Source organism: Sorghum bicolor, chromosome 10 (assembly GCF_000003195.3).
Source record: "Sorghum bicolor cultivar BTx623 chromosome 10, Sorghum_bicolor_NCBIv3, whole genome shotgun sequence".
Lineage (NCBI taxonomy): Eukaryota > Viridiplantae > Streptophyta > Magnoliopsida > Poales > Poaceae > Sorghum > Sorghum bicolor.
Window position 1 is genome coordinate 7,491,181 of NC_012879.2, and position 140,014 is coordinate 7,631,194.

Here is a 140,014-nt window from a genome sequence, read left to right on the forward strand (position 1 = left end):
ATAGCTAGCGACTTCCTAATAGCTAGCGACTTCCTAATAGCTAGCGACTCATAAATATCTAATCTAGCACGATCTTCTAGAAATAACTCTCTCACAATACTCTCCACAATAGCTAGCGACTTCTTAAGCTATCTATTTGTAAGTTGCTATTGATAGCCAATAATATTCTTTCTAGAAATCAAATAGCTAGCAATTTGAACACCATTGCAGACGCCCTAAGCCTGATGAGATCGGTTTAGCATATACGGATAGTTTGGGAGATCTCCAGCGATGTAAAAACAACTTCAGAGCGGTAACTTCATCATTAAGGCCCCGTTTGGTTTGCTCTATTAAAGTTCATCGTCTATCACATCGAATGTTTAGACACATATATAAAGTATTAAATATACACTATTTACAAAACTAAAAACACAGTTGAAGAGTAATTTCAGAGATGAACATAATTAGTCTATGATTAGATACTAATTACTAAATAAGACAAAACTGTTATACTACTTGTTAAACTTTAACACCTCTAACCAAACACCCTCTAAACAACTCGGGAACGTATCGGGTGAAAACCAAAACCTTCATGGAAGCCCGTGCAAACCATGGCAGAAAAGTTGTCTAAATTTACCAAAAAATCACACATGTAGATGATATGATGATACACCACCTTGTAAAATATCTTGTCCAAACTCGATTTCGATTGTGAGATATAAAAATAACAAATTTCTAACAAATCTTGTGGACAACTTCCTAGCTTGAAATTTGTTATTTTTATATCTCACAAATAAAGTTGAGTTTAGACAAGATATTTTATAAAGTTGTGTACCATCATATTATCTATATGTGTGATTTTTTTAGTGAATTTAGACGATTTTTTTACCATGGTTTACACAGATTTTGACGAAGGTTATGGTTTCCACCCGATATGTCCCAAAGCAACTCTACTCTGAAGTTATTATTCTACTGATACGTACATACAAAACATAAAAAGAAGGATATTTGAACAAAACCACCAATATACTCCTTAGTCACTAGCGTATTAACCCGGACATTAGTCGACGTGCGATCTACAGATGGAAGAGAATAGTAATAATAATTACTAACTAGCCAAGGGTTTCCACTTGAACTAAATTTGTTTTGAAAGTGCACGTAGCGATGCACATCATTGGTAGTTCTTCGGGATGCACTGTCCGTATCGTAACACACGGATGAGATAAATTTAATTGATCCATGCAGAAAGAAACAATTGTCGAGGTATAGGCCCGGTTTAGTTCCTAAAAATTTCCATCACATCAAATCTCTGGACACATGTACGGAGCATTAAATATAGATAACAAATAATTAATTATATAGTTTGCATGTAATTTAAGAGATAAATCTTTCAAGCCTAACTAATCTATAATTAGACACTAATTGCTAAGGCCACTCCCAATGCAAGACTCTATCACAGAGTCCAAGACAATTAATTACATATTATTTATGGTATTTTGCTGATGTGGCAGCATATTTATTGAAGAAAGAGGTAGAAAAAATAAGACTCCAAGTCTTATTTAGACTCCAAGTCCACATTGTTGGAGGTAATAAATAACTTTTGACTCCATGATAGAGTCTGCATTGTGAGTGCCCTAAATAAAATGAAAATAATGCAACCAAATCTAAAAAAAATCGCAAACTAAACAAGGCCATAATATAGAAAAGGCCAGATGTGCAATCACATGAGTCAGTGTACTCTAAGCTAATCAAAAACTTTGGGATCAACTGGGTATATATGGGTAAGAGGACCGGAGTTTCGAGGAGGTAGTCTCACTCTCACTGTCAACCGTTCTCTACATCTCTCGTCACGTGTGCGTTGCAGGACCATCAGAGTCTGTTCACTTAAACTTATGAACTGAATTGTTAGCCATTTAATAGTGTTGTTTTTTTATAATAAATTAATGAATAATACTTGCTATCATCACTTATGATCGTATTCGTTTGGCTGATAATCTATGGCAACAATAAATCAGTTATTATTTTTATTATGACTTACCAGCTAAACGAATAAGACGAAAAGAGTTAGAGCATCTCCAAGGGTTATGCATTTAGACTTTGCATTTACTAATTTGCAAAAAAAAAAACTTAAAATATGTTATCCAATGGTTTTACATTTAGATTTTGCAATTTGCATAACTTGGCATTTAGAGGTCTAGACTTGGCATATATGCCAAAGCCCCCAGGCTTTGCAAATCGTGATTGTCCCCACGCCCGCGCGACTCGGACTGCGTTCCTTCCACCCGCGCGACTCCTCCACGTGTGAGCGCCGCAAAGATTTGCCGCAGAGGATCAGGACAGGGCGAGGTTCAGAACGGGCGAGGTTCAGAACGGGGTGAGGTTCATGACAGATGAGGACCAAACGACGCGGCGCGGGAACCTGGATGGGGCGACGATGGCTGAGTAAGGAATGCCGTGATACGAAGGCGCGAAGAATTACCGGCGACGAAGAAAATCGCATGCCAAGAGAAAAACCTTTCGGGAAAAAAAGTGTGGGCCCAAAATTTCCTTAAATGCCACATGAAAATGCAAAACCGTTGGAGACCACGGCTTTTTATCCTTGCCATTTTTATTTAGAACTTTACAAACTCCATCAAATATAAAAACTAAAAATGCATAACCCGCTCTCAGGAGCCGTGGAGGCAGGCAGAGGAGCTTGTCCGCCCCTTAGCCGGTGGGGACGAGGCGAGAGTAGGCTTTAGGCGAGAGCTGGGCGCCGAGATGCATGGGCGCTACTGTGCTCCGCCCGCGTCAATGGTTGTGCTCCGGCGCACATGGCGGTCGCGGCGGATACGCAGCGACGCCTGGACCGGACCGCAGGATCGCTCGCCGCTTGATCACTGGTAGAAATACTGTACTAGTACAACAGTACTGTAGGGCCGAACTCTCGGAGGACCCGGACCTCCGCAGATGTCCGTCCGGCCGTGGACTGGCGCGGGACGTGTCGAAGCGACGACCCATCACCACCGCCGGGGGCGGAGGGCCCGGCCAGGCATCAGGCATGGCCGCATGGGCATCCACCACCTACCCGACCCTATGCGGCGACGGTGCGTTTTCTTTCTGCCTGTTGAGATCGATGTGTGCCCCGGGGTGGACATCTGTCGTGCCGTACCGCGACAGGGATGACAGCACAGATACTCTACTCCATTTGCAACCGAGAGAGATTGTCGTGGCCTTTCTGTTTGAGCTTGTTAGCGGTGATTTATCTCACAGTAAATTAACATTAGCATCAATTAATTTACACCTGATTTGGATTTAAAAGGTTTTTATATTTTGACATTATAATACTTTCGTTTGTAATTGACAATTTTTTTCTAATCATAAATTAATTAGCTTTAAAAAATTTATCTCATAAATTAAAGATAAACTATACAATTGTTTATTTTTTTATCTATATTTAATGTTTTATGCATGTTCTGCAAGATTCGATGTGCCGGAATTTTTTTTTTTGAATTTTAGAGTAAGGCCTTGTTTAATTGAGGTAAAAAGTTTTTTTTAGTATTGTAGAACTTTCGTTTTTATTTAGTAATTATTGTCTAACAATAGACTAACTAATTTAAAAGATTCGTCTAATGAATTATCAGTGAATTGTACTATTATTTTTTATCTATATTTAATATTTATGTAATTGTCGTAAAATTTTTAAGTTTTAGTTAGGCAAAGGCCCAGAACTCACGTGGTGCGTAGAGCATATCTGACAGCTCTCGTGCTCGTGGATCATGGATCAAAGCTTGCAAGTGGCAGATACAGTGGGTACTCCGTACATCCGTAGTACAAATCTCGCCATACACACCACACCGGCCGTACTGCCGCCGTAATCTCGTGACGACAACACCCCCAATTCGTCGTCCCGTGTTCTGTGTTCACCCCCAAACCCAAACTGTTGTGCACGCTAGCTGGTGAGGTCTTATTTAGTTCAACTAAAACTTAAAAACTTTTTAAGATTTTTTGTTTAATCAAATCTTATAACATATATATATATAAATCAAATATAAATAAAAAATTAAGTAATTATATAGTTTATTTATAATTTACTAAACAAATCTTATAAATCTAGTTAGTCTATAATTAAAAAATTATCAAATAAAAACGAAATTACTACGTTATTTAAAAAATTTTCCCCTCTAAAAGAGGCCAAGCGAAACACCCTGTGCCACTCACTGCCACAAGCTGCCAAATCCAGCCGCCGGCGGGCAGCAGCTACAGCTAGGGCCTTGTTTAGTTCCTAGAAAATTTTGCAAAATTTTTCGCATTCTCCGTCACATCGAATCTTTAGACGCATGCATGGAGTATTAAATATAGACGAAAATAAAAACTAATTGTACAGTTTGGTCGAAATTGACGAAACGAATCTTTTGAGCCTAGTTAGTTCATGATTGGACAATATTTATCAAATACAAACGAAAGTGCTACAGTGTCGATTTTACAAAATTTTTCGGAACTAAACAAGGCCTAGGATCGGCCGCACAACACCGAGCTCCTGTGCCGTGCGGCCCCTCCCGAAGACCCGTGACGGGTAGAACCTCGCCTGGCTTCGAGTTCCATTCCCATCAAGCTGCAGATCGGATCACGGCGGGTCCCGCCGCCCACCACCAGGCCGGGGACGGGGGACGAGAAGGGGCCAGCGCGGAAAACAGCGCCGTTTCGTGTCCGTCCAGGGTGCACGCGTCACCCACGCGTCGCGGCGTCCACTTCTGCGCGGACGCACGGGGGGCCCGAGGAGGTGACGGGGAGTGCTAGGGGCCGGCCGTTCGGACCGAATTTAGCGTCCGGCAGATTCGCGCCTAATGTTTGCGTGTCTCCCGGCGGTTTCAGTCTGCACATTGTTTGTCATTCTCAGACTGTTTTCCGATGGGATCTTTTTGACGCCATGCTGTCCGCTCTGACACATGCATGGACAGTACATGCATGGACAGTACATGCACAACAGCATATCCACGTCATGTCTGTGCCCGATGCATGTACGTGATAATTTTTAGACAAACAAAAAACTATAACTACTAAACTAAATTTTAAAATTAAATTCTGATTATACCATTATGTTTCTTGCAATTAATTCTTCAAAACAAGATCCCACATGTATATGTTTAGTTAAAATTTTAATAACAAATATTTATCTTATAAAGATAGAAGATTTTGTACTCAGAATGATGTTGTAGGTTTACAGAACAAATATTCCGTCTTCATAAAATATTATTCTAGGCTTAAAAAACACTATTCTAATTTTAAATTCATGAAATTAGTATTATAATATACATAAAATAAATACATAGTATAAATGAAAATAATAAAATCTAAAACAAAGCATAAGAAAAAATAAATAAAAACACATAATCGAGAAAAAAAATACTTTTGCCTCTATAGTGTGCATTGTTCTCAGACTGTTTTGTCAGCACACTGTTTCTAGATTTGATCTTTGTTGTACTTTTTCTGTGGCCCGTATTCTCATCCACACTAATTTTGGCTTGCAGCTTTCCCATGCACACTGCGAGGAGACAGTGCACCAGCATATCCACGTCAGACGTATGCACGCAATGGTTTTCAACGAAGAAAAAAAATCATAACTTTTAAATAAAATATCCAAATTAAATTCCGATTACACCATTAAATTTCTTAGAATAAATCTTTTAAAACAAGATCCTACGTAGATATGTTTAAAATAAGTTTTAATAACAAATATTTATCACATAAAGATAGAATATTTTTGTATCTAGCTGAAACGATGTTCTAAATTTTAAAAATGTTCTGTCTTCATAAGATAATATTCTAAGAGCCATATTGGTATTATAATTATAATATACATAAAAATAACAAACAAATAAATAAATAAAACAATTATCTATATCATAAATACATCAGTTTAAATAAAACAATTATCTATATCATAAATGTTCTAGGTTCAGAAAACAATGTTCCGTCTTTATAAAAACAATGTTCTCAGTTTAGAAGAACAATATTATAGTTTTATGTTCATAAAATTAGTGTTATGATATATACAAAAATAAATAAATCTATATCATAAATAAAAATTAATAAAATTTAGAGGAAAGTATAAGAAAAAAACACATGATTGAGAAAAATTTTAAAAATAGCACCTGTATAAAAATATACTATAGGACATTACATGTGTACTAAGAGAACATCACTAAATACACTATAGAACATCACTGAACACATTATAGAACATCGCTTATATATTACGTGAACATCATTAAATATCATAGAACACCACATGTGTACTAAGTGAACATCACTAAATGCATTATAGAACATCACTAAGTACATTATAGAACATCGTATATATATTATATGAACATCACTAAAATACATCTAAAACATCACATATATACTAAGTAAACATCACAAACAACACTATAGAACATGAAATGTAAGCTACGAGAACATCACATGTATATTACGTGGACATCACAAAAATATATCATAGAACATTACAATATATCATATGAACATAAAAAACATCATATGTATAACTTGTGAATCTAATAAAAACATAAAACATCATAAAAAATAAAACAAAAACATCATTAGAAAATTTAATAATGCACGAAAAGAAAATATTAATGATGCACGAAAAGAGAAAAAGAAAAAAATAGAAGTAAAAATTTGAAGAAAGTAAAAAAATAAAAAACATAATTCGAAAAGAAACAAATAAAATTTAAAACAAATGATAAAAACATGAGTAATAAATGATAAAATATATAGAACAAATAAAATAAATGATTAATTTAAACAAAAATAAAAAATAAATTAAGAAAGAAAAAATAAAATAAGAAAGAAAACATAGATAACTTAAAAAAGGAAAAAGGTTAAAATATATAAGAAAAAAAGCAACATAGAACAAAGACAACAAACTAAAAGAAAACAAAGCAAACAAACAAAAAGAAATAAAATATAAAAATATAATATAATTTAAGCAAAGGTAATAAATTGGAGAAAGAAAAAGAAAAACAATAATAACAACATGAAAGCAAAAGAAAGAAGAGAAAAAAAATAAAAGAATAGAACAATAGAAATAAAAATAAAAAAATCATATAAAAGAAATAAGAAATATATACAAAAATAAAGTAGGAAAAGAAAAGAAAAAGAAAAAGAAAAAAAAAGAAAAAGAAAATAAAAAAGAAAAGAAAAAGAAAAGATTCATAGAATATCACATGAAACATTCACAGAATATCACATGCATTACATGTGAACATAAAAAATTATATAATATCACATGTATACAACATGAGCGTTATAAAAAATATCACAAATTATAACATTATATATTACTTAAACATAAAAAAAATAATATAGAACATCACATTTATACTATATAAACATAGCATCTCATGGAATATAGAAAAATATAAAAAGATAATGTAAAATAGAAAATAAAAAATTCATAGAAAATATGAATACAAAAGAGAAAATAAAAAGTAAATACAAAAAATAATATGATATAAAAATAAAATAAATCAAAACAAAATGAACAAAACAACTAGTTATAGTAAAACCAATAATACTTTAAAAATGAATTGAATAATAAAGATCACATAAAATGAAAAAAATAAAAAGGTACACTAAAGAAGGGAAATAAAGATAAAAAATGAAGAAAAAGAAAAGAAAAGATAATAAAAGAAAATTGAAAAAACATAAAACCGAAAATGAGAAGGAAAATAAAAAGTCACATAAAACAAAAAATAAATATAGCGTGACAAGATAAAAGAGAAAAGAAAATAAAATAAAAAGGAAGGCATAAAAAATAATAAGAAAAGGACAAAAAAAGAGAAAGGATAAAATACGAAAAGAAAATGAGAAGAAAAATAAAAAACATATAAAGCATAATATAAATAGAAATGAAGCGTGAAAATGAAAGAGAAAAAGGAAAAAGAAAAAAATAGAAAGAATGCATACGTACCGCTGTGGAGAAAGCAGCGGCTCCCGTCCGCTCCGCACGCTAGGCTGAGGAAAGCACGCGGACCACAGCAGCTCCTATCCGCGCGGGAAAAAACATCGAGCGGGAAATATCATCGGCGCAAGGTTCCTGTACGAACGGGAAGAATCCCCGGGGGTGACTCGGAACGAGCCAGCGCCCAACCAGGCGGCGGCCGCTGCTGCCGCCGTCTGCCCTGCCGGCCGGCTGCGTGCCCGCACCGGCGCTAGCAAGTAGCAACGGCTACAATTCCAGTCGCGCAGGTTGTGACGGGCGCCATAGGGTGCTGGTAGAAGCTGTTACGTGTTCCCCCGTACGGCGGCGATACGCTGAGGGAAGAAAAGTGTTAATTATTATCCAATTATAGACTAATAAGATTTAAAAAATTCATCTCGTAAATTTCGACCAAACTGTGTAATTAGTTTTTATTTTCGTTTATATTTAATACTTCATGCATGCGTCTAAAGATTCGGTGTGATGTGAATTTTTTTAAAAAAAATAGATTTTAGGTAGAAGTAAAGCCTGACGGTAGGAAGATGCAATCATGCAGCCGCAGGATGGACACGCCCCCCTAGGAGAGGGACTTAAAAAAACTAGAATTTAGGCCTTGTTTAGTTCTGAAAAGTGAAAAGTTTTTTGTACGGTAGCATTTTCGTTTGTTTATGACAAATATTATCTAATCATGCACTGACTAGGATCAAAAGATTCGTTTTGTGATTTACAGCTAAACTGTGTAATTAGTTTTTGTTTTCGTCTATATTTAATGTTTCATATATGTGCCACAAGATTCGATGTGACGGGGAATCTTGAAAACTTTTTGGTTTTCAGGGTGAACTAAACAAGGCCTTAGTAGAATTTAGTAGAGTATCTCTTTAGATGCTTTTATAATTTCATTTTTTTTCTTGAATTTAACAGTTTGACATTTTCTGTTTGCCATTTGTTTTAGTTTGTTAACTCCTAAAACGATATATCAAGTGGAAAAAAGGTCATCTCCAAGTGTTTGACATAATTGACTTGGCAAAAATCAAAATTGTGAACCCAATCTTATTTGCCGCGACTTTTCTTCCGCGTCGTATCTAGTCCCGCGCTTTTGATCGCGCGCGTTTCTTCTCCGTGACATTTTCTCGTCGCCGCGCAGCCAGTTCGCGAGCATCTAGGTCGCTGCCGTTTCCAAGCACATGTATCCGAGGCGCTGCAGATCATCATCGAGGACTTTCTGCCATAGAGTCCTTCCTGTCATAGAGTCCTTCGTCCTGCTGTCGTGGACTGTAGGTCGTCAAGGATCTCCAAAGTTCGTCATCACGCGCGAAGAGTAGCGCGGGAGGATTGTTTGATCGGCGTTTGCGAAGCGGCCCGCGACCTTGCATTTATGCCAAGTTTCCTCCCTCAATTGCCAAGTTGTCCAAATTGCAAAACACAAATGCAAAACTATTGATACCTCATTTCGATAATTTTGGCAAATTACAAGAATGCAAAGCCTAAATGCAAAATTGTTGGAGATGCTAAGTGCGTAGGGTTAAAACCGTTTAGCTAAAAAACATGAAGCGAGGCTAAAAAAACGTGAAGTAGAGCAGTTCAAACACCTCTTGAGACACGATAAAGCCTTATATTTGGGTTTTAAGTTCTCCACTTGACATAAGTGCTCGCATTTTTTTGGACTTATTCCAGGATTTATGACGTTATGCTTTCAGTGGTAGGCGATGTGTCTGTCGACAGTGAGGCGCATGTGGTGACTTCGTCGATCTCGAGATTTGCCAGTCCAACTTGGTTTTTCGGAGATGCTCATAGGAGTAAGGTGTGCGTATATATATTTATAGAGGTAAGTGTATGCTCGTGTAGGTGAACATCTATATCTGTAACTAGATCTCGCAAAAAAAAAACCACGAGGCCAAAAAATGGCTAAATGTTTGGTGGAGTAGTAAAATGGCTATATACTTGGTGGAGTAGTTTGCTCGAAACTTGACGAGTTTTTGGGCATGCTTAGTTTGGGGTTAAAATTTGCCTAACCAAAGATTTAGCGAGTAAAGTTTGCATAATTTTTTTGTCATATATCTCGCAAGCTAAACATAAAATGGTTGACAAGTTTGAGCAAACCAGAGAAAAGGAGCTAAAATTATTGCTTACCAAATGTTTACTTAAATCTTGTGCTCAAAAAAAGGAATGAAGTTACTGGTACATGCGCATCCGTTACAAAAATGTTTGTCCACGCAACGAAACATATATACTGAGAGCAAATGATTGCCACAATTAATTACATAGAGACGATAACCCAATTATACAAAAGATAAATAACGCCTTCTGAGTTTGTAATCACTAGGGCTAGTTATATGTTAGACTAAAATTAGCTTAAATTAGTTTAGGTTGTTGGCTAGCTAGATAACAACTAGTTAAAGACTTACTACTAAAGAACTAATTCAACGATTAACTCTCCCATTTAGATACTCTATGACTAATTTTAGCTAATTTTTATCTAGCTAGCAATTAACTATTATATCCAAACATTATGTTCGGCAAAACTTATCATATTAACCCTTAGAGAGCAATAGAGCCACGTACAATAACTCCACTACACATATATACGGAGAGTACTCACATGTATGGCTGCATGCATGCTACTTAATTAGTACCTCGCGGAGTATATATGCATGAGCAAATAAATAATCCAATCTTTTATAGAAAATGATCTAGCATACTATATCTATAATTTTCTATCTTTATTTAATGTTATCTATAGGATAAAGGGATATCTTTATGTTTGAAAGTGTCGGTTACTTTTGTTTCGCTCTAAGTCGAACTTCGCTAGTTTAAATCATGTTTAGATATTCAAACATCAACAATATCATAAATAAGATTCATTGGTGCACAATAAATATATTTCGATAGTACATTTATTAAATATTAATATATTATATGTGTTCATATATTTTTTCCAAAACACTTAAAATAAATTTGTTTTAAGGTAAAACTAACACGATCTTCAATGAAGTAATAAACTGATACATTATTAAAATAAAGTATAAAATAGCGTGATGCGAACATAGCGGTATTATTTTTACATATTAATGTGCAATAATGTGATGATATTGTAATCTACGTCTATATATGTATATATCTTACAGATCTATAAACTCTACTAAAGCTCTATATCGATTTGCATTCAGTTTGTAATATGCAACGAGATAGTTGCCTTTGCTTTCACAATACTGACAAATTCAGTTTACAATAGCATAGCTCTTACGTAAATCGCACCGAAAAAAGGCACTAAACGTGGCTAATTGGTTTGCACTAAACGTGACAAATTCAGTTTACAAATAGCATATACTAGCTCTTAAACCACCATGAAGCCTCGACCTTAACCTCTTCAACCTTCAACCTGCACTACATGCCTCCACCCCACCCCCTGGCCCCAGGAAGCAGAGAGAAGCACGACACGAGGCGGCCCGCGCCCGCGCCGCATCCCCGGACCGGCAGGTGGTGAACGCCATTGCCCCTCCGCCTCCGCTCCCTCCCCGTCAAATAAACCCCTCCGCCCTCCCTCTCCCACCCTTACCGCGTCGTTGAGGGCTCTGCACGCAATCACGCGGCGAGAGAGAAAGGGCATCGCGGCAAGGGCTCCCCCCCTTCCTCCCCTCCGTCGCCCGGTCGAGGCTGGCAGAGTCGAATAATCCCCGCGCACTGCCGCGCCGGGCGCGTCCAATTAGCCGCTGCCATCGATCGCCACCAGAGGCAAGAGCGGGGGAGGAGTGTTTCTCCTAGGGCGGGCGGATGAGATGCCGGCGCGCCGGAAGGTGAGGCCCGCGGGCGCGGCGGCGCGGCGGGCGGCGCTGCGGTGGTGGCTGCTCTCCCTCGCCGCCGCCGGCGCCACCGTCACCGCCGCCGCCGCGCTGCTCGCCGTCGCGCTCCACGTCTCCGGCCTCGCCGCGCCCTCCTCCGCCTCCTCCTCCGGCGCGCCCTACCACCTCTCGCAGCCGCGGGAGATCGAGGAGCTGCGGTGGGAGCAGGAGTTCGCACCGCCGCAGCTCGCGTCGCCACGAAAGGTGGTCGATTCTCCACGCTGTTTGCTGCTAGTTGCCGCCGCTGTTGCTTTCTTTGTTTTTTTTTGATGAATCCACGGGAGCCTATGACGCCGGGATTAATCTCTAGATTTGACAGCTGGACGGCGCGGCCGACGACGCGGCGGGGAAGAGGCTGTGGCTGCCGGCGCCGGCGCGGCGTTTCGTTCCCTGCGTGGCGCCGTCACCGGAGTACAGAAGTACGCACATTATCGGCACACTTCCCCCCGACATCGATTTCTCGCCTCGTGGTTCAAATTCTCGTGCGCAGCTCAGATTTTGTTCATCTTGCATTGCAGGCCCGGTGGTGTCGAGGGGGTACTTGCTCGTACACACCAATGGCGGACTCAACCAGATGCGCGCTGGGGTAAGCTGGACCGTCCTTGTTGAAATTTATCACTTGCCTTACTGATGACCGTAAGTATTCATTGATTGATTTGCATTAGATGTGTTGACTTGAGTAGGAAGGGCTAATATCTAAAAAAAAAAGAGCGTGGGAGAACATTGTCGTTCGGGCATGTGGGGTGTTTGATCAGAGTTGACAGTTTGTGAGCACCCATCATTAGCAGCTTTGCTTTTTTTTGCGTGTATATTCTCCTAACTCTCGTGTCTGTGGGCACTGAGCAGTCCTTTGGTGCTTTAATCACGTGCAGTTGCTGTTCTGGTGCTAATGTTCCACTCTTCCTTAGAGATGCCAGATGTTGCTTGATTAAGCTTATATGGTGGTTGTGAAATTAAGCTGTTTGTTTCCCAATTAGTATTTTGTTAACTGAGTTATCAGCAACACAGATTGAATGGCTGAACTGTGTTAAAGATGGAGTGCATACTCCTGAGAATGGTTGGTGGGTGATGTTGTCTCGTTGCCTTTCCAAATTTCTTTTCCTGGTGCTTGGTTTTGAATATCATGCTCATTTTTATTTTTCTGATTCAGATAAATGACACTTGTTTGGATGTGCTTCTGTCATATCCATGCCAAGCCTCAGTCACATTATCTTGTTTTTTTCTTCATATAGCAAGATAAAGAAAGTTGTTTGTTTTTTTAGGGGAGACCAAAAGCAGTTACACTCTGCCTGTGCATGCAGATTGTTAGATAACTGAAACTAACTACTAGTAGTGCTTTAGTTGTACTTGACTTTAAAGAATTAGGAGAATTTGCTATTTTTTAGGTTCCCATAATTAATTATGTTTAAGATAACTGAAACCCTTTTTTGTTTTGTTTTACCAGTTGGTACTTTTCCTAATTCCCTTGACATCAGCTTCATGTGATTTGGGTATAGAAAGGGGAATGTTTCTTTATTGTTTATTTACTGCTGTGCTTTGTTTACTGGGTACAGATCTGTGTTGCTAATGATCATGGGTAACTTCATTATAGACGCAAAATCCCTCAAATGTTTGTCACCTTTTTTATAGAACATTCTTATTCTTATGGCAGATCAGTGATATGGTGGCAGTTGCACGCATACTTAATGCTACACTCATTATTCCAGAGCTTGATAAGAAATCATTTTGGCATGACAAAAGGTAGGTCATATGCTGGGTTTATTTTCAGCCTTCCATGAACTGATCTGAGACTGATGAGACCACTTTTCAATATCAGCAACTTTTCAGATGTCTTTGATGAAGAACACTTCATAAATTCTTTAGCAAATGATGTGAAAGTTGAGAAAAAACTGCCAAAGGAGTTGGTGAAAGCTCCAAAATCTGTTAGGTACTTCAAGAGTTGGTCTGGAGTAGATTATTACCAGGATGAGATCTCTCCACTGTGGGACCATCGCCAGGTTTGAATTCAACCACCACTGTGCACTTCCATACCAGCCAATTCTAAGCAGTGATTAATAATGCAATGTTTGGAACTGTGATACTGATTGAAGATTTGTACTAGGTCATTCGAGCTGCTAAGTCAGATTCCCGCCTTGCAAACAACCACCTTCCTCCTGACATTCAGAAGCTTCGTTGTCGGGCCTTTTTCCAAGCACTGAGATTTGCTCCCCCAATTGAAGCTCTAGGCAAAGTAAATCATTCTCTCATATCTTCCCATCTCGTTCATTATTTTCCCTGAAATGTATACCAAGTGTTGTTTAGATAAGCAAAGATTAACTAGTTTTCTTCCAGCTATTGGTGGAGAGGATGAGGTCATTTGGGCCGTATATTGCTTTGCATTTGCGCTATGAGAAGGATATGCTTGCCTTTAGTGGCTGCACATATGGTTTATCACAGACAGAATCAGAAGAACTTGCAGTGATCAGGCAAGGCCTTAGGGTTTATTTACACTGTCTTTGCTTTTATTTTGACAGCAATAGATGTTACCAGCTGTTGAAACTAATTCTGCTCCTGTACCTACAGAGAAAACACAACCTACTGGAAGGTGAAAGACATTGACCCATTAGAACAAAGATCCCACGGGTACTGCCCCTTGACACCAAAGGAAGTTGGCATGTTTCTTTCTGGGCTGGGGTATCCATCAAGCACCCCAGTCTACATAGCTGCAGGGGAAATATATGGAGGTGAATCTCATATGGTTGATTTACAATCAAGGTTCCCTATTCTGATGAACAAGGTAGAGCAGCTATTATTTCATTTGTTATGTAATGTTTAATACAACTTTCTTTAGTTGGTACTTTGACACATGTTGTGTGCTCCATTGCAGGAAAAACTTGCCTCAGCTGAGGAGTTGCGTCCTTTCAGCCAATATGCTGCTCAAATGGCAGCTTTAGATTATATTGTTTCCGTGGAGAGCAATGTCTTTATTCCATCTTATTCGGGGAATATGGCACGGGCTGTTGCAGGTCACAGGCGTTTCCTTGGCCATAGGAAGACAATCAGTCCTGATAGGTACAATCACAAACCACTGCATGTCTCACTCCTCACTGTTTTCACAATTTTGTTCTACTTTTTGGTTCTGGATCTCATCATCTTTCTTTGGTCCAGGAAAGCACTAGTTCGCTTGTTTGACAAAGTCGCTAGTGGATTACTGAAGGAAGGGGAGAGACTATCGCAAAGGATAATAGACATCCACCAGAAAAGGTATTAAGCTGAAGATATGCATGCCAACTAAAAGACACGGATCTGTGTTTGTTCCTTAATTTTGTTCTTGTTCTATTCTTCAGGCTAGGCTCTCCACGGAAACGGAAAGGTCCGGTCTCAGGAACAAAGGGCAAAGACAGGTTTCGGTCAGAAGAGGCATTTTATGAAAACCCTTTTCCTGACTGCCTGTGTCAACCAGGGTCTCCAGCCAGCGATGATTCTCTTGTCAGCATCTAAGCCACAGAACTAATCATCATCCTAGCGGATCCCTGGGTGTGATTCCAGTGTACATAGAGAGAACTTAAGAAACACGTAGCAAGGTGCACGCTGACATAATGCGCTAACTATTCGTTGGCACGCCATCGTCCAGCTGTGCCCGAAGTACTGACATGGTTGGGCTTGTTCAGAGGCCAGAACAGCTGCAGATGGAAGCAGCTGTATAGGGGGCTATATAGAAGTCATGTGATTTTGATTGGGATAATTATCTCAATTGCTTGTAAGTAGATGATAGTAATAAATAGAGAGATATAGAGTTACTGGAGCAGCTCGACAAACATTTACTCATATATGGACAATTGGGCATTGATTGCACTTCCGCCCATATAGCTTAAGTCTGATTAGCAAGGGAACTCACATTTTCTGCTAATTATTCTTGTGATAGTCATCTTCAGCACACCTTTTTTTAGTAGAAGATGAACTTGTACTCTCGACACTTCGTAATGGGAGTGGATCTGAGGAGCTTCCTGAAGTTTCTGTAGTTAAATTGGAATGAATGTGTTGGCTTTCTTGTAATTTATGATGGAGAACACATTTTTGTACGAAATGCTGTTGGTACCTATCTCTATTCTGTAACATCAAAGATTCTTATATAAAGTCTATCGACACAACACAACGTCAATTTGGCATTTCGGGCGTGGTTCACATTATTATAAAGCAATGAGGCAGTGTAATTTACATCGCAATGGGAGATCGATAATCACATTCTATCATTTCAATTTCAATTTCGCAATGGGGGATCGATAATCATCACATTCTAACATTTCAATTTCAATTTCTCAAGCAGTTGGGAACAAGTCTCAGCAATGGGCAATGCAAACCCCCAAAAGAACATGAAGCATATAATAGATTCCGATAAACAACTACTGTCCCAGTCCATGTAATTTCTCCTATCATTGTCATTACCATCGAAAAAACCTCGTCAGAGAGAAATATCAAGCAGAAGTAAGATGACCATGGCGCAGTGGGCCGTGCTCCAATTTGAGAAGTGAATCTGTGGCGTTGTTAGAGTACGTCTGGCCTATTGGGCCTGGGCTTGCTATATAGCCCATTAAAAGTGAGAACCCAAATGGAATTTCACTCATGCCATTGCTGCAGCCTTCTCAACCAAAGTTCAGAATCAGCCGAAGATAATAATAATAAATTCACGATTTACACCGCACAAAGCCTAGAGGCCAGAAGGATAGGCACCAAATATAGATGTTGATAATCAGTAACTAGGTTGCTCAAGTTCATAAAAGATTTTTCAGTCATCAACAATCCAAGAACCTCAAAACATGAACAGAGAAAGGTAAACAAGGATCAAGTTCATAAAAGATTTTGTTCCCTCAAAAGTTCATAAAAGATTTTCGGCCATCACAAATCGAGGAAGCTCAAAAGCATGAACACAGAGAAAGGTGAACAAGGCACCAATTGGCATTTCACACACCCAAGTTGCTACTACTGCTTGCCAAACATCCCAAAAGTCAGATCAAAACAAGTACACACACAGTTTCAATTGCAAAGAGCAAAGCAAGAACACAAGAACAAAGAAACACAGATTAACAGATAGATCCCAATCGGTAACTGCGAATGCCATTACTCATCAGAAGTTCATAGCAAGATATCATCAGTGATCATCACCATCACGAAACCAGAACATGACGAACTGAAAGGTACATGACGAACTGAAAAGGTAAACATGGCTGCCCTGCCTCAGACACCATCAGGCACAAGACAACATCGCCATCCCAAAAAAGCACGTCTCCCTCTCGCTAGCAATCCGCAACCTCCTCCATGAGCAACAACTACTACTCCACTAAACTACTGAACTACGAGACCCGGACTGACTGACTCCATACCTTCCCCTTCCCCTTCCCCTACTCGACCTTGACCAGGAACACGTCCTCGCGGTCCTCGAGCTTGATCTTGGGCACGGTGACCTTGAGCACCCCATCCTTCATCACAGCCTTGACCTGGTCCATCTTGAAAGTGTCTGCCGGGAACTCGATGCGGTGCCCGTACCACGCTGGGGCCTCGTCCTCGTCGTCGTACTCGGTGTCCTTGACGCCCTCCCCCTCGATCGCCAGCTCGTCCTGGTCCGCCCACACCTTCACGTGCTCCTTCCCCAGCCCCGGCATCGCCACCTTCAGCTTCACCGCGTCGGCGTCCTCCTTGGACACCCAGCACTCGCGCCTTGGCGCCTCCGCCGCCTCGTCCTCCATCAGCGCCAGCAGACGGCGGCCCAGGCTCATCGGCTCGTCTGCCAACAAAACAACAACAAAAAAAAAAAAAACACGCAAACCCTAACCACCTCAGCGATCCGTCTTCATCTTCTTCACGAGGTTAAATCAAACGAGCGGTAACAGAGCGGGAGAGCACGATGCGTACGTACCTGCTGAGGAGGACATGGAGACGGAGAAGCCGCGCGCACGAGGGCGACCGTAGACGACATCCTCGTCGCCGCTGTACTCCTCCTCGTCGGTGCTGTACTCCTCGCTGTCGAAGTCGTCGCGGCGGAATGGCGCGCCGCCAGTGCTGAAGAGGCGGCGGGAAGCGACGACGCTCGCTGGAGCTGGGCAGAGCGCTGCGGCGGCGGGCGCGGGTGCGGCCCAGGAGGCGGACGGCGCGGCGAGGAGGAGCTTCTTGAGGAGGCCGGCCAGCGGGGCCGCCTTGGAGGCGACGGCGAAAGCCATGGGATGGGAAGATCTCTCTCTCTCTCTCGCCCTGACGCACGCCCTCCCTCACCGAGGTGGTGATCCCAGACGCCTTGGCAGCGACGTGAGTGGGGTTGGGTACTGGGGGCTTGGGGACGTGGGGTCTTTAAATGCTGCGCCAGTGCGCCTGCTGCGCTTTCTTGGCGGAGGAGGGGATGAGCATGAGCACCGGGTTGGCGGGTTGGATCGGAAGGTTCTGGAGGATGCTTCTGGTCCGGGGGATTCTGCTTTGCGATTCGTGCGGTGAATGAGACGCTCACTGAAACATGGGTCCAGGAACTCGTGTAATTTTTGCAACCTTTTCTTTTTGAGAGGAACGTTGGGGCAGCTTGTACGCCTGGTGACACAACCACCACAAATACTGCACCCAACACATTTCAGATCGCAGGGTACACATCTGTTGTACTTGTGCATTAATTCAACGTCCCATGATTTTAGAGATATGTATACGTATTTTGAGGGGTCGAGATGTACGTATGTATAAAAGAAAGTAAATTAAGAGGGTGTTTAGTTTCCTATAGAATTCAAAATGCAAAATGTCAACTACTTTGGAGTGATTTAAAATGCCAAATTTTTCAGAGTCATGTTTAGTTCCATCTAAAATGTAGAGTTTATTATTGTCATGAAGCCTCTTGAGGCTCATTTTTGGTTTTTTTTGCCTCTTGAGGCCAAAATCCAAAATAGAGAATAACTACCTTTTTGGCAAAAATTTTGCATGGTGTTTAATTCCATTTTGCAAAATAATGGACCAAAACCCAAAATTTTTTGGAAAAAGATGGAAAGTAAACACTCCCTCAGTTTCGAAATTTTTCAATATTTCCGGTCACATCGGATTTTTAGACACGTGCATGGACCACTAAGAGCTTGTTCGTTTGTCTGTAAAAAGCTATGACTGAAAATATCGTTTGTTGATTTATTGTGAGAGAAAACAATATCGGCAATTAGAAAAAGTATGGCTTATAAGCCAATAGGCTTTTATAGATAAAAAACTAATTGTATAGTTTGTCTATAATTTAGGGCCTGTTTAGATTTAAAAATTTTTGGTCCAAAGAGAAAAAATTTTGTGGAATTGGAGCCTGGGAACTAAACGGGGCCAAAAAAATTTGGAGAAAAAATTTTTGGGGCTGCAACTGTGCATGCACTCCCATAGAAGCCCACCAATGACAACTGCAAATGCATGCAGTCCAAGTTGTGTCAGAAAAAAATTTGCCAAACTAAATACCTAAAATTTTTCGCGTATTCTGACCACAAAATTTTTTACCACTTTGTTCAAAAAATTTCAAATCTAAACAGGGCCTTATAAGATAAATATTTTAAGCCTAATTAATCTATAGTTAGATATAATTAATTATCAAATACAAACGAAGGTATATACTATAATAGTAGAACACATAAATTTTTGCAAAGTAAACAAAGCCTAAGGCCTTGTTTAGTTACGAAAGAATTTCGGATTTCGGCACTGTAGTATTTTTGTTTTTATTTGATAAATATTATCTAATTATGGACTAACTAGACTGAAAAGATTCATCTCGTAATTTACAGACAAACTGTGTAATTAGTTTTTATTTTCGTCTATATCTAATGCTTCATGCAAGTGCTCCAAGATTTAATGTGACGAAGAATTTTGAAAAGTTTTTGGTTTTCGGTGTGAACTAAACAAGGCCTAAGTACACGTAGACATCTTCCATTAGGACATCACTCGTACAGTATATTCCTTTTACAGTTTTGCATTGGCAAAACCTCATCCTGATTTGGGAGAGGTCTTTCCAGCAGACCGAATCAACCTGCTTTACACTAGAGAAGTGTTTTCGAGCAAGAAGCCAAGAACGGCGCTTGGTGAGGAAAAAGGCACACGGGGCCTTTATTAGCTGGGAAGTGAAATTTTTTAATGTCATATTAGATATTTTATGGGATATTGAAAGGAGTGTTTAAATATAATAAAAACTAATTATATAATTGCTTAGAAAATGTGAGACAAATTTATATAAGACTAGTTAATCTATCATTGGTATATATGGGTTACTTAGTATTTAAGACTAATTAGACTTAAAAATTTTGTATAATTTTTAATCAAACTATGTAATTAGTTTATTTTTTATTACTATTTAGGTATTTGTCCAAATATTTTATGGAATGGATAAGAGCCTTTTTCGATGGAAACTATATAAGGCCTTAGGCCTTGTAGTTCACCCCAAATTAAAAAACTTTTTAAAATTTCATGTCATATCTAATCTTTAGATGTATTTATGGAATATTAAATATAGACAAAAAAAACTAATTGTTAATTTGCGAGACGAATCTTTTGAGTCTAGTTAGCCCGTAGTTGGATAACAATTATCAAATACAAATGAAAGTGCTAAAGTAGCCAAAGCCACAAATTTTTTCGCCAACTAAACAAGGCCTTAGTTGAATTGCGGTTGCTTCAGAACACAACTTCATAAAGGCCTTGTTTAGTTCCTCAAAAATTTTGCAAAAGTTTTCAGATTTCTCGTCACATCGAATCTTTAGACGTATGCATGGAGTATTAAATATAGATAAAAATAAAAACTAATTGCACAGTTTAGTCGGAATTGACGAGACGAATCTTTTAAGCCTAGTTAGTCCATGATTGAACAATATTTGTCAAATACAAACGAAATTGCTACCGCGCTCATTTTGTTGGAACTAAACAAGGCCAAAAGAACGCGGAAATGCAACACAAGAAGTTGAATTCCGGCCGCTTCATATGTAACCAATGATAAACAAAACTTCGTAAAGAATGCCAAAAAGTAATAATCCACAAGGGCACAAGAACAGACACCAGAAATACATCGCGGTCATCATCCCCATCATCAGTAATTACCAACTATTTCACCTACTCGATCATCAAGTTGTGAAAACCAGATTATCACTCATGGATGATCCAAGAAACTGCAGGGTTGCTTTAGACAAAATGACGTCTCACAATGATCATCAGTTTCGGATCTATCTATCCAACAATAAACACAACTTCATAAAAGAGTAAGGATTAGATGCAACAATACACAAGAACACAGTAACAGGAAGCTCATATAGATGTCGATCATTAACTGCAGATATCATTACCATTCGAAGGTCATCACGAGATCATCAGTGATCATCGCCATCCATGAAACTAAACTCTGCAAGACGAACAGAAAAAAGTGAAAAACATGGCTGCCTCACATCAGGAACGAGACACCATCGCCACCAAAAGGTCCTCTCCTTCGCAGCATCTGCTGCTCTGCATCAGAAAACGACTACTACTCCAGTAATAAAACTACTACTACTACTAGAACAACTGCAACTCCGATATGGACTGCAACAAGACCCGGAAGCACCCACATTAGATCCCCGGCCCCCTACTCGATCTTGATCTCGAACACGTCCTTGCGCTCCTCGTCCTTGATCTTGGGCACGGTGAGGCTGAGCATGCCGTTGTTCATCTCCGCCTTGATCTGGTCCATCTTGAAGGCATGGGAGGAGAGCACGATGCGGTAGCTGTAGCGCGCGGAGCCCTTGTCGCCGTCGCCGCCCTCCACCTCCCCCTTGATCACCAGGACGTCGTTCTCCGCCCGCATCTTCACGTGCTCCTTCCCCAGCCCCGGCACCGCCACCTTCAGCTGCACCGCGTCGCCATCCTCCTTGGAGACCCACCACCCGCGCGGGGAGACGCCGCTGGCCCTGGACGCCGCGCCCACGTCGTCGTCCGTCGGCGCCAGCAGCAGGCGCACGCGCATCTTCGACACCTCGTCGAGCATGTCTGCAGAAAATTAAACCCCCAAATCATCAGTACTCTCTCCCTCTTTCGCTTCACCACCCGGGGTTCGAGGAAATAAGGGGAAGGGAAGCGAGGCGGTACCTTCAATGAGGAGCTTGGCGAGGGAGAGGTAGCGCTCACGGAGGCGGGTGGCGGTGGCGGTGACGGTGACGGCGTCCTCGTCGCTGTCGCTGGAGTCCTCGCTGGAGTCGGCGGAGAAGAGCTTGGAGATGGAGAGGCGGCGGGCGGAGGCGGAGGCGCCGGTCTTGCCGGAGCCGGACTGTGAGGCGAGGAGCTCCTTGAGGAGGGCGGCCAGCGGGACCCTCTTGGAAGCGACGGCGGAAGCGGAAGCCATGGATGGACCCCCCACTCCCCCTCTCTCTCTGCCTCTTCTCTGCGATTGGGGTTTTGGTTTTGGCTTCTAGCGGTGCGCAGCGAGAAATGCCTTGACACTGACGGAAGTGTGTGGGGGGTTTAAATGCTGGGGTTTGCTTGGAGGGAGGGGATGGCCGAAGGGGCTGCTGGGTCGCTGGGAAGGTTCCAGAAGGCGCATCGGGGGCCATCGACGGTTCAAGTTCGCCCAGACTGCTTTGCGATTCGTGTTGTTGTTGTTTTTTAACCGGGACGACGTACTAGTAGCTGTTCAGCCGAATGGAGGGGACTAGCCAATGAAGTCACTGAACTGTGGGGCTGGGGCTGACGGTTCCAGTTGATGACACTTTTTTTTTTGGGAATAACCAAACTGCACTGGTTGATATGTTGTTTGATATGCCATTTTGATGTTTGATATTGAGGCCTTGTTTAGTTCACCTCGAAAACTAAAAAGTTTTCAAGATTTCTCATCACACCAAATCTTGTGGTACATGCATGAAGTATTAAATATAGATAAAAATAAAAACTAATTAGACAGTTTGTCAGTAAATCGCGAGACAAATTTTTGATCCTAGTTAGTTTATGATTGGACAATATTTACCATAAACAAACGAAAGTGCTACAATAGCGAAATCTAAAAAAAATTCACATCTAAACAAGGCCTGATAGGATGGAACCTGGTGCAAATGTGGTGAAACTGGATTTTAAATTCAAATTTTGACTTTTTACATACGCAAGAGAGTCTTTGACGAATAAAAAGGTCACATGCATAAATACAAGATCCGGTAGCCAAAATAGAATATATAGTGAAACTGGGTAATAAATTTTTAGAACTTGCTCAGGGAAATCAATCCATATACATCAAGGTAACCGATTACTAAAATTATCTAGGAGGTCCCTCAGCTCAGCAGTATTACAACAAAATATATAGGGCCTAGCATGGAGCTTTTGGACAACCTATGCAAACCAATTACAACTCTAACAAGGCACTAATGATATATATTACATATAATAAGTATTAATATATTTTGTGTATATTTGGTTAAATTTAAAAATGTTTGACTCATCGAGAAATGAGATGTAGCACTTTTGTTTGTATTTGACAAACATTATCTAATCATGGACTAACTAGGCTTAAAAGATTCGTCTCGTAATTTACAGATAAACTATGTAATTAATAATTTTTTTATCTATATTTATGCTCCATACATGTGTCGCAAGATTCGATGTGATAAGAAATCTTGTAAACTTTTGGGTTTTTGAGTGCATCTAAACAAGGCCTTTGTTTACTAAGTTAGTTGGGAAAACAACTACGGAGTAGGAACTAGAATATCTTTGAAGGAACTGAACTAACTGTTATATAAGAAGCAGAGTAACTATGGTAGCGGTTACAAGTATCTGATCTATTAATGACTAGAGAAGTGCTGAAGGGGCTTTGCGCATTACATTCAGACATATATTGATAATTTCCCCAACAAAAGATGGTAAGCAACAGTGCCAGGTTTAAAAATTACAACCATGATTTTTCTTTGAGAACATCAAAGTATGCATCCATGGAGGTGCATATTTTGTTCAGCTATTACAGTGAGATTGTGAGAACCACAATACTGTCGACTTTGTAGAAGTGGAGGGCACAGTGGCAAGTTCCAAAAAAAAAGTGGCTCTCAGTCATCATCTCTATTTATTTGGCTGCCAGGAAAAGCTTCTCTCGTTTCCCTTCAGAAGAGACATCGTTTCATAAAGAATAACCTTTTTAATTGAAGTCCAGATAATGTGCAAACGAAATGTTTCATTTTTTTAAGATGGCTGCTATTTATTTACAACTCAGGAGAAAATTTCAGCACTACTAGATGCTCTTTTCATACAATAGATAGATAACCCATTGACCATCTAAAACACATACAGTACAAGTAGAAAATTCAGTCGAAATTGCAGCCTCAGATGCTTTGGTAGCACAGAGACTAAAATACCAGCTCTTACAACTTCTTCACAGACAGCCAGATCATGGTGAACTACTACAATTCCTCTGATCTTTCCAATCCGCCTCATTGGAGCATCAAAAGCATGACTGCTACCTTCTTGCTAGCTATGAAGGAGAAGGATGCAGATTTCAAGGTTCACAAAATACCAAGGACAATGAACTCCACGGCTCACTCGTTAGCTCATCAGGCCTACAACTCTGAATCTGTATCCACTGTGTTCACTCGTAAATGCTGTAATTCATAGGCAGCTTGATCAGTGCCCCTACCATACCAGACGTCGTTTGCTCCAAATCTATATATATGTCAGTTATAAAAAAAACACAGCTTCATAGATCATGCAGAAATGCAACAACCGACAAGAGCACAAAGAAGAAACACCAGAAATACAAATACATCCCGATCATCACTAACTAGGTATTCCGCTGCTAGTACTCATGTTCAGAACGAGATTATCAGTCATCACCGATCCAAGAAACTGTATATGTTGATTTGGAGCAAACGACGTCTCAGAACATCATCAGTTAGCTAACAATAAACAAAACTTCATAAAGACAAAAGATAGTAGAGTTACACAAGAACAGGATCACAGGAGGCTTAAAAGATGTTGATCATTAACTGCAGATGCCATTACCATTTAAAGTTCATCACGAGATCATCGCCATACAGGAAACTAAACTTTGCAAGACGAACAGGAAGGTAAACATGGCTGCCTCTCCCATCAGGCAAGAGACACCACCACAACCAAAAAGCCCTCTCGTTCGCAGCAATGCTGCTCTGCATCAGAAACGAGTGCCCCACCAGAAATTAAAACTACTGCTACTAGTATACGACTAGACCACTGCAACTACGATATGGACTGCAACCAGGAGACCAGGGGAGGACCCATCCGATCCCCACCGCCTACTCGACCTTGATCTCGAACACGTCCTTGCGCTCCCCGTCCTTGATCTTGGGCACGGTCACCATGAGCACGCCGTTCTTCATCTCCGCCTTGATCTGGTCGATCTTGAACGCGTGGGAGGGGAGGCCGATGCGGTAGATGTACCGTGCCGGGGCCTTCTTGTCGTCGCCCTCGGAGTCCTTGTCGCCCTCCCCCTTGATCACCAGGTTGTTCTTCTCCGCCCGCATCTTCACGTGCTCCTTCGCCAGCCCCGGCATCGCCACCTTCAGCTGCACCGCGTCGGCATCCTCCTTGGAGATCCACCACCCGCCCGGGGAGAAGCCGGTCAAGGGCGCCGCGCCGCCGCCGTCCTCCGCCAGCGCCAGCAGCAGGTCCCGCATCGCAGCCTCCGGGAACAGGTCCAGCCCGCCTGCAGAAAACCTCAAATCATCAGTACTCTCTCTCCCCCTCTTTCGCTTCGCTAGCCATGGTTCGAGAAAGTAACGGTGAGGGAAAACGGGGATGGAGGAGTCGCGCTCACGGGTGCGGTCGGCGGCGGCGGCGTCCTCGCCGGTGGATTCCTTGACGCCGTCGGAGGAGGAGCGTGGCGGCGCCTCTCCGTTGCTGAAGAGGTGGCGGTCGGAGGCGACGGTGTTCCCGGAGGCGGACGGTGAGGCGAGGATGTCCATGAGGAAGACGGGCTTCGGTACGGCCACCTGGGAAGCGACGGCGGAAGCCATGGATGGATCCCTCTCTCTCTAGTCTCTGCCTCTTCTCTGCGATTGGGGTTTTGGTTTTGGACTGTTGCGGTGCGCTGCGAGAGAAATGCCTTGACAGCGACGGAAGTGTGTGTGGGGGTTTAAATGCTGGGGGCTTTTCTTGGGGGAGGGGATGGGCAAGGGGCCAGAAGGTTCCACATGGCGCATCGGGCGCCATCGACGGTCCCAGTTGGCCCGGGCTCCTGCTTTGCGATTCGTGCTGTCCACTGTGACCAAGTACCTGTTCCGGTGGGCTTTGCACTTTCGGGTCAGCGAGATGAAGGGAATGTGTGAGTGGGCTGGGGCTGAGAGTTCCAGTTGATGAGGGAGGAGGGGGGGGTGGGGGGGGGGGGGGGTATGCCATTTTATTGTTTGATTTTGATAGGGTATGGGAACCTGTTGCAAACGTGGTGGAACTGGAGTTTAGATTCAAATTACTAACAGATAAATGAAATATGAATGTTGGCTTTTGATTTTAAATGCTTAGTGCATAAATACAATATTCGGTGGACAAAAATTAGAATAGTGAAACAGGATAATAGATGTTTAGAACTTGTTCACGGAAATCAATCCATTTACACCAAGGTAACTGGTTACGAGAAGCAATGAAGCAATGCAAGTTGATACAAAGTTTGTTTTGTTACCATTTTAAGCTCTCATGGCTATAAAAGGCCATGAACCCCTGCTCACTTCTACTGTTTGAATGATTGTTATAGGATCGCCAATTAATTCCGGGCTCAACTCGTCAACCTCTTGATCAGTGGTGGATCTATGATTTCAATCATGAGGGTACATACAAAAATGATATAGTTCATCAACATCAGCATGACATAATTAGATCACTAAACTTTGATAAAATAGTAACGGGTGTAGAGTGTTGGGTTGTTGTATGGGTTGAGTAAACAAGCAATTGTATTTAACAATGTATATATGTACAAGATACGAAATTGTATATATACTTGGTGTTTCTCCAGAATTTTTGGGGCATGCACCTGCTGTAGATCCGCCCCTGTTGTTGATACACCAGACTGCATTATTGAGGAGAAGATTAAGGAATCTGGTTTAGGCCTCGTTCATTTACAGTCGTTCCGGCCAATGGCCTATACAAATTACAATAGCGTTCCTGTCTGAAGTATTTCCGAGGCTTCATTCCCCTTCAAACGAACAGCCCCTTAGGAAGGAAAAGGATTTCTAGAGAAAAAAACGATAGTTCAAGCAAAGTTGAATAGAGGGATGAAAAACAGAATAATCAACATAGGAACATTACTTGCTTTATCTTAAAAAAGGAACATTACTTGCAGGGAAGAAGCAGGGTGCTCTTCTTTTTTAAAAAAAGTGGGAAGTTTTTTTTTAAAATATAAGCACAGTACAGAGATTGTGCGGAATATCCCCGGCCCCAATTGAAATTTTGCAAAGCAGTCTAGTGCACTGTGGATGGTGTACTAAAGACTCACAAAAGTAAAGGCAAGAGTCTAGAGTCGAAGCCTGTCTTGCCAACTTTGCTAGTCTATCAGGGTGCTCTTGGAAGGCTGGTGCAAGATCAATATTACACATACTGTCAGACAAGACTTGGTAACAGAGGCGGAGTCGTTGGTTAACATTTAGCCTGTTTCGAATTTCACTCTGCAGCCCCCTATGACTTATTTTTTGTATTTGAAGAGGCGCAATTACATAGCACAGCTAATACATAGTGTTCAAATGGTGCTAGAGGCCTCTTTCGCCCCCAAACGCCCAAATTCAAATTTTGAACACAGGACCTACAGAGAGAAAAAGGTGTCTAGAAAAAATTCCATACCTGTCTTCATGAACCGTTTGGAGATATGAAAAAAAAGTAGCAGTTATAAACTAACAAGGGCCATGGAGTTGCTTAGTAAATTGGTTGGAAAAACAATCAGAAACTAGAATATCTTTGGTAGGAATCGAAGTTATATAAACTAATAAGAAGTGGAGTAACTGTGGACCTATGGTACTGGTAGGAACAGAAGTGCTGAAGGGGGTTTGCGCATTACACTCAGACACACATTTTAATTTTCACAAGAAATGGTAAGCAACTGTAACAGGTTTAAAAATTACACACCCTGAATTCTATTTGGGGGTGTTTTGTTCAGCTACTATGGTGAGAGCCATAATACTGTCGAATTAGTAGAAGTCGAGACCACAATGGCAAGTGGCTCTCAGTCATCAACTCTTGGATGTACTAGCTGCCAGGAAAAGCTTCTCTCGAATTAGTAGAATAAGCTTTTTAATCGAAGTGCAGATAACCCTGCAAACAAAATGTTTCATATTTTAAGATGGCTGCCGCTATTTATTTACAATTCAGGAGAAAATTTCAGCACTACTATATTCATACAATGACCATCTTAAAAAACATACAGCACAATAGAAAATTTAGTTGAATTGCAGCACCTTCGAATGTAACCAAAATAAATAAACACAACTTCATACATCATGCGGAAATGCAACAGTCGACAAGAGTACAAGAACAGACACCAGAAATATGAAATACATCTCGATCAACGATCAACACTTCATAAAAAAAACTTGGGTATTTCACTAGTAGTACCCCAAGTTCAGAAACCAGATTATCAGTCATCAAGTTCAGAAATGACGTCTCACAAAGATCATCAGTTCAGATCGCCAACAATAAAGACAAAAAAACAGTAGAGTAATACAGAAGAACAGGATCACAGGGAAGCTCATACAGATGTCTATCTTTAACTGCAGATTCCATTACCATTTGAAGTTCATCACGCGAGATCATCAGTGATCATCGCCATACATGAAACTAAACTTTGCAAGACGAACAGAAAGGTAAACACGGCTGCCTCACATCAGGAACGAGACGCTAAAAAGCCAAAGCCCTCCCGTTCTGCTGCTCTGCATCAGAAACGACTACTACTCTAGTATACTGCAACTACGATATGGACTGCAACTACGATATGGACTGCAACCAGGAGACCTACTCGACCTTGATCTCGAACACGTCCTTGCGCTCCCCGTCCTTGATCTTGGGCACGGTCACCATGAGCACGCCGTTCTTCATCTCCGCCTTGATCTGGTCCACCTTGAAAGCGTGGGAGGGGAGGTCGATGCGGCAGATGTACCCTGCCGGGTCCTTCTTGTCGTCGCCCTCGGAGTCCTTGTCGCCCTCCCCCTTGATCACCAGGGTGTCCTTCTCCACTCGCATCTTCACGTGCTCCTTCCCCAGCCCCGGCATCGCCACCTTCAGCTGCACCGCGTCGGCATCATCCTTGGAGACCCACGACGACCCGCGCGGGGAGAAGCCGGTCATGGACGCCGCGCCGCCGCCATCCTCCGCCAGCGCCAGTAGCAGGTCCCGGATCGCAGCCTCGGGGAACAGGTCCAGCACGTCTGCAGAAAACCTCAAATCATCAGTGGCTCTCGCAAATTCGCTTCGCTAGCCAGGTTCGAGGAAACAAGGATAAGGGAAAACGGCCAACGCGAGGCGGTACCTCCGGTGAAGAGCTTGGGGACGCGCTCCGGGCGGCGGTCGGCGGCGGCGGCGTCCTCGCCTGTGGAGTCCTTGACGCCGTCGGTGTCCTTGACGCCGTCGGAGGAGGAGCGTGGCGGCGCGTCTCCGGTGCTGAAGAGGGGGCGGGCGGAGGCGGGCGGTGAGGCGAGGATGTCCATGAGGAAGACGGGCTTCGGCAAGGCCACCTGGGAAGCGACGGCGGAAGCCATGGATGGACCCCTCTCTCTCTCTGCCTCTTCTCTGCGATTGGGGTTTTGGTTTTGGACTGTAGCGGTGCGCTGCGAGAGAAATGCCTTGAGAGCGACGGAAGTGTGTGGGGGTTTAAATGCTGGGGGCTTTCTTGGGCGAGGGGGCTGGGAAGGTTCCAGAAGGCGCATCTTGCGCCATCGACGGTTCCAGTTGCTCGGAGTCCTGCTTTGCGATTCGTGCCGTCTACCGTGAAAAAAAAAACTAGCTGTGTTCCGGGTGGGTTTGGGGGTTTTGGGTCACCGAAATGGAGGAAGCCACTGAGTCGCTGAACCGTGGGGCTGGGGTTGGGACCCTCCGTTCTGAATTGTGTCTGTCAAGTGCTCCACGGTTCGTCACAATTCACATGTTCACAGCTGGTGGTGAATGTTCATGTAAATGGGCCTTGATATATTACGGCCTTATTAGCATTGTTACAATTGGGGGCACAGCCATACAGTCGATTTCGTACACTGATGACACATCCCATGGATGCTAACACGTAGTAAAAACGAAAACTAACCACACATTCAAGCAAGTTTGGTTACACACATCATACATTCGGAGTGACAGTCCATGAGCGGCCGATGTGGCAGCAGATAAATCCGTGTACGCCGGCGAGCAGCAAGGTACGGTACACTAGCTAGTAGTGAGCGCTCGACTTGAAGGGGATGGCCCTGATGACGACCTGGTGGTACACCGCCGCAAGCGCCGCTCCGGCGAACGGGCCCACCCAGAAGATCCACTGTCACCGTCCAAGCATCGATCAGTATATGTATGTCTATATATATAGGCATCATCAGTATACGTATGCATGTCTACGGTAGCTATGCAAAATAAACTTACGTGGCCGTGCCACCCGTGCGGGCTGTCGTAGATGATGGCGGCGCCGAGGCTCCTGGCGGGGTTGATGCCGGTGCCGGTGATGGGGATGGTGGCGAGGTGCACGAGGAAGACGGCGAAGCCGATGGGCAGCGGGGCCAGCACGGGGACGTGGGAGTCCCTGGCGCTGCGCTTGGCGTCGGTGGCGGAGAAGACGGTGTACACGAGCACGAACGTGCCGACGATCTCGGCGCCGAGGCCGTCGCCCTTGGTGTACCCGGGGGCGACGGCGTTGGCGCCGCCGCCCGCGGACTGGTACAGCGCGCTCCCGACGAGCGCCTTCACGACGCCGGCGCCGCAGACGGCGCCCAGGCACTGCATCACCACGTAGTAGACCGCCCGCGCCAGCGACAGCTTCCTGGCGAGGAGGAGCCCGAAGGTGACGGCCGGGTTGATGTGCCCCCCCGACACCCCCGCGGTGCAGTAGACGAGCGCGAAGATCATGCCGCCGAACGCCCACGCGATGCCCTGGATGCCCACGGTGCCGCACTTGGAGGGGGACTTGCTCACGCCCATCACCGTCAGCACCGTCACGTAGAGGAAGAGGAACGTGGCCACGAACTCGGCGATGCCGGCGCGGTAGAAGGACCACGACGACAGCTCCGACGACTCGAACAGCGGCGCCGCAGGGGGCTCGCTGTAGTCGCGGCCGCCCAGGTCGTCCGCCGCCGTAGTGCCGATCGGCTGCCGCTCCGGGAAACGGTCCACGCCCACGCGCACGTCCTCGTCCTGCGACCTGTTGCCTCCTGCCATGAATGACTTGCTGAGCTACGACCTCGATGGATCGATGGTGGAGACGACGTGGCAAATGTCAAGTAGCTAGAGCTAGAGTGACTGGAGTGAGTAGTGCTGTTGCCTGTTGGATGAAGCGATCGACGTGTCAAGGAGCCATGTGTGTTCTTCTTATAGGCTGCTGGGGCACAGCATTAGTAGGACCCATGACGAGTCATGCGTGCAGCAAATGGACAAACTGATTTGGGATTAATCAATGGTTGATGGCTGAGAATGTCATGGCGGGCAAGTAGTAGAATTGTATCGCTTAATTCAGATGCGCGCAAGAGCAGGGAGACAGAATGGGCGGCAGCCGCTGCGGCATCCCTGGCCACAAGGATAGTTGCACAAGGCACACGTAGGAACAAGAACAACACGCACAGGCGCAGCCGGTCAAGACCTCAAGTGACGCAACGCAACCACTCCGACCTAATCCTCGGCTTTACCATTGGCACCACATCGCCACCGCCTCCATCCACCACTTTGCTGCTAGTGAAAACTCGACCATCCTCGAGTTATTATCTAATAAATAATGTACAGAACTCAGACGGTGTATAACTTGTTTTTAGTACAATTAGTATCGAGTAATTCAGATGCACAGCTGACAACTCACGAGCTCTGGTCATGGGGCGGAGGTTGTGCGTCCTTACACCGCGATGTGCACACTACTTATTTGGTTAAAAATATTATTTACTGATTTTTTATAAAAAAAATATTATTAAATAGCTGACAAATTCAACAAATAAAATGAAATAAACAAACTGGTGGACGAGCTAGGCGCTGCTAGGCTAGCTCGGTCTTTTTGCATGGCCTCTACACCCTGCTAGCGTGTCTCATCACGCAGCACACAAAGCGTCTTTCACCGGTGACAAAATGTTTTGGTACTATTCAAGGCCTCGTTTGGAATAAAAAAAGGAAAAATATATGTTTCACATTCCTATGGATTAAATCACTATAGTGCCTTTGGTTCAGAAAAAGTGCATGTAGAAAAAAACGTAGGAAACTTTCCTTTGGGTTTGATTTCACAGGGAACCATAAGGGAAAAAGGACATCCACTCAAACCTCATGTGTTTGATTTCCTGTGTTTCTCTTACGGTTCATCCGAACACCTATTCTTATAAACTTCCTGTGTTTTTCATTACCTCTATTTTGCATATACATTCCTATCCCATTTTTTTGGTGTGTTTTTCCTATTTCTACATTTGTATGCAGGTCTCCTTTGGATTGGAGGGATTTCATAGGACAAATGGAGAAATTCATTTTCTATATGAATGAGAATTGTTCATGCCTTTGGAATGGAGGATTGGTCCATAGGAAAACTTTGGAAAATTTCCTATCCTACTCATTTCAAAGGAAGAATGTAGAAAAAGAAACATGTCTAGCTGAACCTCATTTTTCTCATCCCTTCGCGTAGGATCGAAGCTAATGCGTCATTTACCGCTGATGCAATGCTCTAAAGTGGCCTGCAATAAGTGGAACATTTGAAGATCAATACTTTATAACTACAATAATTAATTTATCTTTCCAATTCCTTTCTTGTACTCTATCCTAACAGTTCTACTCCTTCGTTTTCTGGTGTTTCTCAATCCAGCCTTGTTTCTCTATCCAGAGGGACATACTGTAGCAATTATAGTTCTTACTGCATAAGGAGGAGGATGGTCAAATGATGAAGATGGGCTGCAGGAAGATTGAGATCACTGCGACAGAAGTATTAGCTAGAAACAGCTGGAGGTTCAGCAATAGAGTTACCATTTAAATGTTGCTTTTAGAACTTGTAATAACGAACAACTATGCATTAGTCAATGCAGAAGCTGTGATATTAATATATTTCCTTTTCTAAAAAAAAGTTTAGTCTCTATTACATCGGATATTTAGACACATGTACGGAGTATTAAATATAGACAAAAATAACTAATTATATAGATCATGACTAATTTGTGAGATGAAAAATTTAAAGTCTAATTAGTTTATGATTTGATATTATGGTGCTTCAGTAAATATGTATTAATAATAAATTAATTAGACTTAATAAATTCATCTTGAGTTACTGAAGACTCATGAACACTCGCTATGACATCTGTAAGGATGATAAAAAAAAAGGTCTGCATGACTCGTGTAGTCGTGTCTGTTATTTATATAGCACTGATATACAGTCATTTTGACTCTGCAGAGGAAAAATGAGTATAGTATTTCGCAATTGCGGCTGCTAGCTACAGCCAACATTTACGGGCCTCAAAACGAGCCCAAACAAATCGAGAAACGTTCTGAAGAACGTAATGGGCCAACAAAGCCCAACTACACCCTAGCACCATCCCATCCTGGCCCGACACGCTACCTCGGCCTATATATAATAAACCTGCCAGGCCCAGTCCTTCACCTCTTTCCCTAATCGGCTATCCCGACCGAAACCGGATTCGCGGACCGCATCTGGTCACCCCTAGCAGCCGAGGCTAGCACGCGGCGCCCTGCGGCCATGGAGGACGAGGAGCACGAGGTGTACGGCCAGGAGATCCCCGTCGACGGCGAGGACGTCGACATGGCCGCCGGCGACGACGCCACCAAGGTACCCGCTCGCTCGGCACCCCTTTACCTGCCGCCGCCGCTTCTTCGTCGCTGAAACCCTAGCGGCGGTACTGACCCCTCGCGTGTGCAGCTGCAGGAGCTCGACGAGATGAAGCGCCGGCTCAAGGAGATGGAAGAGGAGGCCGCCGCGCTCCGCGAGATGCAGGCCAAGGTCGCCAAGGAGATGCAAGGTTCGGAATCCCCTCTCTCCCCGTGTGCGCAGCTTTTCCGTGTTAGTGATTAGAGATCTGCATCTCAAGTAGGGTCGTTGCGCAAATCATTTGCGTTGGCTTGCAGCTACTAAGCAGTAGTTGGGAATTAGCTGATCGAGTTGGAACTTGAAGCTACATGATGTGCTGTGGTGACTGTTTCTGTTGATGTGTCGACACTGCAATTGTTCGTCTATAGTAGGGTGGTTGGGAAATTTGTTTTAATTAACTTGCGTCTTTTTAGCAATAGTTGATTGTTTGCTGATTGCAATAGAAGCTATTTGGTTGTTGTTTAGATTAGCCTAGTTGCCTTCGATGATTAGTTGCTGTGTTGAACTGTGGATGTAAGTGCAGCACCTGATTTTGATTCACAATCGTACAGGTAATGCTATTACAGGTTAGGGTAGTAGTTTGTTTTGGTAGATTTGGTTGGGATGGGTGATAATGGCTAAATCTCTGTTGCCTATACTTTGTTCCCGTCATGTTCAACTACACCCAGTTTGAAATCCACTCTGTTATCATTGTAACCCTGTATCCTAGGAGCTGGAAAGCTTAGTTTGTGATCTGTATCCCCTCTTTGCTAATTGGGCCTTTTATTCTGTTGAATAACTTAACTTTTCTGTTTTAGCTGAACTTTTTAGTTTGTCTATAGGGCATGTTTGGAAGAGTAAAATGGGCACTTGGTCATTTTTTATGATTATAAGCAATCCTATAGATTTAGATCCCATTCCTCCCTATTCAAACGGGCAGCAAGTAAGCCTTGGTTTGATTGCATGTTGTAATATAACACTATAATCATTCATTTGTTAGTTCTCTTACACAATCATCGATCTTTTTCTCTAGGTGTAGATCCCAATGCAACCACATCTGAAAACAAAGAAGAGATGGATTCTCGGTCGGTATTCGTCGGAAATGTAAGTTTTATCTCCTCTTTATGCAAATTAAGGGGACTTATATATAGTTCAATGGATATATGATACTATTTTTTGAGGGGAGTGTTAATATAATATTGACTGTCATTTTCGAGTAGGTAGTATGTTTATTTGGTTGTGCTCCACTAGAAATCCAATTTCTATGAGGATTGTATTAGTTTGCAGTTCATTTGTAAATGTTTCATTCTATTTCATTGAAGAAGTGCACATATGGTCGTATTTTTATCATATATTTTTCTATTTTTTCTCCTTTGTGTTGATTGAACAATGGCAATGGTCGCAGGTTAGTCTGCTGTCATCAGGCCTTTCTATCAAAGTTTTGGCATCTGGTTCGGTCTCAGCACAAGTTCTAGTGTTAGCTTAGTGGGGGAAAGAAAAAAAAAGAAAGAAAAAAAATCCAAGAAAGAAGTTCTTGAAAAAAGAAAGAAAAACAGAAAAAACGATTTGAAAAAAAAGTAAAAAAAGTATAGAAAAAAGGAAAAAAGAGAGAAATGATGTCATAGGCTAGGAATTATTCCCCAGGTTAGCCAGCAGAGAATGCGTCAGGCACATTCGTGGTACTGATGTGGAGTGATATCATTAGCCATGGCATGTAAGTTTGACCTCATATTTCTGCATAGTGTATCGAGATTGTTATATGCTTCTGTAGATGTTCCCTTATCTTACTCTTGACATCTATTGCATTTTATCTATTTCATTAATCCTTTTTCACACTGAAGTTTTTTTTTTTATTTGGGACCTTACTGCCCAGTAATCATCCATTAGGTTAGCCTTGTGTGATCTTCCAATATTCTATTGTCCCTACAATCCCTAAAGTGTCCATTTTCTTTCTTGGCATGTCGACTACGTGGCATAGTATAAAGTATAGACATAGTAGAGTGTTAATCATATCAATAACCTGCCTCAGTGTGCTATGATAGATGAATTCCGTCATTGCAGGCACGGCAAATACTTTCCTTGATGTGTGGTTAATAATTTGATCAATTGGATTCTATGTAATTTTACCCTAACTACTATTGACACTCCTTTTCATGCCATTAAAATGTCATGTCTTGGAGAAAATAGATATCCGTATTGGTAGATATATACTATAGTGCTAGTAATGTAATATGTTGCTTTTTAGTCATTGTATACTATGTTTGTGGTGTATATTGACACTGTAACTAGGTCCTTGGTTGTAATTTAGCTTGTTCTATATGAACACAAAACCTATATTATCATGCTCTGGACCCATCAACTTTCAACTGGTGTAGTGTAAATACATATTTCTTTTTTGAGGGCAAGGCATTACACCATGTTTCTGACATGTTGCATTCATTCATTTTGTTCAGCTATTTTCTGGAAGATGCAAAGTAGACATGTAGTTTAGTGAAAATTGTTGAACATTAACTTTTGATGCCCTTAAATTTTACTGGTAATTTTGATACAAACTTGCTTTGTTGTGCAGTGGCCAGTGGTAATGTGGATTAATTAACTTGTTAACTTTGTAACCACCTTTGAGCATCATTTAAGCAATTTGAGGGACTGCTGATAATACAGTTGGAACATACTTTGTGTCACCAAACCTGATTGAGCAGCTTTAGAACTGTAGCATATACAGGCATAGGAAGTTAATAAAGCATGTGTTTTATAATCAAATTGGCTCTGGACTCTGGTTCAGCTATGATCTCTCATATGATATTTGGAGCAGCTGACTCCAATACTATTTTCGTCTATGCGAACAGAGACAGCTTATTGATGCACTGACTTATTAGTTGTTTCAAATGAATTATGCATTAGTTGTGTGCAATATATGTCTTTTTGTCAGCTGTTTGGTTATTGAAATATGTAACATTACAAGTCCGCTCACCTTCTGTGTAATTACTGCAGGTTGACTATGCATGCACTCCAGAAGAAGTGCAGCAGCACTTCAACTCTTGTGGAACTGTTAACAGAGTGACAATCCTGACTGACAAGTTTGGGCAACCAAAAGGTTTTGCTTATGTGGAATTTGTTGAAGTTGAAGCTGTTCAGGAAGCTGTTAAGTTGAACGAATCAGAATTGCATGGTCGCCAACTCAAGGTATGAGTCTTGGTATTTTTTGCTTATACTAAGAACATCAACATCCAGTGGGCGCTTTATCCCATTTTTCACCCATGCATGTACTCATTGGGCAGACGGCGGCATGTTGACATTACTACCTTGTTTTCTCATCAGGTGGCACCGAAGAGGACCAACGTTCCTGGGATGAAGCAACCCCGCGGTCGAGGTTTCAATCCATACCATGGCCACCCCTACATGAGGCCATATGGTTATAGTCCTTATGGCTATGGGTGAGTTTACTTGTTTGCTCAGCTATGCCAGCATTTGGCTCTCTTAAAAAATGTGTAGCATATAATGTTGATCATTTCCATTTGTTTGTTTTTGTTGATGCAGGAGATTCCCCAGATTCCGCCGCCCGAGAAGACCTTATTTTTGAGGCTCGGGTTTCTATATGGTTTGCAGAACATGGACGATAATCGGTTAAGATTCTGGAGAAGGCTGGACCTTATCCCCGCCTTCAATTATTTCACACATAGCTTTCGGGATGTTCTCAGACATGTTGTTTCCGTATTGACGATGCTTAAGCTTTGTACTGTATTGTTTCAGTTACAGACTTACAGTTATGCAAAACGACTATGTTTTAGTTACACGGAAGGTACTGTTGTGATGCTGCCATTTTGTTACTTGAATAGATTTTAACCCTGCAATATGATTGTATAAGCTGATGCATTCTTCCTTCACTTCCATATCACATTTACATATTTTCATCGTGTTGTTGTGGCCGGGACATCTGATTTCAGTGTTCTGTAGAGAGACCTCAACCTTGCGTCACTGAGCATTTGAGGCACTCTTGCAGTTTTTTTTCCCATTCCTTTCTAATAAAAGCACAAATTTTCGAGCCAAACGACAGATTCACAATTCGACCAAATGGCCTGCCTATACGCAGGAAATGGTGATACGCCTGAAGAAAAAAAAAAAAACCCGGCACTAGAAGCGGACGGAGGTTCCCCATGTGTGCGCGTCCTTGAGGGTCGCCGCCAGCCAACCGAGCCCCTCGTGCAGACCCTCGCCGGTGAGCGCGCAGGCCCCCACGGCACGCGACGCCCTGTTCTTGAGGTCGTACAGGCCCAGGCGCTGCCCCACTTCGGAAGGGCTCATCGCGCCTTTCTGCGCCAAGAAAAAAGGAGCTGAGATGAGAGGCGTTCTCTCTGCCTCGGTTTGCTTTGGACAAGAGGCGTTCAGTGGTTACCAACTTACCATATCCTGCTTGTTGGCGAGCACTAGAAGAACGCTGCTGAGCATGAGCGGGTCCTTGACGATGGCCTGGAACTCCTCCCTGGCAACCCCAATCCGGTCCCTGTCCGTCGAATCAACAACGTATATCTGCGACACATACAAGAGCATTCAGCTTGACGCATCGACGAGAATGGTCTAGTAGTCCTGTAGACCACAGGAGATGTGGAAACTGAAAATACCAAGGCGTCCGAGTTGCTCAAGTATTGCCTCCATAACGGCCGCAGCTTGTCCTGCCCTCCAACGTCCCACACCGTGAAGGCCACATTCTTGTACTCAACTTTCTCCACGTTGAAACCTGCAGAGGGCAATGCATACCATATATGATACGTACTAGGATCAATGATTCAATGTAGCTTGAGAGTCGAGATTGTATACCGATTGTCGGCACCGTCGACAGAACTTCGCCGACGTGTAGCCGGTGCAGGATCGTCGTTTTGCCGGCGGCGTCCAGCCCAAGCATCACAACCTACAATAGCAGGGCAAGAGCAAACTGAAAGACTGAAAAAAAGAAGAAGAAAAGAATCCAGAGCCATAGAGGGAGAGCTCAATTGTTCGTAGCAATGGCATGCCACTCGTTACCTTCACTTCTTTCTGGCAGGAGCTGTCGAAGAAGAACTTCATCAGAGACTGGCCCATGCTGCTTTCGCCAGCGCTATTTTTGCCTCGCACGCACCGAAAGAATGCCCCCTTTTTCCTCCCAGTTCGGCAGTTCTTTTTGTGAGCGAAAGAAATCCACGGCGCTGCGCCGGTCGCGCGCGGTTCTTCTTCAGGATGCTCCGCTCAATCTTTATTATTGCTATTGCTAATCAGGAGTCAGGATGGACGTGGAGCACCGTGAGTGATGAGGACGGTGGTTGTCATGGAACCCATGACGCCTCTTGTTTTTGTATTGTACAATACGCATCTCCGCACGGTCACACCTCGTCGGTGTTTTGATTTTATTTTGTTTAAATTAAATGCACACAGTGCTTGACTTGAGCCAACAGCCAACGAAGATTCTGCGATTGGCATGACATAGGAAGCACCAAAGGGCAATCGCACTTTACCGACGGTGGTGGCAGCTGAAACACGCACAAGTCAGAATGACTAGTTAATGTCGTCACCCAACTAAGTCGTTGTAGTATAGTGGTGAGTATTCCCGCCTGTCACGCGGGTGACCCGGGTTCGATCCCCGGCAACGGCGATTTTTTTTGGCTTTTAACATTTTATATACTCATTTTTTTTCAGAAGAAAACGTTTCACTCAATTGGCACTTTGGCAGACCATCAAATCAAACCAGCGCAAAGATGCAGCAGGATCACTTGAACCTTTACGCAGCAAGGTCCATTCTCAGTGAAAAACAGCAAGTATTGGCGACCTGGTTACCTTTACAGCTACTGTCGACAACCCTAGTTTAACTTCTCTTGCTTTTTTAAAAAGAACTTCTCTTGCTTGGAGGGAGAAAAATGAGAACAATTCATTGCCATTACTAGGATAAGAGCAGCCCTTTTTCCACTAGAACCAGACCTTAGAAATCAACTAGGGTAAGAGGCAGAGCCAGAGAAACAAATTAGGGGGCAAGACAAAGGAAAGAAATGAAAATATGACCTTGAAGAACTTATTTCCTTTAAAAATAACTACTTATATACTAATGACTAAAGTAGAAGTATATACAAAAGTTGTAGACCATAGAGGGGCCCTGCTAGCCCCCTCCCCTCGCGGCTACCCACTGACTACAGGGCTCCATTCACCCACCTTATATTGACATGGCCAACCTCGACCGCGAGCAATTAGAACAGAAACAATGCAGTCCCAACATTTGCACAAATTAGTTCAGCAACGTACTAAGATCTGACACCACTGAACCAGTACATGGCAGTCAGGTTACTTCCCGCTTAGGCCTTGTTTAGTTCGCAAAAATTTTCAAGATTTCTCATCACATCGAATCTTTGGTCATATGCATGGAACATTAAATATAGATGAAAGTAAAAATTAATTGTACAGTTTATCTGTAATTTATGAGATGAATCTTTTGAGCCTAATTACTCAGTGATTGAACAATATTTGTCAAATAAAAACAAAAATACTATAGTAGCCGAAAACCAAAATTTTTGCGAACTAAACAAGCCCTTATTCCTACTCTGTAAGTACGCATCTCATAAGAAGAGCCCTAGACCATAGGAGGTTTCGAAATTACCATATGCCATTCGAAAATCCTTCAAACTTTAGAAGTTCATGTCTGTTTAGTTCGATTAAAAAAATGTCAAACCAACGGTGAAGCAAGCCATGATTTTGGCTGTTATTTAATTTGTTACTACTTACTAAAACTTGCCAACCTCTCACATTGGTTTGCTAAATCTACGAATTTGTTTTTGCCGAACTTTTGCTTGCTAAAATTTTGATGTATATATCATACGAAAATATATCCTGGTGCATTGTGGATTTTCCAGAGATGATACATCAGCCTGCCAGAAATAACATCGTCGACAATCTATATTTAGCTTTTAGCTTATGCATTTCTTGTCAAACCTCGCACAGAACCTTCTTTTCTTCTACTATATCAATCAATATACAAAACGGGCAACGCAACGGCAGTTTAATGTTAAAAGAAAGGAGCATAGATCCTCTGGATGGCTCTTGCCTCTTGGTCACAAAAATAATAGTCATGTGCATTGACTTATCTTGTTTTTTTTTTTGGTCGCACCTTGTCGGTGTTTGTTTCTTTTTATGGTTCAATTCTTCGAGTTACAGGATTTAGTATTAGAACTCACGCACAGCTGCACAAGCTCATTATGGGATGAAATGGGAGTATGACACTATGGGAGCACGCGAGGCACGTTGCACATCGGCAGCTGAAGAGCTCGCCCGTCTTGAAAAACTCATGCCAGATTCGCGCCACTCCATAATTAGCACGACTGTTTTTAACAAACACTTAGAGCCTGTTTGGTTCCCCTTGTTAAATTTTAGTTAGCTAAAATTATTTTAGCTATTCTTGGGTGACTAATGGAACTAAACTTTTTAGCTCCTTTTAGTAAATGTGTTTGGAACTTTAGCTGCGTAAAATTTAGTTGGTGGAACCAAACAGGGCCTTATTATGCTTCTGTAAAATAATATTTGGAAGAGCACTTGAACAAGCAAGTCGTTGTAGTATAGTGGTGAGTATTCCCGCCTGTCACGCGGGTGACCCGGGTTCGATCCCCGGCAACGGCGATATTTTATTCTTTTTTTTCTAAAACCTTTTTTATTTATTTAGCCATTGGCCAGGCCATGATAAAACGCCCATCAAGGTCATTCTGAGCAGAAAACTGATGCAAGATCCACAAGGCTACAGCTTTTTTAACTAATGAAAATCGAAAGTTCAAAACAAAGATAGTATTCAAACGTTTTTTAGAAGCGAACCAGACGTGATCCCCGGCAACGGCGATATTTTATTCTTTTTTTTCTAAAACCTTTTTTATTTATTTAGCCATTGGCCAGGCCATGATAAAACGCCCATCAAGGTCATTCTGAGCAGAAAACTGATGCAAGATCCACAAGGCTACAGCTTTTTTAACTAATGAAAATCGAAAGTTCAAAACAAAGCTAGTATTCAAACGTTTTTTAGAAGCGAACCAGACGTGATCCCCGGCAACGGCGATATTTTATTCTTTTTTTTCTAAAACCTTTTTTATTTATTTAGCCATTGGCCAGGCCATGATAAAACGCCCATCAAGGTCATTCTGAGCAGAAAACTGATGCAAGATCCACAAGGCTACAGCTTTTTTAACTAATGAAAATCGAAAGTTCAAAACAAAGCTAGTATTCAAACGTTTTTTAGAAGCGAACCAGACGTGCACTGTACAAGCAGAATAGAAACGATGCATCCCTGCATCGCACAAGTAGTTCAGCAACATACTAAACACCACTGAAGCAGTTTATGGCAGTCAGGTTACTTCCTGCACATTAGTCAGCTGAGCCCTAGACAGAACACAGGCGATTGCAAATTAACCATGTCATTAAAAAAACCCTTCAACCTTCGGATTTCCATCTGGTACACATATAACACATTCCGCAATTTAAAAGTATATTTCTAGATGACACCATAAGAATCTATCATGCTAAAATAGAGATCCTGATGCATTGTGAATTTTCCAGAGGTGACACAGCCTGCCGAATACCATCGTCCACATGATTAAGGAAGAAGCACGAGCTTGGTGCATTGTGGGAGCAAAAATCTTGCAAAGCCCTAGTGACTGGTGCATTGTGAATTTTCCAGGGGTGACACAGCCTGCCGAGTACCATCGTCCACATGATTAAGGAAGAAGCACGAGCTTGGTGCATTGTGGGAGCAAAAATCTTGCGAAGGGCTAGTGTACAACCTGTAATAAGTGTTTAGCTTATGCCTTTCCTTTTTCACTTCGTAAATGCTAGGTCTCATTTGTACAATATCAATATACAAAAATAGCAAGCACAAGCCAGTTTTACAGTCATTTTTGTAATAAAAAAAATCATGGATGGCTCTTGGTCACAGAAATACTAGTTCTATGTATGTTTCTTACTGTGTTCTTAATTTCCTAGAGGTGAAAAAATATATGCAGATAACTTAGTGAACTAAGAAAATAACACAGAATGCATAATCATGGTCAGTCAAACTATGACGAAAGACAAAATGAGAGACATATGACAGATTTCATTCAAAATTTAAAGATGCAAATTATAAAACTAAAATAAACTCTCTCTATTCTAAATTAAGTCATTCTGGTAGGTTTTGCTATACATCTAGATATATAGCTTTTAGCCTTTTACTATGTATCTAGAAAAACAAAAATGACTCATAATTTGAAATGGAGGTGCAATGTATGGTTTCAAAAGGAACCTAAACCTCAAAGAAAGCATAATAAACAAACTACAAAACAATTGTACTATGAAACAAATGATACAATTACCATAGATGAATATGGTGTCTGCTGATAAGTTGTAAGCTCCTTACTTTTTAATTGAAATGGCCTTCACAAGGTCAGAGTTCCAACAGCTGTCATGTATGTTGGATCTAAAGTCCATCTGGGGTCTTGGAACATAGTCAAAAGAAGATCAGAGTTTCAGATTCATCTTGATCACTTTTAGAGGCAAATAGACATCCCCTTTCACTTTCTGAAGATGAAAATATCTCTATCGACCATAACCTAATTTATATGACACTGAAACCAACTTCTTTTCCTTTGGATGTCTCCGCCAATAATTTTCTTGTTCTCTGAGCATCCTCCCATAAACATGATTCTGCATACATGTTTGCAAGCACAGCATAGTTTACAGAACTCTTGGGATCTATACTGAAAAGATTGTTAGCCGCAGTTTCTCCAAGAGGAATGTTGCCATGTACCTTGCAAGCTCCAAGCATTGCACCATACATTGATGACTTGCACTCAGTATTCGTCTTTTGAAGAAGCATCCATGCATCTTCTAACTGACCACCACGAGCAAGAAGGTCAATAGCAGAGCTGTAATGCTTGGCTCTTGGATCAATACCATACTTGTTCATCATAGAAGTGAAATATTCCATCCCTTTGTTCATCATACCAGAATGGCTGCATGCTGATAGAAGAGAAAGGAATGTCACATCATTTGGCTTCACACCATCCTCCTCCATCCTAGCAAAAAGGGTCACAGCATCTTCTCCAAAACCATGTTGTGCACAGGCAGTAATAAGTGAAGTCCACGAAATCACATTTCGGCTGGGCATTTCATCAAAAGCACGTCTGGAATCCAAATATTCTCCTGACTTTGCATACATGTCAACAAGAGCATTGTCCAATGCCAAATCACCCATAGGTTGCTTCTTGTGCATATAAGCATGAATTTGTGTCCCGAATTTTATTGATGCTACATTAGCACAAACACCAAGCAAGGCACTTAACAGAATACCATCAATTCTTAAACCCTCCCGATGTATCTTACAGAAGAGCTTCATTGCATCTTCACTGTAGTTCCTATCCATGGAGTACCCACTGATCAATGCCGTAGATGACACAAGGTCTGGTTCACAGATGGAATCATATATCACCCTCGCACTGCTTAAGCTTCGACATTTTGCATAAGAATCAATAAGTGATGCAGTAGCAACCTTTTCATCCCAATAACCAAGCTTGATGATGCATGTGTGAATTAGTTCCACATTGAAAATCACACTGATTGCTCCACATGCCTTTAGAGCACTTCCAAATGTGAAATGGTCAGGTAGCATCCCTGTTAAGTTATTGATGTGAGAGATTGGCAACCAATTGAAAACAGTGCATATATCATATTCAATTGGTGTAAAAAATCACAGCTGCTATAAGAAAAATAAAAAGGGCATGCAGTCAGTGAAAAGGATTGCTGTATACAAGTCAAGAATATTCAGTACAGCAGTATCAGTGATTGTACTTTGTCTACTATGTAAGAGAAACAATACTCTGTTTAGGTACAAGGATAAAGGGTTACTGTCTATTTAGATGAATTTAGCTGTACTAATTTCATGTATAGCGATTTCTTTCTTTCTTTTTTTGGCTAGATACAATTGGATGTAATGATGCGCTATGGTACAAGAGTAAGTGTGTATTGAGTTGCATACAGACAGCAAAGGGACAAGAATTCATGATCATACCATCTCTCAGCATTGAAGCAAACAATCCAAGGGCATCACTATAATGCCCCCGCTCCACAAACCCCCTCATCAGGGCATTCCATGACACCAAGTCTTTCCTCTCCATCTCCGCAAACAGTCGCCTCGCGTCCCCCACTGACCCGCACCTCAGATGCATGTCCATGAGCGCGCTCTGCACAAACATGTCGCCCGCATGCCTCCCTTTGGCCGCGCACGCGTGCACCTGCTCCCCGCTCCTCGCGCAGCGGCCGCCCGCGCACGCCCTCGCCGCGCTCCCGAACGTGAACTGGTTCGGCCTGGCGCCGGACCGGAGCATGAGCGCGAACAGCTCCAGCGCCTCCGGGGCGCGGCCGTTCTTGGCGTACCCGGAGACCATGGCCGTCCAGGACACGACGCTCCGGTGCGGCATCCCGTCGAACACCGCGCGTGCGGCCGCGACGTCGCCGAAGTGGGAGTAGAACATGACGAGCTTGGTGCTCAGGTGGAGGAGGTCCGGAGGTGATGGGTCGGAAGACGCAGTGATGATGGCCCGGTGGTGCACGGACTTGCCTTGCCGGAACGCGTTAGCGCCGATGCAGCTCTGGAGCAGGGAGGAGTAGAGCGCGGCGGCGGACTTCGGGGCATTGACAAGGCTCATTGTCGGCGCGTGCTGTTTAATGCCGTTACAGGTCTATCGCATCCTGCTGCCTGTGTTGAGGTCGCGCGGGAAGGTAGCGTAGCGGGAGAAGGTTGCCGCGGTCGAGGTAGACAACGGCGCTGGTGGCGGCTTTGCTTTGTCCTCGTTTAGTTCGTAAAATTTTTTAAGATTATCGAATCTTTGGTTATATGTATGGAGCATTAAATATAGATAAAAATAAAAACTAATTACATAATTTATCTGTAATTTATGAGATGAATCTTTTAAGCCTAGTTACTACTGGACAAATAAAAACGAAACTTTTTATAAACTAAACAAGTCCAAGTAGGGTCGGTTGAAACGCACTGGGACTCTGGTGCGGCGGCACGCGGCATAAAAATCACGGGCGGGAGAGCCGGTAGTTTACTGGTCTTTTGTGCGGTACCAGAATGCCTCTGATGAGATTTTTCGATTTTCGCGATTTTAGGCCTTCTTCAGTTCCTAAAAATTTTTTAGAGTACCTATCACATCAAGTTTTTAGACGTATATATAAAATATTAAATATAATTGAGACTAATTTACAAGACAGATTTATTAAGTCTAATTAATTTATGATTTGACAATGTGGTGCTACAAGAAACATGTACTAATAATAGATTAATTGGTCTTAAAAAATTGTCTCGCGGATTACTAAGAACACATGTAATTTGTTTTTATGGCAAAATAGATATTTTCGTTCCTAAACTATTGCCTGAGGCTCACTTTGGTCCTTGAACTATCAAACCGTCCGCTTTAGTCCTCAAACAGTCAATTTGTAGGTCAATCTCCTCCATCCCTATTAATTACACGCCACATGTCCAGAGTACATACGAAATGTCATTGTTGCCCCTCACTGCCTCCTTTAGCAGCAAGTGTCCCTAGTCCACCGTTTCCTCCCTCTCGTCCCGGTTTCCCCTCTGTCCTTCCCTCCATCTAATCCATTCGGTGCCGGGGAGGAAGAGCCACGAGAGGAATAGCGTCGTCAGACCTTACGTTCCTTTCTCTGTTTGCTCTCCCCCATCTCTGGTCGGTCATCATTTGTGGAGGCTGCCGTCGCCGCCGATCTTGTTTCCCCATGGCGCATGAATCCAGTGAGGGGAGAGGGAGAGGGAGAAGGTCGATGCCAAGAAGAGGAGCAACACTGGATCCTTGGGCCGGCAGTTCCAACGCTCATGAATGCGCGCAACGGAGGTGAGTATAGTGCATTAGGGATTCATTTGATTTGTAATCAAGAGTTGTCGGTTTTTTGCAGCTTGAAAAAATACTTGAAGAACATTCAGAGGGGATGTTGGTCAAGGGCTAACATACATGCATGGATTCTCCCCAATTTGTGTTGTTGTCGGTCTGATGCAAACGCAGGAAGAAGGTTCCTCGCATGCTCCATAGTTGAGGAGGCATGTGATTTCCATTATTGGATATATGAAGAATTTGAAGGTAGGGCAAAAAAGGTGATTCAAGACTTAGTTTCCATGAGGCACAACATACTAGAGTTGTAGCAACATTCAGTTGAGCAATGGGATAATATGTATGCTGATTGACAGAGAGTAAAACAAGAAATTTGTAAATTGGAACATACAATTTGATAACAACGAGATTGTATTGTGATCTTAATTTGTTTTAGCATTATAGTTGCTTGGGGGACACAGAGGGGAAACTGGGATGAGAAGGAGAAAACGGTGGACTAGGAGACATTGTGAGTGTGGTCGGTTGCTAAAGGAGGGAGCGAGGGGCAAAAATGACATATCATATGTATTTCTGACATGTGGCAAGTAATTAATCGAGATAGATGAGATCGTCCTACAAATCAATTGTTTAAGGAATAATGCGGATATTTTAATAGTTCAAGGACCAAATATGATTGCCTCGGCAGGATTTTCCCTTCATTCTTCCTATATGTTGTTTACGAAATCTAGTTTTTTTGGAGTTACGGTCGATGGTTCTTTCTTAGTTCCATCTCTACTACAAAACTGGACATGAGAGTTTCTTCTCATCCAGCTCCTCCCGAATGAAATGGGAAAGCGTGCAAATTTCATTTCTCTAATTCCATAGTATTCCAAAATATTATAGATAGGTATACATCAATATATAATAGAAAAAGTTAGGTTTTTTTGATTTTGACTTTCTTAAAAAAGAAAAATAAATATATAGTCAAAGTGAGTCTTGGACAATAGTTTAGGGACAAAATGGCTATTTGGCCTTTTTTTAATATCCAAACGTCTCATATGACACCCCATCCGAACACCTCCTAAACTTTAATCCATACATTGCAACACCCTCTTAGCTAGACCGGCTCCTCCTATTTGCTTTGTCAAGCTCTACCTCTGTTCTCAATAAATGGATCTAAGCCACTAAACATCTTTCTTGACCAATAAGACCATTGTAGCTTGGTCTTGTAGCCAGGTTCATGTAATGATGAGATCGGAGGAGGGTGTTTTTAAAAAACCATGTTACAGAAAGGTATATATATTTGTATTATTTATTCAAGAGATGTCCCATTAAATAAACAGTAATTTTAGCATTATCCATGATGATTATGGCTCTAAGCTCTGCCTCTGTTCTCACCATTAATAAATAGGTCTAAGCCATTCAACATCTTTCTTGACCAATAAGACCTTTGTAGCCAGGTTTATGTAACGATGAGATCAAAGGAGGGCATTTTTAAAAATTATGTTACGGAAAAAAGGTATACAAATTTATATTGTTTATTCAAGATATTGAACATGTAAAAAGCTCAGATATAGAATTTCTCACCTAGCCCGAGAAACCTCGACTCTCATGCCTTGCGTGTACACAGGGACATAGGATTTGTTACTTAGACAGAGAAAATCTCGAACCCCATGCCCTGGCCGCACATAGGGGTCCGTTACCTAGTGAGAGGACCGGTCCATTTAACCAGTGCTTTGGTAACATATGACAAGCGAGGTTTTTCCCCTCATTACTGATCAGAATCAAAAATTTGCCTAACCAAAGATTCGAACTCTAGTCATGGAAGATGTCAACTGGAGGCTTGACTAACTGGTCTAGCAACCGTAGACAAGGGATTAAACATGTATCTACTACAATTAAATGATGTCTTTGTTAGAGCGAGTAACATGTTCCATTTTACTAATGCATATTGAGGTAACTAGTACGAATCTGTGCTACTGTGTTCTTTGAATTTTTTTTTGGGAGACCCCATCTAACATCCATGATTCTCGTTCGCTTGTCTTATCGGCCGTATTTTTTCTATCAGCCAACTGTATTTTTCTCTCACAATAAATTAGCGAACAATGTTTTTAACTATGACTTTTTAGACCAGCGAACAGGCCTGTACTACATTTCCACCCGCCCTGCTTCTACAAAATTACATCGAAAAATAAATAAAATCGGGAAAAGCTTGTAGACAGGGAATGGTAGGAGAGGAGAGAATGTTAAGGCGTACAACTGTCCCATGCCGATGTAACAAAGAAGGCGGTTTTTCTGCCTTTAAGAGCGCATGCCCTTACTTTCCCACACATTGGATTTGCTTTGAGAAGTGTGCAAATACATATCTCAAACTAGTTTCGCTTTGAGATGTGTGTTTGCACACTTCTCAAAGCGAATTCAATGGTTGGGAGAGTGAGGGCACATGCCTTTAAGGGCAAAATAAACTTTACCCCGCAACAACAGTATACCGAAGTGCCCTCCAAGAAGAAGCGTGACATCCTAATAGGTCCACGTGTTTCGGCATCTTCTTAATTTCCTGCACGGCTTGTTATCGATGAGGCCAGTCTCAATACATGTTTCATGAGAGTGTCATGCACACTAAATATAGTGTCACATAAGCAAAATTGCTGACTTGGTAGGGTCATAAATGAAGGAGTTTCATCAGATGAGAGAGGAATTTCATCCCCATGAAACTCATGTGGCTCGGTTACCTAGCTTATAGTCTTGGTACTACGCCATGAAACTATGCATTGAGACTGGCCTGACAGTGGAATCTGGCTTAACCGACTTCCTGATTGGGTATGCACGCAGATTTCAATTAATAAATAAACAAGCGGCAGGGGCCGCAGCATGAACTTTGTCCGAACATGCCGCGGCGCGAGGCCGAGCTGAAGCCGAGCCGGTGGAGCCGATCCATCGGCATGTGGGCACCCGAGCCGACCCAGTGATACACCCAAGCGAAGCAATCGACCCAGAGGCCTGGCGCTGGCCGTTGGGTACAAGGTTAGTCTCAATGCATGTTTTATGAGAGTGTCATGCATATTAAATAAGGTGTCCCATGAAACTCATATGGCTCGGTTACCTAGTTTACTGTGCCATGAAACTATACATTGAGACTGGCATAAGGCCTTGTTTATCTCACCTCAAAAACCAAAAAAAAAAAATAAGATTCTCTGTCTCATCGAATTTTACGGCACATACATGAAATATTAAATATAGACGAAAACAAAAACTAATTGCACAGTTTGTCTGTAAATCGCGAGGTGAATCTTTTGAGTCTAGTTAGTCCATGATTGGACAATAATTTTCAAATAAAAACGAAAGTGTTACGGTACCGAAGACCAAAAAATTTTCGGAACTAAACAAGACCTAAGTTGCAAGAGCCCATGCCTTTGCATGCGTACGACCGCATCCTCATTCTCTCTCTGCTCGCTCGCTCTCTCTCTCTCTCTCTTGTCCAGTTTCTCTCCTTTCACTCGCGGCTCAGGTTGCAGGCGGGCTTATTCGTGGCCGGCCGCTAACCTATATCGCTTGCCGCAAAAGTTTGTTTACGGGCTTATGGTTAGCCGCTAAGCTATAAACTTCACGGGCAAATTTTTCGTGGACATAGCAGATTAAGTTGCCAAACCCGCAAGACCTGCTACACCACGATGAAAACAACATGTGTCTCTCTCAACGTACAGTATCTACACATACTATAAGAATTTAGAATCTGCAAACTAAACATTTATATCTAGTTAATCGATGAGCACAGATGATACAACTTTGCACTGATCATTTTAATTTTCATATCCCGACTATCTATATGAAGAAAATATTCCTAAAGCGGCCAGCCAGGCCTTGTTCTGTACAGAAGATAGATATATTTATATAGGAACTTCATGGATACAATGGTCACTCACCTAGGTAGAGCTCCAACAGCAGATGTGTCAAATCCTCTAAAAATGTCAGGAATGCCATCACTTCTCAATATCCTCCTAAAAATAGCAAACCCGAACATATGTGCAAGCCCCCCTTCAGCAACATGCATCCTAGTCTTGTCCAACCTTCAACGTGATACAAAAAGATAACTACATCAGTTACAAAAATATGTAAAATTGATATCCTTTCTATAGATTCGAAGCCCATGATTTATGCAAATTGCCAAGTTGCCAGCATGACATTTTCAAAATAGCATGCCAAAATTATTGTCCATCACACCATTGATGAAAAAGATGCAGGGAACAATTACAGTTCCAAGATGCAGGGATGCGACTCTTCACTCTTGCGGGTTCTTGCGAGGTTTCTCGCTCGCCTAATGGGCTTGGCAGGTTGGCAGTCATTAGGCCACGAAAAAATTACAGCTGGTCTGCAATAGCCATGAAGCCAAGTTTTACGGGGCGAGCAAACAGGCTATGTTAACAACCCGCCCCGCCTGCAATCTGACTCGCGACGCTCCCCCCTCTCTTCCTGAGGACTAAAGGAGGGCAGGTGAGAATGACCTCTGCTTCATCCCAAAACCCCTCCTCCTGCTACTCCTAATCTTGTAGGATCGATCTGTAGTGTTGCGTGTTAGTAGTTTTGTTCGAATCACTCCCGTGTATGTTTGTAGTAGTGTTTTAGATGTTTCTATGTTTCTGCTTGTCCTCGCCTGCCCAGATTACATGCTTTTTGTTGGTAATTTTGGATTTGTGAAACCCTACGAGACTTTAAATAGAGGATTCAGTCCTTTGTGTTGTTTATGCTGGTAGTGTTTCTCCGTTGCTGATTTTACTGTTGTAATGGTTTTTTGGTGGTGAATGAGGATGAGTGGACACCGATCGCTTCATGATGATCTCGCTTCTCCAAAATTCTTCGGCATCATCTTGTTCTTCTGGTTGCTCTCATAGTCGATCTCTTTATGTCTACCCTCTAGATTTTGACACCGATAGAGCACCATGTTGTTCTTCTGGTTGTCGTTGCTGAGCACTCTCAATTTGAGTTTGTTCATGAGGCTTTGGATCTCTGAAGTTTTTTTTGCATTCTTGTGCTTAATGAGCGCCACAACTCCATGGCGAACTTGGTTTCCCTTCGTGTCCAAAAGTTTGCATCCTGTGACTCTAAGATCCATGGTGAACTTGGCTTCACTCCGTGTTGGTCGTAATGGTTTATTCGGAGAGAAAGCGGCAATGAGCACCATGACTCCATGATGAACTCGGTTACGTTTCTCTCCAAAATTTTGGCATCCTGCAAATGCGACCTCCTCAAGATGAGGAGTAAAAACCACAGGACCAACCGGTCCACTCCAAGCTCCAAACTTCCACTATAATCAATAATGGGTACAACAAGTCTTCTCTAGAGGATAGAGGATTACACTAGTAGCAACACATTCATCAAGTTATAACTTGGCATCAACTACAACCACAACCTTCTAACAAGAGGAATAACAACAGACAAACAGAGAAGTCACAAATTCTGTCCCTCTCGGTAATCAGTTCATATCTCCCAAACTACCGCACCACTGTGCACAAATTTTGGTAGGAAAGTAGATCCACAAGTCGCCTAACCACTGATCAAATTTCAGCTCAATCGAACACCATTTGACTATCCAAAAAATCATCTACCAAACTGCCCTGTTCTAAAACTGCAGAGACCCAAACTAACAAGACTCCTCTCAAATCTGGTGCTATACTCAACCAATTCTCAAACAAACTTAACATATTGAAGTACTCTAAGTGAGGAACAAGCTCACCAAGTTTTAGTGGCGAAGCTAAAAGTTTTATGAAGCCTAAGCGAAATGTTATACTAATACTAACAACATAAACATAACACAAGATTCTAAAAGGGGCTAAGTGCTAAGCGAGGAGTGACTCACTGCTTAAATTTAAGCATGCTTAAGCGTTCCTAATCCCTTAAGAGTTTTGTGATGTAGTAGATATTTAGAATTTTAATCTTAAACTGAACAAATAGAGAAGAGAGTGAAGAGCAATTGAGAAAGAGCAAATGAATTCATAAGTCCTTGTCTATCTCTCTTCTTTCCTTTTTATAGGAAAGGTGTGAGGGAAATTTTTCATAATTTCCCCTAGTAGGGTTTTATTTTAAAAATATTTTTAGAGGAATCATTATTTCACAATGTTATGTAATTAGGCCTTGGAGACACTAGTATGGTCCCTAACATATAATGCACCTCCAACACAGAACTCGAAGCATCCAAGATATATTGAACTAGATGATTTTCCTGCGTGTTTTGCTACTAGAATTTAAAAGATAATTATATCACTTTGATTCCACATGATTCTTCGATGATTATCCAGCCCATCCATCCATTTTCTAGCTTCATGTATAGTATATAAAGGGGAATCTTTACCGTCACAAATTTAGATATAATGGTTTGATGATCACTCACCAACCTTGACACTGTGGGAGGAAGTTCACGATCTCCCAAGGTGATTTTTATCTGGTGTTGTTTGGGGACAACCAACTTTTTGAGAGAGATAATGTCAAGGCCATTGTGTCTTGACATGAAGAATTGAAACTCTAAAACCTTAAAGAAATTTATCTCTATTCTTCATCTCTATTTTTGCTTCTCTTTCTAAATCTTCAATTCTCAAACTATTTGTTTGATTTGTTACAAAACCATGACAGGAGCCTAAGAATCCTAATAGATGTCAATCGAGATTTAAAATCAGTCTTCTAGTGGAGTAAAGAATTTAATTACAAATATATGGGGTCGATAGAGGATGATAGAGACGGGTGTGGATTCATGAAATTGTTGGTAAATATATTATTCTAAATATATAGATATTAATTATATAGGTGCTAATTTGTCAAAAGATGTTAGAAAGCAAAAAGAAATGGAAGTTGCTCAAAAAAAAGAAATGGAAAAGAAAAGTAAAAAGGGATTGTATATGCTTCTATTTAGTTGCCCATCTACAAATCCATTCAATCAGCCAAACTCACACACTGCGGCCTAGTCTTTTCCCTTCCTCGCGGCGCTAACGCTCCATCTCCTTCCCCCACTCGTGCTCAGCGGCACTCGGGCCCTCAGCGATGGAGGGGTAGTCCCAGGCTCGGCGGCGGCGTCAGTGGCTCCCCCTCCCGCCTCTCGCCAGTCATGGCGCTCGCCTCCATCCTCCGCGCACCGGCCGGCGACCCTGCGTACGCACCTCCCTCTCTCCTCCCGCCTGTGCTGTACCGTGGGAGCCCGGCCAACTACCTAGGGTGGTCGGGCCTTGGCTCCGTCAGTGCCAAGTTTGGTGCCAATCCAATTACGTTTGAGCCTCCAATCACTTGCTTGAAGATGACCGGTTCAAAGCCACCAAATCTGGACAGATTTTCCTTCTCCTTCTTCTTCTTCCTTTCTTCTCACATTGTGGTGTGTGTTCTGCTCTCTCCTCTCTCTCAGCAGCAGAGCTGAGAATGGAGGCTAGAGTTTTGGTTATATACCTCCAAAGAAGCAATCTCAACCATTGATTTAGAGACAAGATCAATGGTGCACAAGCATCGGGGCTTGTGGGCTGTTTTTGCTGCTTTGCTAGGCTCCAAATCATCCTCCATGTGGATGGATAGCCCAACATTTTTATCACACAGTTTACCTTGTAACGCATCTTACCGATCTATAGTTTACTGCTTACGTGCGATAGAACTCTGAGGATAAATCTGGTGGTGAGATGTCGCTATTTTTAATGTGCATTTAGGGTTTTGATTAGAAACGTGTGGATTTGAACACCTTTGTTCTTATCCCATTATCTGTTAATCATCTGGGCATACGATAGGGGATGTCTCTGCATCTCCCTTTTTCCGTGTCCTTGTATTGTGGCCTGTGCTATTAGATCTTCATCTTGATTGTCATTTACAACTAATTGTGTAAGTTCATTAGCTTGCCAAATTGTGTGTGTTTTCTTGTCTGTTATACTACCATTTCTTGTCAAGGGTGTTATATTGTTATTATGTATGGTATATGTCTCTGTTTTCATTCCTGTCAAAAAAGTTTGTAATGCTAAAGCATCATTAAATCTTGATTGTTGCTAGTTTGTTGAAGTAGTAAGCAGGGGCGGAGCCACCCATATGGCAAGATATGCCTATTGCCATATCTCAATTTCTGAGTCACCCTCTCCTAAATTACTTCCTGCCATTAGCGCTTCTAGTAGATTGATTTTTTTACTCTAAACAGCTGCTTTGAATACTCTAAAGAAGCCTCATTGAAGGCTGAATGCTTCTATCTAAACGTACTTGGAGTCTTGATCTCTTCTAGCTTGTGGGCTTGAGTGTATGTGCAACAATCCATTTATTAAAACACACGATTAACACTAGTACATTGAGAGAGAGATTCGAATTGATCTTGAGAAAATTAAGAATGCATTTCAAAAGTAGAAAGATAGGAAATGCAATTACCTAGGTCTCCTAATGTAACTAAAGCTTCAGTGTCACTAGGTTTGTCCATTGAATTCGATCATTCGCATCTTTTTTCAGTATTTTATCTTAATATTCGATTTCTTCCATATATAATATTTATATATGTAGTTCTTATATGTTTTGCTTATATGTTTTGTACTTGATGAATATAATTATCTTGCATTTGTATAGAAATCACCTTACTAGCTATTTTAATACTCGCCACACCTCAATTTAAATCCTTCGTCCGCCACTGGTAGTAAGGGTCCTATATATTGAAACTGCTATTCTAATTTGACAAGAACCGTTGTGCAAATCTTAGTTTAGTCAAAACTGTAAAATATTTTATGATATATATATATATATATATATATATATATATATATATATATATATATATATCAGAATCGGAGTTGTAGTTTTGACGGATACTTAGCCTTCGTTTCAGATCAGACTCAGATGGTAAGTGAGCCTTATAGCAAGATCAATAATAGAGCCAAGTAACTATAAACCAAGTGATTAGAGTCAAATTATATAGTAAGTTGTGTCATATTTGTCTATGAGACACATTCTCTTTCTTATTTTTTCTCACAACACTTGCTATTTGGGTTCACCATTACCAGAGGCGGAGCTCCCCATTAGGCACAGTGGGGCAGCTGCCCCAGCTACCGCCGGTGTGGCTCCCTACCCCCAGCTTCTCCTTCCTAATCTGCTATGTGTAGCGTTATTTCTTGACTCTAGTATAAGGACCGAGAGCGAAGGAACGTGCAGTGAGGGCTGGCTGAGGGACAACTGATAAACATCAACATTCTCGTGGGGATTCCGAAACTCCTTTAGTTTTAAATTTGTTATTTATTAGGCACTTAAACTCTCATTGTGTGATATCAATAAAAATATGCCTACGATCATATGTGTCCGCGCCTCACCTAAAATTTCGTTTGAGCTCTGCCACTGACCATTACCTATACATCTGTGGTCAGCTTAGTGCTTGCATGAGAGTCAAGTTATCATCTCTCTTCTGCTCTTAGTATCTCGGACGGACCAGGAGCTCGGCTAAATGGTAACAGAGAGGACGACATGCACGCATGTCAGCGTGTGCTCGTATGTACGTAGTCGTACTTTCGTAGTCCCGTTGTACGTGTGCATGCAGTGTGTGCTCGCATGTATATCTTCGTGGTCCCGTTGTACGTGTGCATGCAGTGGCTGGCCGCGTCTTGGCAAGCGGAGATGGCCGCCGGCCAGGAGATGCAAAGCGGTATCAACATGTGGATCAATAACCTTAAGGCCCTGTTTAGTTTCGCACCTAAAATTTTTTCATCTATCTTATCGAATCTTTGGACACATGCATAGAATATTAAATGTACATAAAAAAATAAACTAATTACACAGTTTGGTTGAAAATCGCGAGACGAATCTTTTAAGCCTAGTTACTCTCTATGATTAGCCTTAAATGCTACAGTAACCCACATGTGCTAATGACAGATTAATTATATTTAATAGATTTGTCTTGCAGTTTCCTGACAAGCTATGTAATTTGTTTTTTATTAGTTTCTAAAAATCTCTCCCGACATCATTCCGACATATCCGATGTGACATCTAAAAAAATTTTCTATCACCAATCTAAACAGGGCCTTAGCTTTCCGCCGCGCACCGACCAGATTTATGTGTACATGTGCCAAGATGTATGTGTTCAGGCTATTTGGTTGCCATGCAAGCATGCAGCATATATATGAGGCTCGGACGGATACGTACTCGTTAGTTTGTGACTCCGTAGGTGGCAACGCGGGAGTCGTATTGTTTCACGCACCGAGCCCGGATTAAGCTGCGAGCCCACGTGGCTTGAGGGCAGAGCGATTAATCGGGATCCGACGATAACGTTAGTAATATATTTTAGATAGATGGTACTCGCTCCACCTAAATTATAAGACGTTTAATTTTTTTAACTTCATATTTGACCACTTATGTCATTCAAAAAATTATACAAATAAAGTTAAATTTAATTTATTTTTTAGAATTTTTATTAATAAACAAGCTACGATAAAAAAAATTGTATATATTTTTGAATAAAATAAATGGTCAAATTTGATGTCAAAAAAGTCAAACGACTTATAATTTGAAATAGATTGAGTAATAGATAAAAGTTAACCCATAAACAACTGGGCACAGCCCCACATAAAAATCCAACACAAGAGGATTTGTATACGGTATAATCAGCCCGCTTTATGCGGGTATATATCCTCACCTCGATATGACGATATCTATCCCATATTCTCTTCAATCGGGATCTCTCGACTACGTTGTAATTTATTTCTTTTTAGATTGTTTTATTTATCTCTCGACTACTCCGAAGCGTCGAAGAGAGCTCTGTTACGGCGGCAACTCGTGGTCGTGGAATCTCCTACAGCGACTTGTCGCTCACGACCTCATGGACTCGTACTCGCACAGGTATGCGCGCAATAGATTCCCATCCTTTTTACTCTTTTCTTCGAACGTTTTTTAAATATAAAAGAAGGTTTCCCCAGTTTTTTTATGAAAAGCAAAACAAGCATCGCGTTTTGGCGCGCTCGCCTTATAAGATAGCTTAGCTGACGGCATTGATGCCATAAAGCCTAACACTGAAATAGTAGAAACCTCAGAATCTAACTTTCTGAAAATAAATCAGACTGTCTCTGGAATCTATATAATGAACACCCGATGGTGCCAACCCTAATGAAGACCCCATCTGATTGTACCACATTAGTTAAGGTGGTGTTGATGCTTTTTTTTTCCAGCTAGACTATCACTTCCTCCATGCGCATCCCAGTCTCCTGCTGCATCAGCAGGATCCACCTTCGTAACATCCTTGCAATCTTGAAAAGGACATCCTTTAGTCCCATCCACTTGCGCCTCTGAAAACACAATTTTCATTCTAAAATTTCCACAAAGACCATAAGACATCAGCTGAGATATTATTTGTAATCTAATGATTCTTGTTGGTTAGCCAAAAACGAGCAACCGCCTCAAAGTAATGACCCAAATTTAGACTAAGGATCTCACAAATATGACCACATACCAAATTAGCCACACAACATTCAAAAAAAAGATGAATGATAGATTCTCTTTCACTGTAGAGAAGACGGGTATTATCCTCCACAGGTCTTCTTTTTGCCAAATTATCTCGAGTTAAATGTTTATTTTTAGGCAAGAGCCACAGGAAAAACTGGACTCTTGGAGGGATATTAAGCTTACAGATTGCATTGACAAACACTGGGGAAATACCTCTAAAATTAACCACAACATATAAAGTTTGGACAGAATATTTCCCTGAAGAACTATATGACCATATCATTTGATCTTCCTCTTCAGAGAGGGTGACATCACTTATCACATTCACCGATTCCCACCAAAGGTTCATACCTTGTTCTTTTCTTCGAATGTCCTTTTAGGTCTTAGCGGTAGGAATGGGCGGCGCTCGCTGGCTAACGTTGCTCTCCAATCCCCTACACCGCCCTAATTAACCTTAATTTCCTTTTGAAAATCTCAGCTAACAGATGTTCTCCAGTTATTTGTATATAGTAAATAAAAAAAGGAAATGGACCGCATAGAAGAACCCAAGGTTAGCAATGACCCGATCTCTAAAAAAAAGGTTAGCCGATAGGTATGTCTTGTGTGCGTCTGCAAAGGCTAACGGGCAAGAAAAAGGCAGAGATGAATCCTGAATGAGTTACTTTCACCAATCACACTCAAACAACCATCCATTTGATCGATTATCCATCCCAGATACACTATCCTTTTTTATATCTCTGGAGCACCGCAACTATATATGGTTGTCTGCACATGGCATCACAATTATATATGGTTGTCCAAAATTCTTATAGTTTTTATCTCTGAACATGCATGCAGGATAACACAAAAGTTGGGGAAAACCCAATTTGTTGTTGGATCAAAGGGATTCACACTTTGCCGCCGTAATGAATTTGGCACTATTAACTTGCAGCGAAAGGTTATGATCAAACAAACATACTTGTACCGTGAATGGATGTTGCGCATTGAGTCAAGAAAAATCACAGAGAAGTATTATAACTTAGAGGAAAAAGGCCTGCTCGGTTGGGAAGCCTTTAAGGAAAATAAAGAAAGCATCAAGAAATCATGCGATATTATTAATCGTGCTTTTGACAGGTACAAAGATCGTCGTATAAAAGCTGGGTACTTCTATATGTGCAAGCATCGAACTTTACACGCGGTATTCGTAATGAGTCCGTTGTACATCATGCCACGGAAAGAAGCGTTGAAGAAAATAAGAAAAATTCTTCGGAGGAGAGAAACATATGTTAGCAATAATGCTACCCTTGGTACCAATGGGCATGGATCAAACTTGGCCAAATGTTTTAGTTTTTTGGGTAATATAGGAAGACGTAGATTCATTCAAGTAGTATGGTTGATCTATTTCTTTATGATAACTGTAGGCTGCATTATAGTACTTTATGTTTAGGTATATTTGTGTATGAAGTGGCACCTTTAGTTTATGAACTAGTTACTGCTTGCTAAAATGTGTTCCATGCATGTACAATGGTTTACCCTTTATATATATGGAAATTCTGTTTTATTTTATTTCCTTTTTCCATCTATGTTTGCTTAAGAATCTGTCTACCTAGAAAAAAGAAACTGGTTGTTTTAGGCCTCCCCCAACAACAGGTTGTTGGAAAGCACCAAAACAACCGGATTTGCAATCAAATAAAATCCGGTTGTTTTGGCTCCATCCAACAACTGGATTTCCTAAACCTCAGATCAAATAAACACTAAAATCTAATGATCACAATTATAACCAACACTCAAACATAGATACAAATATTACACACGTAATGCAAAAAGAAAACATCGTCAACAAAGAAATAAATTTACATCAACGTAACACTAAAATTACAATGAACAAAACACTGTAAATATTGTATAAGGAGAACATAAACACATGAAATTGAAGACCTGTGATCTAGATCCACCAGAAAAAGCAAAAAAAGAAAAAAAAAACCTAACATTAGAATCTCATATGACTACAAACTGAACAAAAATGACAAGGGATAAAGATAACTGCAAAATCTAAAACCAGGGTAGGCATGGGCACTTACTTGTCGGGCTTCAACATCTTGTGGAATGCATGTTGCGGCCACATCGGAGCACTGGTGTCTCCCTCAGCGAATCAAACATTGAGTCCCCTGCAACAACAGCAAAGGTTCCAAATGATGAGCAATCAGAGTACACTTTGCACTAGCAGCAGCCAGAATCACAGAAGAAACTATAAATTGGAAAAAATGGTATCTTAAGGTACTATTGCCATACTTGTACAGGCACTCAAAAGGATCTTTTGCCATACTTGTACTGGCACAAGAATAAAGATTGAGAACTGCATAACAACTAATACATATGTCAATGATTTAGTCTATTGATTACATGAAGAGAGCAAGCAACCACAGCAATTCACATAGACATATACCATACTCTTCAGAAAAAATCAAATACAAAAAAAAGAAAAATACCAGACACATTCTAAAATTCAGAAAAGTATCTACCATATGAAGAAATCAGAAAGACAAATGACAAAATCTTCAGAAATAAAATTCCCAATTTTTTTCTATGGAAGCCAGATATACAAGAAGAAATATGACAGATACTTCACAAATGCAAAACAAATTACTTCAAAAAAAGAGAAGGTGCCTTATACCCAGCTTACATGTGTGCACACACAGTGCAGTTTCCGACAGAGCCTGGGCAGGCGCCCAGGGTCACTAGGACCTAGGTCCGCCCCCTTCAGAACTTCTACAGTTCTACATTCAGACAAATTTACATCCTCACATGCACAAATTTACATCTACAAAGGCAAACACTTACACTAAAAAATACACTGTAAATTAAAAAAAAACGAGAATGTAATTCCAAGAATTTGAGTCAGAGTCACACTGAACCTAGAAACCAGAATTGGTACACTGTCAGATTTCTATACGTTTGATTGTGTTTTAGAATTTGTGCTATCACTATATATGTCGACAAATGACTAGACACTCTCTCTCTCTCTCTCTCTCTCTCTCTCTCTCTATTTTATTTTTTTTGCGATCACGCCCGTCTCTCTCTCTTTTTAGAAATAGATCTTTTTTTTCTTTTTTCTTCTATAAAAAAAGGACTCGACGGATAGCTGTGCAGTAATTCTGACGTGCCGACGCTGCCACTTTCCTCTCTCTCTCTCTCTAGAGGTATACGGGGAGCTCGGCAAGATTATCGCCACAGGCTCCCGCGAGTCATGAGCTTAATCGGCAGAGTAATACAGCCCATTGAGAGACAGTGCACTCTTGAGATTATAAATGAACTCTTGGAGTAAATCTAGCGTGACTTCGCAAAGATCAAGACTATGCAGCATATTTGAACATGAAATTGACAATGGTAGCATAACATTTTCCAAAATTGGCATAACAAATATAACATACTACACAAAATTAACAAGAGAATTTTGTCTTCTATTATTTATCTTTGCACTGCCACAGAACATAAATTACATCCAGAACACTTGGGCATACATGGTATACATACATGAAAACAAATGGCAATTGGTCAAAGGCACCAGTGATTCCCAACATGCTACCATACATCCAAATAAAGTTTAAATTACTCAAAATGCAGTTACAGAGGAAGAGTGTAGCGAAGCATGCATGAGGGAAACCCATTCCTAAGGTTACATCCAGAATACTGCATGAGAAAATAGGCTATTCTTGGATACTGCATAGGATCTGTGAACCTTAGTTTTCAGCTCTCCTTTATGATCATATACTTGAGACCAAACAAGGTGACACGGATCACAGAGCCATCACGAAAATCCTCGCCACACAATATATTCTCCACGAGGCAAAACCTGCTGTCTCCCAAGCATGTAAGAGTGGGTTTCAACCGCAAGTGGTTCGGTTCCACCTCTTCCTTGTCCTTGCAGCTTCTCTTTGAGCATCCTGCATTCTGGCAATGGCGTAATTGTGTCGCTCCAGGAACCAACTGGACATGAAGAGTGGTGTGTCCGTCCGGGTGCAACGCGTAGGAGACGAGCATGATCCCATGGAGCGGCCACGGAGTCGACAGGCTATTCCAGGACCAGTCCATGGATGGACGCCATGGTTCCAGCTCCACGCTGGTGGAGCGTGCCCACGACAACACCTGCATGGCATGGTGCATGGGTGAACAGTCGAGTGCACGGTCTGTTGTCACTGCATATATATATATATACAACTTCTCACCAACAGCTATGGCCGCCCCCAAGCTGTATACCTCATCTGGAACGCGTGGACCGAGGGTGAGGCTAGCATTTTCCGTGTTGTAGCACGGTTGCCACGGCATCAACGATTGGTATCAACGAAGATGATGGTGCCCAAGGAGGTGAAGGCCATTCCTCCAAGCGCTGGCGCCACTAACCGGAGGACAGCAGATTCAGAGAGGTGATGATTCATGTTGTCGGCGTCAAGCTTGTGGATGCTGTACCCAGTACCCGTCATCCAGAACGAGATACAAGTGCTTACAGCGCCTACCAGTGGCGTGCGAGTAATCTTCGTTGAGATGCTCTGACTCTCTAAAATTCTTGCAGTGTCTTGTAATTTGGAATAGAAAGAGTATATTTAGAGAGAGAGAGAGAGAGAGAGAAAGATCAAAATGTGGAATGGAGTCGGGAGAAAAATAAAATTCGATTCCAAGTCAGCTTCGGCTTGAGAAAAGGAATACCTGGCGGCTATACTGCGATTTTGCTCGATTCGGAACCAGCCAAGCCCGGGCCAACTGGAGCGGCAGGTGTCCAGAGTGCTATCGGGCAAGTAGATCCGATCACCTCAGCCGCCGCGGAGGTGCAGTGCAGGTCTGGTGGCGCCTCTGGGCCATGGCTCACGGCCTGATGCCGACGGCACACGCGCAGGATGGAACAGATCGACAGGAGTTGGCCTCAGCCGTCGAGAGGCGTGACCGCCGCCGCTGGCCCTCACTAGTATCGCACTCGGCACTCTCTCCTGGCCAGACCAGATCAGACCAGCTGATGATGGCATGATCGATGAACACAACAGGTCAACGGCATTCCAAGACTCCAAGAGGAAGCAACAGCCACAGTCACTGGCAAACCAAATATAGCGAGTACAGTTCAGGCTTCCATTCAGCAAAACCAAAGAGGCTGCTCTGGTCATCTACGCCAAAAGTCTCAATACAAAGGTGTTATTCAACTAACATTACATTGCCCTCAAGGAACCAAGGCAATCCTCAAGTAATGCACAAGCTGAGCAGGAACCGACAAGTTCCCAGAATTTAAAACGCCAGAAGATAGGTGTGCTGGCACGGTATGCAAACATACAGAACGCTCATTCACCCTAGGTGGAAAATGACCTTCTATATGTATTCTTTTTTTCAGCCAACTCTGAGTAGCACCACTGTACAACCAGTCCTCACATCATACATGAATTCTCACAGATAATTGGTGAGCCTTCCTAAGATGTTATTAGTCCTCCCTGAAAAAAAAAACAGAGAACATAGACCAATGTTCATCAGCAGGTCACGTGAACAAAAAAAAAATTGATAACAGTAAACAACAATGGTTCTTAACAGAAATTTACTCCTATTCATTTAGAGTGCCAGATAATACTCAGTAATCAACTCAGCCTCGAGATATATCAATCAGAACATTTGCTTTCTATAAAAGCTGAGTTTTCCTATGTTAAAAAAAAGATATCTATATCAATCATGAATAACACACATATCAGGCTGCTACTGTATAAGCTGAGCAATGAGGAAGCATTACAAAGTGATTTATTGCTCCTTCTGAATATAGTTAATAATTTGAGCCAAATCCCAAAAAAAAAAATGTTCTTCTTGAGTTCTGAGTTAGAGCAGTTGAAATGACATGGAAAATGGCAGAATGTTCTTGGCTAGCTATGATTTTTCTTCCTTTCTCTGCCATAAATCATATGTCCATAGCTAGTTGCTCTATTGCATTAATAGATGCTGCGCTTCAGGATTAGCTGGTCAAGGACAAAGCAGCAAAAGCATGCTATGATTCTTCTGCAATGTCGGCAATGCAGCATACCTGACAGAATTGGACAAAGAGTCTCTAGTCTCAAAACGTGTCAAACGGGATTCATAAGTTATTTTGGACCAGTAACCAAACAAAGATGAAGCATGTGGAATGGGAGTATGGGACAATGGGTTAATGTTACACAAGTCCATTCTCTCATCCAAATACAAAGGTACAGAAAGGAGCAATTCATACAAGTGATCAAGACAACAGTATAAAGCCAAGAACACATTGAGTAACTAAAAAGATCACATTAAAACAAACAATGTTCTTAAAATAATAACACAATAAATTTTCAACCAATGTTTCTAAAAAATAATACCCAGGAAAAATGTAGCGCACTGGTATCAAGAGAACAGAACATAGAAAAATTCCTATCAACTAATGCATTGAATGTAGATGGTTAAAATATGAGCATTTTGGGCAAATGAACTGGAGAGAGAGACAGAGTCAACCTTAGCATGCAAACATTTGAACTAAATGATATCCAAAATATAACCAGGAAATGTTGAAAAAGCCATGTTGACCTTAACGAAAATGAAGGATGGCCTAATAGCTAGGGCAATCTAGGCTCTCATCAAGGATTGAAGAGAACTATTTAAAATTCAGTGCCATGCTGCCTTAACCTTAAGTAATTTGCACCATAACATAAAAAAAATGTCTTCAAGCATAGCAGTTGTTCATTCTAGGTAACTATATTCCAATAAATCATATGAGTTCTATTTATTCTGAACTTTTTCTGCTTTCATCCACAACTATCTTCAAGCATTTTATCCAAAGATTGTTTGATTGCAACTTTTGTGTACATCACCTTGCTTGGGTCTGAAATGGTTCTCTTACTGGAAATACCACCTAATTGGTTATCAGCCATATTAATTTTGGAATGTCTTTCCAACATAGGGCCTCAACAGTAATGACAAGAAATGCTATGGAAATGTGACAGACAAGAGTTCACCAGACTAGGTGAAAGCAGCCATTTTTGGACATCGGAGACAGCATTATTTGTTCATTGACAATGTCTCTGCCAATGATTACTGAGGTAGCCTGCTAGGTAAAACAAGATACAAGAATCCTTGACCACCACCGAATTTTCACAAAGGCTAACAATGCAATGCTATTAATGCAAAAAAAAAGGAGCAACCTGCATAATACTAATAACCATTTTCCAAGAATTACTGCATCCAGGGTTTCCAATTGATAAAGTTGGCATCCATTTTTGTTTTCCGAGTGACTGTCAATCATATTTGATGTCATCTATGCTAATCTTAGTCTGTAAAAAGAACTGAATTACTCACTGCATATTTCACCAGGCAACCATTCTCTACACTAGAAGCTCTTGTTGTAACATGGAACTAATAAGACCAATTCATGGGCACCAAAACACATGCGAGAAAAATTATATAAGTGCTATGACTCATACCATTTGATTAGTGAGCCAAAGAGGAAATGCTGCATGATCGGCACTTTCTCAAGCACCTCAGCCTTGTACATCTTGAGCAGCCCACTGTTAACTTTCTTCCAATTGGCCACTCCACTGATATCATCCAACATCGGTGAATGCTCCACAAAGGGCCCCTTCTTTACCTTCTTCACATATGCAACGCATGCCAGATACATGTACTCCTTGGAGAAATTCTCCAAGATATCTGGGTTGTGAATCGACTTGGGCTTCATGTACTTGTGATCAATCAGCTGCGCCGACCCAAATATGAAGGGCAGGAAATGGTAATCGTCTAGCCCCCACACGCCATGGGAGCCCGCAGGCTCCAGCTGGTACGTGTCCTGCAGCGTGCGCATGAGATCCAGGTAGGCTGAGAAGACGCGTAGAACGACGGCAGGGTAGTCGGCCTCGGTGATAAGGCCGAGCCTAGCGAGGCAGTAGAGGAAGGCGGCGAAGTTGGTTTCGTGCCCCGTCCCGTAGTCGATGCGGGTGGCGTTCCCGAAGGAGTCGAGGAGGTACGGTGCGAGCTCGACCTCGGCGCCCGCGAGGTCCGCGGGGGAGGACGCGGTGGCCGTGATCCGCGAGATCAGCTCGCTGGCGGAGTCGGTGAGCTTCTCGTGCCAGAGGCGGAAAGCAGGGTTGCCGTACCGGGAGCTGTGCGGAAGCGGAGGGATGGATTCGACGAGCGCGGCGAGAGCCCAGACGAGGTCGAGGAGCGCAGCGACGGCCGGGGATGGCGGGGACGGTAGCGGGTCCGAGAGCTTGCGGCCGTGGATGGAGGCGGACAGCGCGGCGACGAACCCGAGGAAGTGGCGGCCGTGGACTGAAGCGTGGAAGCGGGCGATGTCGTCCGGTGAGGCGATCCGCTTGGCGGGGACCTGGAAGGCATGGGGCGGCGTGGCGGGGGGCACGGGGAGCGGCTGCGGGACCGGGGAGAGGACGATGGCGGCTGTGTTGGTGGGCGCGTTGATGGCTGGGAGACGGATGGGGCGGTACGCCGGCGGCGGGGAGTCGGTGGTCCCCGACCAGGGGGCCGGGGTCGGCGCCGTGGTGGGCGCCCCGCAGGAGCGGCAGAGCGGGGTGTGCTCGTGGTCGTGGGGACCGGAGGCGGGAGACGAGCCGGGGTTGGACATGGCTACCGTGACGGCGGCGGCGGCGGTGTCGTGCCGGATCGGAGAGGCGAATTGTGGGCGTTTAGGTCGGCGTCGGCGAGCTATGGCGTATCAGCGTATGCTAGAGAGGCGTGCAGACTTTGGCCCGAGTGGGAGAATTTGGGCCGAAAAGCCTCAACAATTTGGGCCGAAATGCATTTGTTGGGGGTTTTCGGCTGACAGCTTCAGCCTTTTTACACCGTGCGTGCGTGTCTTTAATAAAAAACAAAACATAGGCAAACTCATCATATATCAGTTGGTTAGCTTCGTTATGGTAAAACTTGTCCACAGAATTTAAAATTGTGACTTAGCACATGTGTTCACATTTTCTTAGATTTATTTTAAGATTTAACGGCGATATACTTGGTAGGTGATGTCCCTGTCCACAGCGAGGCGCCTGTGGTGACTTTATAAATTTCGTGATTTGCTGGCTCAGTCCTTTAGAAGTGCTCATCAGAGTAGGATTTAAGTAGTATGTTCATAGGGGTGAGTGTGTATGTTGCGTGTGTCTGTATGGTACTGTGTAATTCTAAAAAAACATAAAAAGACTAGAGCATCTGGTATGTTTTTAAAAAACAGATTAGAGCATATATTCAAAAAAAAGAAATATCAGAGCATTACCTATCCCCTATCTATTATAAATCTATTAACAGTCTATATAAGTGGTCATCTATTATGAATAGTGTAGTATTTTTCTTCTATCCTTCAATAGATTACCGTTTTTAGATTGGATAGAGAGCCGGAGAGGCTACATTTGAGAGAGTGGAATGTGGATTTTAAACAATCAACAATAATCTCTTATATTAATTTTTTTAAGTATTGGAGATGGACTAAGTAATTTTGTCGGAGATGCTCCTAGGACACCTTTATTAGTAACAGTCAGCTACTAAATCTTATTAGATGAGATTTCATCCTATATGCCTCATATATTCTCTCTCGTGTCTTATACCTCTTTTGTATGCATTGAGATGCATAAAGAGCTTAGTTCTTCTCAAACTCGAAGATCGTTAGTCTATCTATTCTCCATGTGGCATCTGATATTACCTTAGAGTTAGCCATTGGAGGTGCTTCCAGAGCACCACACAATCTCTTATACTCTTTCTGTCATTAAATGGATCAACTTCTAGAAGAAAGTGAAGATGGGGTTTAGTTTGACACACCACAAATAAAAATTACTTTTTTTTTAAAAAAAAGACCACACATTTTAAATAACACATGCAAATCAAATGCATCATGCAATCTCTCCTCGTAGGACAAACTACAAGTACAGGCAACAAGTGAACAGGGAAGGAAACAAATGAGGCATTTATTTTTTCTCCCTTCATGCGTCAGTTCCTTGCATTTGACATTCTCCACGCGCCGCGGGCGTCACTCCTGCCAGTCTGCCATGTCTAGACAAGTGTCTTGCACTGCGAGGTCGTCGGGTCCCACAATGCCGGGAGCAGGTACTTCCTCCCGCCAAGCCCGACGGCGTTGTAGCTCACGCCGGTGGCCGGGTCAGTGAGCAGCTTCCCAGGGTAGCCGGGGTAGGCCCCGCTCCCGAAGATCCCGGCGCACGCCGTGGCAGCCTCCAGCCCGGCGCCGGCGGCGTCGCCCTGGTAGTACCCATCCCCGTACGGGTTGGTGACCGTGCCGGCGAGGAGGGCGGCGAGGCTGATGACCATGCCGTCGACGCCGACGTCGCCGTTGGGCGGCACCAGCGGCGGGGTCTGGGGACCGTATGTCGGCCCGTGGAACGGCCACGCGCACTGGCCGGGGCACTGCTGCGCCGGGTTCCCCGCCCACAGGTACGTGTACCGCGCCCGGCCGTGCGCGCCGCCGCGGTCGTGGCCGTGGCCGCCGCACCGCGACACGCAGAAGGACGCCACGGGGACGTCGGCGGCCGTGAGCACCGCGGTGACGGCGCCCCGGTGGTGCCCCGCGGCCCGCGCCAGCGCCGTGACGTTGCCCAGCGAGAGCGGGCGGCCCAGCGACGACGACGACAGGCGCTCGTCGACGAGGATCTGCCTGCCGAGCCGCACCCGCGCACCGCCACCGCGGTACAGCGAGGTGGTGCGCCACCACGACGCCACGGACGGCGGCAGGCGAGGCGCGGCCGAGTCCGAGAGGGAGCGGACGAAGTCGGCGACGATCCCGCGCTGCGCTGGGGTGAAGCGCCCGTAGAAGAGCAGGTTGACGGTGAGGTTGTTCCCCGTGAGCAGCGCGCCGCCGTGGTCCCGAAGCACGATCGGGTCGGGCTTCACCAGGAACAGCATGCGCGGGTTCAACGCCGCCGCGCGCCGCGGCGCCGCGGCGCCCAGCAGAGCGACGGTGAGGACCACGAGGCGGATCAGCTGCGTCGTCGTCATGGACGACGATGGCTTCTTGCGCCAGCCCATGGATTCCGAGCGAGAGCTGACAGATGGAGAGTTTGTTGTTGTGAGGTTTTCTGAGCTCGCGCACTTGGGTCTTGGGCTACGTATCTAGCTCGTGGTGGCAGTGGGTTTATATAGCTGGCTGGAGGGAGCCTGTGGGTGTAAAGGCGACGACGTGAGGAAGGTGTGCCGTGCGCGTGTGTGGGCGGCCTCGGCGCGCCGTGGAGTTTAAGAGGCGCATGACGCGCGCGTGCATCAGCTCCGCGGTTTTGGATTTCAGGCGCCGCTCGTTCGTAGATGCACGTAACGTGGTTCGGAACTGATCGATGCAGATCTGATCTAAGTGAGGAAGACGAAGGTGTTAGGCTGTTGCCAGTTGGGGGTAGTGATCTTACGGTGGAATGGAACGTGCCCGCAACTATTTCATGCATGGCTGCAAGTTTGAACGCCGCGGGACTGCATCTGTTTAGGGTTCTGGACCAAGAGAAAATGTCTGGTGGAGTCGAGTTTTCTGCTTATTCTTGCCAGCGTTCAAATGATCATTGATCGACTGAAGTTGCCGACGTGTGGTTTTTGTTGTTAGGAAATAGAGAGCTAACGTACGGTTTCCCTTTAGAGTTAGCTAATGTGTTCCAAAGTGATATTTCTATTTATGAGTTCTGTGTCATTAATTAATAGATAATATAAATTGTCACTGGTTAGAGCCGTTCCTAAGTAACAAGAAGATCCCCAAAGCACACTACTGTCAGTCGTTGAATCTGTCGCTCGGAAGTTGCTACCATGCCATGGGGCGCTAATGGCACGGAGCGGTCGCCTAGTATGGATTAAACCCGTTCTTCGATCTGTTCCAATTTATGCAATGGTCGCAAAAAGTTTACCACCATGGGTCCGAAAGGAGAGATTGGCAGCATTTGCAGGAAGTTTTTCTAGGTTGGCTCTGACATATTCCGTTCAGGGGGAAGCGTATGGTCTCCTGGCCGACTGTTTGTAGACCTACTGACCTTGGAGGACTGGGCATCAGCGACCTGAAACTTACTGGCCTCACGCAACAGACAAAATGGTTGTGGCTTCAAAAAACTGACCGCGATTGAGCATGGAGCCAGCTACCTATTTCTACAGCGCCGGAGGTAGCCTTCTTCAGGGCCTCAACCTTCACCATTGTTGGTGGTGGCCGCCAAGCGCTCTTTTGGGAAGACCGTGGATCGATGGTGAATCGGCAATCGACAATCTCCATGCCTTGCATAGCTGGTGACAAAGCGAGCGTGACGCAGCCTGTCCGTGGTTGACTAACCAACAAAGCTTGGACAAGACGCATATTGGGTGGTAAGTCAGCTGATGCGATCGGTGTGTATCTGTTGCTTTGGAACACACTGAGGGACTTCCAGCTAGTTGATCAACTAGATAAGATATAGTACGGAGATGGACCCCCTGATGGTACCTACATGGCCAAGTCGGCTTACCGTATGCTTCACGCCGGAGCAAGACCGTTCCAAGGGCATAATCTCAAATGGAAAACCTGGGCATCGCTCAAGATCAAGATTTTCTATGGCTATCACTTAGACGACAACACTAGACTGGTGATCGCACGAGATAACATGGTCTTGAAGCTCGTAGCGAATGTTTTCTTTGTGATCAGGCTCAGGAAACAATCGATCACAACACTAGGAGGTTTGGTTCCTGATCCTCTCGACAATCCAAAGCAATTGTCCAGTGCCAGCAGCATCCACTCTATGCTAGTGGAGACAACTTCATGGCTTGTTCACCAGCAACAAGCATGCAGGCATGGACTCGCTATTCGCGTTGGTCTCATGGGAGATTTGGAAGGAAGGCAATACACAATGCTTCTGAGGGGCTTGACAACAACATTTGAACTCCTACAAGTCATCCAAGCAGAGGCCGAATGATGGATTGAAGTGGGAGCGAACAGGCTTCGCGTACTCACTCAAACATAGCTTCTCTCCCAGTTATTTTTTTCACAATGTATTTTTTCTTTTTTTTTGCTCGGTCACGCGTTAATATCTTGTACATAACATTTCTCCTTAATACAAAGATACGTACACTCATGCATATTTCAGAAAAACATAATCGATATTAAAAATAAGAAAAATAAGAGGCGCGATCATGTTAGGTACAGGGACTATGCGCCCCCCTCGAAGGCTTAACATTTCTATGGTTTCAAAATCTTATCAAGATTTATCTTATTTTTTAACTAAAGGGAACAAGACTGTCTTCAAAACCATTTCAAAGTAGGATGAGAGATAAATTTGAATGATTTTGATAGTTCAAGAGGTAAGATATCTGTTTTTTAGAGTTGTGGGAAATCAAATAATAATATAAAGGTAAAATGGATTTTCCCACTTCACAAAAAAAGACTTTTTCCGAGATTATATAATTCAAAATTTTGGCTCAGTTACCAAACTGTCAGCCCACTGGCTAATAATGGACTAAATGGCTTGTATAGGCCCATTAGCGAATGTAACTGGGCCAACGAAAGCATAACCACACCCCGCCACCATTAGGCCCCGTTCGGTTCGGGAGGATTTCACCAGGAATTATTCTGGTTGATCAATGTTTATATAAATTTCCAAAACAATTCCAGTAGGATTCATTCCAAGCATTGATTCCATGCCAAACGAACGAGGCATTAATTTGTCACCATCCCGCGGGAACCCAGTCTCTTAGAGAATGACACACTTCACACGTGTCACGCTCAGAATCGTGCATTACGTGTCATTCCGCTATAACGCATGGCGTGCTGTCCCTATACGGCAGCATGGGACGGATCTCTCCCTCACGTGACCCCCTCGTGGCGGCGTCGTCGTCGTCAACCCCCAGCCGATAAGCTTCCTGGTCTCTAGATTCACCTGCCAGGCTGCCACGCACGCGGCACCACTGCGTCTCGCGGTCTCGGTCTCTCGGAACACGTCGAAGGACAAACATGCAAACACACCTTGCTTTGGTACACACTATACTAAAGCTTGAACCACACGTCCTTTGCCTTTTTATTTTAGCACTGCCCGACACGACAACACGTTACGTATACGATGATCCATACTGTATGTACTGTTCAGTATTTACATATATACATAATAATACATATATATACCAACATGAAAAAGCTTGAGATCCGTCACTTGTGGCTACACCAGCGTGGAGCACGCCGACGTGTCGGGGTTGAACAGCGCCGGGAGCAGGTACTTCCTCCCGCGCGCGCCGTGCGCGTTGTAGCTGGCGCCCGTCGCGCCGTCCACGAGCAGCCGCCCGGCGTACCCAGGGTACGCGCCCTTGCCGTACACGCCGGCGCACGCCGTGGCGGCCTCCAGCGGTGCGCCGCGGTCGCCCTGGTAGAACCCGTCGCCGAACGGCATCAGTTGGTCACGGCGCCGGCGACCATGCTGGCCACGTTGATCACCACGCCGTCCATGCCCGCGTCCCCGCTGGGCGGCACCAGCGGCGGCGGCGCCTGCGGCCCGTACGCCGGCTGGTGGAACGGCCACGCGCACTGGCCCGGGCACTGGTCGACGGGGTTGCCCACCCACGCGTACGCCGCCGCCGCCGCGCGACGGGACCGGGAGCCGGACCGCGCGCCGCCGTCGTACGAGTACGAACCGTGGTGGCCGCACCGGCTCATGCAGAAGCCCTCCACGGCCACGTCCCGCGCCGTGAGCACCAGCACGACGCCGCCGCCGCCCTGGTCCTTCTTGGCGGCGGGGCGTGCCGCGGCCGCCGCCGCCAGCGATGGAAGCTGGGACAGCTTCAGGCTCTTCCCCAGCGAGCAGCCCTCGTCGGTGACCTGGCCCGACAGGACCCCCCGCGCGTTCCGCTTGGCGCCGCCCTGCGCGCCGTTCTTCTTGCTGACGGCCGCCGCCGCCGCCTTGGAGAGGTAGAGCTGGTTGATGTTGCTCCACCACTGGGCAACGGACGGCGCGGGGGACGACGACGACGACGAAGACGACGGCTCCTGCGGCGGCGCGGCAGAGAGGGAGAAGAGGAAGTCGGAGACGACGGCCTTCTGCGCCGGCGTGAAGCGGCCGTACCAGAGGATGGAGACGGGGATGTCGCCGCTCAGCACGGCGCCGTTGTGGTACGTGAGGAGGTTCGGCTGTGGCTGGACCAGGAACATGAGCTTCCTGGTCGCCGTCGACGGCTCGGCCATGGTTGCGGCGAGCGCCACAGCCATCAGTAGCAGGACACTGATGTGCTTGGCCATTTGGTCTGGAGTACAGGACTCACGAGTCACGAGACAGGGGAGGGGCTAGAATTTTGGAAGGGAAAGTGGTGTTTTCTAGTGTGAATAAGGACATGTTTAGATACACCTAAAAACCTAAAACTTTACAAGATTATCCGTTACCTCGAATCTTACGACACATGTATGAAGTATTAAATATAGATAAAAATAATAACTAATTGCACAGTTTACCTGTAAATCACGAGACGAATCTTTTAAGTCTAATTACTCTATAATTAAACAATGTTTGTTAAATAAAAAGAAAATGCTACAGTATCAAAAATCTAAAAACTTTTTCCATCTAAACAATGCCTAACAAAGCCAAGCTGAGAGCTCTCTGCTTATAGAGGTGCCTCGCGCAGACTTACTTATAGCGTGAGTGTACTATATATCAATATCGATAAGACGATAATTAAGCATGCAAAAAGAATTACCTTGTCATGCATTTGGGCCCAATATTTAAAGTGTTTCAAGCACCAACTCGTTCACTCCTGTCTAGGCTATTTGGTTTGCGGCATCACAAGATCCGGAATGATCCGATCCTACATCGAAAGCTGGTAATATTGTTTCTAGTTTGGTTCTAGCTGGTTCATAGTATGGAATAGCACCGTCGTCCGCCATCGATCGAGTGCCTCCACGGAGAGATAATGGTAAGCCAATCGTGACGGATCAAGTCGCTCCGCAAAATGTGTCGCACGAACCCATTCTGCTTCTGGCGGATTCACCTGATGCCAGATGAGTTCAACCGGCAAACCAAACAGGCTAGTCTCATATTCCTATACATACCCAAGTGATCTAGGAGTGTTTTTATAGTACTCCTACCTAACAGTCCACTCAGAACTCAGAAGGGTGGTTTCTTTGTTTAATAAAGAACCAAACAATGAAAAGGGATAGCGGTTCAGGAATGAATGGGCTTTCCCTTCAATGCCTCGAACCATTTCCCTTTAATTTTGTAAGGTTTCGTCAAAACTACTACCATGAGCATTCCCGCTTTGAACGCCACTAAGGCTGCGTACGTTTGTTTGGAAGGGAATGGTGACAAGAAATCATTCCTATCAGAAATGTTAGTGTAATTTGTAGAGCCACTTCTCACCAAGAACTATTCCTAGTCAGAAATAACCATAAGCGAATGAGCCTTAAAATATAAAAGAATAGGTCTTTGCTATGGCTAGCCATGCATGTATGGACACCACTGAAGAGGGAACAATTTTTATCTTAACTGCATTATTATTGTTTAAGCGAGCATGAACGCCGGTGTCCTGGAGGATTATTAGGACGTGAACCGACTTGAAAGTATAATCATCACCCGGGGCGAGTACGTGGAGGTCAAACAAACGTACAGTGGCATTGATCGGACCACGTATAATTGGAGGGCCCTCCCCATCATCATGATGCTTTTGAGAGGGCAGCTCTGTTGGAACGTTCCACGCCAAGGAAAGTTGGCGCCTGGACTTGACATAGATATCTCTCCATCATTGCTTTGTACCTGTATGTACTCGTACATGCTAACATGCATGAACGCGGGAGCAATCACGGTCCACTGTCCCATCACACTAGCAGCTCGATGCCTCTAAGGCCCTCTAGATTGAGGATGAAAATTTTTTGGATGTCATATCGGATGTGTCGTAATGATGTCGGGAAGGGTTTTTAGAAACTAATAAAAAAACAAATTACATAGCTCGTCAGAAAACTGCAAGACAAATCTATTAAGTATAATTAATCTATCATTAGCACATGTGTATTACTGTAGCATTTAAGGCTAATCATAGAGTAATTAGGCTTAAAAGATTCGTCTCACGATTTTCAACCAAACTGTGTAATTAGTTTATTTTTTTATCTACATTTAATGTTCCATGCATGTGTCTAAAAATTCGATGTGATGGATGAAAATTTTTTGGATGAGTAACTAAACAGGGCCTCAGGATAAAAATTTTTTGGATGTCACATCGGATATGTCGGAAGGATGTTGGGAAGGGTTTTTAGAAACTAATAAAAAAACAAATTACATAGCTCGTCAGGAAACTGCAAGACAAATCTATTAAGTATAATTAATCTATCATTAGCACATGTAGGTTACTGTAGCACTTAAGGCTAATCATGGAGTAACTAGGCTTAAAAAATTCGTCTCGCGTTTTTCAACCAAACTGTGTAATTAGTTTATTTTTTTATCTACATTTAATGTTCCATGCAAGTGTCCAAAGATTCGATGGGATGGATGAAAAATTTTTGGGTGGGTAACTGTGGCAGAACCTCCTGAATTAAGTGGCCCACATGCACACATCATTGTCCCAAAGACTTCTGATCGTCGTGCACGAGTTCCAAATGACTCAAGAAGTCTGTCGGGTGTCCTCGGGATACCCGAATCATCCACGTAACATTCTTTTCAGGAATTCCCTCATCAAGCATCACAGTATTACAACATTTCATAGATAAGAGAAATCAGAGTAAAAGCGGAAAGGTTACATAACATAGATTGAAACTTAAGTTCAAGGTTTACAAACCATAAGTATTTAATACATAAAAGCTTCGGAACTTTATTATTACATAAACCATAGATTCACACAACAACTTTTACTTGCCCAAGGTCACACATCAGAAACCTCATCGTCACTTTCCTCCACAAGAGTAAAGTAACCATGATCATCAAAAGGATTATCAAGAGATTCACCTGCAACAGGGGTTAATAAAACCCTGAGTACAAAAGTACTCAACAAGACTTAACCGACTATAAAAGAGGTGGAGACTCAGGTATGCAGGCTATAGGGATTCAAGGTAAAGCTTTATCAAGATCAAGTATTTCTTTTGCATAAAAGCTTACTAAGAGTAAAGCCTACTTTCAAGTTTTAACTCAAGATTATCACTTATAACTAACCAAGATCATTATCCTACTTTCATAAGCAAATCACCTCTTTCTTATACCAAAGATTCACTTATTACTACGATGATGGGGTGAGGATTGAGGCTCCATATCCGAGGAAACACGGCGATTCGAATCGATTAAACCCAGCTGGGGATTCAGTACCACACGACATATGTAGAACTTAATCTTGCATATGTCAACCTTTTCTATAGATCCTCCCATACAAGAACGGGTCCAGCGTCACCCGAGAGTACAGTACACCACCATCCTACAGCCAATCTAGATGTTTCCCGGTCATCTCAGATCCGTAAGGTGGGTACACGCTACTCTCGCCATCTCTCCACTCCCAGTACGCGGTTAGCCGTTCTCAAGTATCGGAATAGCTATAGGTAAGGCTTACCGCCGCATGTGGGCTGTACTCAAAGGTCTCAATCACAACAGGCCAATCAACGGTACGGTCCTTAATCGACTCAGTTGGAGACACTACTTTAAGACTCCATTCTTAAAGCAAGTCCACCGACCGGTCTCAAATTGAACATCATTAACTATAAGAGTATTCCACAACGACCCTTCGAACGTTCTCATTTGAAAACTTATCTAATAAGCAGGGCTAAGCATACTAAGCATTTTCATAAAGCAGGTATCAAGGTTAACATGGAAATCATCAAGGTAGATAATGCAGCAAATAGGATTCACTCAACTCCTATTCACCTAATGCATCATATTAACTCAAGTGATATAAATAACTTTATGAAAATACAAGGATAGGGTTTAATGTCCGGGGCTTGCCTTGACCGGAAGGGAAACTCGGCAACTCAACAACACTCGAAGAATCCACAAACTCGGAAGAAACCCACTGGGGATCAGATTCTTCCGGAGCGTATTCTATACGTAAAAGTGCATATGCATGATTATGATATACTCATGGCATGATAAAGACAGGTTACATGTTCTTGGATGATAACAACAAAATATGATTATCTTGAGTACAAACTACCTTCACGGTATAGAAACAACTAACTTAGCTACCCAAAAACATAGATTATTTCTAAACAAGTTTTATCATCTTTATTAAGCAATGTTGTGGACCTATCATAACACAAGGATCATTTACATGAATTAAACCATAACCAGGGAGCATATCATGCTAAGTAACCACTGGTTGCCAATAAATCCAAATATCACACAAAGCCTAAAGGAATAATTATTTCTATTTGTTTTATAATTATTTTTAAATAGCTTTATTAAGAGACAGAGCATACTTTATCAAACAGAGCTGAAATTATTCTTGAAGCTAGATAACAATAACATAAGTTCACATATTAAATTTCATGATTTTTGGATATACCTATGAATTATTAAAAATCATGGAAGGTTTATTCATTAATAAACAAAGGCAATTTATGTATACATGAAAATTATCAGAAAATCAAACCTAACATTTTTCTTAGACTCTATCCATTTTATGTAAGCTATACAAAAATTTTCACAATTTTTGGACCAGCAAAAGATTTATTATACAAAATCAAACATAACTCAAAAACTGCAGAAAAAGAAAAAGAAAACGCTACTGTGCCACTGCGGCCCAGAAGCTCGGCCCAGCTCGCGTGAAACTTGGCCCAGCCGGCCTTCCCCCGCGCGCGCTGGCAGTTTTGCAGAAAAGCCCTCGGCTTTCTTAGCAACCAACCCGCAGACCAGGCTACTATTCACATGAGTCTACGGCTTTGCAATCAAACTCCTCCCCTTTCTTATCTTTACAAACACGAGGTCCTCGACACTCCGGCCGTCCAGAGCGCGGCAGAGCGCGGTGGCGTGGGTTACGCCGGCCAACTCCGGTCACCCCGAGCCAAACGGAGACGAGCACAAGCACCAGCAAGCAACCCGCAACCGAACAAGCTAGCAAACTCGCACTCTACTGCTCTAGCGAGCTCTGGCCACGAGCGGCGGCGGACATGGCCGCGGCGGTGCTTACGCCGGTGGCTCTAGGCTAGTAGAGAAAGAATGGAGAGGTCAGGAAGCATTGACGTCTCACCCTGGGTGTGATGACGCAGAGAGAAGGAGCGGAGAACAGTCGGGGTTTGCTCGTCCACGCGACCAGTGACTCCGGCGGCGAGCTCCGACGAAGGAGACGATGTCCCGGCGACAGCTGTGAAGCAAAGAAGAAAAGAGCGAGCCGATGAGCATCACAAGGTCATGACGAAGCAAAGACGAGAGAAAGAGAGAGCAGAAAGTTGCCCGGATGGGCTGACCACGGAAGACTCGAGCTCGGCGGCGATTTACTCCGGCGAGGAGGAAAACGATGAATTCCGACGCTCAGGTGCGAAAGGGAGCAGAAAGGTGGGTTCTGGAGATGCGCAAGGAGGTGTCGATCATCGTGGATGGCTCAATTTGATGCGAGAAGGATCGAGCACGGCCAATTTGGATGAGGACGGGGTACTGCTCCTCGGTGCTCCGGTGGCGGAAAAGCAGTCGGTGCTCGCAGAAGAGAAGGGCACGTCGCGCCTCTGGTTGCCAGCAGCTGCTCCACATCGTCACGGACGTGAACACGCGCTAGGACAGGATGAAACGGCGGCTCACGCGCTGGCAACGCCGATCCCAGCTCGGCGGTCCACCGCCATGAACAGGGACCGAGCTTATCCCCCTCTTCCCCAAAATACCCTTTCTGTCTTTTTGTGGAATACAACCAAACTTTGAATAGAAGTCAAAATTTCATCAAAATAAAAGTTGTACAAAATTTTGTGAGCTACAAAACATCTTTAATGACCAAAGACAGATTTGAAATGGAAAGGGATGAATTTGAGCCAAACAGTTTGAAATTCAAGCTTAATTCCAAATTTTTGAATTGGGGCAAAACAGAATTTCAGAAATTACTTTTGATTTTATATAACAACTTGAAAAACTCCCAACATGAAAGTTATTCAACTTTTCAAGCCCTACAACTTTCATGTTGACCATTTTTCAAAATTCCAAACAGATTTTGAATTGGGGATTTAAGTTTGAAAAGGGGACACTTTCCGGAAATCTGTATTTTTAAAATTACTTTGGATTTTGTACTAAATCTTCAAAAACTCAAAACACCAAAGTTGTACATCTTAACAAGATCTACAACTTTGATTTTAAACTCAACTTCAAATTTTACTTGGTTTTTGAATTGCACAAAAGGGGGCAAATCTAAGGTTTTGAAAACTAGGGTTTCCCCCCCTAAGCCTTTCGGAAAAACTTTCACCCAAGGTTTTTAAACTCCAAAACAAGCATCCATACATAAAATAAACACACTTTACTTCCTAAACACATTCATCCAAAATAAACTTATTTTAGGTTAATGCATCAGGGTTTACTTAACAATAAACTATGAAATGCTCATGATGACATGTCATGTTTTAGTTCGCTTAACACGAGAGTGTTACAGCTCTTTCCCCCTTAAAGAAATCTCGTCCCGAGATTTAACTTGAAGGCTAACTAATGGAAAAAGAAGTTTATCAAACACTTCCAAAACCACCTTTACAAAAACAGGGGTAGATCATTACGCTATAGATTACAAGGATAAGACAGAAGAAAGAAACTCAGGAAAGCTTTCTAGGAGAAACTCTTCGGATTCCCACGTGGCTTCATCTTCGGTATGTTGATTCCATTGCACCTTGTAGTATTTGATAGTTCTTCTACGAGTGACTCGATCTTTTTGATCCAGAATCTTGATAGGATACTCTGAATATGTCAGATCAGGCTTTAACTCAATTTCTTCAACATGAATGATATGATCAGGCACTTGAAGACATTTCTTTAATTGAGAGACATGGAACACATTGTGAACTGATAACAACTGTGGTGGTAAATCTAGACGATATGCCACTTTTCCACACCTTTCAAGGATTTGATATGGACCTATATATCGAGGTGCCAATTTTCCTTTTACTCCAAAACGAGTGACTCCTTTCATAGGTGACACTTTGAGGTATACATAATCACCAACCTCAAAGCTAAGAGATCGACGTCTCTTATCAGCATAACTCTTTTGCCTGGACTGCGCTATCTTCATGTTATCTCGAATGATCTTGACCTTCTCTTCGGTTTCTTTGACTAAGTCAACCCCGAAGAGACTATGTTCTCCAGGTTCTGACCAATTCAAAGGTGTCCTGCACCTTCTGCCATATAGAGCTTCGAATGGTGCCATCTTAATGCTTTCTTGATAACTATTATTGTAAGAGAATTCTGCTAGTGGCAAACACTCATCCCATTTCTCTGAATAACTGAGCACACAAGATCTTAACATATCTTCTAAGATCTGATTGACTCTTTCAGTCTGACCTCCAGTCTGTGGATGATAAGCTGTACTATGCAAAAGTTTAGTACCCAAGGACTTATGTAGATGCTTCCAGAAAGCATTTACAAACTGTGTTCCTCTATCAGATACGATAGTCTTTGGAATACCATGTAAACTTACAATTCTGTTAAAGTATATCTTAGCATAGATGGAAGCTCGATACTTCTTTCTTACGGGAATGAAATGAGCTGATTTGGTCAGACGATCAACAATGACCCATATGGAATCAAACCCTTTCAATGTTCTAGGTAAACCCACTATGAAGTCCATACTGATGTCATCCCACTTCCAAGATGGAATTGGCAATGGTTGCAATTCTCCAGCAGACCTAAGATGAACTGCTTTCACTTTTTGACAAGTATCGCATCTAGCCACATAACTAGCAATTTCAAGCTTCATCTTAGTCCACCAGAATTTTTGTTTCAAATCGTGATACATCTTATTACTGCCTGGATGGATTGAAAGTCTTGTTGCATGAGCTTCATCAAGAATTTGTTTTCTGAGTTCAGGAACTTTTGGAACCACTAAACGATCCTTGAACCAAATCACTCCAGCTTCATCTATTCTGAACTTGGAATTCTGCTCAGACTGAATCTTTTCTTTCAAAAAGCTCATACCCTTATTTTCTTTCTGAGCTGTAATAATCTGATTTTTGATAGATGACTGAACTGTCATATTTGCAAGACTTCCTTGTGGAATTATTTCAAGACTTAACTTCTCAAATTCATAACACAAGGTAAGGTTTATCGGCTTAACTTCGAGACAATTGCAATGACTCTTTCGACTGAGTGCATCTGCCACTACATTGGCTTTGCCTGGGTGATAGTGTACCTCAATATCATAATCTTTTATCAGTTCTAACCATCTTCTCTGACGCATATTCAACTCTGACTGAGTAAAGATATATTTCAAACTCTTATGATCAGTGTATATGTGACAAGTATTACCCAACAGATAGTGTCGCCAAATCTTCAGAGCATGGACTACAGCTGCCAACTCTAGATCATGTGTTGGATAATGCTCTTCATGACGCTTAAGTTGTCGTGAAGCATATGCAATGACTCTGCCTTCTTGCATTAGTACACACCCAATGCCTTTGCCTGAAGCATCACAATACACATCAAAAGATTTTTCAATATCAGGTTGAGCTAGCACTGGTGCAGTGGTCAACAACTTTTTCAAAGTCCGAAAAGCTTCTTCACACTCGGATGACCACACAAACTTGGTATCATTCTTCAACAGTGTCGTCATTGGTTTAGAGATCTTGGAGAAGTCAGGGATAAACCTGCGATAATACCCTGCCAATCCTAAGAAACTCCGAACTTGATGTACTGAAATTGGCGACTTCCAGTCCAGAACTTCCTGAACTTTGCTTGGATCTACTGCAACACCTTCAGCTGACAGAACATGACCCAAAAATTGAACTTCATCTATCCAAAATTCACATTTGCTAAACTTAGCATATAACTGATGTTCTCTCAGGCGAGTCAACACTATCCTGAGATGCTCTTCATGCTCTTCTTTAGTTTTGGAATAGATGAGAATGTCATCAATGAATACCACCACGAACTTATCTAACTCTGGCATGAACACTGAATTCATCAGATACATAAAATGTGCTGGGGCATTTGTCAGACCAAAAGACATGACCAGATATTCGTACAAACCATATCTGGTAGTGAATGCTGTTTTCGGAACATCTTTTGGCTTGATCTTAATTTGATGATACCCCGATCTCAAGTCTATCTTTGAAAATACCTTAGCACCAGTTAGTTGATCAAAGAGAAGATCAATACGGGGCAAAGGATACTTATTCTTGATTGTTACCTCATTCAAAGGACGATAGTCTACACATAGCCTCAAGGTATGGTCCTTTTTCTTCACAAAGATTGCCGGACAACCTCACGGTGATGAACTAGGTCGAATAAAACCTTTATCCATCAATTCTTGCAACTGAGTTTTCAATTCTGCTAATTCTTTTGGTGGCATTCTATAAGCTCTTCTAGATATTGGTGCTGTCCCTGGCTTGAGCTCTATTTCAAACTCCACATCACGATCCGGTGGCAAACCAGGTAAATCTTCTGGAAACACATCAGGAAACTCACAGACCACTGGAATATCCTTGATTTCCTTAACAGAGATAGCACACACTTGCTCAACTGCTCTTTTAAGGGTAGGAAGATGGATAAGAAGTTGAGACTTGCTATTAGGTAAGTTGACCTTGATGGTTCTATTTAAGGTGTCTATAACTGCACCTCTCTGACTCATCCAGTTCATACCCAAGATCACATCTATACTTGGATCTTTTAACACTATCATGGATGTTGGAAATATATATCCACCCAAGTCTATTGGCACCTGATGTACCATTTCCTTAGTGCATAGTCGACCCCCAGGTGACTGTATAAAGAACTCATCTTTGGTTGCACCAATAGGTATATTATACTTTTCCGCAAATGCTTTATTCATGAAAGTATGTGATGCACCAGAATCAAAAAGTGTAAGCGCTGGGTGTTGGGCAACAGGGAACATACCAAGCATCACCGGTTCTCCCTCAGGTATAGCTTCAACTTGAGTATGGAAAACCCTTCCTGTTTTCTGAGTACCCTTACCCTTCTGCTGATTCTGGGCATGACCCTTGTTCTGATTTGCTTGCTGATTTCCCACTGGTCTTGGTGCATTGACATTTGGAACATTTTGCCTCGGATATGGACATTCACGAGAAAAATGTCCACTCTTCCCACAATTGTAGCAAGGGTTGTTTGCAGCTTGTGACATTGGCGGACGGATAGCAGGAACATTTGGCTGACGTTGAACATTGAATGGCATTGGCGGCCTTGCAAAATTCCTCTGCATATTCTGCTGCTGAGGTGGCTGATAAGGAGGACGAGAAGATGGTCGGAACTGTTGAGCTGGATGATATACAAGCCTCTGACGCTTCTTGTTGCCGCCAGATGATCCAGACCCTGAGACAAACCCCTTCTTCTTCTTAGCCTCCTTATGTTTGCGGTTCTTTTCTTCACTGGAGATAGCAATGTTCACTGCCTCATGATAAGATATATTGCCACACGATGCCATCATCAGCTGAAGCTTTGTATTCAAGCCTCTCATGAAACAATCCTTCTTCTTTTCATCAGTGTTGACTTGCTCAATTGCATATTGGGACAGATGATTAAACTTTCCAATATACTGTATGACTGAGTCATCCCCCTGACGGAGAGCTAAGAACTCTTCGAGCTTCATTTTCATAACTCCCTTGGGAATGTAATGAGCCCTGAAGGCTTCTTTGAATTCTCCCCAAGTGATTCGGTGGCGGGCTGGTTGAACAGCCAGTAAGTTTTCCCACCAAACTCCTGCTGCTCCTCTCAGCTGCTGAGCGGCGAAAGCTGGCTTCTGGGTTTCACTACAGTTGATGAGACTGAACTTTTGCTCCATAGTGCGAAGCCAATCCTCAGCTTCAAGAGGTTCATCAGCTTTTGTGAAAACTGGGGGACGAGTATCTGTGAAGTCAACATATGTGGTTTCCTCTCGGTTATGGCGACCACGGCCACGCTGACCAACATTCTGGTTTTGTGCTAACAGAGTTGTTGCATTGACCAATGCTGCAATTGCATCAGCCAAAGAGGGTGGAACTGGTGGTGCATTGGGAAAATCATCCCCACCCTGGGAAGAACTAGCTCCATGGTTGTTAGCAGACATCTGTTTAGAAACACATCACACTTCGATTAACATACTTACTTAAACATCATACATCATGGCTTACATAGCACAAACAGTTCATCTTATTTATCATACAAGTCCGCTCCTGGGCAGGACTTCCGAAACCACTATCTTACACTCTTCCCATACTAGAGGTTTTCTGACTAACTAAGTTACAAAGTCAGAAGATCACACTCGGTCATACTTCTTGCCTTCTCAACACCTAGTCGTCATCCATCTCCGACTCACTGGTGGTAACACCCTCATCTGGAGTGGGAGTTCCTGGCTCCTCTGCTTCATCCTCAGAAGTATCACTATCCACTTGGATGACAACTGGTCCTTCCTCTGCTGCTTCAGGAGCCTCGGGTGGATTGAGGGCATCCTGCAGCTGGTGCACTTCCTCATGGAGGGTGTTGGCATAGGCCTCAAGTGTGACCACATACCCAGCCATATGGTACAGCTGAACTTCCATATTGATGTTGTCAGTGAGCATCAGGCGCAGATCATCCTTCATAAGCCTGTAGGTCCTTGGCGAAGGAGGACCTCCGCTGGTGTCACTCCCGTTTTCGTCGCTGGAGTTGTCAGTGCTGCTGTCGCTGCTGTCGGAGGGTGGCGGATCCCTTGATGCCAACTGGTGCCTGGGGACACGACCTCCGGTGGACTTGCGAGCGGTTAGGCGGGTACGAGCCATCTGCCAAAATATTTTTATTTTGAATATTAGAACTATATATGTTCCAAGGTTAAAGGATAGAGTTTTACAATTAGATGGACATATTACTTCTAATTATTAACAACTTTAAGGAGGAAAGTTAATTACATGTTTTCAATGATGATGCATGAAACGTACTTACGAACAAAGCATACATCAAACAAATAATTAACTTTAACTTAGGCACTTGATATAAAAGTGCATAAACGTTCTTTTCATAAATAGGGCAATATTATAACATTATAAGCATCGTTCCTTGTATATAAATATCACCATAATTATACTAAGAACATATCCATTTAGATAGAAGGATAAGTCTAAAGAATGAACTGAGACAAGTTAGAAGCATAAGACAAGCTTAGAAGCAATTTGGACTCAAACTAATTTGAAATTTAGTTTGACTCAAAAGCTTTTGAAGTTTTCAAATTCGAATACTGCTATACTTTCTAAGGGAAACCTGCTCTGATACCAGCTGTGGCAGAACCTCCTGAATTAAGTGGCCCACATGCACACATCATTGTCCCAAAGACTTCTGATCGTCGTGCACGAGTTCCAAATGACTCAAGAAGTCTGTCGGGTGTCCTCGGGATACCCGAATCATCCACGTAACATTCTTTTCAGGAATTCCCTCATCAAGCATCACAGTATTACAACATTTCATAGATAAGAGAAATCAGAGTAAAAGCGGAAAGGTTACATAACATAGATTGAAACTTAAGTTCAAGGTTTACAAACCATAAGTATTTAATACATAAAAGCTTCGGAACTTTATTATTACATAAACCATAGATTCACACAACAACTTTTACTTGCCCAAGGTCACACATCAGAAACCTCATCGTCACTTTCCTCCACAAGAGTAAAGTAACCATGATCATCAAAAGGATTATCAAGAGATTCACCTGCAACAGGGGTTAATAAAACCCTGAGTACAAAAGTACTCAACAAGACTTAACCGACTATAAAAGAGGTGGAGACTCAGGTATGCAGGCTATAGGGATTCAAGGTAAAGCTTTATCAAGATCAAGTATTTCTTTTGCATAAAAGCTTACTAAGAGTAAAGCCTACTTTCAAGTTTTAACTCAAGATTATCACTTATAACTAACCAAGATCATTATCCTACTTTCATAAGCAAATCACCTCTTTCTTATACCAAAGATTCACTTATTACTACGATGATGGGGTGAGGATTGAGGCTCCATATCTGAGGAAACACGGCGATTCGAATCGATTAAACCCAGCTGGGGATTCAGTACCACACGACATATGTAGAACTTAATCTTGCATATGTCAACCTTTTCTATAGATCCTCCCATACAAGAACGGGTCCAGCGTCACCCGAGAGTACAGTACACCACCATCCTACAGCCAATCTAGATGTTTCCCGGTCATCTCAGATCCGTAAGGTGGGTACACGCTACTCTCGCCATCTCTCCACTCCCAGTACGCGGTTAGCCGTTCTCAAGTATCGGAATAGCTATAGGTAAGGCTTACCGCCGCATGTGGGCTGTACTCAAAGGTCTCAATCACAACAGGCCAATCAACGGTACGGTCCTTAATCGACTCAGTTGGAGACACTACTTTAAGACTCCATTCTTAAAGCAAGTCCACCGACCGGTCTCAAATTGAACATCATTAACTATAAGAGTATTCCACAACGACCCTTCGAACGTTCTCATTTGAAAACTTATCTAATAAGCAGGGCTAAGCATACTAAGCATTTTCATAAAGCAGGTATCAAGGTTAACATGGAAATCATCAAGGTAGATAATGCAGCAAATAGGATTCACTCAACTCCTATTCACCTAATGCATCATATTAACTCAAGTGATATAAATAACTTTATGAAAATACAAGGATAGGGTTTAATGTCCGGGGCTTGCCTTGACCGGAAGGGAAGCTCGGCAACTCAACAACACTCGAAGAATCCACAAACTCGGAAGAAACCCACTGGGGATCAGATTCTTCTGGAGCGTATTCTATACGTAAAAGTGCATATGCATGATTATGATATACTCATGGCATGATAAAGACAGGTTACATGTTCTTGGATGATAACAACAAAATATGATTATCTTGAGTACAAACTACCTTCACGGTATAGAAACAACTAACTTAGCTACCCAAAAACATAGATTATTTCTAAACAAGTTTTATCATCTTTATTAAGCAATGTTGTGGACCTATCATAACACAAGGATCATTTACATGAATTAAACCATAACCAGGGAGCATATCATGCTAAGTAACCACTGGTTGCCAATAAATCCAAATATCACACAAAGCCTAAAGGAATAATTATTTCTATTTGTTTTATAATTATTTTTAAATAGCTTTATTAAGAGACAGAGCATACTTTATCAAACAGAGCTGAAATTATTCTTGAAGCTAGATAACAATAACATAAGTTCACATATTAAATTTCATGATTTTTGGATATACCTATGAATTATTAAAAATCATGGAAGGTTTATTCATTAATAAACAAAGGCAATTTATGTATACATGAAAATTATCAGAAAATCAAACCTAACATTTTTCTTAGACTCTATCCATTTTATGTAAGCTATACAAAAATTTTCACAATTTTTGGACCAGCAAAAGATTTATTATACAAAATCAAACATAACTCAAAAACTGCAGAAAAAGAAAAAGAAAACGCTACTGTGCCACTGCGGCCCAGAAGCTCGGCCCAGCTCGCGTGAAACTTGGCCCAGCCGGCCTTCCCCCGCGCGCGCTGGCAGTTTTGCAGAAAAGCCCTCGGCTTTCTTAGCAACCAACCCGCAGACCAGGCTACTATTCACATGAGTCTACGGCTTTGCAATCAAACTCCTCCCCTTTCTTATCTTTACAAACACGAGGTCCTCGACACTCCGGCCGTCCAGAGCGCGGCAGAGCGCGGTGGCGTGGGTTACGCCGGCCAACTCCGGTCACCCCGAGCCAAACGGAGACGAGCACAAGCACCAGCAAGCAACCCGCAACCGAACAAGCTAGCAAACTCGCACTCTACTGCTCTAGCGAGCTCTGGCCACGAGCGGCGGCGGACATGGCCGCGGCGGTGCTTACGCCGGTGGCTCTAGGCTAGTAGAGAAAGAATGGAGAGGTCAGGAAGCATTGACGTCTCACCCTGGGTGTGATGACGCAGAGAGAAGGAGCGGAGAACAGTCGGGGTTTGCTCGTCCACGCGACCAGTGACTCCGGCGGCGAGCTCCGACGAAGGAGACGATGTCCCGGCGACAGCTGTGAAGCAAAGAAGAAAAGAGCGAGCCGATGAGCATCACAAGGTCATGACGAAGCAAAGACGAGAGAAAGAGAGAGCAGAAAGTTGCCCGGATGGGCTGACCACGGAAGACTCGAGCTCGGCGGCGATTTACTCCGGCGAGGAGGAAAACGATGAATTCCGACGCTCAGGTGCGAAAGGGAGCAGAAAGGTGGGTTCTGGAGATGCGCAAGGAGGTGTCGATCATCGTGGATGGCTCAATTTGATGCGAGAAGGATCGAGCACGGCCAATTTGGATGAGGACGGGGTACTGCTCCTCGGTGCTCCGGTGGCGGAAAAGCAGTCGGTGCTCGCAGAAGAGAAGGGCACGTCGCGCCTCTGGTTGCCAGCAGCTGCTCCACATCGTCACGGACGTGAACACGCGCTAGGACGGGATGAAACGGCGGCTCACGCGCTGGCAACGCCGATCCCAGCTCGGCGGTCCACCGCCATGAACAGGGACCGAGCTTATCCCCCTCTTCCCCAAAATACCCTTTCTGTCTTTTTGTGGAATACAACCAAACTTTGAATAGAAGTCAAAATTTCATCAAAATAAAAGTTGTACAAAATTTTGTGAGCTACAAAACATCTTTAATGACCAAAGACAGATTTGAAATGGAAAGGGATGAATTTGAGCCAAACAGTTTGAAATTCAAGCTTAATTCCAAATTTTTGAATTGGGGCAAAACAGAATTTCAGAAATTACTTTTGATTTTATATAACAACTTGAAAAACTCCCAACATGAAAGTTATTCAACTTTTCAAGCCCTACAACTTTCATGTTGACCATTTTTCAAAATTCCAAACAGATTTTGAATTGGGGATTTAAGTTTGAAAAGGGGACACTTTCCGGAAATCTGTATTTTTAAAATTACTTTGGATTTTGTACTAAATCTTCAAAAACTCAAAACACCAAAGTTGTACATCTTAACAAGATCTACAACTTTGATTTTAAACTCAACTTCAAATTTTACTTGGTTTTTGAATTGCACAAAAGGGGGCAAATCTAAGGTTTTGAAAACTAGGGTTTCCCCCCCTAAGCCTTTCGGAAAAACTTTCACCCAAGGTTTTTAAACTCCAAAACAAGCATCCATACATAAAATAAACACACTTTACTTCCTAAACACATTCATCCAAAATAAACTTATTTTAGGTTAATGCATCAGGGTTTACTTAACAATAAACTATGAAATGCTCATGATGACATGTCATGTTTTAGTTCGCTTAACACGAGAGTGTTACAGTAACTAAACAGGGCCTAACTAGGACCTTTGTTAGATTTCTCACGATTATATGTTTTTTTTTGAAGAGATAAAGATATATAGAGTACTTGTGAAACGAACCCGAGAATGATTCTTCAGGCTGTCGTATTGATTCCTTGAGATAGATAATGAACTAATAGCTACCTTTGTTTATCCTTCAATTCAAAATTAATCTTCTTTGTCGTCTGAGTTCATGACTGACAGAAGAGGGAAGTAATAACCTACCTGGCTTGGATGTTTGAGTCCAAAATCCAAATGAAAAATTAAACAGGATATTTGGTTCACAATTTATGTCAAGATAAAATAGGGGGACAATAGCTTCGAGTTCAGATGACCAAAAGCTTCATATAGCTTATCCTGCTGCCTAACCTTCTCTAGCCACCAAACAAAGGCGCTTGGACCTGCCACTGCCGCTCTAGACTAGTAGGAGTGTACTAGCAATAAGTTTGCAAGTGTATATAATCCGATGGATGATTGATGTACAGGTCCGTCCATCCGACCACCCCACTACAAGGCTACAAGTGTGAAATGTGATTGATGGAGCTTTCTATAACTCCATGCATGGCCGTATAAACCTAATCACAAAAGGGCATCCGTACGTCGACGAGGGTTACCGGCAAAGCAAAGATTAAGCTCGAGATGCCATCATGTAATCCATTCTCGGCACAGCTGGCGCCCATGCACTTGAGTCTTGAGAGTTGAGCCTGTTCACACTGCACAGAGCCACAGACGTCACACTGCACAGAGCCACAGACGTGTCGGCCTGAGGCACTTGCTGATTCCATGGGCCACGAGAGTGTTTTTTTTTTTAAAAAAAAAAATTAACTACGACGCCCATGGGGTTGAGAGCAGCTCCAGGGGCCCAACTCCAATGTACCAGGGCTGATCCATCACACAGGCCCAAATACGTGTATTGGGCTAGAAGCACCCGGGCCCGGCTGCTTAGCCATGGCGGTGCGAGAGACGTGTCCGTTTCCCCATCTTTCTATACCCGCATTGGGCCTTGCCCCGGCGTCTTCGCCTGCCCCCACACATCCGCAGGTTTTCGGCCATCGGGCGCTCCTCCTCTCCGTTTTCGCGAAGCAGCTCGGCACCCGCAGCCCGCTGGCGAGATTCCCGGAGGAGCAGGAAGGGGAGCAGCAGCCGTCGGAACACCCGCAGGAGAGAATCCAGGAGGAGCAGGAAGGGGAGCAGCAGCCGTCGGGGGGAAGAAGAAGAAGATGTCGTACCTGCTGCCGCATCTCCACTCGGGGTGGGCGGTGGACCAGGCCATCCTCGCCGAGGAGGAGCGCCTCGTCATCATCCGCTTCGGCCACGACTGGGACGAGACCTGCATGCAGGTATCCAGCAACATCCTAACCCTAGAGTTCTGACCATCCTTGATCTGTGACTATGCGATGCGATGCGATGCGATTCTCTTGCGTATGATTTCTGTTTGTTCTACTTTGGCGTTGAGGGGGCGATGGGGGTTGTGCGGTTATTGAATTCGTGGAGGTGGAGGCTGTGCGTAATTCAGGAAATTGGGGGGGGGGGGGGGTCAGGATTTGTTCCCGTGGGCGTTGCTGTAGGCTGTTGGAGACTTCGAGTTCAGGAGTCAAGGTCTCTGATTACTTATGCTATAGGTGAACTGTAACAGTTTTGCTGCTTTAGTTTCTGCAATCCGTGCTGCTTTCATGTTAACTCGAACGTTGGGCGCCCTGCCATGTTCATCTGACCAAACTTATAAGTACTAAACTATGTGACCAAAATTTAGCGTTTTTAATAAATAAAAGGCTGAACTGTTTTGAAACACAGGCTCCAATTTGAAGACCTCGCTTTAGTGTCCCAGTGATTTCTCTCGGCATCTCCATCACTGCATATAGCTCTTTCCCTGAAAACACACAACATTTTGACAGTTCCATAAGCACATTTGTAGCATGTTTACTAATAATCCATAAAGGTGCCACAGATTCAAAAGTGCTGACCGAAATCCATTTCCATCATTTCAGAAATCTCTTTCTGAATATAAGATGACACACATCAATCTAAAAACAGGTGAGTTATCCAACTGTTTTCTGCTCATTACAGAATACAAGCAGGTGAGGTCACTCATAGGTCTTCTAGCTAACTTATTTCTTATATAAGCAGTATATTGTTAGACAGTAACCATAACAAAACCCCAGGATTTGGAAATCTTACTAACAAACAGGAGTTGCAAATCAATAGATTAAAAAAAATACAGCAGTTCTAGCTGATTATTGATATTCTGCTAGTTGGTCTGGATTTCGTGATGCAAGAATACAAGTCTGAAAGACTGGCCATTTGACACATACGGAATATATAGAGAAGTACAATAGTTATGTGTTCACTAAATCTTCTGAGGTCAAATCAACTGCTAACAGTTCCCTAACCTAACTAAAAGGGCAGTTGGTTCGTAGAAACTAACTCCTGAATACTACTCCAAGAAGAACCAGATGGCTGCGCTTTCACATACACAACCAATTCATTAACCAATCCACCAGATTTCACATGCACAGACCTCATGAACAACTGTTTGTTCTTAGAGTCTGCTACCATCAGGTTCTCAAAAAATCATGGCCAACTATCATTTTTTTTCTTGTTGACATTGTTGTGCCGGAATGAAGTGTCACCGGCCTTGATAATGAAGTGGTTTATTCCTTTTACTTGTCATTGTCAATACAGTCAACTGGACTATAAATATTGCAATAGTTTTTTACTATGTGTGCAGTCTTTCTTCCATCACCTAAGCTTCTGTGTCGATATTATCCATATTTATTTGCTTCAGAGTTCATATTCCTAATGGAAGAATTGATGAACTTAGTCAGTCCACTCAATGTATGTAATTATACTATTGCAGTTTGCTACAATGTAGTGGGTAATTTTGTGACACATGTGTTTTATACATCACTAGGTAGCGTGCCCGTGCGTTGCTACGGGATAACTAAATTTTTATAATAAAGAAAACACGGATCGCACGATAAAATAACAATATTATGAAATTAAATATTAAATAAGTGTTTGCTAATGTGACAAGGTAATTATTGAAGAAAGAGAGTAAAAATCATAGAAACTGAGACTAAGTTAGAAACCATACCTATACAAGAACCAAGACATAAAGGAATATGATTGGTAGAGAATGAAAAGAGAATATCCATTAGGACTATGGTTTCTATATGTAGTATCTATGAAAAATAATAGGTATAGAAACTACATGTAAAGTTCGGAGACAAAGTGCCTGCATTCCCAAATAGTCATGATATTCAGATAAAGCTGCAAAATATACCTGCACAACCAATGAGCATCAACCCATTTGATGATAATGCAAAGAAATTTCTTCGGAGTCCAACAATCTGCCAAGTTTATCACCCAAATCACATTTCTAAACCTGAAACAAAACAAAGCACAAAATCAATGTACATAGTAGCCAACTAAGGAGCCTAATAAATTTAGATACGCAAAATAACAGATGTATATTGATTCTTGTCCTGATTGCTAGAGTGTTAAGAGTATAAAAAATAGTTGATTAAAAATAGTGGATCAAATCAATAGATTGTACAATAAGCAACATAGGATCTATAGAACAAAAGAAAATAAATTAGCATGTATGATGGAAAAGATAGTATCCATTATAATATGATAAGTATAAGCAACTGTTGTTTTACAACAAATTTGGAGATCTGTATGCAGTAAATATGAAATAAGCAAGTCTAAAATCATAATAAGTTTTGTTCCAGATGTTCTTTGATCTCCAAATATAACATGTAGTCCTTTACGATAGCAAAAAAAATGTTTATCTAAAACACACTTTGGTAGCTTGTTTGCTTCTTAGGAGAAATCTCGCACATATGCACATAGAAAGAGTAAGCATCAAGTCAACAGGAGCACGCGTAATTTACAAAAAAACAGGGGCAGGTGAAGAAATTCCTTACTCCTTGGATTCGAGAGAGCAGATCCTGGAAAACCCAAGGCACAATCAGTATACTCAGAGCCACTGTCAACCATGGCATCTATGGACAGCTTGCTGGGCAGTGGCATGGATAGGACCAAGAGCAGAATGGTTACAGGTGTTCAGCTTGGTGTAGGTGATCGATCGTGTAGCACAAGCTTTGAGAAACTTTTGGCCTGAACAACCTCAAGAACCTGCAGATGGCAATATGGCATAGCTAAGCTGCAAAGACTTTCATATCACAAGGTAACATAACATGCAAGAAATAACATATCTGGTTGATATAAACATGCAAGGTAGCATAACATATGTATATTGGAGCTTGTGAGTATTAGGATGGAATCTCCTAGACCTTGTTAGTATTGTTAAGAACCTTAACCTAATGGACTATGACACTAAAGCTTAAGCAAGTATAGCAATGAGCAATGTCATGTTTGTTTCAGCTAGGGATTCTGAAAAATAGCTTGTGGATTGTGAAAAGCTCTGGATCATAGGGCTGTTTGATTGTGTGCCCACCACTTGAAGCAGTCTGTAACAAGTGGCATTGTAGGTAATTACACGTCACAAACTCACAATACATGAAAAGCAGGGTAGGACCAACTTCTTCAATTGTTACAATCCAACGACCTAGGTTATGGAAATTGGAGTCACAAGCTGCCTGTTTATTTAAGCTTCAAATTGTAAAAGGTACAATCCAAAATTCAAAGCTCAAACACATGTTGTAATGCCCTGCATTACCTTAACATATCGATGATACCATGGACCATCTAACAAGGTGCTAACACGATGAAGGCAGCAAGACTGACCTTGCAGTGAAGTCCTAAGGGGCTCTACAAACTCTGAAAACTCCATCTCATCAAGCACCTTGAGGACATCATCAGCGTTGATATGGTCTGCCTCTCTGATTCCTTGCACATATCATTGGCACTGCAGACAAAATCATCATCATACTATTATCTCGGATACCTTAATAAGGAAGAGCTAATTATACTAAGTTGGAAGACCATTTTCCAACTGAAATGATCGAGAGCCTCCATGTTAGAATACACAAGAAGTTAGATTTCACAGATTCCCCTTTCCATACCCCTCTCTACTTAAAATGAGCAGAGATTGCTATCGGACACAAAAACTCGTTGTCAGTTACTCTACCATAGTAAAATGCATCACATGTGTTACTTGGAGCTTTGATTGATGGTAGCATCTACAATTTTGCACAAAATACCCAGGATTCGATTGGATAAAATATGTTGTACGTCACTATTGTTCCACAAAATGGTATTATCAGCCTATCAGATTACTGGCATTCTCTTCCAAGTTCCAAATCTGAATGCAACCTGCAATAGAGGATACAGTAAATGGGGGCGACATGGATCTAAATCAGAGGGATTGGGATGTTACAGACGTGGTGGAGAGATAGTGGATGAAGATGCACGCACTCACGGTGAACGCAGCCATGGTGTCCTTATTGACAATGACCTCGGCTCCTTGCCTCTTTTCCTGCTAGCGAAGGTGGACCTGGGCGGCAGCTTGTCCATCTCCGCCTCAGTCAACACGGCCGCAGGTGCCACCGGCACCGGAGCGAGATCCTCTTGTGTGGCTTCGGACGGCTGCGGCTCCCCCTTCCAGGCTGTGGTGGTGAGGAATGAGGAGGCTGTGTGAAGCAGAAACCACAAACCCTAGCAAAATCCATGGTCCTTCCCACTCTCTTTTGCACTGAGGGACGGAGAGCGAGCGGGGGCGGGGTCATGCTGTGAGCACGGCGCCGCCTGCCGTGGGAGACTTTTGTTGGGCGAAGGCATCGTCGTCTGGGATTGGGGGAGAAGATCGCGCGCTGGCTGGAGGGTCGGGTGGGATTGGGCTTCCATTCTTACCTCCCTTGCGCACGAGCGAGAGGCAGGGATCGCAGGGGCGAGGCAGATCGATGGCGTGATTGCGGGATCGCAGTCTAGCGAGAGAGGAAAGTTGCGCCTGAGATCGCAAGGGGGAGGGCCTCGCGGCGACCCCAAACGAATGTCGCACGAAGAAACAATCTTAGTTTCTCTCTTTTTAGTTGTAGGAGATAAACAAGCTATTATTTGATACGATTATTGCAAAGATACACTTCCATGAAATTGGATTATTAATCAATGACTTGTCATGTATCCATTTCTCTCTTTCTACGTTTGTTTATAGTAGGTATATTAGATTTTGCAACCAGTGCTGCCTTTATGTTAATTACTAATCAGTGAGCATGAGTAGGGGTTGCTTAGGTTAGGGTAATGCTGATGGTAACCAGGGTTATAGACAGCTCTGCTTGGTCGATTAAAACATGTGGGAGGGCCATTTGTTTATGATCTCTAAACTCGCCATTTAGCGCCTGGCATCGCCCTCCCTGCTTGGCTATACTCTATCGTATCAATAAAGTGTAAGATGGTACTATCTTTTGGTTTTCTGTTCGTAGGGGAAGATTGTAAGTAAGTCTGTCCTTTTATCAGGTAAATAAAGATTTTATTCCACATAAGGTTTTGATAAACTACTTAACCTTAGTTTTGAAGCCTTTTGTGATGAAACTGAATTGGTGCAATTGTTTGTACTGGTTGCTTTCTTGCTTGTGGTATGTGGAAACAATAAAGAGTTAGGTGTGTTTTAGTGTATTGACTCCAGGATTCTACAATTCTGCTTACTTTTGTAAATACTGCATAAGAGAATTATGAACTGCACCAGTCCACATTTAAAGTCTCTAAAATGCTTGGTCCTCATGTCGATTAGTGAGGAGACAAATAAATACTCAAGGTTTGGGTATCTCATAACAATATTACCAGTTTGCTACTTGGCTGATTAAATTATAAACTGTTTGTTTATTGGCCTGGTTTGTACAGCATTGCATGTTACAGTTATGTTCAGTTGATTCTTTTGTAAATTTGGAACAGAAGTGGTTAGGGTGTTTTCTTTGTTAGGTGACATAGTACATCTGTCCACTCATGTTGCGAGCGCAAGCGACAACTTCAGTGCTTGATTTTTGCTATTCATGGCTCAATGAAATTGAGGTGAAGTAGCCTTGATCTTTTCATTGATGCTTTCTAAAAACCATGTTCATGGCACTTGCCCTTTTTTAAATTCTCACTTGGACATATATTTTGGTTCCGCACTAATTTAGCACTGTTGTGTGTTTTGACTTCATTCTGACTCGCTCTTGTTAATGTTTAGATGGATGAAGTGCTGGCAGCAGTAGCTGAGACCATAAAGAACTTTGCAGTCATCTACCTTGTTGACATCACAGAGGTCCCTGATTTCAACACTATGTACGAGCTGTATGACCCTTCTACGGTGATGTTCTTCTTCCGGAACAAGCACATCATGATTGATCTTGGGACAGGAAACAACAACAAGATCAACTGGGCCCTGAAGGACAAGCAAGAGTTCATCGACATCGTGGAGACTGTTTACAGGGGCGCCCGGAAAGGCCGTGGTCTGGTGATTGCTCCAAAGGACTACTCCACAAAGTACCGTTACTAAGAAGTGAAGCATTCACGCGGAGCAGCAGCTGCTGTTTGCTAGCCTAGTATGTTCCCCTTATGCAATCTATTAGGGGATGTTTACTCAGACAGTCAGTTCGACTGGCAATGCTTAACTGTATCTTGGCATGCCCTAGTATATTCAAGTTGCTGGCGTTAACTATATCTTGGCATGCCAAAGTGATCTTGTGAAGTTGTGATTTGAGGTGATTGCTGGAGTACCCCCCCCCAAAAAAAAAAGGATTTGCGTTCTCCCTCCCTTTGGAATGGCTATATGTTTACTAATGAGAAACAGTTACATGTTTGGAACGTGGGAACTGTGCTTTGCTATTTTGTATGAACGAGTGCCCCTCAATCTGTAAGTCCAATATAAATTGAGCTCTTTTTGATGGTGCCCACTGCCCAGGATATGCAGAAGCTTTGCTTGACCGCGTCCAGCTGTGTGATTCTAGGAACCATGCAACAGTCTTTTTCATGGCTATTTTTTATGTCGTGGTGCCGGTCCGATCCAAATATATAGGTTATCTCATGCCACCCATCGTGCCAAGTTCTTAGACAGTTATGGCTCCAATTTTTTCGTAGCGTAGCATATTTTGAGCCGTTGAGCCGTGTGTACCATGAATAGATGAGCTTCCGGCTTCATTTGTACTACGTATCAAAGGGATTTGTACAGAAGTTAAATCATTTTGTTTTCTGATGCATGCATCGCACGTGTGCTGTTAAGAGGAGAATAGTTTTAGCTGAACTGCTGCCTCCAGTTCGTGGGGTTATTAAGCGAGCATGGACGCTGGTGTCCTGGAGGATTAACTGGGACGTGAACTGATAATCATCACTGGGGCCCGGCCCGGGGGCGTGTACGTGCCAGTCAAACAAACGTAGCATTGATCGGAATCGGACCACGTATAATTGGAGGGCCATCCTCCTCATGGCTCATGATGATGCCTTTTGAGACGGCAGCTCCGTGTTGGAACGTTCCTTGCCCGGGGACTTCTTCACATATAGATCTCTCTCCATGATTGCTTCGTATTGTCTAGGTACATGCATGCACGCGTGAGCAATCACGGTCCACTGTCGTCCCATCACAGCGCCAGCTGGATGCCTCTATATGAAATCATACTACTATATGCTAGCGACTAGTGAAACGAACCTGAACGATTCTTCAGGCTGTAGTATTGATTTCTTTTGTGAGATAGATAATGAACGAATAGCTACCGTTGTTTATCCCCCCAAATCAAAATTAATCAATCTTCTCTGTCGGCTGAGTTCATGACTGACAGAAGAGCGAATGGAGTAACCTGGGCTTGGATGTGTCCGAGTCCAAAATCCAAATGAAAAACAGGATATTTGGTGACAATATGTCTTGTCAAGATAAAATATGGGGACAATTAGGGATGCAAATGGGTACCCAAACCCAATGGTTTTTTTATCAGCTAACTAATTACGGCCAAATGACATTCTCTAGCTCATTTTTCCACTTCCCTCAAACTGTGAAAATGTTATTCTAGTTCATTTGGTCATTTTTTGGATCGACTCAATGAGCTAGAGTAGTTCGAACTTGCATCCCTAGGGACAATAGATTCCGAGTTCAGTTCAGATGACCAGAAGCTAATTAACTTCTCTAGCCACCGTACCAAACAAAGGCGCTTGGACCTGCCACAGCCGCTAGCTCTAGATTAGTAGTAGGAGTGTACTAGCAAGTCTGCAAACTAGTATATATAATCCGATCGATGATTGATGTCTAGGCCCATCCATCCGACCATCCCCTACAAAGCAGGCTACAAGTGTGAAGTGCTAGGGTACCGAGTGCGTTTGGTTCGATGTGCCGATAGCTCCATGCCTCCATGCACCATGCATGGCTGGATAGCCTAATCACCAAAGGCATGCATCCGTCGACAAGGGTTACCGGCAAAGCAAAGATTAAGCTCGAGAGGCCATCATGTAAATGTAATGTAATCCATTCCCGGCACAGCTGGCGCTCATGCACTGAGCCTGTTCACACTGCAAGAGAGCCACAGACGTGTCGACCTGCGACACTCTGCATCTCTGCGTCAATAGTTCACAGCGGCAATAAGTTCTTTTTTTTTTAAGTCACGGAGATGATCCCCACTTGAATATTTCATTACTCACTTAGCGCCTGTTGGCAAATATGAACAGAATTTTACATCATTTGTTCATTTGTGATCTAGTACTTGTTTTACATAGCATTTGTGAAGACACCAACCTCTGCAACCCAACGTTTAGCTAGCTCCCTCTCTTTCTTAGGCAACCTGAATTTCCAGAGTTTTGGCGTCAGAGATGCAAGCTACCAGCAGTTGTTGACGCCAACAATTGTAAATTGTTGATGCCCTACTCTTTCTGATCAGAATAAGACTCCGTTCCTTCGCTTCCAAAGCTGCTAGCAACAGAGAGCGACGAAGGTCACCAAGTGTTTTCTGAGGAATATTACTCGGGCACTGAACATTGTGAAAGTCATTGAGCCCAATTCTTTGCTAGAAATCTTTTGCAGACTGGCACCCCATAAAATGACATATTCTCGCGTCTCCTCCATTTGTGCACACAATTCACGGGCAGCAGTATCCACTACTACATGTCTTTTTAGAAGATTAGACCTGCTCTGAATCCTCCTTTACATTAACAACCACATAAAGAACTGAACCCATCTTGCGGCATAACTATCCCATACAAATTTGGCTGCCAAAATAGGTGTGCCATCTCTAAAATTTTAGAAGCCTCCTGTGTCATATTTACCATGTGGTAAACAGAAGGCGCTTTGTCTGCCATCCCATGTCAAGTGAGATTGAGAGCTTTTACCGGATACAGTGACTGCACAGCGGCAATAATGGAGGCAGCAGCCCTGCTGCGCGCGGTCCATTTTCTGTGAAAGGATGAAGTCGCCTGTAGCCATTGAATTCGTGCGCTGCATGCGGTCTGGGATCGGGCAGGCAGTCCCGCATCGACGGCCGCCGTTGACGCAAAGGAATCGGCCACATGCCCCTGTGACTGCTGGGCCGGAATAATCATCCCTCGTGTCAGCACTGACTCACTGTTCCATTGAGCAGTTTGTGCACTGTTGGATCCTCCGTTGATTCTTTAACAGTCTGATGAAAGAATTTCGCAGCATTAGTGACAAAAAAGTTACAACAGCATGTCTACCAGAGTGTGACCGAAGCTACGGAGTAATAGGTACAGTAGCTGTTACTGTTAGCTCGGTACACAGCCCGTTCCCTGCAAGGGCTGCAAAAGGGCCGCAACGCCGGCAGAAGCAGAACGACTTTGGAGTGGAGGTTGAGCGGTCCATTACCAACAGCTGCCGCGGCGGCTGTAGCAGAGACGGCGAGGGGGCCAGCCCGGACCCGGCGCTGCCGACGTGCCCGGCCGTCGACGGCCGCACCATGGGTCACGTGTGGTGTGGCTACACGCCTACACGCAAACCGACAGCGGCGCGTCAAAGGTCGCAGGTCGCCGGCCCTGATCATCATGAGCTTTGCCGCCTGGGCCACCGTACGTGCCATCCATGATCTTGCCTGCCGCTACTCGCTAGTACAGATCTCTCGGCAGGCCGCTGCCATTGCTTGCGAGTGTAGCGCTTGTTGTGAATCACGGTTGCAACCGGTCCCGGTCCCGGTCACGTATGCGGCAGGCGGGGATGCCGGATCGAGGCTGTGGGGGGCGACTGACTGACCGAGAACAGCAGAGCAGCGCCGATGCTGAGCTGTACTTCACGGTTCACACGCTCCGATAACCATGGCTAGCTCGACGGTCGAAATGTTTGGGTTGTTTTCGTCAAAGACAGAGCACACTGTTGCCATCGTTAAAGGTGTGTTTGGGTTCCAGTTAAATTATTATAGTAATTGGATGAAATAATCTATAGGTCTTCTTTGGATGACGAATTGACGATGTATCGATCTACTAGCATAAATGAATTGAGGTGAATATATGGACATGCAAACAAGACCGAAGGAAATCTAAACACTTTAGATCATACAACCAGTGAATTACTGTAATCCGACAATCTATTTTTCAAGATTATAGGTTACTTGCACCCATTTAACAATAATCTAACTTTATAATCATCAGGCATCTAAACAACGTAGTTCTAGATTATATTATATTATGATCCATGATCCAGATTAGTATAATCTCATGAATAGTTCAGATTACTATAATCTAATCCAGATCAAGTAAACTTTAAGGGGACTATGTATGGAACCCAGAAATTTTGCAGGAATCACGCAAGAATTTTCACAATAGTCAATTTGATTTCAAAACAAATTACAGAAAATAATAATAATAAACTCCCTCATTCTAAACATGATGGCTGAGAAGTGAGAATGATCTACGACATTATTATTCTCGCTTGCTGCTTGAATGAAAGAAAAGTTGCTACAGCATCAATGAGACTGAGACTCACAACTACACAGAGAGCAGCATAGACGGAGCGACGCACGCGCCAAGCACGCAAAAAATATATGCCCATACAGATAAGGTGGGCACGCGGCCGGATATTGGCGAGTGACCGGCCGGAGCCGCATCAGCAGCCATCCGATGCCCGATGGGCATTATTGGATCAAGTGTCACCTACAGTAATACCTAATGGTCACTCGTCATCCATTCAGCTATCCAGCGCTAGTCTAGAGCACAGCTACCCAAGTCTACTGCTTGGATTAGGCCTTGTTTAGATGCAAATTTTTTTTTGAAGTTTGGCACTGTAGCATTTTCGTTTGTATTTGACAAATATTGTCCAACTATGGACTAACTAGACTCAAAAGATTCGTCTCGTGATTTACAGATAAACTGTGTAATTAGTTATTTTTTTTATTTATATTTAATGCTTCATGCATGCATCCAAAGATTCGATGTGATGTGATGGAGAATCTTGTAAAGTTTTAGAATTTTGGGTGTATCTAAACAAGGCCTTATACTGCCATACTCCATCTGATGACGATGTCGTCACCGCGAACCAAACCAACAACCAGGTCAGCTAAACTACACCAATGATATGCGAAACATGTCGCATCCTGCGTTATCATCCAGATTCTGCTGGGGTATATAGGTCAGCTTAATGTTTAATCAAGACTGTACTGCCATTGCCAAACATTCAAGAGCCAAGCCGAGCAGCACGCTGCTGGATCGGAGCTGATTCATCAAGGGCTGTTGGTGCGAGTCTCTCTGTTCAAGAAACGGTCAGAGTCGCCGCGCTCTCCATGCTGCCCATGCCAATCCAGCTGTCCCCAAATCCAAGTTGATCTCCGGTCACCCGGAGTTGAACGCCAAGTGCATCCCGGGGAAGGCGTACACGCGCTGGTCGTTCTGATCCTGAATTCCTTGATCAGTGATCCCTAAACAATGGCGAGCTCTTTTTTACTCCATTCGTCCTAAATTATAATTTATTTCAAAAATTTTGAACAATCAAGACATCTCAAGTTTAATTTAAATTATAAAAAACTATAATAATTTATAACATCAAAAAAGATATACTATGAAAATTTACTTAATAAAGAATCTAATGACGTTTAAGTAATATGATAACTATTATTATATTATATAAATTTGATTAAATTTAAGATATTTTAATTTTTTAAGATTTTTTTAATGACTTATAATTTGCTGAGGGAGGAAAGGAGCATGTAATAGGGAAGAAGAAGAAGAAGAAAACAAAAAAAAACATTGGCAGGCCTATAAAAAGGCAGCTCCTGGCCACTCTAGACCACACCCACACGGACACGGCCACACCACCAGTAGTGTGCACTAGTGCTCCACTCGCTAGTCTAGAGTCTAGACTACTCCCAGTCGAGGCAATGGACTCCTCTTCCAGCAGCTTCCGCCTCAGAGACGCTCTGATCCTGCTTCTGCTGGCGTTTCTCAGCATGGCACGGCACGCCACGGGAGCCGCGGCCAGCCCAGGCAGCAGGAGGCTCATGGAGCTGTACAAGCCGCCGCCCAGCGACCTCCTACGGTACCACGACGGCGCCGTGCTGAGCGGCGACATCCCCGTCTCCGTGCTCTGGTACGGCCGCTTCACGCCCGCGCAGAAGGCCATCGTCACCGACTTCCTCCTCTCCCTCTCCTCTGCCCCGCCGCGGGGGTCACCGTCGTCGTCCCCGGCCCCGTCCGTTGCGCAGTGGTGGAGCAACATCAACCAGCTCTACCTCTCCAAGGCGGCGACCGTCAGCAAGAACGGCGCACACGGCGGCGGCGGCAAGAACGCGCGGGTGGTCCTGGCCGCCGGCCAGGTCTCGGACGAAGGGTGCTCGCTGGGGAAGAGCCTGACGCTCGCCCAGCTCCCGGCGCTGGCGGCACGCGCCGCGGCCGCGAAGGGCGGCGGGCTCGCGCTGGTGCTCACGGCGCAGGACGTGGCGGTGGAGGGCTTCTGCATGAGCCGGTGCGGCCACCACGGGTCCAACGGCGGCTCGCGCGCGTGGGCGTGGGTCGGGAACCCGGCCACGCAGTGCCCCGGGCAGTGCGCGTGGCCGTTCCACCAGCCGGCGTACGGGCCACAGGCGCCGCCGCTGGTGCCGCCGAACGGGGACGTGGGCATGGACGGCGCGGTGATCACCGTGGCCAGCATGGTGGCCGGCGCGGTCACCAACCCGTTCGGGGACGGCTTCTACCAGGGCGACCGCGGCGCGCCGCTGGAGGCCGCCACGGCGTGCGCGGGCGTGTACGGCACGGGCGCGTACCCCGGGTACGCCGGGCAGCTGCTGGTGGACGCGGCGACGGGCGGCAGCTACAACGCGCACGGCGCGCGCGGGAGGAAGTACCTGCTCCCCGCGCTGTACGACCCCGACACGGGTGCCTGCTCCACCTTGGTTTGAAGAAAGGGACGCGCGGCGGCGCCGTGGCTTGGCATGCGTCACCGTCAGTGGGTGATACAGTGATGATAATGCGCCTGTGTTTGTGTATTACCAACTCAGCGTATGTATATACGGAGTAGTATTTGACGGTTGGGTAACTGTGAAGTAAGTACTCTGTTTCGTGAAGTTTGTTCTGTCTGCCTCATCATAAAAAAAGAGAGATAAATCAGTCGACTTTACTCTAAAAAAAGTGTGATCTGTCTCATAATCTCATTCGGCATTACTTATGACATATAAGAACGTCTCCAATATTTTCCAAAACTCACTCCCAATCTTGTATTTTTTGTACAAATTGAAGAAGAAAAAAACTGTCAAACAACTCATCCCAACTCTCAGTATTTTCGTACTTTTTTTTCGAAAGATCCGTTGCCGGCTTTCATTGATAAGAAGAATCAAAGTACAAGTATGACAAGGTATAAGATATTTGGTGTGAGAGGCGCCCATCCTTTTGTACTGCTTCGCTGCATTGCGAAGCCGCACCACCCCTAAGATTCATTAGTCATAGATTACATTATAACATTGTTTGGCTCATCTAGCCACTCTGTGAATAGGCGCTTGGGAAGGAATAACAAGCTCCACCCCTTTGTTTCCTGCAAGTATCCAGGTTCTGGCTTCGTTCTGGATCGATCCTAACAGCTGCTCAGCTGCCTTGCTTTCTCTATTGAAGATCCTATTGTTTCTTTCCTTCCAAATTTTCCACGCAATGAGCATAGTTATTGAACGTACCCCTTTTTTCTCGCACCCAATCCAGTATCGCCTAACTCAATGAACCATGATTGAAGGTTTGTAGCTTGGCTCCAAATTGACGGGTTTAAGGCCAGGGCTGATATCCATGATACCACTTTACTCCATACTTCTCTTGCAACCTGCATTCTTGCAGTAGGTGGAAAATCGTCTCAAGGTTCCGGACACAAAGTGGCCAGAAATATTCGTTCGGCCATTCTCTGAGCAGCAGCCGCGCAACTGTCCATACACAGTTTTGCAGCATTAGCCAGATGAAGAAACGACATTTTGGAGGTGCCTTGGTTGCCTAGGTGATGTATGCAGTCATAGACCGTGTTTTGCCAATGAATTGCAGCTGGTATGCCATGCTATCCTTCTCTTCAGGGCGAAGAGCAATCGGTTGTAGGCGCTGCCACAGAGCTGTGAACGGGTCACAGTCATATTGTAGTCAATATCTTGTATCCATTTATTGCCTGTGACAGTATTTTTGACCGTGCGATTCTTTCTCTTGCTGTGTTTGTATAGGGCCGGGTATAGAGTTGCAGGTGCCTCTCCCTGCAACCATCTCGAGGTCTAGAATTTCGCTGTCACAGTTTCTAACCGTTACCAGGGTAGCTGCGTTGAACAGGGCAATATCCTGCTTGTCAACCGGTAGCTCAAGACCATTCCAAGGTCTGTCCCTCTCGTCCCACTTGAACCAAAGCCATCGAAGCCGTAAGGCTCGGCTGAATTTGACCAGGTTAATAATGCCTGCACGCCGTTCATTATTGGCATACAAGTCTTTTCCCAGGCGACCTTGCATTTACCTCGTGACATCTCCTTGTCTCCTGCCCAAAGGAATTTCCTTCGTATCTTGTCCAACTCTTTTATGAATTGCTTTGGAGCTTTGATTATAGTGAGCAGGTAGACAAGTAAGGAGGTGAGTACAGAGCGTACTAACTCCCTATGTCCCGCAACATTCATCAGGCGGCTCTGCACCCCACGACCTTTGCCTTTGCATGGTCTTGTATATGATATGGACCATTCTGGTTCTGCCGAGAGTTAGGGAGAGCCCAAAATATTTCATCGACAAATTTACCCTTGGCCCTCGGAAGTTCTAGAGGACTGTCTCAACGTCGATGTCAGCACATCTGATCAGCGCGACGGTGCTTTTCTACGTATTCATGCGAAGGCCAGTAGCTTCTCTGAAGGCTCGCAAGATATCCATGATAATTGATACATGAGATGTATTCCTGCTTTAAGTTAGAGAAGATGATGAAAGGTCCTAATATGGCTAGAGGGGGGGTGAATAGTCTATTTGAAAATTCTGCAAACTCACTAGAGCAAGAGGTTAGTAAATAACAAAGCGAAGCTTTTTGCTCTAGCTCTAAAAGGGGTGTTTGCAAGCCACCTACCCAACAATTCTAGTTGCTATGATCACTATGCACACAAGAGCTAAGTCTCTACTTACACTAGAGAGCTACCTAAAGTTTCTATTCAAGAAGTAAGCTACTCTAGTTTGCAAGAAAGAAAGAGAGAGTGTTTGAACTTTATACCACCGAGTAGAGGGGATGAACCAATCACAATATTATGAAGTCCAATCACCGGGAGAAATCCAATCAACAAACACAATGGGACACAAGATTTTTCTCCCGAGGTTCACGTGCTTGCCGGCACGCTACGTCCCCGTTGTGTCGACCAACACTTGGTGGTTCGGTGGCTAAGAGGTGTAACACGAACCTCGTCCTCACTAGGACACCACAAGAACCTACCCACAAGTGAGGTAGCTCAATGACACGAGCACTTTACTAGAGTTACCTTTTGGCTCTCCGCCGGGGAAGGTACAAGACCCCTCACAATCACCGGGAGATGGCCACAAACAATCACCAACTCGTGCCAATCCTCCTCCGCTGCTCCAAGCCGTCTAGGTGGCGGCAACCACCAAGAGTAACAAGAAAACCGCAGCCAAATCGATCGCCAAGTGCCACTAGATGCAATCACTCAAGCAAATGCACTTGGAATCACTCCCAATCTCACAAAGATGTTTAATTTATGAAGGAGATGAGTGGGAGGTGTATGCTTAGGCTCACAAGGAAGTCAAGTATGTTAGAATGCCAAGAGAGTGAGCCCTAAGCCGGCCAACAACTATTTATAGACCCCTCAAGCAAATAGAGTTGTTGGCTCTCTCACTAGGTCTAACTCGGGGTCACCTGACGCTCTTAAAGGGGCACCGGACGCTCAACACCAGCGTCCGGTGCTCCAACGTCAGCCGCGCGTCAGAGTCTAACGGTAACCTGCAGAGCACCGGACGCTGAGCAAGTTAGCACCGGACGCGTCCGGTGCACACCGGACTCATGCGCAGAGAGTTCCGCAAACTCGCAGGGTCACCGGACGCAAGCCACCGGACGCACCCTTAGCGTCCGGTGCTCACCGGACCCATGCGCAGAGAGAGTCGCAAAACGCCCGCACACCGGACGCGCACCACCGAACGCTCAAGCCAGCGTCCGGTGCCTTACCCTAGCTGGGCCAGGCACTGTCTGCACCGGACGCTCGGACGCAGCGTCCGGTGCTCCAGAAGCCAGCGTCCGGTGAGTGTTTTCTCAGCGAGAAACACTCCCGCGACTACTCTAAAAATTCCCACCGGCGCAATAGAAAATATGCACTTCATTTTCTCGAAGTGTGCCAACACCACAACGTGTGTACCAACAAGTGTACGTGTGTTAGCATTTTCACAAACATTTTCTTTGAAGGAATTAAGTTAGCTCACTAGGTTCTAAATGCATGCACATGAACAATGACACCTAGTGGCACTCGATAACCGCTTAGCCAAAGAATTCCCCTCTTTATAGTACGGCTATCTATCCTAAATGTGATCACACCCTCTATGGTGTCTTGATCACCAAAACCAAAACCCTAAGCAATACCTTTGCCTTGATCTCCATAGGGTTTTGTTTTTCTCTTTCTTCTTTTCCAAGTTGAGCACTTGATCATCTTGTGGTCATCACCATCATCACCATGATCATCACTTGCTCCATCACTTGGCATGTACCAACCTCATTAAGTCTACACACACTTAGCATAGAGGTTAGTACTAGGGTTTCATCAATTATCCAAAACCAAACTAGGGCTTTCAGATGACCGCATCGTCTGCATACATAGATATCCTTAGACAGGTGTGTCTTCCCTTAAGTTTGGAGAGGAGGCCATGTTCGGTCGCCTAGTGGAAGATGTTGTTGAGGACATCTATGGCCAGGATGAGTATTTTCGTACTTGAGAAAAATCAATCGATACACGAAGAAAGATACACACGGGGTGACTTCCAATCCGCGTGGTGAGCAACTTCTCTCCGAAAACGTTTCGCCTAAAGAATTAGAATTACTTTATGAACTGTTTGGATGTTACCTTGGATTCAGATTCATGAAAGAGTATTTTTTTAAATAAAAAACATATAAATGAAATATGCTTAAAAAAATCTAAACCGTTTTTTGTGCTGAAGATCATCTTCAATACAATCTATTTTCACTTGTTGCACTAAAAAAATATTATAACTGAAAAACTATATAATTATTAATATAGATTAGAAAATCTAGAATCCATGTGAAACTAGCTTTTCGACGTTTTGAGTTGCAATGAAGAAAATGTGAATCGTTTTTAGGGCTGAAATGTTTTGCATTTGGCACGGAGTAGAAATAGAAGCGATTTAGTCATCCAAACTAGCTAGGTTCGTTCGTTTCAGCCTATTCCCGACCAGGAATAGTTCTTAGCGAGGATTGTCTATATAAATCATACTAGCATTCCTAGCAAAAATTGCCAAAGGTAAGCAGCCTTAGTGTGATCGAGGTTGGCGGTGGCGTGGTCAGGGAGATTGTGAGATGAAAACGGTACGGATATTTTTCGACCGATCTAATTCGTTTAGAGAGGTTCACATCTGTCCATATCCGAGTCTGAATATTCAATATCCGATACCGTATCCGTATTTGAATATTTAAATTGTATATTTATGATATCGATATCCAATTATATCTTATCCAACATGATTGACATTACCCATATTTAAATCCGCATCCGATCAGAAATATGAAAACAAATATAATATCAGTAATATCCGTCCGTATCCGGTCCGTTTTCATCTCATGGACGACGAGCGTGGCCTACTCCCTCTATTCCATGAAGTTGAAGAGTGTCATTCTTACTTTATAAAAAGTTAAATATTTTTAACTTTAACTAAATATATATAAGAAAATATTAATATTTATGATGTATAATTAGGGATTGTTTGGCACAGCTTAACTTCGCTAGTAAATCTGTTTTTTTATAAAATAGCTTCATGAGCAACTTTTTAGATGAAGCTGAAGTGTTTTGGAAAAAGTGTTTGGTAAAATAGCTTCACCAACTACTTCATGCATAGATGAGAGAGAGAAATGAGGGAGAGAGTTGCAATAAGCTACTTTTTCAGCTTCATCCTAACTCATGTCTTTGTGAGAGGAGAAGAAAAATAGTTTCACCCATGAAGCTATTTTTAGAAATAAGTGTTGAGCAAAAAAATAGCTCACAACAACTCATGAGCTTCATGAGGTGTTGTGAGCTGTACCAAACAGATCCTTAATATTATTAGATAAATCATTCAATACATCTTTATAATAAATTTACTGAAGATATAAATTTTACTAATATTTTTTAAAATCTAGTTAAATTTTAATAAAATTTGACAAACACAAATTCCAATTCGATGGGCGACGCTCCTATAGCGGCTATAGGACGGAGCCGAGCACGTACGATTACGAAGAAGACCGAACTGGTCTTATGTCAAGGTATCACTTTTTTTTTGGTCGCAAAAGAAATCCACTTTTTAGGATAGTCAGCGTATCACTGTTGTAAATATCAGTGCAGCACTGAAATCACAAGCAAAAATGGCGAGAAGCCCATGTGTATCGGCCTATCGGGTGAAGCCGTGAAGCAGGCCGATTAGGCCTCAACTTAGAAGACACCGAGAAACTGAGGCCTTGTTTAGTTGACCTGAAAACCAAAAAGTTTTCAAAATTTTCCGTCATATCGAATCTTTCGGCACATGCATGAAGCATTAAATATAGACGAAAATAAAAACTAATTATACAGTTTATCTATAAATCATGAGACGAATTTTTTGATCCTAGTTATTCCATAATTGAATAATATTTGCCACAAATAAACGAAAATGCTACGGTAGTAAAATTCAAAATCTTTTAACATCTGACATGATTCGCGCGAAATGTATAGAAAGCCCACCGAAGAACTCTTTAGTGCGGCCCACTGTACCACAGGCCTCAATAGGTGCACCCACCATCAGCTGCGAATGCTAGGCGCCTAACAACGGGGCCTAGGCGCTCACACCCGTCACAGGACAGAAGCCGCACGCGTGGGCCGGCATGTCGTCGCCGAGAGAACTTCGGCCGGCGGCCCGCCCTTGCCCCTTGGGCCTGGTTTAGTTCGTAAAAAATTTCAAGATTCTCCGTCACATCGAATCTTTGATCGCATGTATAGAGCCTTAAATATAAACAAAAATAAAAATTAATTACACAGTTTAACTGTAATTTGTGAGATGAATCTTTTGAGCCTAGTTACTCCATAATTGGACAATGTTTGTCAAATAAAAACGAAAGTGCTACAGTAGCCAAAACCTAAAAATTTTGCGAACTAAACAAGACCCTCTTTGACTTGCCGAGCGGCTGCGGCGGACGAACGAATCCTGTGGCTCCTGAGGCGGCTAGCGGCCGGGGCCACTTGGACTTCGGCGGTCTCGCGACACGTGGCCGGGACGGGCCGCACAAGCGCCGCCAGCCACGTACGTGTTTTGGTTCTCCGGGGCCCGGACCACGTTTCTGGGACCCTGAAAAACCAAAAACTTTTAAAGATTCTTCGTCTAATCAATTTTTTTTCTTTTTTTCGAAAGCGTGCCTTAGCACGTGTTGCTTTAAGGAAAAAGAAGTCTGAGTACAAGCACGTCAAAACCTGTGGCGAGATGCCATAGGCTAACGGCCAAACACACTAACACAGAGCACCGGCTTTAACGGTGGAGCTAGACCGGTGTACTTAGGAGAGAACTAACCCACTAAAAGAAAGAGAGAGAAGGGGGGACACTCTAAGAGACGAGGTGAACGAACGGCGATAGCAGCCTGTAGCCTGCGGCCACCCACGACTCCATCTCTTCCTGGATGCGCATTAGAAGCAAGGAGCAGGGGCGTGAGGCGCCGTCGAACGTCCGCCTGTTGCGCTCCTTCCAAATCTCCCAGGTGACCAAAAGGACGATGGAGTCGAATGGCTTGCGCACGTCGGCACGAATGACGTTCCTTGTCCCTAGCCACCAGTCCACGAGAGAGTCGTCCGAGCCTGGGGCATGCTGCTGAAGGTTTGTGAAGCTCAGCAGACGGAACCAGACCTCCCTACTGAAGACGCACGAGAGGAGTAGGTGGTCGGAAGTCTCGTCCTGCTGCCCACACAGAGAACAGGACGCCGTCTGCTGGAGTCCATGACGTGCCCGTCTAGCTGCCGTCCAGAGTCGTCCGTGAAGAGCCAGCCAGAAGAAGAACTTGACCTTAGACGGCGCATTGGTCTTCCACAACTCCTTGGCCCCAAGAAGTGTGGTGGACCCCGCAAAGAAGGCGCGGTACGCGGAAGAGCTGGAATACTGTCCATCGGAGGTCAATTTCCAAGTGAACTTGGAGCACATGCATGAAGTATTAGATATAGACAAAAATAAAAACTAATTACACACTTTATTTATAAATCACGAGATGAATCTTTTGAGCCTAGTTAGTCCATAATTAGATAATATTTATCAAATAAAAACAAAATGCTACAATGTCGAAATCCGAAATTTTTTTTAACTAAACAAGGCCCTGGTGAAGAAGCGTAACGGATGTTGCTTTCCTACAGGCCAGAAGCACAGAAGCGATCGGCCATGTGAGGTTCTACCAGAAAGCGACCGGCGGGGACGACGACGGCCGGCCGGCGGCGGGGTCGGTCAGCGCACAAGGTATATTGTAAGCGTGGCAGGTCGGGAGCTTTAGTTATGACTTACAGTATGATTGATGGTTGCCCGTCGACCGGAAGTTCCGTTTTGTTTAGTAATTAGTACTACGAGCAAACACGTGTATTCATGACGAGATCGTGTCAGCTTCACTCTCACAGGAGCTCCTTTTGCCCGGCGAAGTACAGGGCGTTCGGTAGCTCAACCGGCCGACCACGCTCAGGCGGCCGGGGTGTTACTAAAAAAACGGTGCCATGGCCGGCCAAGTCGATCCAACGACGACGGATTTGCAGGCTGTTGCTGACAAGAGAGAGTCAGAGAGGCAGGAGCTCACCTGAAATTAGGCGAGTCGCCTGCCAATGAGACAACACCCATGGTAGTACAGTTCAGGTACAGACCATTTCCCCGCGCATCGGCACACATGGTTTTGGAAGGACTGAACATGCACTAATCAAATCGAATTGACATAATTCGCCCACTAATAACGACGTCCACGCTGAGACGAAAAGCAACCAACCTGCTACGATACAAATTACGACTACTACTGTACTATTTCTGCGTGGTTGAATCGAGACACAGCAAGTACGAAACCGGTCAGTCAGGCCACGCACTGCTGCTTTAATTTCTTGTGTCACTGAACTCCTTGTTCAGCAACTCCTGTAGAGCTGACGACATGGACACGACGGAAGAAGACGTCCACCAACCTGAAGTAGTCCGCGCGCGTGCATGCTACGGTCACGGCAGCGTACGTCACCGCCGGCCCTGCGTGGTCGGCGTGGCCGTGGCGAGCTCGGCCTCGGCGTCCGCCTCCGCCACCGCCAGCCGCAGGTCCTCCACCAGCCTGTCGAGGCTCTCGTACGACGACCCACCGGGCGCCGTGGCGGCGGCCTCGGCCTTGGCCTTCCACTCGGCGGCGCGGCGCCGCATTTCCCTGGCCCTGTCGTCGGTGTCGCCGCCGCCGCCCATCAGCTCCTCGACGCGGGCCGTGACCTGCTCCCGCCGCAGCGTCTCGTCCAGGCGCAGCCCGATGCCCCACTCCTCGCACGCGTACCGGCAGTTGATGTACTGGTCGGCGAACCCGGGCCAGCAGAGCATGGGCACCCCGGACCAGATGCTCTCCGTCGTGGAGTTCCAGCCGCTGTGCGTCAGGAACCCGCCCACGGCGCGGTGCCGGAGGACCTGCTCCTGCGCGCACCACTCGGCGATGAAGCACCGGCCCCTGGTCTCGGCGAGGAAGTCCTCGGGCAGCGCGTCGGCGCCGCGGTCGCCGACGACGAGGCCCGGCCGCACCACCCAGAGGAACGGGCGGTTGCTCGCCGCGAGGCCCCAGGCGAGCTCCGCTAGCTGCTCCAGCGACAGCACGGCCAGAGAGCCGAAGCTGACGTACAGGACGGAGCCGTCCGCCTGGGCGTCCAGCCACGACATGCACTTGGAGTCCTCCTCCCACAGGCTCAGTCCCGGCGCCGGCGGCGCCACCGCCGCGCTGCGGCCGTGGCCGTGGCACTGCTGCGCGCGGTGCATGGCGGCGGCCAGGGGACCGATGGTGTACACCCGCGGGAACTCGTCCCTGAGCGCGTGGAGGACGTCGGACTCGAGGTCCTCGAACGTGTTGAGGATGAGGCCCCGCGCCCTGGCGCAGCTGTTGGCCTCGTCTTCCTCCACGCGCAGCGCGAAGCATTGCGGGTCCAGCGTCCGGACGAAGCTGGAGATGTCGCCGAGCCGCACCGCCGGCATCCCGGCGATCCAGTCGATGGGCGTGTCCAGGTACCCGTTCGTCAGGTCGCTCTCGTCTGCCATTGCCATGCAGAGAAACAGGAGCATGCATGCGAATTAGGATCGTGATTTGATCATCATCTAATTAAAGCGGCAAACAAAAAGGAAATTCAAGGCAGGCATGCATGCATGATGCGTCGATCATGCAATCATATCATAGATACAAGTAACAATAATCTTCAAGCACAAATGTTGTGCAACTCAACGCACGATTAAGAACAAAACTGAAAGAACGGACCTTTGAGCGGCGTGTAGCCCCGCTGCCGGAGCTCCCTTAGCCGGAGCGTGCCAACGAAGCCGCAGGCACTGGTGCCCCAGAGCACGAACGCCGGCACGCCGAGCTCCTCCGCGGCGTCTAGCGCGAAGCTGACGAGGCCGCTGAGGACGACGCAGGTGACGGGCGGCACGCCGTCCCCGAGCCTCCGCCGGCGCGCCAGGTCCACCAGCGGCGGGCCGCAGCTCCTCCGCAGCGACAGGTAGAGCCTGACGGTCCTGTCGGGCGCGACGCGGTCCTCCTCCGACAGCCCGTCGGGCACCGCCTCGAACCGGAACCCCTCCCGCCCCCGCAGCCCGCCGCCCGCCGCCCGCCGCCGCAGCCGCTCGTGGTTGTGCTCCGTGTTGACGAAGGTGACGTACACCCCGCGCGAGTGCAGCAGCTCCGCCAGCTTCAGCGTCGGGTTGATGTGGCCCGAGCACGGGAACGGGAACAGCATCGCGTGCGCTCTCCTCTCCATGGCGTGCGTGCGTGCGCACAGCAGGAAGCTTGTTTGCTGCTGCAGCTGAAATGATGAGCCGGGGGCTGCTGCGGGCGGGCGGGCCTGACCCAAGCGTACGTCTGTCTAAATAGGAGGCCAGCTAGCCCAGGCCAGGCTCCGGTCGCCGTCGTGGCCGCCGCGGATATCGAAAGCGGATATATATGTTTGCGAGGAATGGGCCCTAGATTTCGGCCGTCGCGATTCGATATTCACCGTCGTGTACTAGTAGTACTAGACAAGGTCATGTCGCCTGGAATCATATCTCTCTAGCTCTCGGCACAAAATCTGCCACAGCGCGCGCCACACGTGACCAAATAAAGCGCGTCCCGGCCGGGGCCTGTGCTTGTGCTCCCGTTGCAAGTTGCAACGCCGCGACGGGGCGACGGCGACAAACATGCAGCAGTAGCGTAGAGTTTCGCATGGTTCTTCTTCATTTTCCATGGGGCAATAGCTAGGCGGCGGCGGCAGCAGCAGCAGCAGCAGCATACGCGAGCTTGAGTGCTTCCTGGACACGTGATCGTCTGACCGGGCCGGCGGTCAGGATTGAATCCTGGTGACCTCACCTGATCGAATAAAAGAAACGTTTCCCTTGCAAGTTTTCCCGTCGTTAAGATTCACCGGATCAGGCCGCCCGACTGACTGACCGGCCGCTGCGTGCGTGCGTGCGTGCGTTCGTGGGCAAACGATTTTGTTTTCTTGGCTGCTGCCGCGCGCATCGATCCGCACACGGCAGACGAAGATCGCGCGGCAGGATCAGAGGATGCCAAGATGCCCGCCGCTGTGACGACGACCTCTATCTGCAGATCGAAGACCATACACGCTGACCGCCGGCGAGGATTGGCTACCTCCCCGGCCGTGTGTTTTCTAGTTTCTACGGCCGAGCGCCTGACCCCCGCGCCGTTTCGGTTTTTTAAAGCCCCGGAGGCAGCGGCGGGATCCCGTGCGGATCTTGGCCGGATCGGGCGCGTTGGAGGTTTCTGAGACGTCGCATGGCGTTGTCTACTGCTCTTTCTCTTGCCTATCGTATCGGATGGATGTGGTATATCGATACGCAATTTTATACGCGCGTCTCTTTCCTTATGGTCTACAGTCTAGAGTACTCTACTACTACTGCTGAAGTGTGTAGGATCCATGGAGAGGATACGCTACGCCATTGATTTTACAGGACTGCGTACTCGACCGTCGGAGAGCGACCGTGGAGAGATCTCGATTGATGGAGAGTGATGGCACTGTGTGTGTGATAGAGCAGCAAAAGTCTCCGCTGCGGTCACAACAAATTGGTCGATCCATGTGCTAGCAACTACTACTGGCCAAGTCGCGCCCGCCTCGTTTGCCTCGACGGCGCCGGTGATAAAAAGCCACTTAGAGGTCCAAGTCAAAGATGTTTTCGTTGCCCCCTGATCTATTTACCGCTCCAACCAGCGAATCGTGCTCGTGCCCAGCTGCCTGCCCAGTGGAGGATTCCAAAGCGCCTCGATCGCTAGCCAGTGGTGTTGCTGCCCCTTTTCCCCAACCTTTTTGACCCCCCACGGCACGAAAAGAGTCCTACTACTGTAGTAAAACTTGAAAGCATACAATGCATGCATGATGGTAACATTTTACGATGGCGAGTTGGCGACGTCGATGTTCATGTGGGGGTTACCTTTGAGTGGTACGTGGCCTCGGCGCCTGAGCTCCCCAACGGCGCGGCCACAAGCGAGGCCGCACGCGCTGGTGCCCCACAGCATGTAGGAGGGGAGGCCGAGGTCGGCGGCCACGTCCAGCGCGAAGCTCATCAGCTCCGACGCCACGACGCACGTCACGGGCGACAGCGCCGCCGACGACGACGCGCCGGCGGCGGCGGCGGCGTCGCTGTTCAGCCTCACGATGAGCGCCCTGAGGTGCCCCGCGCAGTGGGTCACCACGGCGCGCAGGAGGCCCATGCTGTAGTGGTCCTGGGCGCCGCGCTCCGACGACGGCGCGAGCCCGTCCGGGATCGCCACGTACCGGAACCCCCACATGAACACGTCGTCGACCACGTCGTGGGCGTGGCCGCGGCCGCGCGCGCGCTCCACCATGAGGGCGTGGTTGTGCTCGGTGTTGACGAAGGTGACGAGGACGCCGGCGGAGTGCAGCAGCCTGGCGAAGTGGAGCGTGGGGTTTATGTGGCCCGAGCACGGGTACGGGATCAGCAGCGCGTGAGCACGCGTCGTCGTCGTCGTCGCGGTTGCGGGCGCCGGCGCCGCCATTGGTGTGTGATCGAAGGTGTGGTGTGGTGATTTCGGGAATGGAGCACGTACTTGAACGTATAAATTAAGCTAAAACGCGCCGATGATCAATGCCGGCCGGTGCCTATGCGCAATGGCGAGTTTGTGTTATATGCAGAATTCTCACATGTACTGTATGCTAGCTGTATGTGCCTTTGCTTGCTACGGAATCAATTCTTTGCAATTCCAAAACAGCCTTTACTTGCTACGGAATCAATACAGTTTTCTTTGCAAAACACACGTCATTCCTCTCTAATTTAAAGTGACAAGTTGAGGTTATTAGCTAGTATATGCCTTTGCTTGCTACGGAATCATCAGTACAGTTTTGTTTACAAAACATACACAGTTCCTCGTGCATGAATCAAATTTAAAGTGGCAAGTTGAAGGCGCAACTATGCTGGGAACAAAGGCATTCTTGATTTAATTTCTGTTTCACAGAACTACGACACGAAATATTCCCCATTATGCTCGTAGACCATTATATTTTAAATTTGTGGAAAACTACCTCGTCAAGCCATGCTCCAGCAGGCCTAGAATCTTATGTTACATGTTTTGTACACATCTTAAAATATAAGAGATTTTTAGTTGTTCCATAAGTCAGATTATTTCAAATTTGATCAAGTTTATAGAAAAAATAGTAGGATGCAAATAAGCTTTAATAGATATACACTATGAAATGTATATTCATAATTTACTTCAATGTAATAGACTACACTTAGTTACTGTGACGGTACAAATAGTTGTACAGCACGACACTTTTTTTAGAAAAAGGTACAGCACGACACTGAAGATATTAAATTTCTTTTATCAAAGAAGTATGTGTAGCTGTACTACTTTATACTATAAAACTAGAGTGCATACAATTAAACTGCTAATTTTGATATGTAGTAATGTACAGTATAAGCTTATCTAATAAAGTAACAACCTAAAAATTATTATCATAGAACTTTAATATAGTTTAAATTGAATTAGTATACTATTGGTATGTGGTTTGTTAACGGTGTATTTTCTACACAATTTAACAAACTATACAAATATATATTACTACTTGGTATACATATGGTGTTATGAACTTTGAATTTACAATGGTAAAAATGGGTAACTTAGAAACATACTTATTAGTGTATTTTCTAGTTATTTAATATCTTTTCATAATAGCTTCTATTAGTAATTTGTTGTGGGAGAAAGCACTGTTTGCTTGGCTGATAGACATACGGATAATTCATATTAGTTTATGTTTTTTATAATGATAGTGATAGACATATGGATAATTCATATGCAAATTAAGGCCCCTTGGAACGAAGGACTCTTTTTCATGTGTTTATGCGTTTTTCATGTGAAAATAAAACCAGTTCCTGTGAAATCACTGCATTCCAAAGGGACCATAAAAGGATAACTTTATATTATCTTTTACAATGGCACCTGATGTGGTAAGTTAAAAGCAAACTTAGGGTTTACTTTCACATATCTCCTGTTAGTAATATTAAAATATATGTTGCCATCGCTTGCATTGCACCCCTATTACTCTATGGCCTATGATTCAAGACATATTTTGTTTAAACTTAAGCTCCTTTGGGCCTCCGGCCTTGTACATGTATATATGTATATTTTTAATGATGAAAAACAAAAGTAGGTAGGGGCCTGCCTTCGGACATTGGACAACGTTCTTGCAAACATTTAACTTGCACATGTTTTAGAAATATTTGATCTTTATCAAAACTAGCAAAAATGCCCTTGCGTTGCAATGGGAGAAAAAAAACTATCAAATCTATATCTATATCTCTATTACCTAATAGCAAAAATGCTTGTCCATCCATTTTTTTATCTATCTTCTTCTAACTACCGAACGATAGAGAGTTTCTTTTATTTCGACTTATATATATAACTCGTGCTCATACGAGTTAAAATAACTTGAGTCTAAACTAATATATGGAGTAAGAGTCCTAATATAGGCGAGACCTACATCCACTTCATGAGCGTACCTCAAGTCTGAACATTTCAATTTTTTTGATTCTACACTTAATAAACACATCCAAACATAAGACCAAACCAACAGGGCTTTCGGATTTTTCAGCATACCTTCATTTCAGCTGGGAAAGCTTCCCATTGGCCTGGTAGTTCTTCTTATGTGCTTCATTCTCATTCATCAGCTTCACCATTTTAAGAAAGGCGCTCTTCAGCACCTTCGGGTCCACCCCTGTCTCCTCCACCTTCACCGGCTTCGCAGCATGCATCTCAAACTTCTGTTGCTGCTTGCGTCTGGAGGACTCCCTAGGCACACCACCATTGACCTGATCCTCCCACTTCTGCTTCGGGACAGGCACTGGAAGCAGCCTGGTAGTGGGCAGGAGTGCGGGCACGGGTGGCGGACCACCACTCGAGGGGTGGGCGCAGCAGGGGCAGCAGGGGCGGGGGCCGCAACGAGGGCGGCGCCAAGAGGTGCGTGGGTATCGGCGACGGCGGCTGGCGTTGCTGCGGGCTCGTGTGGGAGAGCGAAGTAGGTGCGCATGGTACCACACCGGGTAAAAAAAGACAACACTACACCGAGACGAAGACGGAGTGTGGGTGACGGACAGAAACGGATTGGCAGACTGAAATTTTCATAATTAAGTATTAGGGAAAGATAAAATCATTTGGGCAAGACTTTTGTTCTTTATCCTAAAATTATTTCCAAATATGAGTAGGATTTAACCTATAAAGACTTGACACTATTTCCCCCCTATTTTGGCACAAGGGATTCAAGGACACAATAATTTCGAAATTGTTTTTTTGGAAACCCCACTTTCTTTAGTATTTACTAGTATAAGCTTATAACCAAAATACTCTTACAAAATATAAAAAGTCTAGAATTATAATAATCTTAAATTCCTCCTAAGGATAAAAATCAAACACAAGAAATTCATATTTCAGTTAAAACTCAAACCCAAATACAAATGAAGTTATTTTATCATCCTTATAAAATCTGTTTTTCCAAGTATAAGTCTAGTTTCTTGAGCACTTAATTTTTCCAAGATAAATTCCTCCCAAGCCTTTGTTTGGATATGAGCTCGAACTGAAATCCAAACTAAACCACTACTTTTTTTCTCTAAAAAGTAATGTATCTTTAGTGTTGTAGTTGTATCTAATATTCGAGAATGTTTAACTACCTGAACTACACTTCAGGAATAATTTATGACCGATTGCAACCAATGAGAAGCACATGAACTGCTTGAGCTACCGAAATATGAAAATACATGCGAAGAATCATGAAAGATTACTGAAAGTATTTTCTGCAAAACACTAATTAAGGGTGTATATATGGTCAATGTCGTCATCCATATTGGCAGATTCGCTGTGGTAGGGAATGGAGTTGTTGGATCGTAGGTGAGCGATGGAGCATATACTCTTTTCCTCGTTCATACTACACCTGTAGAAAGTGAGCCCAGATCGTAGGTGAGCTTGAAGGGTTCACATTTGGGACGGAGCCCTTCCCTCTTCGTCTTTCAAATTTGTATAAGTTGAAAAGGTGCCTACTTGCTCCTATTGTCAAGGCATGACACTACTGCCTTTACAGACAAGCTTGAACTTTTAAGATTTTTACCGGCACGCGTCCGGATACTATGCACAGATTAGGTGTATTATTATAGGGAAGATTAGGTGTATTATTATAGGGATTCGTGCTGAACGGAGTGAGCATTGAGCTTTTTACGTCGCGGTTTCACTTGCTCCGGCGGCCTAACGCTATGATGACCTTTTTCACTTACTCAGTTTCACTTTAGCCCAAGACCAATTTCAATGTAATGAACAGCTCAAGTGTGTGTCACGCCAGCAAATAAATATTTGATTATGATTGAAATAATCTTCACTTTAGCCCAGTCTTGTTACCAACGTACGTTTGTCATTATCTCATCGCCCATGCTTTGAACATTTTCGTTTCCACGCGTGACCAACTTCTCGAGAAAAAGAAAAAGAATGATGTATTTGTTGCGCTACTTATAAGTTTCTCACGCACACATACTAGGGAATCAATGAACTAATTGCACATAATATTACAAAAAAAACGATATTTTTTTTTATTTTCTCATAGTTTTAGCTGCCAAAAACATGTTCCCCTCCCTAGGTCTCCACGATGAAAGTTGTTAGATTTGAACCATGATCGTTGGAATTGACATAACTTGTTCTACTTGGTTGTTTTCCCTTCCATGTTGTCGATACTCCATAGTAAGGCCAAGACTTTTGTCTAGGAACACAGGAAAAGACCAATTTGGTGAGCTGTGTGCTGCTATGACGAGAGAATGTGTTAGCATGGAAATGTGTACAACATGGTAGGCGACGGAGCGGCATGGGGTTGTTCACAAACGGTTCAATGGTTTTATATGGCTATCTGCCGAGAAATTAATGTTTGGCTCAAATAGCTCTTTTATGCATGCATGTAATCCCTGCCATAGGCATTCCTTGTAGTTTCCTTGTTTCATATCATCATAAAAAATCTAGTTGTAATGTTGTTTGCGTTCTATAATATTACCTGTTTTACATATATACTATTTCTATCCGTGTATTTGTTTATCTCATTTTTCTGTATCTTTTTGATAGAGACAATTGCATCTTGATCTATAGGATCCATGTGATAGTTTTTACCCCTTTATAGTAAAAATTATTATTGTTTTTAGCTTAAATTATATTACTAATACATATGGAAATCAAACTACTAATTTTGTAATTTTATTCTTCAAGTTAGCATTTAATAATTGTAACTTATACGGCTATTTATTTAGGTATTTTTTCCCAATCCGTTTGGCAAAGCTATTAATTTCCATAGTTTTTATTTAAAAATTGCCTTTACTAATTGTGTGTTTTAATTTTTAAATGGACTCTTTATCTATAACTCTTATAAAACAGTACCTCATTATCTATTTCTCTTGATATGCAAGACGTCCACATCAGCAGTCCACTAATACAAAGTGTCAACCTCAGCAGTTAACTATCATTTGCCACTATCAATTTCTCTTGTCATGCAAAGTGTCTACCTCAGCAATCTACTGTCATTATATTAAATTTCGCTAGCACAAGAATTATGATATCCACATCACCGAGACACATCATCCACGGATACAATCCCCATGATTATGCTAATAAAAGAGTTATATATTTATATTCCTCCTCCATACCCGCGGCAACGTGCGAGGAATCCTCCTAGTTTAGAATATTTCTCTTTCCAACTCATTTGGTATCAAATTGTTAATTTCTTTTTTTATTATGAGTGGTTAATTTACTAATGTATTAGGCAAGGATTCTTTGTTTAATCTAAGCTTTAAATATAGTAAGTTTTAGGCCCTCTCACTCCCGAAACGTGATGGTTTCTTTTAACACTTTTGCAATAAGATAATACAGATGTGTGTTTTTGTGCTTAATAGAAAAGCAACAAGCAACATTGTAGGTATAGTTCAGATAGTGAGATGAAATACAGTAATCTTTTTTAAAAAAGATCACTTAGCTTTGTACATCATTTTGATTTGATATTCCACCTTATAAGTTTTTTTTTTACAAATGCCCATGACGGGACCTAGAAATATATGCCAGCAGGGTAAGTTTCAATGGCTATAAACTTGTATGAAAGACCTTAGGAAATTAAAGGCTCTATACCTCCGGTGGCGGTAGGGGGCTCGAGTCTCGGCTGACCCGGTGCTAGATCAGCTCGGGGATCCATCCATAGTCACTACATGCAAAAGTTAGCCAAGTTTTGAATGGTTCTTAGCAGAAGTTAAAATTAAATAACAAAGCTAGGTATAAGTGACCTGTGACCGTGAGAAAATAGAACGGTACACTTAGAAGTATCTGATTTTTTTAGTCATGATATAAGAGACTGTGAGTGGTACCTCCATGCTGGCGAAGACGGGAGAAATAAGAAAGCTTAGCACACGTGTGGTGGGATAGTAGGTTTTTCCTTTAAAATAGCAAAAAGCCATGTAGCAAAGTGAACATTTGGGCCTAGGCGCCTAGCATTCGCAGCTGATCGCGGCGGCGACGACATCCCGGCCCACGCGTGCGGCTTCTGTCCCGCGACGTGTGTGAGACAGGCAGCAGGCGCCCAGGCCCAGTGGTTACGCGCCGCAGTGGCTTCTGGTTTCGGCCTTTGCTTGTGGGCCGTACGCGAAGCGCCCAGCGTGGCCTCTTGCGCCGCTAACGCTGAAGTCTCTTTTGTAGAGGCAAAGAGAAAAATCTATATTTATTAGATATATATGCCCATACGTTTCACCAAAATCATAGTTATCTATTACTCTTATAATCCTAAATCCCACTAAATATTTCTCTAAGCATGCAAGCTATCCACCTAAGTAATGCACTACCATATTGAATTAAAATCCACTAAGTAAAACCTCAATAACTATTTATCTCAACATGAAATGTGCTACCACATATATACAATTAAAGTCCAATAGCACATATGACACTGTAGTGTCCACGCCAGCAAGACAAATAAGTATAGTCCATATCATCGTACTACACAATCCATTAATCCGTAATTCCTGCAGCAACGCGAGAGGTATGCTCCTAGTTTTAATTATGCCTAAGTAATCTGTTTTAGGCATGTAAGCTCTGACTACTTCATATGGAATGCAGATACATGGACTAGGTCTTTGTATTGAAACTAGGTACGACGCGGACGTGTTGATCTCCGAGTGAAGGATAATTTGTATCGGACAACGTGAGCAGGGATTAATTAAGATTTGGTATCACTAGAAAAATATTGGCGTTAGAGTCTTTTAGGTGTAGATACATAGATAAATAGATACAGAAGAGAAGAGAAGGGTGATTTCAAAAAAGATTATGTCTGTTTTACCTCTAATGTAGTTGATGAATTTAAAACCCCCTCCTCAAACTCTATTATCAGATAACATACACACCTTAAATTTCAAAACCAGATGAAAAGACCCTTGACTATTTCAAAGTAGTTTTTAGATGGTTTTGCTGATATGGTATTGGGATCCACATGTTATGTGGTCTCTCTTATACAAAAAAACAAATTTTTAATATAAAATCAGATAAATAAAAACTTTATATTAAATTGTAGAGATAGATGTGATCTACGACAAATTTTCTATTTTGGAATTTTTAAGAGGCTCCAACAACCCAGGAAGTTGACATGATCTATGTCAAAGTTCTAGCTTTCAATGTGATTATAATTTTGTTGTTGATAGTTTTTTTGTGGAGACCGCTTAGGGTTCTAAATATTTGTTTTAGGTTCTCAGATCTTGAAATTTAATTTCTAAATTTTCAAATAACCTTGGGTGTTGACATGATCTATATTAAAGTTGTGGCTATAAATGCAATCTACAACTTTATAGTTGATAATATTTTTATTTCTTTTGATTTTCACATTTTAATATTTTTTAAATGACATCAGCATGGTCTATACTAAAGTTATAGATCTCAAAACAGTCTAATACTTTTTAAATAAAAAATATTTGAGTTTTTTAGATGTTTAAATATTTACTTTTAAGTTATGTGATTATGAAAAAAATCATATTTTGATTTTTTTAAACTTTCTTGGATGGAGATATGCTCTATACCAAGTTTGTAGCGCTTCAATAGATGTACAACTTTCTAGTTGATTTTTTTTCATTGTGATCGTTTAGGAACCTAAATAACATGGCATGGTCAAAAGCCGAAGACATGTAGAGCCCACAAATCCATCATCAAAACGTTTTTGAACTATTTGAGATTTTTTTTAGTTTTGTAAATTTTAAAAAAAAGCTATCTCGTATTTGTGTACTGAGGGTTTCTTTAAAAAAAATTAGCGACAAGTCGTGGGGGAGCAAAACGCCCTTATGCTGCCGATTTTAGGAATGGGATGCATGTCATGCATCCAAGGGCAGTTTATTAGTCGAATATATATCAGTCATTTAGCATTATTTCATCTCAAATCAGCGAACAGTACTTTCTATCATGACTTTTCAGCCAAACAAATAGCGTTTTCTGCACCGAATCTATCAGTCATTCAGTCATGTTTTTCTCTCGCAACAAATCAAAGCTGAATTATTGTAAGAAAAAAAATACTATTGAATGACTGATAGATTAACTAATAAGCTAAAGTGAACAAGTGCAACAGATTGTCGCGTGCCACAATTGTGGCGCTGTTTGTTGACGACACTTTGTGGCGAGTTTTCTTCTATGAGCTTTTCCATGACGTGGCGGTGTGCGGCCGCCAACCAATCGCCCCCAAATTCCAAAACTTCTCTATAGAAATCATTGGATGATCATTTGAAAAGAAAAATAAAAAATCCTTAGATGTTGACGCAAAATCTAGATTTTTTACAATGGATTCGCCGAAACTCTGTAAAGAATTGGTAGACAATGAAAAAAACCAAATGTGTCTTCTGTTTGGTTTTGGAGCCAACATAATGAGAGACTGTTACAGACCATCAATAACTTCGTCCGTAGCAGCAGATCGACTGAAACTTCTTTTCTTCGGCCCAAAAAAAAGTCAGTTAAATTTGAAGCTATGTTGAATCCAATGCTTTATCTTCAGTTTGCCTTGAATCCTTCTTGATCAGGCTCCCGGAGTACTGCTCGCATTTGTCGCACGAGCTACAGAGGCAGCGGCCTGATCAGCTGGCAGCGATTCTGCAACATTTCAGTAGCAAATATAGGCATCAGTTACTGTCAAGAACACAAGATGATCTAGCTGCCGTGATAAAACAAACACGTACGCCTAGTGTGTGACAAGCAAACATACACACCTGTTGTGTTGGGAGGCACAGGCAATACTGACATAGCTTGAGGAGGCGGCGGCAGCTGGAGCCTGAAGTTGTGCGAAAGCGAGGGAGCCGGGAAGAAAGGGGCGGCGGCCTGGAGCTGTGCCGGCGGATGCTGCAGCAGTGGTTGCATCGTGACCTGCTGTGCCGGCGGCGGATGCTGCACCAACGGTTGCACGGCGACCTGCTGTGCCGCCGCAGGCGGCGCCGGCAGTATCGCTGCCCTTGGCGGCGTTGGAGGCGGATGCGCCACGTAGCCGAGGTACTGGTGGTAGGGTGCCGCCGCCGCTGCCGCCGTAGGCGAGGTCAGACCATACAGCTGAGCGTAGTAGTTCTGCAGCACTTGAGGATTGGCAATGGCCTGCTTGATCATTAGTGTCGCACATACGAAATTAGCCTCGAGTTGATCACACATGATGAACTAATAACAACATGACAGAACACTACTGTTAAATGTGGATTTGCATCCATAAAAAGAAGTCAAAGCTTTTAGTGCAAATCTATATGCCTTGGGCCATACTACATGTGGTGGTGACAGTGAAATTTATCGCTGCATGCAAAGTAGGGTGGAGCTGGCTGGGCCTAGGCATGTGCACGACAAGTGGCACCAGGGGGGGTTTTTTGCATGTGAGGAAAAGGTAAAAGCAAAGGAGATGGGAATGAAGGGGGGTGGGGGAGCATGCTTACCTGTTGGTATTGAAAGTCAGGAGGGTACCAGTACCTGTAAAAGTTTGTGGAGCTTCTTCAGTGACTGATTTTGGACAAGAAAAAGAGCATGCTTGTTGGGTTTGCCTTGCCCACGTCTGGCCCCAACTTATCCACTAGTATCACTCTATAATTCAGTAGTACGGTACACTACATCCCCAAGGCTGTAAAGGCCAGAATCTAGATCACTGCCCTACATCATGGAATTGAAAAAAAGGCAACCCCAATCCCAACTCCTTAAGTTCAGATGAAACAATGACTAGTACTCCTTCACGTTTTTATTCTGAAGGGCAGAAAAATGGAAGGATGAGCTACTGCATTTTTTTTGACAAAAATCAAGCCGATATTGGAAAGAAACAAATAAGCAAGGAGGCATTAATTAACCATGTAGTAGCACGATTGCGAAAGAGCCGAGAAATGGCTTTAATGCTTCTTTTGCAGGACTAAACCCTGCAGCAGCAAAGAGTGTTGGCATGGTGAAAGAGACCTCACTAGTACAGTACAGTGGTACTCCTACAACACAATGGTGTGTGTGGGGGACCGGAACTCTTTATCTAGCTAGGGATTCATTCAGTGTTGAATGCCTAGATGGTGATGCCGTGTCTGTCTCGCCCCCATTTGCATGGGCTACATCATGTATGGACGACGACTACGACGACGACGACCAGAGTTCGATCAGGACCAACACCCAAACTGAACTTGTACGGACTAGTAACACACGTAGCTATCCGATTGATGAATGTAAGCAAATTTGGGACGAATTTTGGCAAGCCAAGAAATGTATAGAGAGGACACTAACCCAAATTGAGACGGGTACATAGCAGCTGGGCCACCACCACCACCACCACCGTGCTGCTGCGGCATCATCATCTGGGAAGGAGAGGCCGGCGCCCTGGGGATGAACTGCGGGGCCTGGGCCGCTGGATACGGGACCTGCAAGTGGGGCCCCATGTAGGGACTCCTTCCTGTAACAACAATTTAGGTTTTGTATAGATCTATTTTTTTAAAAAAAAATTAATATTGTAGTATTTTTGTTTTTATTTAATAAATATTGTTCAATTATAAAATAACATATGCCAGCGAAACGGAAAGCGAAAGCAACGAAACCAACAACGCCAACAAGAAACAAAAATAGCTGCACTGCACTGCACTGCACTGCGCTGCGGTCCGCAGGCTGCGGAGAGCAGCTTGAGGCCATGATGAGGGCGCGCAAGCAAGGGCAAGGCCGGTGGTAAAACCCGACAGCGCTGTTGTTTCCATCTGCGCGCGTGCAGGGCGAAGCCATGTGCGGCGCGCCGCTGCTTTGACCGGGTCGGTGGGTTCGCCGGCCGGCCGGGTTGGCGCTGGCTCGTCGGCTTCGTCTACTGTTTTCGCGCTCGCTCGGTCCTTTTCACAGTTCTCGCCAACAAGCCAAGGCTACATGCATCAGCAGTACTCAAAAGCACCCAGTTTTACTGCCACGGCGTGTAGTACAGGTTTGTTGTTGTTGGCAAGCCTGCAACGCCAAGCAACGCAGACAAGCTGGCAAACCAAACTACCACAAAAGTAAGCACGCGTGGTGGACTGGTGGTGGTAGTGCTATGCTACGGAGGAACAGGGGATTTTCGTTGGTCAGGGACGCACGACACAGTGCGCGGTGGGATCGCATTGGTTTTTAGCCAGGCAAAGCAAGCTGTGATCCCCCAACCCCCCAAATCGGTCGAGTCAAAAAGGACGCCAAAGGATGGATTCTCCTCTCCACTACTACCACAAGACTGTTGGACTAGACCGCCGGCGGCCACCCCGGCCGGCAGCCGTCCATGGCCATTGGCATGCCCTTTACGGAGGAGTACTTTACACCTCGGTCTCGCTGGCACGGACGCGATGGATGCCACGCACCGACCTCGACCAACAAGACGTCCAGTCAAAGCGAGACTACCCCCCCCCAAAAAAAAAAAAAAGAAATCGCCTGCCTTCCGATCCAAGGAGGAGAGGAGCCCATAACTGCCGTTCCAACTGCCAGTTGGTCTGCTCTTTGCGGCAATAAAAAAATGGCCACATCCACCGGGAGGAGACGGGCGCGCGGCCACGCGCCCACGCGGAGGGAGTGGGCTCCGCTCCGGTCCGGCCCTCCGGGGAGCACGAACCCAATTCAACTGACACGGCCAGCCTGGGCAAGCTCACCCGCACGACTTCCCCCCGCTCGCTGCTCGCTGGCACGCACGCAGAGCCTAGGCTTGCTTTGCTTTACCCGCGCGGCCGGTCCCGTCCCCACCCGTCAGCCTCACTGCATGCCAGCCCGTCCCGTCGGCTACCTCCCGGGCTCCCCGCTCGGGCTACCGGAAGGGGAAGAGAAAGAGCAGGCTTGTTTCCGGTGGCAATGGCGGGGGGTGCTGGCTAGCAGGAATTGTGCGCGGGTTTGTCACGTTGCTGGTGAGCATGAGTCGGAAGGAACAGACTGCTAATAGATCGGTCGATTAACGTTTTCCCTTCATCGATTCCTTGTGATTGTCACTCACCTCGAGGCTGAGGCGGAGGCTGAGGCTGAGGCTGCTGGGCGGAGCGAGGCGGCGGGCCTAGCGAGGCAATGTTGCAGTTGGCGCGCCGCCCGGCGATCGTCGGGTTCGGGTCCTGCACCGCGCGCCGCGCCGCCTCCGGCTCCCGGAACGTCACCTGCGCACACGCACACACGCGGCGGCACCGCGCCGGCGGCAGCCTCAGTCAGAAACGTGCACGCGCGCGCCAAGCGGAAGGAAAAGGAGGCGGCGGCTTACGAATCCGTAGCCCTTGGAGCGGCCGGTGAGGCGGTCCGTGATGACGACGGCCTCGAGGATGTCGCCGTACCGCTCGAAGTGCTGCCGGAGCCCCTCCGAGGGCGTCTCCCACGCCAGCCCGCCCACGAACACCTTCGTCAGCGTCGTGTCACCGAACCTCGACCGGTACGGCCGCGGCCCGCCGCCGGCGCCGGTGGCCGCCGACCCGGACGCCGCCGCCGCCGCCGCCGCCGCCGACGACGACGACGGGGCTGCCATCGCGAGCTAGCGCACGCGCGCGGAGCGGAGGGAGGAAGCCGGCCTTGTTGGCGCGCGGTGGTGAGTGGTGGTGACCTTGCAAGCAGAGAGCGGGACGCGGGCTGCTGCTGTCGTTGCCCCTGCGCTGCGCCGCGGCACGCCGCCTGTGCGCTCGCTCGCTCTCCGTGCGTGGCTGGTTTTTTGGAAGCGGACCAGTCCACTTCTGTACCTATATAAAACCTCGCTGTGATCGAGGTGGCTTAATGATCGTTAGAGAGGAGGAATCTGATGATCAGGTGGGTTGGGTTGGGTTGGGAAGGAGAAAGAGACAGACAGACAGGCCGCAAGGGGTTTTGCGCTGGAGGGGGACGGTTTCGACGGGGTGACAGCTATGCTGACCACCCCGTTTCTTTTCCAGTTCCCTCCACTTCCTTTCTCTTTGTATTGTATCTCTTCTCTACAACTAAAAAGACCCGGAGGTCATCGTCAGCCCACGCTAATCGCCTCCCCTCGCGCGCTAACCCATCGCCCTCCCCCCTTGCGCAACCGTCGTGGGATCGCCGGCCGCTGGACCGCCTTCCCCCCTTACGCAACCACCGCTCGCTCGCTCACCGGATCTGGTCCACGCCGCCGGCCATCAAAGCGCCCTCGCTCTGGCGCCCTTTGAGAAGCAGAACTACCCCCGCCCCGAGGACTGGCCGCGGCCCTGAGCTGCCATTTCTTATCTTCCTCGCAGCGCCGGCGCTCCATCTTCTGCTCCCTCCCCGACTCGCGTTCGGCATGAAGGCGACGCTCCATCTTCTGCTCCATCCCCCACTCGCGCTTGGCGTGGAGGCGACGGAGGCGGCGCTCAGGCTCGGGCTCTCAGCGACGGCGGGGCAGTCCCAGGCTCGGCGGCGGCGTCAGCGGCTCCTCCTCCCGCCTCTCGCCAGTCGCCTCGCGACCTCGCCTCCGTCTTCAGCACACCGGCCGGCGATTCTGCGTACTCACCTCCCTCTACCCTCCCGCCTCCGCTGTACCGTCGACGGCGCACGGCCGGCGGGCAGCGCGATCCAGCAGCCGCTGCTCCACCAAAGGCGGTCGCACTGCTTTGGTAGCGCTTATGCCCCATAGCGAAGCGCTGCCCGTCTGCTTAGCGCTTAAGCGCGCTGAATCGTGCGCTTAGTGCCACTTTTTGGAACCTGGTTTTTAGTTGCTGCCTATTAAAAATATTACGCTCAATCGGCTTTAGGCAGTGCACAGCGTGTGCATGAGCAGTCAGTTCAGAGTTTTTAGTTGTTTTTTGAAGCAATGGTCTGATGCCACACTGGAGCTTGCGAACTTTACTTTACCAGATCGAACTGTGTCAGACCAATGTCAGTTTGGTTTGACGCCACACTGCTTATGCCCTGATTGAAACGCCTATTTCCAGTCACGCTTCTCAGTTTGACTTTTTGTTGCAGGAAACCAAAACTCTGTTGCTCCCACAAGCATTATTATTGTGGTTTTCAATGTCGTTTCAATTTTTATACATTATTTTTAATATTTTCCGCCGATGCTTTCTTCAACTCAGGTTCTTTATCAACTCTGGAACCGGGGATTTCATCAGTCTACCTGTGTCAGCGGGCGCACTCTGCAACATATAGCTATACGCTGGATGACAGGTTACAGGGAGAGCTAGATGATTTCAATGTAAATTCTTTTCTGAACATTTTATTAGCAAGTCTATTTCACATGTTCGACATGCCAACAGGGCCTGACGTTGAAACCCAGTTCTAATTTATTAATGACATGGGAATAATTGTAAAACCGATGACTTACCAAAAAAAAAAACTCACTCTTGGCAGTTAACTATGCCTCAAGCACTAACTTTATGAAGCACTTGTAAGTTGTTTAATTGAATCATCTCACAAAAGAAGACTGTATTTTCTTGAGCATTAAACTTCATGATCATGCTTACCTGCTATTCTTGTACTCCTTTACCTCATTCCAGGGAGACCAGAAAAAGCAAGAGACAGTCGGTGCGTTTCAGAAAATACCAATGGTGATGCCTGCAACTGATATACTAATGTCAGCACAAAGAAAATCTAGAAATGTGCCACCAACAAAGGGTATGATTAATCTCACCATTAACCATTTATTATTCACACACTGCGAAATGAGTGACAATCGTTCTCTTAACATTTTGTTTTAGCATGACCAGATGTTTGCTTTATGTTTCAAATGTAATGTAGGTATAGCAAATATAGCTAAGCGTGAAAGGAACAAAGGTGCGAAACAGCTTGATGCCTTAATGAAAGTAAGTGCATCATGTTGTCTCTCTGCTGAGTAAGTTCATTTATTTGATATTCAGAACTGTTTTGTTTCTCAGGAACTTTCTGTACCGCTGAGAACATACACAGAAAACTTCCCAAAGAGGAGAGATTTGCATCCTTATGAGAGGTCTCTCATTGAGTTGACTTTTGGGGAGGGTTATTATGAGCAGGTATAGTTCTAAGAACTTCATTTTCTTGGTACTGAGTATTAGTATGATATTGTCCATAATGGCACATAAACAAATTATCAACTTGGTATGGATAATACTATGATACTTCTCCCTTTCGCTGAGTTATTATGATGTTGGTAGTGCCCTGCCAGGTTCTAGGACGTGTGGATGCTCTCAGGAAAAGGATTACCTCTGTTGGAAAGCAACACGCTTCAGTCTGTGCTAAGGTGAATGCATACCAGTTGATTTATACATTAATTTATGGTTCCAACTTATGGGAATGCATACTGGCTTACTGTACTTGGGGATAAGATGTACAATAAGGTATTGTTCAAGGGAAAATGATCAAATTTGACTCCCACATTCAAGTCAAGACATGTCCTCTGAAACTCGCTTGTGTGCATATATTTGCAACTCATAATCCAATAATAGTTATGCCAAGTCTTGAACCATCTCACCACATTTTCAGTCACAGTGGATTAGTTTGATCTCACTTTGCAAATTTACAAAAGCATGGTTTCAGTTTTCGGTATATGATTGTTATCAGTTTGTTCTCACTTGTGACTAACAAAATAACGGAAAGTTACACTCTGTATCAGTGTTACATCATATTAAACATTTTCTAGGAAAACATGGGATGCTATGACTAAAATCTAATATTTTGATCTATAATCTTTATTTAATAAACTACTCAATCCATCTCAAAGTATAAGACGTTTGACTTTTTTGACACCAAGTTTGACCACTCGTCTTATAGAAAAATTTGTGCAAACTATCACTTCTTTTGTTGTGGCTTGGTTTCTTAATAATAGTTCTTCAAAAATGACTTAAATTTGACTATGTTTGCATAAATTTTTTGAATAAGACGAGTGGTCAAATTTGAGATAAAAAAAAGTCAAATATCTTATAATTTGGGACGGAGGGAGTATCATTTTATATTTGGACAATCTTGACATTGCTCCCATAACTGGAAATTTGGGTAATATTTGTTTTCTTTGTCATAGATAGTATGGAATTTTATTGCTGATGCAAATATATTTAACCTTGACAGTCAACAACAAAGCGTGAAGCAGAGGAGCGCCTCACCGAGGTCTGTTCAGGTTCCAACTTATACAATGATTGCTGTTCTTGATCCTTTGTCGTTGTCTTATGGCCATTGACAAAAAATTTCTGGCAGTGACCCTGTGGTTGTGTTGCTAATGCTTTGCTTGTGTCTCTATCTACTTTTCCAGGGCAGAAAGAAACTTGAAGAGTCTTTCCAGCATGGGAAGCATGCCGTTGATGATTTAGTAAATGTTGCAAAGGTATTAACTGCAGTTATCTTTCTTTCAAGTTGGAGAATAAGAAAATGATTCACTACAGGAAACGGGAGCTTTGCCGAGGGCCCAGCTTTGCCGAGAGCTAGCTCTCGGCAAAGACTGCCTTTGCCGACAGCCAAATAGAACCCTCGGCAAAGAGCCTTTACCGACGGCTTAGCTCTCGGCAAAGCCAGGCCCTCGGCAAAGGCCAGCTTTGCCGAGAGCCTAGCGCTCGGCAAAGATAGGCTCTCGGCAAAGGAGCCGCGCCAGGAAAAGACATCCGTTATCGTCACCTTTGCCGAGAGCCACGCCGTTAGGCTCTCGGCAAAGAGTCCCTTTGCCGACGGCCAGAAATGGCCCTCGGCAAAGAAGAAAGATTTTTTTTGAGTTTTGGACCCAAACTTTTTCTGTAACCCTTGCATATTGTATATAAGCACATGTTCAAATTTGGGAGCTTTTGTAACATTTTGCTATATTTTATCAATTAAATTATTTTCTTTGTATTTTTCTCGAAAAAGTAAATTTGAACTGTAGGAGCATGAAATAATAAAATATAATCATTCAAAAAATGATGTTCATGTTCAAGAGTGCATTTTGATGTTGTATCCATAAACTCATCCAAAAGTTTAAATTTCTTGTATACAAAACATGACCATCCATGTGTCGTAGAAGTGATTTTTAAATATATAAATTGCAAATGAAGTCCAAAAACCACGAAACTTGACGACGTGTCATGTTATCGCATGTGGAGGCTGTGGTAAAAAATTCATAAGGTTTCGAGCAAGTTGCGACACTAGATGTCTAAAACCTAAACATCTCCGCATGTGATCAAATGTGATCACATGCACAGATGTTTAGGTTTTAGACATCCAGTGTCGCAACTTACTCGAAACCTTATGAATTTTTTACCACAGTCTCCACATGCGATAACATGACACGTCGTCAAGTTTGGTGATTTTTGGACTTCATTTAGAATTTATATAATTATTAATCGCTTTTTCCTCACATTCCTCGACATGTTGCGTCAGCTATAGGGTTGAGATTTCATGTGTGGTTGTGGATACGGTCTCAACATACACCAAATATCTTGACTATCATTTTTCGAATCACTGAGTTCCAATATTCTATGTACCTGCAGTTCATATTTGAATTTTGTGAAAAAATTTAAAGAAATAAAATTAATTAGTTAAATATAGAAAAAAGTCAAATTAATGCTAAATTTTAAAATATATTTATAAATTACATCACAAAGACATAAAAAAAACTCAGCTCTAAAATTATAAAGAAATAAAAACTTAACAGTTCTTTGCCGAGAGCACGTCCGTCTGGCTCTCGGAAATAGTTCTTTGCCGAGAGCCAGCCTGTGTTGCTCTCGGCAAAGGCTGTGTTCAGAAAAATCAGGCTCCTTTCTTTGCCGAGAGCCTTCCTACGCGGCGCTCGGCAAAGGATATTTCAAAAAAAAAAAACTTCCTTATCTGCACCCGGCCCAACCCACTCGCCGAACCCTATCGCACATACGCACACACACGCCTGCGCGCCGCCGCCGCCGCACCCCATCCGCCACCGCCGCCGCCGCACCCCATCCGCCGCCGCCGCTGACCAGATCCGGCGCCACTGGCCCACACAGCCCCTGCCCCTGGCCCGCCCCTCCCCATGCCCCGCACTCCGCCGCCGCCTCACCCCGCACGGCCGCCGCGTCCCCGCACTCGCACGGCCGCCGCTTTGCCTACGCAACCTACGAGCTGCTGCTGAGCCCCGACCGGATCGAGCTGCTGCTGAGCGGGCGGTGCGTGTCGCTGCTGCTGTGGCTGGAGGAGCGGTACGAGGTGGTGTACAGCCGCCACCCGGAGTTCCAGGCCGGCACCCGCCCGCTGCTCGCGCTCGACAACCCGTTCCCCACCACGCTCCCCGAGAACCTCTTCGGCGACAAGTGGGCGTTCGTGCAGCTCCCCTTCTCCGATCAGTAGTTCGATTTGCCTTTTTCTCAGCGATTAGCCTTGATTATTAAGCCATTGATGAGGCCTTCTGGTGTGCAGCTGTGAGAGAGGAGGTGGAGTCACTGGGGAGGAGGTACGCGGCTGGACTTGGATCTGCTAGGGTTCGAGCTTGATGACAGCACACTAGTCCCTGGCGTCGCCGTGGAATCATCTCGCGCCAAGCCTCTAGCCGGTAAGTTTGTACCAAATACTAGATACTAGAAGAATGACAGTAATGTGCTGTCTCGGTGTACTGAATAAAACTCTAAAAAAAAGCAGTCTGAACCCAAACCATTCAAAATGTGTGTAGCAAACTGACAAAGAATTATTTTTCATGGCTAATGCTTGATTGCAAATGCATCTATCTATATGTTCTGATTATGGGGCGCAAGCCCTGCAAAATGCTTTTTTGTTGGTAAAAGAACTACTAAGTTATTGAATAGTACTTGCATATCAGGAGTACCGTGGTGGAGTGGATACATGTTCATCTCTGCTTGCTAGCTGTTGGTTTATACTATTATTTAGCATATATGTACTGCAGTAGTGTGCACAACATGGGATTGGGGGTGATGTTCTTTGAGTTGGGAATTTGTTAGTCTGATCTGCTTCTAGTATATATGAGCATGCTCTACACTGCTTCTGATGGTCATTTCACGGGTCAGCAATCTCATCATGTTTTAAGTTCTGAACCTGTCAGATCAGCTAATAATAATTTGTATGTTTTTGCCTCCAGTTCGGTCAAGTGATCAAGTCTTGATCAATCAATTAGCAACTATTCTTTCTGTCCGGATCATTTAATACGATACTGGTTAGTAGTACAATGCACCTAGCATGATTTAGTCCATAGACACTCCTGAATAATAATCCTTGCTGCTGGATCTGGAGAGCAGCTACACGCACATAGCTATGCTGGTTTCTTCTGAGCTTCTGTGATGTGTGAACAGCTTTAATATTTTCCACACGAACAAGGACTATACTGAACCTGTCAGATCAGCTAATAATAATGGTATTCGATTTGGTCTGCTTTTCAGAGTTTGGTTTGTTTTCCTTTTCGAACAGCCAATTTTATTTTCAAAGTTGCATCGGCTCAGCAACAAGTAGAGTAGCGTAGATAGTAGCTCCATACACTTTCGTAGTGTATGGCATTCTGCAGAAGTTGACGTTTCACCAACAATTAGCCCATTGATTCGATTTGATTTCATTTCATTTGACGCCCATATGTGAAATGTGGATCTGTGGCCTTCGTGCCATATATGTGTTGTCGGCCATCGAGCCGGCTTTTTTCAGGTTTTGGAAACCTCCCCGTGCAGGGGAGGTTCTGCCGAAATTTTGTACTTATAGTGTTGTTTTTCTTGTTTTGCAGAGCAGGACCTATCGGAGGGGACTCGGAGCACCTTGGGCAGGTGCGAGCTCTCCACACCCTGGGGGCACTCACCCTGGTCGGCTTGGCCAGATGGGGGCTCGGGACACGACGGAGGCCACGGCGACGACGGGTCGGAGTCACAGCACTAGGGATGAGGCGCTAGCGACTTCGAGCAGTGATATTCATGTGGACTTGTGGTTTATGTTATGAACTTTTGGTTTATGTTGAACTTTATGTTAGATTTGTCATATCTATGTGGATTTGTGATATCTGTGGACTTCGATATGTTTCATGTGTGATATATATGTGGATTGTGATATAGACATGTGGATTTGTGATATATATATATATATATACAAAAAAAATTTCCAGCTTTGCCGAGAGCCTGGAAAGTTGGCTCTCGGCAAAGATTTTTTTAAAAAAATAATAAAAAGTCTTTGCCGAGAGCCAGCCAGCCAGGCTCTCGGCAAAGACCCCCTTTGCCGAGAGCCTGCCATCTAGGCTCTCGGCAAAGACTGGTTCTAAAAAAAATAAAAAAGTCTTTGCCGAGAGCCTGGCTGGCTGGCTCTCGGCAAAGACGACGTTAACATTGACGTTCTTCGACGGCGCCGTGGGCTTTGCCGAGGGCTTTTGGGCCTTTGCCGAGGGTTTCCAACTCTCGGCAAAGAAGGCAAATCCAGTAGTGATTTCGGTGTCCCCTTGTTTTTTGCTGCTGTTATTCAGGCTTCTAAAATTTTTAATTTGATTTATGGCTAACTTTTGAGTTACTGCAGGCTTTGCGTTCTATGCCTGTTGTTGATCTACATATACCAAGTGTCATAACATGGTTTGTGAACAACTTTCATACTTGGAATACAATAGTATAGTTCTTTATTGAAATAGCTCTTCTCTTCTCCAAAATAACCATATTGTGCAAAGAAACAAAAAAGAACTGATTATTCCATATTTTAATAGCAAAATGGTTAAACTCCTGTAACTGAGACTACGTTGATGCTTCAGTAGCCTGTACAAGGATATTAATCTCCATCCAAAATACTCTGCAAGTCACTTCTTTGTAGTACTTGTAGTTCACCTATCACTACTGTAAGGTTTGATTTGTTTGGCTCGCCTTTATAGATTGATGATTATGCATTAGATTTTATGTGTGGTGGTTATATGATGAAAGATGTATTTTATACTCTTGAAATAGTTAGGACAATATTTTAACATGCTAAGATTGTGAAACAGTTAGGGCAGTGTTTTAATTTCCTAGGGTACCAGACTAGGAATAGAGCATTAGCTGTCCTATCCTTTCTTTTTCCCATATACCTGCTATATTTTTCAGGTTGTCTCTGCAAGAGTTGTTTGGCGAAAGATCATTCTGCAAGATCGCCAAGTAAAAGAAGAGATCAGAACTATGACATACTCCCTTCGCCCCCAAAATATGTGTCATTTTTTTAGACATCTTGTTTGACTCTTTCTCTTATTCAAAATTTTTATATAAATATTATTTATTTTGCTATGACATATTTTATGATTAGATACACTTTAATAATAACTTATTTATTTATTATGTGCACAAAGAAAACTAAATAAGATTTTAGAAGGGAGTATATGTATGTGTTGCTAAATTGAAAGATAAGATGAGACACTTTTCTATGCACTTTTTTAGTAGTACAAAATGTTTAAAATTGAGTTACCATGATATATATTTTTTTCCCGTAGCAACGCACGGGCACTCAACTAGTATACATGTATTTTCTCATGAGTTTCTCAACGTGTGATAGCTCGTGGATTATATCTATACAAAACTAATAAAAATGTAGTATCTATCTCTGGTGGTTCTCTATTGTCCATGCACACATATATAACTGTTGTTTAATTCAAAGGAAAGTTTCGTGTCGTTGTTAGCGAGCCTGCACGATACCAAGTGATAGAAGAAATTAGTGAAAACACCGCATACATGCAAAGTACGGGATGCCGATGCCATCGTGGCAGCCAACACAAGCATAGGGAGAGAGGAGATGTTAAGCGATGCCACGTGACACTACGCGTTATTAGTGTAAGCCTATGTGGCAAATCCTACGTGTTGATGAACGAGAGTATACCTGGCGGATCCCACACAGTGATGAGCTAGACCGTACCTAGCTGATCAGTGATTACACGTGTCGATGAGCGGGAGCATACCAGGCAAATTCCACGCATCGATGAGTGGGAGCGTACCTGGCTGGCAGGCAAGTACTCATGCTCATGCCGCTGTGGTAGCCAACATAAGCATACACAAAGATAGAGAGAGGAGGGGAGATGTTGAGCGATGCCACACGGCACGACACGTTATGGGTGAGAGCATATCTGGCAAATCCTACGCGTCAATGAGCGAGAGCCACGCCAATGAGCTGGATCATATCTGGTAGATCCCACGCGTTGATGAGCTAGCGCACAGGAGTGTACCTAATAGTTTCCACACACCGATGAGCAATAGCGTACTTGGCAGATCCAGTTGGACATGACGCATAGGCACAAAAGCCAAACTGCGAGGCTCTCCACACGGTCAATGTGAGGCATCTTACAGCTAAGGCCCTGTTTGGTTTCTCTTGCTAAATATTAGCTAGCTAAACTTTAGTCACTTTAGTAACACATTGAATAGGCCCTGGTTGGTTCTCCTTGCTAAATATTAGCTAGCTAAACTTTAGTCACTTTAGTAGCTAAAGTTCCAAACACATTGACTAAAAGGAGCTAAAATATTTTAGTTCCATTAGTCACCCAAGAGTAGCTTAAATAATTTTAGTTGGCTAAAATTTAGCAGGGGAACCAAATAGGCTCTTAAAAGAAGATAAAATAGTTTAGTTCCATTAGTCATCCAAGAATAGCTAAAATATTTTTAGCTAACTAAATTTTAAGAAGAGGAACCAAACAGACCCTAAGTCTTAATATCGCTTTATGGATGGGTTGACGACACGATAGCACAATGTATGATCCAGGTAAGCGTTTGCTAATATGGAGATGCTCAAGGCCAGTGGACAATGGTGTTACGTTGCATTGCATCCCCCTCCTCTCCCTCCCCCAGCGTAAGTTATTTTGAGGAAGCCAGTTAGGTGTTGTAATTATTATTGGCAAGAAGACCGATGGATCAGAGACGGAAAGATGACTTGCACAGATAGAGGATGCCTCTAAAAATGACGGAATAATGAAATTAGTCTCTACGGGAAGATGACTTGGCACAGATAGAGGATGCCTCTAAAAATGACGGAATAATGAAATTAGTCTCTTTGATATTATAAAAGATAAATTAGGCACTTCTTTTACTCAGTTTTCATATATGCTTATGTTTTTCTCCTATGCCTCTATTAACCAATAACTTTGAGAAATGACCTTTAGCTATATTATGTTGTCAATCATTTTTTATACTTTTATTCTCACATTCTATGCGCTATATGGTTCCAACCATATTTTTTTTCTTTGCAAGCAAATAATAACCCGATATTGTGACTCACTTTAGCATTTTAATTTGTAGCCCTTTTGCTAGTTAAAATTTTCAAACAACGTATTTCCACTGGAATAACTAATAAATGGAAACAGGCGACTTACTCACAATCGCCAGCCCTTTTAGCCGTTCGATTCTGCATGCGAGTGTGATGACGCTAAGACTTTAAGATACTACTGGTATCTCAAGGAAAACAAAGCTGCTACCCATGCGAATGCACAAGATTGGTTGGCACCTCTTGTAATTCCCCTTGTTATCAACCCAACCGCCAATAATTTTTATTTTCTCTTATGAGCTTTCCCTCCTCTATACTTCTCCAAAGAAGAAGACTCAACCGTTATATCTCTTGTGTCATATGTTACATACTCAAACTATAATTCACCCTCTTGACTCTGGGTTCTGAACTCGGCTAGCAGTGGCGGATCTAGGGGTATTCCCCAGTATTCCCAGGAATACCCAACTATTTTGGTACACTTTTATGTAAATATGTGTATATACTTATTTATATAAATGTATAATGCTATAATATATAGTATTTTACACATTTGAGCTCAAAACATGTAAAAAAACTAGCATTTCAATGAGAAGTCTATATTCTAGAAAGCAAATATTAGTTTAAAGTTGCTAACTTGCAGTACAATTGACTATATTTTCAACCTATAAATTAACTTTGTGAAAGTAGGAATACCCAAGTTTAAAATTCTGGCTCCGCCACTGTCGGCTAGACCGTGTTTGGCCTAGTCCGAAGCAAAATCTAGAAAACATGCATGATTTGATGAAGATATGCTCATAGACAATTGAGGGATCCATTTGGTAAACTATTACCGTTTTTGCATTTTTCTTTTACTCTTTTATTCTTTTTTACTTTAATATTTTCAACCCTATATTTACTGTTTGACATGCTTCTTGGCAGAGCTTCTTGTGACCGATGTTCGTGCTATTTGGACACGCTAAGCCTTTAGACGTGTGGTC

The 140,014-nt window shown here is 43.9% G+C and overlaps 18 protein-coding genes and 2 non-coding genes across 26 annotated transcripts; 7 read left to right on the forward strand and 13 right to left on the reverse strand.

Annotated features, from left to right (window-relative positions):
* LOC8065482 (uncharacterized protein At1g04910) lies at positions 11,330-15,850 on the forward strand. The gene is made up of 11 exons (XM_002436679.2): positions 11,330-11,988; positions 12,104-12,203; positions 12,303-12,370; positions 13,436-13,524; positions 13,601-13,781; positions 13,886-14,014; positions 14,116-14,249; positions 14,347-14,560; positions 14,651-14,835; positions 14,932-15,027; positions 15,111-15,850. The coding sequence occupies exons 1-11, from the start codon at positions 11,722-11,724 to the stop codon at positions 15,262-15,264; spliced, it is 1,617 nt and encodes a 538-aa protein (XP_002436724.2). The 5' UTR covers positions 11,330-11,721; the 3' UTR covers positions 15,265-15,850.
* LOC8080049 (26.2 kDa heat shock protein, mitochondrial) lies at positions 16,853-18,003 on the reverse strand. Its single transcript, XM_002438018.2, has 2 exons — positions 17,678-18,003; positions 16,853-17,545 (listed from the first exon to the last, which is right to left on the reverse strand). Exons 1-2 carry the CDS (start codon positions 17,976-17,978, stop codon positions 17,163-17,165), a joined length of 684 nt encoding a protein of 227 aa, XP_002438063.1. The 5' UTR covers positions 17,979-18,003; the 3' UTR covers positions 16,853-17,162.
* LOC8065483 (26.2 kDa heat shock protein, mitochondrial) lies at positions 21,031-22,136 on the reverse strand. The gene is made up of 2 exons (XM_002438019.2): positions 21,859-22,136; positions 21,031-21,759 (listed from the first exon to the last, which is right to left on the reverse strand). The coding sequence occupies exons 1-2, from the start codon at positions 22,109-22,111 to the stop codon at positions 21,359-21,361; spliced, it is 654 nt and encodes a 217-aa protein (XP_002438064.1). The 5' UTR covers positions 22,112-22,136; the 3' UTR covers positions 21,031-21,358.
* On the reverse strand, positions 24,699-25,825 carry LOC8065484 (26.2 kDa heat shock protein, mitochondrial). The gene is made up of 2 exons (XM_002438020.2): positions 25,532-25,825; positions 24,699-25,420 (listed from the first exon to the last, which is right to left on the reverse strand). The coding sequence occupies exons 1-2, from the start codon at positions 25,728-25,730 to the stop codon at positions 25,011-25,013; spliced, it is 609 nt and encodes a 202-aa protein (XP_002438065.1). The 5' UTR covers positions 25,731-25,825; the 3' UTR covers positions 24,699-25,010.
* On the reverse strand, positions 28,445-29,532 carry LOC8065485 (26.2 kDa heat shock protein, mitochondrial). Its single transcript, XM_002438021.2, has 2 exons — positions 29,222-29,532; positions 28,445-29,120 (listed from the first exon to the last, which is right to left on the reverse strand). The coding sequence occupies exons 1-2, from the start codon at positions 29,448-29,450 to the stop codon at positions 28,708-28,710; spliced, it is 642 nt and encodes a 213-aa protein (XP_002438066.1). The 5' UTR covers positions 29,451-29,532; the 3' UTR covers positions 28,445-28,707.
* LOC8065486 (aquaporin PIP1-6) lies at positions 29,851-31,228 on the reverse strand. The gene is made up of 2 exons (XM_002438022.2): positions 30,313-31,228; positions 29,851-30,211 (listed from the first exon to the last, which is right to left on the reverse strand). The coding sequence occupies exons 1-2, from the start codon at positions 31,099-31,101 to the stop codon at positions 30,110-30,112; spliced, it is 891 nt and encodes a 296-aa protein (XP_002438067.1). The 5' UTR covers positions 31,102-31,228; the 3' UTR covers positions 29,851-30,109.
* LOC8065487 (polyadenylate-binding protein 2) lies at positions 33,495-37,584 on the forward strand. The gene is made up of 6 exons (XM_002436680.2): positions 33,495-33,682; positions 33,773-33,872; positions 34,734-34,804; positions 36,692-36,883; positions 37,019-37,134; positions 37,238-37,584. Exons 1-6 carry the CDS (start codon positions 33,593-33,595, stop codon positions 37,278-37,280), a joined length of 612 nt encoding a protein of 203 aa, XP_002436725.1. The 5' UTR covers positions 33,495-33,592; the 3' UTR covers positions 37,281-37,584.
* Positions 37,693-39,030, reverse strand: LOC8080050 (ADP-ribosylation factor). Its single transcript, XM_002438023.2, has 5 exons — positions 38,720-39,030; positions 38,516-38,606; positions 38,320-38,435; positions 38,102-38,227; positions 37,693-38,011 (listed from the first exon to the last, which is right to left on the reverse strand). Exons 1-5 carry the CDS (start codon positions 38,774-38,776, stop codon positions 37,832-37,834), a joined length of 570 nt encoding a protein of 189 aa, XP_002438068.1. The 5' UTR covers positions 38,777-39,030; the 3' UTR covers positions 37,693-37,831.
* On the forward strand, positions 39,252-39,323 carry TRNAD-GUC. The gene has a single exon. It is a non-coding gene; the product is annotated as a tRNA-Asp (tRNA).
* TRNAD-GUC lies at positions 41,258-41,329 on the forward strand. Its single transcript has one exon. It is a non-coding gene; the product is annotated as a tRNA-Asp (tRNA).
* Positions 41,903-45,524, reverse strand: LOC8065488 (pentatricopeptide repeat-containing protein At3g20730). The gene is made up of 3 exons (XM_002438024.2): positions 44,739-45,524; positions 43,089-44,341; positions 41,903-42,477 (listed from the first exon to the last, which is right to left on the reverse strand). Exons 1-2 carry the CDS (start codon positions 45,373-45,375, stop codon positions 43,287-43,289), a joined length of 1,692 nt encoding a protein of 563 aa, XP_002438069.2. The 5' UTR covers positions 45,376-45,524; the 3' UTR covers positions 41,903-42,477; positions 43,089-43,286.
* On the reverse strand, positions 63,052-66,656 carry LOC8065489 (serine/threonine-protein phosphatase 2A activator). The gene is made up of 2 exons (XM_002438025.2): positions 65,409-66,656; positions 63,052-63,425 (listed from the first exon to the last, which is right to left on the reverse strand). The coding sequence occupies exons 1-2, from the start codon at positions 66,560-66,562 to the stop codon at positions 63,416-63,418; spliced, it is 1,164 nt and encodes a 387-aa protein (XP_002438070.1). The 5' UTR covers positions 66,563-66,656; the 3' UTR covers positions 63,052-63,415.
* Positions 67,781-69,041, reverse strand: LOC8065490 (protein EXORDIUM-like 2). Its single transcript, XM_002438026.2, has one exon. It carries the CDS (start codon positions 68,956-68,958, stop codon positions 67,972-67,974), a length of 987 nt encoding a protein of 328 aa, XP_002438071.2. The 5' UTR covers positions 68,959-69,041; the 3' UTR covers positions 67,781-67,971.
* LOC8065491 (spidroin-1) lies at positions 71,907-73,927 on the reverse strand. The gene is made up of 2 exons (XM_021450036.1): positions 73,597-73,927; positions 71,907-73,149 (listed from the first exon to the last, which is right to left on the reverse strand). The coding sequence occupies exons 1-2, from the start codon at positions 73,602-73,604 to the stop codon at positions 72,075-72,077; spliced, it is 1,083 nt and encodes a 360-aa protein (XP_021305711.1). The 5' UTR covers positions 73,605-73,927; the 3' UTR covers positions 71,907-72,074.
* On the forward strand, positions 90,277-97,102 carry LOC8065492 (thioredoxin-like protein YLS8). The gene is made up of 2 exons (XM_002436681.2): positions 90,277-90,612; positions 96,405-97,102. Exons 1-2 carry the CDS (start codon positions 90,493-90,495, stop codon positions 96,711-96,713), a joined length of 429 nt encoding a protein of 142 aa, XP_002436726.1. The 5' UTR covers positions 90,277-90,492; the 3' UTR covers positions 96,714-97,102.
* On the forward strand, positions 102,403-103,756 carry LOC8080051 (protein EXORDIUM). The gene has a single exon (XM_002436682.2). It carries the CDS (start codon positions 102,511-102,513, stop codon positions 103,525-103,527), a length of 1,017 nt encoding a protein of 338 aa, XP_002436727.1. The 5' UTR covers positions 102,403-102,510; the 3' UTR covers positions 103,528-103,756.
* On the reverse strand, positions 111,700-113,825 carry LOC8065493 (7-deoxyloganetin glucosyltransferase). The gene is made up of 2 exons (XM_002438029.2): positions 113,286-113,825; positions 111,700-113,064 (listed from the first exon to the last, which is right to left on the reverse strand). Exons 1-2 carry the CDS (start codon positions 113,779-113,781, stop codon positions 112,025-112,027), a joined length of 1,536 nt encoding a protein of 511 aa, XP_002438074.1. The 5' UTR covers positions 113,782-113,825; the 3' UTR covers positions 111,700-112,024.
* Positions 115,401-116,030, reverse strand: LOC8065494 (7-deoxyloganetin glucosyltransferase). The gene has a single exon (XM_002438030.1). It carries the CDS (start codon positions 116,028-116,030, stop codon positions 115,401-115,403), a length of 630 nt encoding a protein of 209 aa, XP_002438075.1.
* LOC8065496 (RNA-binding protein 24-B) lies at positions 124,278-128,848 on the reverse strand. The gene is made up of 6 exons (XM_002438032.2): positions 128,242-128,848; positions 127,987-128,140; positions 126,288-126,453; positions 125,471-125,504; positions 124,769-125,144; positions 124,278-124,652 (listed from the first exon to the last, which is right to left on the reverse strand). The coding sequence occupies exons 1-6, from the start codon at positions 128,497-128,499 to the stop codon at positions 124,579-124,581; spliced, it is 1,062 nt and encodes a 353-aa protein (XP_002438077.2). The 5' UTR covers positions 128,500-128,848; the 3' UTR covers positions 124,278-124,578.
* Positions 128,975-137,080, forward strand: LOC8065497. Of its 7 annotated transcripts, none has more exons than XR_002448470.1 (10): positions 128,977-129,460; positions 130,031-130,149; positions 130,451-130,568; positions 130,692-130,756; positions 130,829-130,942; positions 131,095-131,169; positions 131,994-132,042; positions 132,175-132,246; positions 134,277-134,409; positions 135,580-135,900. XR_002448470.1 is itself a non-coding variant. In XM_021449468.1 (10 exons), exons 1-10 carry the CDS (start codon positions 129,259-129,261, stop codon positions 136,956-136,958), a joined length of 912 nt encoding a protein of 303 aa, XP_021305143.1. In that variant the 5' UTR covers positions 128,977-129,258; the 3' UTR covers positions 136,959-137,056. The 7 variants fall into 7 exon arrangements, 2 of the variants coding, with proteins under 2 accessions (XP_021305142.1, XP_021305143.1); XM_021449468.1 differs by lacking the exons at positions 134,277-134,409; positions 135,580-135,900 and adding exons at positions 136,353-136,405; positions 136,904-137,056 and having other exon boundaries at positions 131,994-132,032; XR_002448469.1 differs by having other exon boundaries at positions 128,980-129,460; positions 131,994-132,032; positions 135,585-135,900.

Bases quoted from the DNA above. Each gene is read 5' to 3' on its own strand.
- LOC8065486 (XM_002438022.2), bottom strand. From the start codon at position 31,101: ATGGCAGGAGGCAACAGGTCGCAGGACGAGGACGTGCGCGTGGGCGTG. The intron at 30,212-30,312 runs GTAAGTTTATTT...GGACGGTGACAG, and splicing joins CGCACGGGTGGCACGGCCAC to TGGATCTTCTGGGTGGGCCC.
- LOC8065497 (XM_021449467.1), top strand. From the start codon at position 129,259: ATGAAGGCGACGCTCCATCTTCTGCTCCATCCCCCACTCGCGCTTGGC. The intron at 129,461-130,030 runs GTACTCACCTCC...TCTTCAACTCAG, and splicing joins ACACCGGCCGGCGATTCTGC to GTTCTTTATCAACTCTGGAA. The intron at 131,170-131,993 runs GTGAATGCATAC...TAACCTTGACAG, and splicing joins ACGCTTCAGTCTGTGCTAAG to TCAACAACAAAGCGTGAAGC.
- LOC8065494 (XM_002438030.1), bottom strand. From the start codon at position 116,030: ATGGCGGCGCCGGCGCCCGCAACCGCGACGACGACGACGACGCGTGCT.
- LOC8065493 (XM_002438029.2), bottom strand. From the start codon at position 113,781: ATGGAGAGGAGAGCGCACGCGATGCTGTTCCCGTTCCCGTGCTCGGGC. The intron at 113,065-113,285 runs GTCCGTTCTTTC...TGGCAATGGCAG, and splicing joins GGGCTACACGCCGCTCAAAG to ACGAGAGCGACCTGACGAAC.
- LOC8080049 (XM_002438018.2), bottom strand. From the start codon at position 17,978: ATGGCTTTCGCCGTCGCCTCCAAGGCGGCCCCGCTGGCCGGCCTCCTC. The intron at 17,546-17,677 runs GTACGTACGCAT...TTTTGTTGGCAG, and splicing joins CTCCATGTCCTCCTCAGCAG to ACGAGCCGATGAGCCTGGGC.
- LOC8065483 (XM_002438019.2), bottom strand. From the start codon at position 22,111: ATGGCTTCCGCTTCCGCCGTCGCTTCCAAGAGGGTCCCGCTGGCCGCC. The intron at 21,760-21,858 runs GTACCGCCTCGC...AATTTTCTGCAG, and splicing joins CGCCAAGCTCCTCATTGAAG to ACATGCTCGACGAGGTGTCG.
- LOC8080051 (XM_002436682.2), top strand. From the start codon at position 102,511: ATGGACTCCTCTTCCAGCAGCTTCCGCCTCAGAGACGCTCTGATCCTG.
- LOC8065496 (XM_002438032.2), bottom strand. From the start codon at position 128,499: ATGGCAGCCCCGTCGTCGTCGTCGGCGGCGGCGGCGGCGGCGGCGGCG. The intron at 128,141-128,241 runs GTAAGCCGCCGC...GCGTGTGCGCAG, and splicing joins GCTCCAAGGGCTACGGATTC to GTGACGTTCCGGGAGCCGGA. The intron at 125,145-125,470 runs GTAAGCATGCTC...ATGATCAAGCAG, and splicing joins CTGACTTTCAATACCAACAG to GCCATTGCCAATCCTCAAGT.
- LOC8065488 (XM_002438024.2), bottom strand. From the start codon at position 45,375: ATGAGCCTTGTCAATGCCCCGAAGTCCGCCGCCGCGCTCTACTCCTCC. The intron at 44,342-44,738 runs GTATGATCATGA...ATAACTTAACAG, and splicing joins TGCTTCAATGCTGAGAGATG to GGATGCTACCTGACCATTTC.
- LOC8065487 (XM_002436680.2), top strand. From the start codon at position 33,593: ATGGAGGACGAGGAGCACGAGGTGTACGGCCAGGAGATCCCCGTCGAC. The intron at 33,873-34,733 runs GTTCGGAATCCC...CTTTTTCTCTAG, and splicing joins GGTCGCCAAGGAGATGCAAG to GTGTAGATCCCAATGCAACC. The intron at 36,884-37,018 runs GTATGAGTCTTG...TTTTCTCATCAG, and splicing joins TGCATGGTCGCCAACTCAAG to GTGGCACCGAAGAGGACCAA.
- LOC8065484 (XM_002438020.2), bottom strand. From the start codon at position 25,730: ATGGCTTCCGCCGTCGCTTCCCAGGTGGCCGTACCGAAGCCCGTCTTC. The intron at 25,421-25,531 runs GTGAGCGCGACT...GGTTTTCTGCAG, and splicing joins CGCCGCCGCCGACCGCACCC to GCGGGCTGGACCTGTTCCCG.
- LOC8080050 (XM_002438023.2), bottom strand. From the start codon at position 38,776: ATGGGCCAGTCTCTGATGAAGTTCTTCTTCGACAGCTCCTGCCAGAAA. The intron at 38,607-38,719 runs GTAACGAGTGGC...CTGCTATTGTAG, and splicing joins CCTGCCAGAAAGAAGTGAAG to GTTGTGATGCTTGGGCTGGA. The intron at 38,012-38,101 runs GTAAGTTGGTAA...TTCTTGGCGCAG, and splicing joins TCGCCAACAAGCAGGATATG to AAAGGCGCGATGAGCCCTTC.
- LOC8065492 (XM_002436681.2), top strand. From the start codon at position 90,493: ATGTCGTACCTGCTGCCGCATCTCCACTCGGGGTGGGCGGTGGACCAG. The intron at 90,613-96,404 runs GTATCCAGCAAC...GTTAATGTTTAG, and splicing joins GGGACGAGACCTGCATGCAG to ATGGATGAAGTGCTGGCAGC.
- LOC8065485 (XM_002438021.2), bottom strand. From the start codon at position 29,450: ATGGCTTCCGCCGTCGCTTCCCAGGTGGCCTTGCCGAAGCCCGTCTTC. The intron at 29,121-29,221 runs GTACCGCCTCGC...GGTTTTCTGCAG, and splicing joins CCCCAAGCTCTTCACCGGAG to ACGTGCTGGACCTGTTCCCC.
- LOC8065490 (XM_002438026.2), bottom strand. From the start codon at position 68,958: ATGGGCTGGCGCAAGAAGCCATCGTCGTCCATGACGACGACGCAGCTG.
- LOC8065482 (XM_002436679.2), top strand. From the start codon at position 11,722: ATGCCGGCGCGCCGGAAGGTGAGGCCCGCGGGCGCGGCGGCGCGGCGG. The intron at 13,525-13,600 runs GTAGGTCATATG...TTTCAATATCAG, and splicing joins TCATTTTGGCATGACAAAAG to CAACTTTTCAGATGTCTTTG. The intron at 14,015-14,115 runs GTAAATCATTCT...GTTTTCTTCCAG, and splicing joins CAATTGAAGCTCTAGGCAAA to CTATTGGTGGAGAGGATGAG.
- LOC8065489 (XM_002438025.2), bottom strand. From the start codon at position 66,562: ATGTCCAACCCCGGCTCGTCTCCCGCCTCCGGTCCCCACGACCACGAG.